Source organism: Anomaloglossus baeobatrachus, chromosome 11, assembly GCF_048569485.1.
Source record: "Anomaloglossus baeobatrachus isolate aAnoBae1 chromosome 11, aAnoBae1.hap1, whole genome shotgun sequence".
Taxonomy (NCBI): Eukaryota; Metazoa; Chordata; class Amphibia; order Anura; family Aromobatidae; genus Anomaloglossus; species Anomaloglossus baeobatrachus.
Window position 1 is genome coordinate 61736298 of NC_134363.1, and position 144179 is coordinate 61880476.

The 144179-nt window shown below is 49.5% G+C and overlaps 1 protein-coding gene across 1 annotated transcript; it reads left to right on the forward strand.

The window, feature by feature from the left end:
- Nucleotides 1-24205: 24205 nt before the first annotated feature.
- KMT5C (lysine methyltransferase 5C) lies at nucleotides 24206-108337 on the forward strand. Its single transcript, XM_075328949.1, has 9 exons — nucleotides 24206-24286; nucleotides 30701-30844; nucleotides 32490-32649; nucleotides 32729-32838; nucleotides 82743-82906; nucleotides 91395-91414; nucleotides 92237-92373; nucleotides 101024-101187; nucleotides 105751-108337. Exons 2-9 carry the CDS (start codon nucleotides 30735-30737, stop codon nucleotides 107244-107246), a joined length of 2361 nt encoding a protein of 786 aa, XP_075185064.1. The 5' UTR covers nucleotides 24206-24286; nucleotides 30701-30734; the 3' UTR covers nucleotides 107247-108337.
- The last annotated feature ends 35842 nt before the right edge of the window (nucleotides 108338-144179 follow it).

Below are 144179 nucleotides of genomic sequence, written 5' to 3' on the forward strand. Positions count from 1 at the left end.
GCTGAGTGAGTACCACTGTGCCGTGCGGCACAGCACTGCCCCCGCGACCCTGCACCTCACCAGGCCCCGTAACCCGCCTGTCATCCCTAACCCTCACTGGGGCCCCGGGACAACCAACCCCCCTACCCACGGAGGGGAGAACCAACATCCAAGCTGCTCCCTGTCACCACTCCCGGGATCCCCGTCCAGAGCAGCGGTGGTGTCACCAATCTCACCACAACCGTGGGTGGTGTCACGGACAATATCCCTAAACCAAACCACCCCCCTTTCACTCACGGGCGAGGAACGCCGCTCGAGTCCCCGGGATCCGGCCCATCGCTCGAGCCACCGAGCAGCAGCAGCAGCCGGACCCGAGCAGTGGGTGAGCACAGCGTCCCCTCCTCCGCCCACGACAACTTGGCGTCACGAACAGGATCTTACCGCTCTGCCGTCTTGTAGAGGTGCGCCTTGTGACCGCTGGAGGTGTCCGGCCGAAAATTTGGAGAAGCCGCCATTTTGGGCGCGAAAAGTCCCCGCTCGAGCGTCTTCCCGAGTAGTGGAGGCGTGAAAGCTGAAACCCCGCCCCTGTAGAGGAGGAGCCGGAAAAAGACTAAGGGGGATGGATGGCGTCTGGCCACATGTAACTCGCGGCTATAAAAGCAGGGACGCCAGGACCCTGCGGCCATCTTGTGGTTCCTGGAAGAGGCCGCTGCAGCGATGTACCAGCCGTCCCGCAGCACCGTAGCCTCCGCACCTGGAACCGCGGCGTGGGTGGAGGTCCGGACCGCCCAGCTCCAACAGCGGCTGCAGATCAGGATGCAACTCCTCTTAGAGGAGTGGGAGGCCGACATGGCGGAGGTGGTGGCGGCCATACGGAGACGGGAGGTGGAGGGAGTCTTGGAAGAGAGGGTAAGTGACCCATGCTCCTGTGCCCCTAGTGGGTCGGTCATCGCGGCCGAGGGGCCTGGTCTACACCTGCTTGCCCTGCTACCTCCCCCGCTACCCATGTTGGCTGCTGCTGCCCTGCCACTAGGCCCGCTACCACCACCACCGGTAGCGGTACCCCGCCCATCCGCCCAGGCGGACCGACCTGCAGACGGGGCCCGTGACCGCCCGGAGCCGCTCCCGTGGAAGGTGCCGAAGTCCGAGGCCGTTGGAAGAGAGATACCGGAGGCACCTGTGGAGACTTCCTCCGAACCGGTGCCGATCAAAGTGGAGAAGGAGAAGGGGTTAAACCCGCGCAATCCGCCAGATAAATTCAGAGGAGATGTTGATAATTCAGAACATTCTTTTATTCCATGGGTCTACGCGTTTCAAGGTCTGTGACCTCTTCTTCAGGACCAGTAAATCAACACTACATGTACATACAAATGAAGCCTTTTTATACCTGTGGTAACCACAAAGTACCGCCTCCCGGCACTTTGAAAAAAGTCAGAAGGGAAAAAAAAAAAACGGGAAGAAAAAAAGATCTGCATGCATGATACAGCGTTTTTCACAGCTATCATATACTTTGTAGAATGCTATTATACTGGTCATAATAACAATTTATATGAGAAATACACATTCATAAAATGGAAAATTATAAAATAAAAAGAAGAGGAAAGAAAAAAAATGTCAAAAATCAGGACACGAACTCCAAGTAAGTTGCCCATAAGGTAACCTTCGATTTTTGTGGTGTACGCCACCAGTAGTTCTCAAAAAGCTGTGTATCCCTAAAGTTATGTTCACAAGGTTGTGATATATGCGTACAATTAAATAAAACATATGTTTAATAAATATATTAAAAACATTTCAATATAGAAAAAATGATAAAGGAAAGAGATGAAATAAAATGATAATAAAAATGCATAATTTGCTGTGAACTTTTTATATAGAATAAAAATTCTTTCACCCAGGAGTACAAAGTGATGTGTATATAAATATATGTGAATAAAAATATAATGTGTGCTATATTCTTTGTGTGTTAAAAAGGATGTGATATTTACTTTTTCTTTTTCAAAGAGGATCATAGTATCAACGAGCTGAAGGTTATTAGCGGGCATAAGCGTGGGAAAAAATGTGTGCGCATGCTCTTGACCCTACCATGAGGACACATAGTACAGCGGTACGGAGTAGATGCCAGAACTGGGACCGTGGGAATAAAATCTAAGGCGCCTGGGCCAGGGATATAGCTGGTTCAAGGTGGCTGTGTATGCAGTTATTTAAATTCTGAAGAGCAACATATAAATTAATAGATATAAAAACATAATATTTCTCTAAAAAAAATATATAATATACATAGAGCCTATAAAAAGGGGACAATAATAAAAGGAGTCAGAATGAATAAAAACTCCCAAATGGCACAACAGATCAGTAAAACAGGTCAGTTACTTCATTAAGTCCAGTTGGTTTCAATGTATCCAATCTATAAATCCAAAAAGTCTCTTTTTTATTTAAAACCTCTATTCTATTAGGAGTATCAATAGGGATTTGTTCAATTGGTGTTATAATGATGTCTGCCTTTTTTCCATGTACCAAAGTGCAATGTCGGGACAATCCATGTAAGAGGAACCCTTTCTTGATGTTATGTCTATGGGAATTTAATCTGTTATGTAGGGGCTGTCTAGTCCTTCCTACATATTTTTTACCGCATGCACAATCAATGAGATACACCACAAAATCAGAATGGCATGTGAGATGTCCCTTGATCGTATATTTATCTGGTTCCTCAGCTGTACCAAAAGTCTTTCTTTTGTGTGCAATGGATGTACAGCATAGACAATTTTTGCTGTAGCATTTTGAGACCCCAATAGAGCGTTCCTCTTCTTTAGAATTAATAGGAACTCTCAACCTACTGGGTGCCACAATATTCCTAATAGTCGGGGCTCTCCTGTAGGTGATGCCTGGATGGGATGGAAGAATCTTCTTAAGCACAGGATCACCCAAAAGGATCTCCCAGTGTTTATTAAGGGTCTTCTTAATTAACGCATTATCATGACTAAAAGTGGTAATAAAATTATAGCTAAAATCAGAGGGTCCATCACGAGGAGACATTTTATTGGAGGTTATAATCAAATCCTCCTGTCTCAGGTTCTTGGTTTCTTTAAAAGCACGGGTTAAAAGTTTTTTGGGGTAGATCTTTTCATTTAAAACGGTCATATAAAACTCCAGCTTGTATCTTAAAATCATCATCTAGTGTACAATTTTTCCTAATTCTCCGATACTGATTAATGGGAATGTTTAGCAACCATTTATTATAGTGGCCGCTATTAAAATGTATGTAGCCGTTTGTGTCTACTTTTTTAAAAAAGGTCTTAGTAAAAATCTTATTTTCCTTGTGTGCAATTGTGAGGTCAAGAAAATCTATTGTATCCTTATTAATAGTAGAGGAGAAAGATAAACCCCAATTATTCTTTTTTATATGAGAAATAAAATTAGACACGTTATCCTCCTTATTGTCCCAAATTATAAATAAGTCATCTATGTATCTTTTATAGAGTATAATGTTGTTCTGATATTCAGATTGTTCAATAAAAACAGATTCAAAAATTCCCATAAATAGATTTGCATAAGTTGGTGCGACTTTACTGCCCATCGCAGTCCCAAGGATCTGATGGTACAGTACATCTAGGAAGGTGAAATAGTTGTTTTTCAGTATAAAACTCATCCCTTAACGGACAAAATTTTTTTGTAAGGGGTGCAGCCTGGTATCTTTTTCCACAAAATGTGAGAAGCAAAGTAACCCCAAATCATGGTCTATATTTGAATAGAGAGCAGACACATCCATTGTAATAAAGTGATATGTATCTTTCCAAACAATATCCTTTAACATGGTTATTAAATTAGAAGAATCTCTCAGATAGCTATTTAGTTCTAATACATGAGCATGCATAATTTCATCAATATATGCAGCCAAATTTGATGTCAAAGAATCAATTCCTGAAATAATCGGTCGTCCCGGGGGGGTTTCAAGATTCTTATGGATCTTGGGGAGGTGGTATAAAAAGGCCATTTTAGGATCCTTAATCATAAGAAATTTCTTTTCAGTGCTATTAAGAATATTATTTACAGTTGCTCTGGTAATTAGATCATTATATGCTATAACCGCAGTGTCATAATTCATTTTACTTGTCTTACAATATTGTGCAGCATTCGATAGGATATTATGGGCTTCTTTTATATAATCCACCCTGTCCTGTATGACCACACCACCTCCTTTATCAGCTGATCTTATAACTATGTTCATGTTCATTTTTAGGGATTTTAGAGCTATTTTTTCACCCTTACTAAGATTAGATGCAATCCTGGTATTACCCGAATCAAGATGTTTAAAATCTTCTAAAACCATATCGCAAAAGGGTTTTTATATGGTGCCCCTTGCTGGCTATAGGGTAAAATTTTGATTTCGCTTTTACATTTGTGTGCAAAAAAAATCTCCTATTTTACCTGATGAAAGCAACTCTGCTGAAACGCGTTGTAATAATAGGAGTGCCTATTCAATAAAGTTCAAATAATTAATATCAGCAAATATCCTTTTTGCGCTATATTAGACCGAAAGAATTATCCATGAAAATGAACATGAACATAGTTATAAGATCAGCTGATAAAGCTGTATACCCCAGTACTATCTGTCCCCCACCAGTGCTGTATACCCCCCAGAACTGTGTCCCTTGACCCCAGTGCTTCATACCCCCAGAACTGTGTCCCTTGACCCCAGTGCTGTATACCCCCAGAACTGTGTCCCTTGACCCCAGTGCTGTATACCCCCAGAACTGTGTCCCTTGACCCCAGTGCTGTATACCCCCAGAACTGTGTCCCTTGACCCCAGTGCTGTATACCCCCAGAACTGTGTCCCTTGACCCCAGTGCTGTATACCCCCAGAACTGTGTCCCTTGACCCCAGTACTGTATACCCCAGAACGGCCTGTCTCCCCACCCCAGTGCTGTATGCTCCCAGAACTGTCTGTCCCCTGAAACCAGTGCTGTATACACAAGAACTGTCTGACCCCCCACCCCAGTGCTGTATGCTCCCAGAACTGTCTGTCCCCTGAAACCAGTGCTGTATACACAAGAACTGTCTGACCCCCCACCCCAGTGCTGTATGCTCCCAGAACTGTCTGTCCCCTGAAACCAGTGCTGTATACCCCCAGAACTGTCTGTCCACCGACAGGCGGAGGAAGGGACGCTGCGCTCACCCACTGCTCGGGTCCGGCTGCTGCTGCTCGGTGGCTCGAGCGATGGGCCGGATCCCGGGGACTCGAGCGGCGTTCCTCGCCCGTGAGTGAAAGGGGGGTGGTTTGGTTTAGGGATATTGTCCGTGACGCCACCCACGGTTGTGGTGAGATTGGTGACACCACCGCTGCTCTGGACGGGGATCCCGGGAGCGGTGACAGGGAGCAGCTTGGATGTTGGTTCTCCCCTCCGTGGGTAGGGGGGTTGGTTGTCCCGGGGCCCCGGTGAGGGTTAGGGATGACAGGCAGGTTACGGGGCCTGGTGAGGTGCAGGGTCGCGGGGGCAGCGCTGTGCCGCACGGCACGGTGGTACTCACTCAGCCAATGATGAATGCAAAGTCTCCAGTAAAACAAACGGCTGGATGGACGGGTCCCACAGACGGCTGCGGTACTTCTCCCGGTGGGTTGGTGGTGACTGCCTTTCCCTGCACCTGTGTTGTTTACACTGTTCCAATGGCTTCCCACCGGTAACCCGCTCCCCAGCTTGGATGGATACTGAGGGAGCCCCTTTTGCCCGCAGGCTCTGGCCCTGGGAACTGTAGCCTTGGCGGTGACTGTTTCCCTTCACGGTGTGAGCTGTTGCCTTCAATTGAGTCTTGACTGCTGGGAAACCCCGGAGGTTCCCTTCGCTAACGGATTTGACCAGTTTTACGGCGACTCCTAGCCTGGTCGGGGTCCCTAGGCCCTGCCGAATGGTGCTGGCTTCTCTTCACTCCCTGATCCAGTACCGGCGGGCCACCGCCCATCCCCGGTCCTTACGGTTCACTCCAATCAGCCTCTCCTGCAGACGGTCACCACCGTCTGCCAACCTTGCTGTATGTGCCCGGGCCACGCACCCGGACACGGTCAGTCTCCTCTACTGCCACTTCACTTTCCAAAACTCAAAACTAATCTGACTCCTTTTCCCGCCTCCAGGACTGTGAACTCCTTGGTGGGCGGGGCCAACTGCCTGGCCCACCCCCTGGTGTGGACATCAGCCCCTGGAGGGAGGCAACAAGGATTTGTATTTGACCTAAATGTGCCTAGCCGGGGTTTGGAGTATGTTGTTGTAGTACTTGTGACGTCCTGGCTTGTCCAGGGCGCCACATTCCCCCTTAGTAAAATGCAGACCGTCCGCGAGCTGCCCGTCCATCACCGGTTTTATTTTTGTTAACTGTAGAAAAGGGGTATAACACAATAAACATTAAAACATAAGTATTTGCATCAATCTTCCCATAACGGGAGGTACGGTACTTAAACGTTGCAAACTGAAACGGCTTCCACTCTTCTTCCACCCAAACAACCTGGCCCTGATGCTGCCCCTAAGTGGGCAGCACCCCTTGCCCCAGTCCATCACCAGGCTGCCCGAGCGGGTTCTGTCTCTTTCAGGGGACCCGCGTCCATGGGGACCCCCTTAACCCCCGGAGGATCGCCACCGGTTACGGTAGTGGCGGGCCTGGGCCATCCCTTTCCTCCAGGCCCATCCTCCCAAATCAGCCTCTCCGGAGGCGGTAACGGAATCAAGCCAACTGCATTTTTATTTACATTCCACTAAGTTTATGGTTGCCCTGCAAGTTCTCGGGCTTGTCCATAAGCAGTTCCTTATGCAAGGATTGCAGACAGTCCCTACGGGGACAACAGTTGCCGGCAACGGCCGGTTCAATCAAAACTTCAATCAGGTTACTTCTTCGGTTGATTTGCTCTTATTTAAAAAAAACTTTCCAACTGTACTGGTGGTCCCAACGGGGATAACTTCTAACAACGGTGGACCGCTGACTTACTCCAGATCCACGGTGTCGGCCAGGGGAGGGGGCTGGGCGGATACTCGGGCCTCTTGACTGCCCCTCAGCTTCGCATCCAGCGCAAACCAACCCCTCTCCCCGCAGTGCCTGGTGTATTGGACCAAGTCCCCCGGCATCAGGTTGCGGCCTGGATGGTCCTCGGGTAGGTGGGCATTGACGTCCCGACGGGCCACAAAGATTTCGGCCTCCAGGCCCGGTTCGTATATGAACCCGTACCCCCGGACGTCAAACCTCCTCACTTGTCATTCATAAAACGGGCCCCATACCCGGAAGGTGGCCTGACGGAGGCTTTCCTTTTCTTTTTTTGTACGGGCTACCAGCTCCGCCTTCCTTCGCTCCCTCTCCGCGGGGTCTGTCCTCTATCCCAGTAAGGGGCTACTGCAGGCCCCGGCGCACGGGTCGGGCCACGCGAGACCTCCTTCACGCTGCCCAGGACTGGCATTCTGAGGGGAAGGTCCCACGGTGTCATGGCCTGGGGGTGCTGCCCTGCAGCGGCAACCCGATGCGGCCTCAGCCGAGGCGTGGGGGATGGGCACAAGGGTCGTCTCCCGCTGGACCTCCTGCACGAAGCGGTCTGTCGGCACCGGTTCGGAAACTAGAAAAGAGAAGCGCTGATAGGGTTTTACCAGATTACACATACGGTTTAGCATATATCACAATACACTCACCGATTCAGGTTGTGAGAGGTCACAACCACCATAGATAGCATCAGATAATGGCGGCTGCAGCGGCCCCACGTGTTTGCAGATCAAAGTGGAGAAGGAGAAGGGGTTAAACCCGCGCAATCCGCCAGATAAATTCAGAGGAGATGTTGATAATTCAGAACATATATAATACATATACATAGAGCCTATAAAAAGGGGACAATAATAAAAGGAGTCAGAATGAATAAAAACTCCCAAATGGCACAACAGATCAGTAAAACAGGTCAGTTACTTCATTAAGTCCAGTTGGTTTCAATGTATCCAATCTATAAATCCAAAAAGTCTCTTTTTTATTTAAAACCTCTATTCTATTAGGAGTATCAATAGGGATTTGTTCAATTGGTGTTATAATGATGTCTGCCTTTTTTCCATGTACCAAAGTGCAATGTCGGGACAATCCATGTAAGAGGAACCCTTTCTTGATGTTATGTCTATGGGAATTTAATCTGTTATGTAGGGGCTGTCTAGTCCTTCCTACATATTTTTTACCGCATGCACAATCAATGAGATACACCACAAAATCAGAATGGCATGTGAGATGTCCCTTGATCGTATATTTATCTGGTTCCTCAGCTGTACCAAAAGTCTTCTTTTGTGTGCAATGGATGTACAGCATAGACAATTTTTGCTGTAGCATTTTGAGACCCCAATAGAGCGTTCCTCTTCTTAGAATTAATAGGAACTCTCAACCTACTGGGTGCCACAATATTCCTAATAGTCGGGGCTCTCCTGTAGGTGATGCCTGGATGGGATGGAAGAATCTTCTTAAGCACAGGATCACCCAAAAGGATCTCCCAGTGTTTATTAAGGGTCTTCTTAATTAACGCATTATCATGACTAAAAGTGGTAATAAAATTATAGCTAAAATCAGAGGGTCCATCACGAGGAGACATTTTATTGGAGGTTATAATCAAATCCTCCTGTCTCAGGTTCTTGGTTTCTTTAAAAGCACGGGTTAAAAGTTTTTTGGGGTAGATCTTTTCATTTAAAACGGTCATATAAAACTCCAGCTTGTATCTTAAAATCATCATCTAGTGTACAATTTTTCCTAATTCTCCGATACTGATTAATGGGAATGTTTAGCAACCATTTATTATAGTGGCCGCTATTAAAATGTATGTAGCCGTTTGTGTCTACTTTTTTAAAAAAGGTCTTAGTACAAATCTTATTTTCCTTGTGTGCAATTGTGAGGTCAAGAAAATCTATTGTATCCTTATTAATAGTAGAGGAGAAAGATAAACCCCAATTATTCTTTTTTATATGAGAAATAAAATTAGACACGTTATCCTCCAAATTATAAATAAGTCATCTATGTATCTTTTATAGAGTATAATGTTGTTCTGATATTCAGATTGTTCAATAAAAACAGATTCAAAAATTCCCATAAATAGATTTGCATAAGTTGGTGCGACTTTACTGCCCATCGCAGTCCCAAGGATCTGATGGTACAGTACATCTAGGAAGGTGAAATAGTTGTTTTTCAGTATAAAACTCATCCCTTAACGGACAAAATTTTTTTGTAAGGGGTGCAGGAACTCGGCCTGGGGACCGCAGCACACATCACCGCCCTTGCTGACAGCTAGGTGCTTACGCCGACCCTAGCCGCCAGGGAGACTCCGAGTGCTGCATCTGTCGGCCTGACAGCGCCCCCCCTGACATTGCGCCTGGGGCAGATGCCCCACCAGCCCCCCCTAGATCCGCCTCTGGAAAACAACAAATGGTGATTAAAGAATAATCACAAAGTGGATTTCTAAAACAAAGGTATCAATTTAAGCTGTATTATAGCCAGGTCTGTACTTTACACTTCCAAATTATGCTGACCAGTTCTTTAACTGCAGGTAAAAGCCTTTAAGATAACAGAATAATGTCCCTGCCCCTTCCTCACCTGACCTAAACCCTACTGAGAATTTGTGGATAAGGTCGCTTTCACACTGTGTTCCTCTTCCCGTTCACTGTTCCCGTCGGGTCATCCGGATGAACCTCCACAAAAATGGGTTTTGGGCGTATGTGCTGATGCGGCCATTGACTATAATGGTGCAGATGGAAGTCACCATGTGCTCTGCTGTGCACCATGTTCAGGAGTGCACGCTTACTGGAGGCGGACACCAAGACAGTCTGCTACTCCCAAAAATGGTGTGCAACAGAACACAGTGATTCCATCTGTACCGTGTTGCGGGGGGTTTGGATGGAAGCCCCGATGGGACCACTGAACAGGGAAAAGAACACAGTGTGAAAGCAAACTACAAAGTTGCATGTTATTGGGCCCAAAACAATGCACTCTCGGCATGTATTTTTTGCCGCGTTTTACTGCATATTTTTTTACTGCGTTTTCGCCCGGTGCATCTTTTGTTGTTTTTTTTTTTTTTTAAGTTAAATCTATTGACTGGAAGAGCTCAAAACTGCTAGCAAAAACGCAGAAAGAATTGACATGCTGCATCTATGTGGTCACCACAAAGAAAAGGCCAAAAAAAAGCTGCATCATATGGACAGAAAAACTGAAATCTCATAGACTTTGCTGGGGAAGGAAATGTGTGGTGCCCCTCGGGGCCTAAGGGGTTGCTCGTCACCAGGCTAGTGGCTTTGTGGGGTTGTGCTGTGACTGGCCTGACCCGGCTCCGTGGCCCTGTCTGCAACATGTAAATGACAAACAAACAGGTGCAAGGTGTAGGAGGGGGATGGAAGGAGGGCGAAGGGTCCCTGAGAAGTGTGTCACCGGTTGCTGCGGTGACTGGGGTCTTGGCCTCCTCGGCCGCCGACTCTTCCTGCGACTTTTCCTCTTCCAGGGACGGTGTTGGATGGGAATGGGGGATGCTTTGCAGCGCCACCTGTGGTGTGCGGCCAGGGATTAGCTGGCGCAAGATGTTGCTCTCCTCTGGGACTGATGTTAGCGCAGCTCAGATAGTTCAGCTCCCTACAGGTGGAGCAAGCCCCAGGGAGGATGAGGACGATGGGGACGGCTGATGGTGCCGAAGCACGGGACAGCGGCGCCGGCAATGACAAGGATACAGGGGGCTTCGGTTCAAAGTTCCGTTTACTCACAGTTCTTAAGGTGCCCCGTAGGTGTCGCTCTCTGCCGTCATGGATGGACTCCAGCCGGTCCCGAATCAGAGGCAATCACCAGTGTCTGTGGAAATGTGTGAGACCTTCCTCCTTGCGCTGACACACTGTTTCCCGTAGCCTGAAGCAATTTGGGGACCCCGCTGTCAGCTTTAAGTGTCCCGTCCCATATGCTTGTGACGCAGGTCCTCGCCATGGGGTTCGACCGTAGCCCTGACCCCGGATCCTATCTCACTGTGCTCCGGGAAAGTGGGTAGTGAATGATGGGACATGAAATCCCCATCTCCTGCAGATTTGTTGGAATCCGTGAAGGTGTCCCCAACAGAGGGTCCTGCACCCCGACTTGCGCTGGCACTGTAGGAACGGTTATGTTCGACCTCAGCTACCATCTCCTCTTGTCCCAACATCTCCACCGGCTGTCTGTGTCTCACCCTCTTTCAGTCTCACTTCTGCAGACTCAGTGCAGTGTTGTGGCCCCTGGCCCTGGGATTATCTCCAACTTTCTCCCATCCCAGGGCCAGCCTGTTAAACGCTGCTCCATCAAGGCTGTCTGCTCTCTTCTCTGTCCTGAGCTGTTCTGTGACTAAGGCAGGTTTCAGACATCCGTGTTTCAGGTACGTTTGACATCCGTTTTTAACACTGATGCCACACGTACCCATGTTATTATTTGCTGTCACTTACACGTCCGTGTTTTCACACAGGCCGTGTGACCTCTCATGATCCCACACGCAGACATGCCCATTTTTTCGCCGTTAGAACGGGTGTCACATGGATCGCACACTGATGTGATCCGTGTGACATCAGTGTGACACGTACCGGAAAACACAGGTCTTTTTAATAAAAAGATTTTCTATATGTACCTCTCTCCAGCGGTGATGTCTCCAGCTCTGCTGCCTCCGGCTCCTGACCTCCGCTAATTATACTCACTGAATATTCAGTGCACTGTGGAGCTGGAAGCAGGGACAGCGCTGGGGACTTGAGTGCCGGGGACCGCATCGCTGGGTGAGTATACAGCTGTGTGTGTGTGTGTGTGTGTGTTCAGTGTATACATGCATGTGCGCTATGTGTGTGTGTGTGTGTGTTCGGTGTATCCGTGTGTGTGTGTGTGTGTGTGTGTGTGTGTGTTTGGTGAGGACCTGGAAGCCGGAGCATCGCGAGAACAGTATCGGAAACTCTTCACAGTTCCCAATGAACTCTGATGAACCCGTGAAGCTGTAGCGCGGGTCTCGTGGGGGTCATCAGGATGTAATCAGAGTTCATTGGGAACTCCAGTGACCTTCTGGATGTCACTGTGCTTGCAGAAAACTCCCCTGTCCCCGCGGTGCTGTCCTCAGCGATGCTGTACCCAGCACTGTCCCCGCGGTACTCCGGCTTCCAGGTCCTGAGTGCAGTGAATAATCGATGAATATAATGAGCGGGGGTCAGGAGCGTGAGGCAGCAGAACCGAAGAAAGCAGGTAAATATGGAAAATCTTTTTATTGCACAGACCCGTGTTTTCTCCGGTACCTGTCACACATATGCAAACATGGATGTCACACGCCCGGAACCAACAGCGAGGTATATCTCTGTAATCCGGGAACCTAACTTAAGTCTGTCTGACTGAACACTCCGCCCTAAGACCTGGCTGTGTTCATCACCATTATAGCAGGAGCCTAGCCACCCATACATGGAGGTTTGTAGTCCAACTAGTGGCATTTTTCCCAGACACGGAAGTTTTTAACCTAGATAGGGCATTTAAGTTAGGTTCCCGGATTACAGAGATATACAGTTAGGTCCAGAAATATTTGGACAGTGACACAATTTTCGCGAGTTGGGCTCTGCATGCCACCACATTGGATTTGAAATGAAACCTCTACAACAGAATTCAAGTGCAGATTGTAACGTTTAATTTGAAGGTTTGAACAAAAATATCTGATAGAAATTGTAGGAATTGTACACATTTCTTTACAAACACTCCACATTTTAGGAGGTCAAAAGTAATTGGACAAATAAACCAAACCCAAACAAAATATTTTTATTTTCAATATTTTGTTGCGAATCCTTTGGAGGCAATCACTGCCTTAAGTCTAGAACCCATGGACATCACCAAACGCTGGGTTTCCTCCTTCTTAATGCTTTGCCAGGCCTTTACAGCCGCAGCCTTCAGGTCTTGCTTGTTTGTGGGTCTTTCCGTCTTAAGTCTGGATTTGAGCAAGTGAAATGCATGCTCAATTGGGTTAAGATCTGGTGATTGACTTGGCCATTGCAGAATGTTCCACTTTTTTGCACTCATGAACTCCTGGGTAGCTTTGGCTGTATGCTTGGGGTCATTGTCCATCTGTACTATGAAGCGCCGTCCGATCAACTTTGCGGCATTTGGCTGAATGTGGGCTGAAAGTATATCCCGGTACACTTCAGAATTCATCCGGCTACTCTTGTCTGCTGTTATGTCATCAATAAACACAAGTGACCCAGTGCCATTGAAAGCCATGCATGCCCATGCCATCACGTTGCCTCCACCATGTTTTACAGAGGATGTGGTGTGCCTTGGATCATGTGCCGTTCCCTTTCTTCTCCAAACTTTTTTCTTCCCATCATTCTGGTACAGGTTGATCTTTGTCTCATCTGTCCATAGAATACTTTTCCAGAACTGAGCTGGCTTCATGAGGTGTTTTTCAGCAAATGTAACTCTGGCCTGTCTATTTTTGGAATTGATGAATGGTTTGCATCTAGATGTGAACCCTTTGTATTTACTTTCATGGAGTCTTCTCTTTACTGTTGACTTAGAGACAGATACACCTACTTCACTGAGAGTGTTCTGGACTTCAGTTGATGTTGTGAACGGGTTCTTCTTCACCAAAGAAAGTATGCGGCGATCATCCACCACTGTTGTCATCTGTGGACGCCCAGGCCTTTTTGAGTTCCCAAGCTCACCAGTCAATTCCTTTTTTCTCAGAATGTACCCGACTGTTGATTTTGCTACTCCAAGCATGTCTGCTATCTCTCTGATGGATTTTTTTCAGCCTCAGGATGTTCTGCTTCACCTCAATTGAGAGTTCCTTAGACCGCATGTTGTCTGGTCACAGCAACAGCTTCCAAATGCAAAACCGCACACCTGTAATCAACCCCAGACCTTTTAACTACTTAATTGATTACAGGTTAACGAGGGAGACGCCTTCAGAGTTAATTGCAGCCCTTAGAGTCCCTTGTCCAATTACTTTTGGTCCCTTTGAAAAAGAGGAGGCTATGCATTACAGAGCTATGATTTCTAAACCCTTTCTCCGATTTGGATGTGAAAACTCTCATATTGCAGCTGGGAGTGTGCACTTTCAGACCATATTATATATATAATTGTATTTCTGAACATGTTTTTGTAAAGAGCTAAAATAACAAAACTTGTGTCACTGTCCAAATATTTCTGGCCCTGACTGTACCTTGCCGTTGGTTTCCGGGCTTACATGCATTGGCCAATAAATAAACTAAATATCTCTCTTTTTGCTGTAATGCAGTGCCATATTTTCCCTTGTACAGTTTTGGCTTTTTCAGTGTGTAGCTGTATGCATTTTATAGTTACTATGTTTTTTCAGTTAGCACCTGTTCACATTTGTTGGATGTGCGGGTCAGTTTTTTAGATATTTTTAGTGAGTCTTTCTGACTGAGCACTCCGCCCTAAGACCTGGCTGTGTTCATAACCATTGTAGCAGGAGCCTAGCCGCCAATACATGGAGGCATGTAGTCCAAATAGTGTCATTTGTTCCCAGACACGGATGTTTTTAACCTAGATAGTGGCATTTGAGTTAGGTTACTGGATTACAGAGACATACCTTGCCGTTGGTTTCCGGGCTTACATGCATTGGCCAATACATGAACTAAATATCTCTTTTGCAGCAATGCAGTGCCATATTTTCCCTTGTACATTTTTGGCTTTTTCAGTGTGCAGCTATATGCATTTTATACCCACCTCAGGAATGACTGAGCAGTGCTGGGGGATTTCCCCAGCCTGGTTTCCTGTGTATGGTGACTGGCTCACTATCTGGGTGTTTTATGTAAGTGAAACAAACCAGTGATTTGTAATTCTCTCCCGAGTGAGAAGTTAATCTTAAAACAGATGCAATACTCTGTGGCGACTGAAGCCTCAGGGGCGCCACAAATGCATGCAGTTTTGGGACCAAAACTGCAACCAAAAAAAGTGCAAAAAATGCACGGTGAGCAGAAGGCCTTACGGTGAAGTAAAACAATCGCCTTTCTGAGCAGTATCTGGAGGCTGTAGTCGGTGCTGCCCAAAAAGTTGATCGTTAACAGATTAAGCTCATGGACTCCATAGATGGATGACTTATGATTGTTCTTAAGGGTTTGCTCACACTTGAATGTAAAAAATCAGTCAAGTTCTCATCCAGAAAAGTAGGACGAGTGAAATCAATTTGGTATTCCGTGTGTAATGAGTGCAATTCGAGTATGGAATATTTAATTTTTTTCTCGCCTTGCATCCATATTATAAGTGTATGCTATCCATATGCAATGCATTTTTTTTTTCTCAGCAACTATAATTCAACAATCATTTACAGTGTCCTATACTACAGATTCGTGATATATCCACAAAAAAAAAAAAGCCACTAGGATTGTCTGTGTAGCATCCATTTATTTTTTTGCTTTCCTTGCACCAATAAATTTGAATAGGTGAGTCTTGTCTGATTTACGTGTCCATTGACATGTGTTTTTTTTTTTTTTTAGGGTTTTTTTTTTTTTTGTTTTTTTTTTGTCCCCCCCCCGGCTGAATACAGCTGGGGAAAAAAATGCAGCTTTGCACTACCTTACTGAATAACCTGGGTCCGATTGCTATTCTTTTTTTTTTTCTCGCATTACACTGAGCCGAGTTATACTCTAGTAGAGCGAGCCCTAAAAAGAAGGGAGGCTATATTGTGCGCTGAATTATTATTTATTATTATATTTATATACATTTTTTTTTTTGGGAAATGTATTTTGTAATTTATTAATTTTTTCACGTTTAGTTATTCTTACTTTAACAAATGGAAATAAACAATTGAGATTGAAAAGTTACGTTTTCATTTACAGTAGTTTCATCATAAGTCTGCACAGTAATAGTTGCCCAATAATTCAACACACAAATATTTTCTGAAGAAAGACAAAAACTGCACTTATGGGATAGCCAAGATTGCCTATAAAATCATGCTTGAGGCTATGTGCGGACGCTGCTGATTTACCGCAGATTTTACAGCGTATTTTCTGCAGAAAATGTGTCCAACATTTCTGCAGTCAATCCCCAGCAAACCCTATGGGTATAAAAAACTGCTGTGCGCACATTTGTTTTTTTTTTTTGTTTTTTTTTTTTTTATACCTGCGGATTTACCCGCGGATTTTCCACTGCGGAATAAATGTGCATGTCACTTATTTTCCGCATGGTTTTTGCCATAGATAATAATAAAAAATCCGCAGGGACCAACCTGCGGAAAAATCCCAGCAAAACTGCGTGCGCTTTTGGTGTGTATTTTTTTTTTTAATTTTACCTCAGGTGCGGGATTCTTTCATAGGGTCCGGATTTTCCTTGAGAAAAAGTCACTTTCTAGTGCGCACATGGCCTAAAGCTGTAGTGGATGGTGAGATATGGAGCCTGAAAGTCAAACGTTCAAAACATTGTTACCCTTTTGCCTGTCAGTGTATATGGCAGCACTCCAAAATCGGATGGTGAGAAAGTGGATTTTTATTAGCCCAAGAGAGATTTCAGCTTCTAAATGACAGAGCCAGAGCGAAATCGTATGGGCTGATTAAAAACAGTTTTCTGATTCTTTGAGTGCTGCCCCCATTTTTTTGGATGTGTATACAATAGGTTTTGGTGATAACCTTGAGGACCTTGCACCCATCTTTGCATGAAAAGTGCGGTTTTTATTTTTTACACCTTTTTGCTTATTTACTAGCCTCAGTTGCCAGCTCTAGAGGTGAATACCCTCGCTTTAGGTAAGGCTTGATGAATATGTCAAAGGCTCGTGTTCCGTTTTTTTTTCATTATTTATCTGTTAAGCGGGCTTTACATGCAACAACATCGCTAACGGGGTCACGGAATCCGTGACACACATCCGGCCTAGTTAGCGACGTCGTTGCGTGTGAAACGCAGGAACGACTGTTAACGATCAAAATTACTTACCTAATCGTTGATTGTTGACACATCGTTCCTTTCCCGAATATCGTTGCAGGACGCAGGTTGTTCGTCGTTCCCGTGGCAGCACACATCGCCACGTGTGACACCGCAGGAACGAGGAACATCATCGTACTTGGCGGCCGCACGCAATGAGGAAGGAAGCAGGTGGGCGAGATGTTCGGCCCGCTCATCTCCGCCCTTCCGCTTCTATTGGGCGGCCGCTTAGTAACGCTGCTGTGAGCCGAACGAACTGCCCCTTAGAAAGGAGGCGGTTTGCCGGCCACAGCGACGTCGCTAGGCAGGTAAGTATGTGTGACTGGTCCTAACGATGTTGCGCACCACGGGCAGCGATTTGCCCGTGATGCACAACCGACGGGGGCGGGTGCTTTCACCAGCGACATCGCTAGCGATGTCGCTGTGTGTAAAGCGGCCTTTACTCGGTAATATGGCATGCGATGGAGCTTGGCGCCCCGTATTAAAGATTTGGTACGACACTAGAGATATAACCTTTGTGTATAAAACCAGAAATGCATCAATGGTCCACAGATTTCCATAGACCCATATGTTGAATCCATGCAACACAGATCCGTAGTATGCTTACCAGCAAGAGACCTAGGTCTACGTTCACACGCCGAGGCTTATGAATTAATTCATCTGATTACCTACAATATGTAAAAAAGAAAACAATTTAAAAGATAATCCTAAGTAACTAGTGGTCACCTACAAATTAATTAAACTTTGTGCTACATTTAAAAATTAATAAGACCTTGTTTTTTGAGGAACGATTGTGACGTACCAGCACACAACTTGTCGAAGACCTTTGCTCAAGGTAGGCCGTACCTTGTTTTCCCCTTTTACTTGCAGCAGTATAAAGAGCTGGTTGTATGCGGCTTGTGAAATCTGATCTCAGACGGCATGTTTGCAGGATCATGTGTATGTACACAACAAAGTTCAGTATGCCACCAGGCCTGGTAACCATGATCAACAGAGAAGATAAAGGAGGTCAAATACAAATTTGTAAACAATGAAAAAAGATTTCCGGCAATTATACAAAAATTTATTTTTAAACCGTAAATTTATCTAAATTCTGAAGCGCCACCGTAGTTGCAGCCAGGTGGTGGTGCCCCTGCCACATAAGAGGACAGTAGTGCTATACGGGATGTGATGGTCGGTATTATGGTTAGACCTTTACTATGTGCTAATTTTTGCAATTCTTTTGGGTTATATTTTTCAGCATTTACTGTGGTGACCAGTAAAGGTACCCAAAGGTAAAAAAAAAATAGGAGGACATGTTTGACTTCAACTTTTGTTCTCATGGAAGATATCTCTCTACCATTAGCTTACTCCCTTCTTCTTATGGAGAACATATACACACATATTGTGCTCTGTTTAGTTGCTAAACATCTACAGTAGTTTATGGCCATCAAAAGTCTAAGGGCCCCGACTAAACATTGTCTATCAGCCAAACTTTGGTTACGTGGATTGTTTGGCCAGCAGCTCTTTTGCCCAACTCTCCCATACGCAGGATTGCTTGCTCAGCTGAACGCTTATGTGATCTCTATGAAAAAGCTGCTTCCGGATATCTCCGCCGTTGGCTTATCTCTAGATAACAAAAGGATCATCCCTCTGAAATCAGAAAAGCCGGTTTCCTAACTGGCCCAAAAATTATCTGTCAGGGGCCCATGTACACATCCCTGTTGGCCGAATCCATCAGTAGGTTCAGTCAATGTTAGCCTAATGTGTCTGGAAGCCTAAAGAAAATCTCTTGTCTTTCCAAAAATCAAAGACCCTATTTCATCCATAATAGCAGATCTGTTGTAGATTTCCTAAAATTTATAGACCGTTATTCATTCATAATGGCATTTCTCACACCGGTGTTGAAGTGTGCAGAGGAGTAAAATGTGCCAAAATCATTGAGGCATTTTATAGCTGTTGAGGGCCATCGCTAAGAAATACTCTGGTACATTTATGTTGTAATTTATGCCACTTTTTTTTTTAATGTAAATTATGATAAATTTGTTGGCTGCGCTCAGCCATGCCCCGGACTACAGTCACTTCTTAAAAAGCTGTCCGGGACTGCCAAAGAAAATTGCACACAAAAAAAATCAAAAATTTTTGCACAATTATTTGGTAACTTTTCAGTTTTAGGCTGTGACCGCACTTTGCGTTTCCACCTGCGTTCCAGCTGCTTTTTAGGTCCGTTTTGAACTGCAGCGTTTTCATGCCAAAAGGCATGCGTTTTGCTTTTCCACAATAGTCTATGGAAAATGTAGATTTCTAGACCGCACTTTGCGTTTTAAAACGCTGCGTTTAATTTGCATAATTTGTGGCAAAAATCATGCTTTCATAGAAGCAGCATGTCAATTGTTTTTGCCATTTCTGCAGCGTTTTGCTAACACTGAAGTCAATGAGAAGTTTAAAAAAGCAACAAACATCAAAATTTCAGCGTTTTACCTGCTAAAAAGCAGGTGTATAAACAAGGCGTTTTTTACTTCAAAAACTTGCTTTTCTGACATTAAAATAATGGATTAATATGTCCCTTTACACACACACACAGTCTGACAATGAAATTATTTAAAATTTTAATTTTATTGCTATTTTAGCAATAAATATTATAAAACCGCTATAATTTCATGAAATATAACGATTATTAAATATTTCAAAAATTTGTTTTGCTTTTTTTTTCTTTTTTTCATTCTGTTTGACTATTTTTAAACTTTATTTAGCAGTGTCTTGATGTTCAAAACGCAAGGGGATAAGCATGTAAAAAGCGCTGAAAACGCATCTAAAACGCGGTAAATACGCATGCGTTTTTAGCGCTAAATTTCTGGAAAAGGCAACTTTGGCTAAATCAATTAAGGCAAAAACGTGTGTTTAGAACTGCAAGTAGCACAACGCAAAGTGCGGTCATAGCCTTACGGCAGAAAATTGGTGATATCTGCTTGCTGAATTGGGGCCATAGTGTTTCCGTATAACGCATAATATCATGTGATTGAACATTTTTATGAAACTGTCTGCATTTGCTGTAGTTTCTATATGTAATAATGAGTGTATCCTTTATAGGGACCTGTCAGGAGCTGTGACCCCCAGTACCTGTTGGATTATTTTTCTTCTGTGAGCAGTGTCACTTTGGCTGCTTAAGCTGCTTTCACACATCCGGCTTGAGCTCTGCGGCTCAATCCGGCTGTGCAAGCTATGGAACTGATGCGGTGAAAACACCGCATCCTTTGCATAAGTTTTTCCCATGCGGCCCGTCCGTTTTTTGCCGCTTGCGGCATGCTACTGAGCATGCGCAGTGGCAAAAACCGCATGCGGCGTCCGGATGCGGTGTTTGCCACATCCGGACGCCATAGGTGTGCATTGAAAAATGCGCCGCATCGGCCGAATGCGGCGCAATGCGGGTTTTTTTTTTTGCCGCACGAAAAACCGTGCCAGGCAACGTTCCATCCGGCCGCCGCATCGGCTAAATCTGCCGCATGCGGCAAAAACAGGACCGAACACAAGGCCATGCGGCAAAATGCGGCACTAATTAAAGTCTATGCAGAAAAAACGCAACCGGCAGCAAAAAAAACCAAACGGTTGCGATTTTCCTGCAAAGTGCCGGATTGTGCCGCATTGCAGAAACCGGAGGTGTGAAAGCAGCCTTAGCTTTCTTGGCTTCACTCAGGAGAGATGAGACGTGCCATAAAGTGAGACACATTCTAATGTCCCATCTTAGTGAAACGGAGAAATGAAGGGTAGAGAGGCCCTGACTAAACCTCTATTGATGTCACAAATCCCCAATTGGTCACCGCTTCTGACATGTCTCTATGAAATGTAACTTGTTAGGGTATCAACTACCAGAAAGAGTTCCTGTTGCTTTGGAAGATTCAGATCACACTTCATGAGTTCTCAATGAGGTGTTTTTAATTTTTGGCTGGTGCGGCGTCATCCAGAAGAACTGTACTCTCAAATGTATACGGTCATTGAATAGAGACCTTCTCTGGAGAAGCCAATCGGGCCACTGCCTGATGGACTTGACTGATGTCTCCTCCAATGTATTGACTGCGCAGATGACTGTCAGGCCAGTACACCTCCCTTCACTGCACATGCACAAGACATGGCTTGTCATTGCATATGTAATCAGAAGAATATAAATAAAGACAGGTGTGAACCTGGCAGCCTGTCTTCTTCAGGGTGCGGCCTCCTCCCTGTGACTATATACAGGCTTGGAAGTTGGTCATTAATTCTGCATGTTGCTGAACCTGCCAGAAAGCAAAAGAACTACGTTTTGGAGCCATTAGAGTTGACCGAAATAATCTGCTGTACACATAGCAGTTTCAGAATTCCGAGCTATGTATAACCCCACCCTCCCTACCAATTAGCAGCTTTCTATGCACACTGTAAACTACAAGAAAGCTGCCAATCAGTAGTGTGGGTGGGGTTACACTGATTAGCTGGACCGCCTGGCACGAGACGCCTTGTCCTATATTGATAATCTTCTGATGCTAAAACACTAATTGTACTGAAACTACAGCAAGCTGCTTGGCAAGTGTCACATCACTGGAAACAGGGTCTGTGCCACTGCATAATGCTGCTTTTAGATTAAATGGCTAAAACCTGTTGACATATTCCTTTTTAATGCACTCTAAAGGTCTAGACTGATGATTTAGATGTCCCTTTAATGTAGTCCGAAGGTCTAATCTGATGTTTTAGGTGAGATATTCCAAAGAAATACTGATAAGGAATTTAGATTGTGAGCACCAATGGGGACAGTGATCATAATCTTTGTAAAGCACTGCAGAATATTTTGGTGCTACATAAGCAAAGTATTAGAATAATGATATTGTGATGTACATGTGGTATTATAAATTTTGCAAATGTCAACTGGTACGTTGCAGCAGCCATTAGGATGGCGGGTATATGTCTCCATGAATATTTTGCACTCTTTTTTTTTTTTTTTAAAGGAGCTAGCAATGATTGTTTTATTTTTTTCCCTCTCCCTTTTTTAGCAATCGTGCAGTGTGTAATGTGTACTCTCCGTTTGCTGCGTTATGCCGTATTCAGCGGCGCTCTGGCTCCAAATGATTGTATATGTTCCCCTGTCTTCTTGTGGGTTGGAGGTCTCATTTAAATTGTCATGTCAGAGACTCATGACAAGGCGAGAGTTCATGGTTTTAATTCTTGGAGTACGCTAAGAAAGTAACAGCCGCTTCACCATGTAAAAGACAATGTGCAATCTAGCCGGGCAAAATTGTGGTCATGTAGCGGAAGCACCACAAAATGTATGGCAAAAACGCCAGTGCCGTCGCTTCATTAAACAGACTGCAGGCTGTTTTTGAAGGCTGTGGTGTTTTTGTTTTTATTTTTTTTTTTTTGTTTTTGCTGACCGTCATGTGAGGGCTTGTTTTTTGCAGAATGAGTTGTTTTTTATTAGTACCATCTTGGGCCACATAATATTTTTTGATTGCTTTTTATTCTGCTTTTTGTGAGACAGCATTAAGAAGAAACATAAAATCAGATTTTTTTTTATTTATGCTGTTTACTGTGTTGTAAAAATAAGACAGCTTTTATTTTACGGGTCAGTACGATTACAGCGATACCACATTTTATACAGGTTTTTGTTTTGCCACTTTTACACCATAAAAATTGTTTTATTGAGAAAAATTTGTTTTTGAATTGCGGTATTCTGAGCTATAATTTTTTTATTTTTTGGACTGATTGAGCTCTATTGTGGCTTTTTTTTTTTTTTTTTTTTTTTGACAAGGTAACTTTTTCATAGGTACCATATTTATTTTTGATTGCATTTTATTCCACTTTTTTTTGTCATCTTTATAATTAAAAAGACAGGGTTTTTATGGTGTTAACTGAAGGGGTTAACTAGTGATTGTTTTATAGATCGGTTTCTTACGGATGCGGTGAAAACAAATCTTTTATTGTGGGTTTTTTAAAAAATGTTTTTACAGAAATATACGTTTATTGAGAAATTTTCTTTCACATTTCTAAAAAAAATTTTTTTTGTACTATTTATTTTTTTTCAGTCTCTATTTGAGATGGGGATTACTGGTATAATGTATTCCAATGCTCCAGCGTATACTGTGAGCTTTAGGCCGAAGTCACACTTGCGAGTGACTGGCATCGCATCGCCTGGCATGCCCTGCCGCTCTCCAGACAGAAGCGTCTGAGCTTCATAGCAATACATGCAGCTAACCTGCTCCTGTCCAGAGGGCGGCAGGCCGTGGTGGGTGATGCCATATTCATTCAAGTCACTCACAAGTGTGACTCTGGTCTCACACTTACAGAAGCACCTGGGATCATGCCACTGGTGTGATCCCAGACGCTTTCCATAGTTTGGTGACCAGGTGGTCGTCATGATGACCTCAGGTCATCATGGCAATGATCAGACCCTTGGGAATGCATCGCGGTGGCCACGATTTGGAAGGGAGAAGGAGCGCAATCCCTCACCCAGACTCCTAAATGCTGTAATCAATATTGATGCGGCATTTAGGGGGTCAAACAGCCAGGAATGACACAGGGACTGTCCCTGGCTGAGAGGGCTGGGCCTTGGCTGTCACGTAAGCAGAGTCCCCAGCGGCGATTGTGGGGGGACAGCTCCTGCGCTTGCACGATCGCCATGATGTACAGGGTACGTCCAAGGTCAGGAAGGGGTTAAACCTTTGCATGCACTTGGCATCTTAAAGACGACTTGTGGGATTTTTTGCTCCTTTTTAGACCATTTTTACTCTGTCACTGAGTATTTGTAAAATTTGGCCTATTTTTGACCTAATGAAGCGTAGGATACACCAAATTGATTCAGAGGTATCCGTTGCCGCCCACCGGGGTCAAAAAATGCCCCCCAGTCGCTCCCTACTGGCCTAGTTTTGTTTTTTTTTGCACATGTGCTTACAGGACCTCTACCCTTCAGATATTCAAATGTCTTTTTTGGGAAATGTGGGACCTCATTTTTCTATACATTTTTTTTTTCTTATTTTAGGAAAATGTACATTTATTTTCTTGGTCTTTACTTACAAACAGCATCTGGTAATGAGGTAACTGCTAATTACAAGTTACTATTAATTTCTATTATTTCATGTAACGTCCCACAGCAAGGGAGGAGCACCCAGAGCTGAGGAGAAAAGAATGGACAGTTCCCCAGGCAACGGCGTACCACGTACCACGCGCTCTACGCCACGCCGTAAGTGGGAGGAGCCGTCCGCCTCACTGACACAAATTTACACCAATGGAAACGTAAAGAGTTTTTGATTGACACATTAGGCAGCCTAATAGAATAAACAGGTCAGAAGCTATGCGCCAATGAAAAGCGCGGATTATCTGTGGTAGGCAGGGCTCATAGTAAGAAAAGAGAAAAGGCGGAGGATACACAGAAGGGCGGAAGCGGGAGAGGGAATTACGGTGGGAACACTGCAGCGGACACACCGGCTCGGTAAGGCGGGCTAATTGCGTGCGGGGGGCGAGCTGTGCACTCCCGGGCGGCGGAGCGCTCTGTACACGCCGCTGGGTCAGGTCGGGATAAAAGCCCGCCTTGCAAAGCATTCTGGGAGCGGAAACATGAGCTGCCGGGCACGGCCATGAAGGGGGTTTCCTGCAGGGATCTACCAGAGCGGGATCCCGGCCGCGCTGCACAGGAGCACGCGGCCCGGCATGCTGGGACTTGTAGTCCCAAATGTGCCGTCAGCCGAGCTCACTGAGCACAATAGGAGAAGCTAGTGAGCACGCTATTGCTCCCTGCTATCTGCCCCGACGTGGCTGATGGAGGGGGCAGGATCCGCCATGTCCTGCCATCACCACCCGCTCACATCTACAGCCACTGATGTGTGGACGGTCACTGGGGGCAATGTCCGGGGGAAATGTAGAGGGCTAATGTTGGAAGGAAGCAAATTCTCGGGGGGAGGATGTCCCCAGGGGGAGGCCAGCTTTGGCAGGAGTCCTCTGGGCATGAGGGTCGAGGGTCTCCTTTTGGGTTGGGGGAAAAATGTCTGGGATGGTAGCGAATATGTCCGTGGAGGTGGGTGAACGGGGGAGGGGTTGAGTAGCTCGGGGGACGGGACGGCGACAATGTGATTAGCACAGGACCAAATGTTATGGGGGGAGACCGGGGACAGGAGCTATATGTGCATGAATGTCTGGGGGTGGGAGAACAGTGTAACTGTTTTGGGGGGGGTGAATGTCTGGGGGGGGTGTGAATAGGGGACAAATGTATGGGGGGTGGAATGAGTGAATGTCCAGTGGAGGAGTTACATGTATGGCAGAGTGGGTTAATGTCTGGGAGGAGGCCACCATGAATGTTGGGGGGTGCATGTGTCCATTCTCACTTCTTGGGGTTGCATCTGCATGGCAGGCACTCCATGCATATGGAACTGCGGTCAGACCTGTTCCTCCTATAGGTCCAGAGGATGTGTGTCCGTCCCCCCCCCCCTCCAGCCATGAAGTTGATAGCTTTTTTTCACTAGATCACCCCTTAACCCTCTGGGCAACCGCAATTTTCAAAACAAGTCGCGACCAAAAACATCTGCACAACTTTCGTCGCTGCGCAATTCTCATCGCTTATGTCGTACATAGAAGTCTATGGCCAGAGCCAGGTTTGAGCAGTGTCAGAAGATTGAGCTTTTCTGACTGGTCTGGATATGATGTGACCTCACAATCCATGATCGGTGACATTTCTTGGCCTAAGGCTGTGTTCACACACTGCATTTTTTTTACCTGCGTTTTTAGTGCGCTTTTGCTGCAGAAATTTCTTGAGAAATTCTTGTAACCTTTCTGCAGACATTCCCCAGCCAAACCTATGGCAAAAAAAATTAGCTGTGCGCACACTGCGTTTTTTTCTTAAGAAAATTCTTTCAGGAGATTTTCTTAAGAAAAAGAATGAGCATGTCACTTCTTTTCTGCAGCTAACTGCGTTAGTTACCATAGATAATGGCACAATAACGCAGGGAGCAACCAGCGGTAAAAAGGCACCGAAAACGCACCAAATCGCGGTAAAAACACAGGTGCGTTTTTTAACAGGTGCGCTAATCCTTCACTCAAGAAATTTTCTTAAGAAAAATCCTTTTTCTAGTGTGCACATAGCCTTAAGGTGGTGTCACACACAGCAACGACAACGACGTCGCTGCCAAGTCACCATTTTCTGTGACGTAGCAGCGACGTCCCGTCGCTGTGTGTGACATCCAGCAACGACCTGGTCCCTGCTGTGAGGTCGCCGGTCGTTGCTGAATGTCCTGCTTCATTTTTTTGGACGTTGCTCTCCCGCTGTGAAGCACACATCGCTGTGTGTGACAGCGACAGAGCGACGAACTGAAGCGAGCAGGCTTCTGGCAGCTTGCGGTAAGCTGTAACCACGGTAAACATCGGGTAACCAAGAAGACATTTCCTTGGTTGCCCGATATTTACCTTCGTTACCAGCGTCCGCCGCTCACTGTCAGTGCCTGCTCCCTGCATACGTAGCTGGAGTACACATCGGGTAATTAACACGATGTGTACTCTGGCTAGGAGTGCAAGGAGCCAGCACTGGCAGCGAGAGAGCAGCGGACGCTAGTAACTAAGGTAAATATCGGGTAACCAAGAGAAGTGCTTTCCTTGGTTACCCGATAGTTACCTTAGTTACGCTTCCACGCGTCGCTGGGGGCTGGTCGCTGGTGAGATCTGCCTGTTTGACAGCTCACCAGCGACCATGTAACGACGCAGCAGCGATCCTGATAAGGTCAGATCGCTGGTCGTCATCGCTGCTGCGTCGCTATGTGTGACACCACCTTAAGGCTATGTGCCCACAGGAGAAAGTAACTGCCGATTTTTTTATTTTTTTTTTTTAATTTTTTTGCTGTGGAAATCGTGCGGATTTTCTGAATTTTCCAGATAAATCCGCGGGTGTACAGACATTCCCCATGTTATCCTATGGGATTTGGGGAGTGCTGTATCAATGCTGCGGTATGTGCAGCTGCGGAAAATGCTGTGGATTTCCCGCAGCTGCACGTAACTGCATGTCAATTATACCTGCGGAAATATCTGCGGCATTCCTGCCTTTTCACTATGGAGATACAGGGCGGGAATTCCGCACGGTTTCTGCAGGTTTACCGCAACAATTCCGCAGAAATACCGCAGCAATGGAAAGCTGCGGATTCCGGGGAGTTGCTGCGTGAGCCTGCGGAAAAGTCGTTCTTCCGTGGTCACATGGCCTAAAGGGATCCAGTCTGCAGATTCGGGGCTGCTACACACTATAAAATATTTTGTGGCCACGTTGCAATCATAAATACCCCTAAAAATACTTTCTGGCCACAGTGCAATTTAGGAGTCACTGGAAATCTTTTGGTGTCGCGAAGCAAACGACGTGCCCTGGTGTAGAGAGAATCTGCCGTCCGAGACCTAGGGATAGATAGATATAGATATCTCCTCTTAACATTGACTGGTACGTACATTTTTAGAAAAAAAACCTGCAACAGGTGCACATTCCCGGAGGACAGCCACACAGGGACAGTAACATTCTTCACAAGTCCACCATAATAAAACAAAAACAAACCATGAACTGCTTTTGCAGCAGATGTCAAAACAGATTTCAGCCTATTACATTGATTGGGGGGGTGAAAACCGCAGCAGAAATTGACACATTGTAAGGGTATGTGCGTACTAGGCGTTTTTTTCACGCTGCGTTTTTGTCTCAAAAATCGCACCCGCGGCTAAAAACGCGACAAACGCATGCGTTTTTACCGCGATTTGGTGCGTTTTTTGCTGCGTTTTTGCTTACTGCGTTTTTAATCAGTGCACAATGCCATTAAAGATTGTTGATGGAAAAAAAAAAAGTCTGATGTCATTTCCTTCTTCAAAATGTTCATTGTATGCAGGAGAGCAGACAGCTGCAGAACTAGTGTATGTAGGAGAGAAGACAGCAGCTGCAGAACTACAAGGCTCAGCATCCTCCATCCAGGACTGTATGCAGGAGTTTTTGCCCAAAAAGAAAAAAAAAAAACGACATGGGCGTCGCTATATTTTTGTATGCTAGCCAGGTACAGCAGGGAAGCCTTTTCTTATTTTTTTTTTTTTTTTTTTTTTTTATTTCATGAATTTCAAGAAATAATAAAAAAAAAAAATGACATAGGCTTCGCCCAATTTTTGAGTCCAGCCAGGTACAACTAAGCAGCTGGGGATTGGAATCCGCAGTGCAGAGTGCCCATGCTTTCTGGGCACCCCCACTGCGAATTGCAGTCCGCAGCCACCCCAGAAAATGGCGCTTTCATAGAAGCGCCATCTTCTGGCGCTGTATCCAACTCTTCCAGCTGCCCTGATGCCGGGTGGCTAGCTGGGTAATAATGGAGTTAGGGATAGCTGTATATTATCAGCTAGCCCTAAGCCCGAAATTCATGGTGTCACGCCAATATTAGACATGGCCACCATGAATTTCTAGTAATGATAAAAAAAAAAACCACAACACAAAAATATTTTTATTAGAAATAAAACACAACACAATTAGTGACTCCATCTTTATTGAAATAAAAAAAAAACCCTCCGCAGTAATCCTGGGTCAAGGGTCCCGTGCCGTCCAATCCGGATCCAATATCATCTGATCGGTTTGCTGGAAGGCAAAGCGATCAGATGATGTGTCAGGTTAAAGGACGTGAATCACATCACACATGAGCTGATTGTATAATCGGCTTTTATACAATCAGCTGATGCATCGGTGCAAAAAAAAAAAAAAAATAAATACTCACGTCTGTGCTGATTACCGGCAGCTCCTGCAGCGATCGGATGAGAGTCTGATCCTGTCCCATCGCTGCAGGAGCTGCCGGTAATCAGCTGATGAAGTCCCCTGACGGCAGGATCAGCTGATAGCCGGCCGGGCGCGAAAAAGCCGGCGACACCGCGAGAATTACGATCAGCTGATGCGTCGGGTGACTGCATCAGGTGATCCACCGCCAGGTCCTGCAAGCTTCGTACATGCCCCGGGGAGACTGCACACAGCCAAAGCGGCGGTACCGGGAGGAGATGGGAGTGGGCATGGCACCGGGACCCTGCAGACAGGTGAGTATATATGTTTTTTTTTTTTTCTACTGTTCACTTTTGTTTTCGCCGCTGCCTCCACCTCCCGCCCAGACATGGCGCCGCACGGAGCTGACATGGCACCGGGCGGGTTGTGGAAGCAGCGGTGACTGTACCGGGAGGATTCACGCTTCTGTATTTACCAACAGAAGGAATCCTCTTCCTGTACACGTCACTGTAGTGCCCACCCCTTGCGTTTATAGCTGCGTTTTTAGTCATAGAAACGCAGCTATATGCGTTTTTCATTGCGTTGTTGAACATCTCATTGAACTCAATGGGTGAAAAACGCAGTGAAAAACGCAGAAATAATTGACATGCTGCATTTTTGTGGTCACCACAAAAACGCAGCTACAAAAAAACGCTGTGTGCGGACAGCACTTCTGAAAACCCATAGACATTGCTGGGGAAGCAATGTCACTGCGTTTTCAGCACAAAAACGCGGTAAAAAAACGCAGCAAAAACGCCTAGTGCGCACAAGGCCTTAATGATCTGTCCGGTGATTCATTCTGAAAACGTGAACCACAGACAACGGGATCCTCCATTGTGGCATTTTAGGAAAACTCTACTTAAAAAAAAAAAAAAGAGGGGGGATGGGCAGCTTTTCCACGTGGGCGCTCGGGTGTCCATCAGTGTTCGGCTAAGTGCAGGCAGCCGTATGATTCTAATCTGAGACATTTGTCAGATCTCAGAATTCGGATACGGTCATGTTCACCTAGTGGTTACTATCCGATGCCCCGTATTACAGGTCTGCCATTTAATTATGGAGGTATGTGCGGCGAGGCGCCCAGACGCTGAATCTGCTGCTATAATTACGGACCCAGCCACAGATTAGATCTACTGGATACCGGGAGAACTTGGCTCAGCACTGGGGGTAGATTAAGTCTTGTGGAGATTTCTGCTTCGTGGAGAAGAACTGATGGGGAGCAAAAAAAGTGTAAATAGTCGCTCCATAAAGCTGTTGGGTGTGGTAATTAAAATCCACAACATGCGCTTCCAGCCTTGATTGTCAGTCACTCCGGTCTGGTTACATGGGTGTGTTGGAGGATTGGATAATTATTTCTATTTTTGCAGCAGACACTCGTGGATCCCAGCGGATGAAGTATAAGAATTCCTCAGGGGAGGCTTTGCTTTTTACGAGGGCCAATCTTAGTAGAACGCCTCCCCCTTCGCGTATGTACTGCGGCCTCATTCATGTGTGCAGAAATGTATCTAGACCTTGATGAGCATTATCATTGCTTTATCAAACGATTCTGCAATGTTCAATGACCGGCAATCTGTAACGGATCATGCAATGCGTACAATCCGCCATCGATCCAGCTCGAGTGCTGTTTACACAGGTCGATGTTTTCTCCCAAGGATTCACAAGTCAGCAGTCACTTGTAGTCCACAAACCTGGACATCCCCCTTTTAAGCCTTATATATTAATAAATAGAAAAATAATAATGCTGCACCACACGCTGGTCTTTTGTGTGACTGTTTGCCTATTGTTCAGTTATTCCTGTAGGGAGTAAATTCAGCATCAGATGTAATTATGTATATTTAACCCATTATGAGCTGCATCTGACGGAATACAATGTGGGTCCTGGATGTAATGAAAACCCCAGAGACTCTTAATCCCAAATCACCATCTTATAAAAACAAAAGAATGAACATATGTATGTTTTGTCAAAACGGAGCTGGAAAAGCAGGACCGAGTCTGATGGAAAGGGAAAATTATACAAATTTTTGTTTGTACATTTATCAATTTCTGCATTTTCTTTAGAAGTTGATTTGCATTTCTGCCTAATAACGTCTTTTCTTCTATTCCCTCCAGATTTTTACAGCATGATCCAAAGCTCAACAATATCATGGGTTCTAACAGATTGACTGCAAGGGAGCTCTGCGAAAATGACGACTTGGCCACGAGCTTGGTGCTCGATCCGTACTTGGGCATCAGAACGCACAAAATGAACGTGAGGTGCGGTACCCGCTCTGCAGGTTTAGATTTGTATCCACCCTACTGCCGGCAGATATATTGCCATTTTCTGTGCCTTTTGTGGGCAATGTAAAATGAAAAAATATAGTCGCCTGATTTGATATTTTTAGACTTGGTGACCGGTCACCAGGATTTTCCCCAATACCCTCAGCCACCACCAGTGAGTTGTTTTTTTTTTTTTATTATACAGCATTCTAGAACACTATACAGTGTGTCCACCCATATCCTGTCCACCGCCATTAACTTGAGAACGGCGGCAGCTATAGGCATAGAAGGGGTGTCTAGGTATAGTGAAGTATTCATGCGCTATGCAATGAAACCACCTATAGCGCCACCTGGTGTAAAACAACGGATTTAGCATTTTTATCTTGAAAACGGAACGAGATAGAGAAAAGAAAAAAAAGTGAATTACAAAATTGTAGGGCATCATCAATTCAATACGAATTGACACTTTATAAGAGCCGCATACAAGCTCTTGTATACAAAATACACTGTTATTGTACTCACCAGGGGGGCGGTCGGGTCCGATGGGTGTTGCCGGTCTTGGTCTGGCGCCTCCAAGTTTCCTCCCATTGCTGTCCTCCTTCCCAACTCCGTGTGGATGGTGCGTCCTATGTCATCCACACAGTGCACTCCATTGTGCTCCTGCGCAAGCGCTCATTGATCTGCCCAGCTAAAGACAATGCAAAGTACTGTAATGCTCACGGAAAGGTTATAAACCTCCCGTGCATGCGCACGGTCCCTGCTGAGGACAGATCAAAATGTGCCTGTGCAGGACTGCAATGGCGGCCTCTGTGTGGATGACTTGGAACATGTCTTCTACAGGCAGCAATGAAAAAGGATGGCGATGGAAGAAAGGAGGCGCCAGACCGAGACCAGCGATGTCAATCAGACCCAAGCATCCCTAGGTGAGTATAATAAAGGTCTTATATACTTTGCGGCCTGGGCAGTTATATGCAGTATTCTAGAATGCTGTATGTAAGAGCTCACTGGTGGTGGCCGCAGCCTTTAAGGGAAAATCCTGGTGACAGGTTCCCTTTAAAAAAAAAACATAAACCCTTTAACCTTTTTAGAGAAAAATTCCTAATGACCTCTCTACCATGACAGATCATTATGTGAGCTAACTAGCCAGTACTCTAGACTGACACATTGAAGCAAACTGCCAGAGACTTGTGCAGCGTCTGCTCATGCATGTTGCTCGCAAACCACTGTTCAGCATGTGTAATAATAATATTTATTCATTTATATAACGCTATTAATTCCACAGCGCTTTACATACATGGACAATACTGTCCCCATAGGGACTCTAGATTGTGAGCCCCAATCTGTACGTTTTTGGAGTGTGGGAGGAAACCGGAGAACCTGCAGGAAACCCACGCAAACACGGGGAGAACATACAAACTCCTTGCAGATGTTGTCCTTGGTGGGATTAGAACGCAGGACCCCAGCGCTGCAAGGCTGCAGTGCTAACCACTGAGCCGCCATACAGTGCTAACCACTGAGCCACCATGTATACTTATATTTACCTCTCCATAGAACAGGGCTAGGATCTATGTGAATTTACAGTTTCTGAATATTACTACAAGTTTACTTGCTGCCTCACATGCTTATTTTATTTTTTTTGCAGTCCTTTGCCTTCCATAAGACGACAGCATCACTTGCGGGAGGCGCTGCATACATTCCTAAAGAACAGAGATCTGCATGCTGCGTTCCGATCCCTTGTAACTGGGGCTAACCATTACCTCAAATTTCAGAGTCCGCAGCAGGAAGCCATGCTAAAGATACATGTAAGTGTTGTGCCCGCTTTCTGGTATGGGGTCGGATGAATCTGTATTTACCTTTTTTCTTTGTTGGTATTGCTTCTAGATATTCCAATACCTGCAAATGTTCCTACCAGAGAGTGGCTTTATGATCCTTCCTTGCAATCGGTACTCCTTGGAAAAAAATGGAGCCAAAGTTGTTGCCACAAGAGCATGGTATGTAATTTGTGAATTCATAATTGACTCTTTGCAGTGCATTAAAATTGTTGCATGGTCACCTTCAACCCTCCTAGGAAACCGAGGTGACTGACTGTATGATCAAGCGCCATTGCTCCTCTCCCACTTTTGGATGTAGTGTTGTCTTATTTGGGGAGATGATTGTGCTCCGTGCCCTGCAGATGCACTCTGTGTGTTTATAGTCAGCGCCTGTGCTAACAGCAGCGACTGGAGCGCGTTTAGACTGCTGCAGAATGAACCGTCCACATGACACTGAAGTATAACTTTCTTCATCGTTCCTTATGGGAGACCCAGACCATGGGTGTATAGCTTCTGCCTCCGGAGGACACACAAAGTACTACACTAAAAGTGTAGCTCCTCCCTCCGAGCATATACACTCCCCGGATGACAAATCCAACCAGTTCAATGCTTTGTGTTCAGGGGGTCACACACACACATGCATCCTCTGATTTTTTATTTTTGATTTCAAAGATTTGGAAGAAAAGCGGGTCCAATCTGGACTCCCGGCATGTCCCTTCTCACCCCACTGTGTCGGCGGTGCTGTTAAGGTTGATTTTACAAGGCTGGAGCCTTCACATGCCGCGCTCCTTCACCATCCCCTGAGGCTCTGGCTTGAAGTGGGAGCCATCACGGTTCTCACTGCTTTGCAGGAGACCGGTCTCCATCCGCAGCCCTGTTCAGGATCCTGTCGGACGGAGCGCTCACCTCCCAGGGACCTGGCACCTGCGTCTCACAAGCTAAGTACTGAGACGTTATTACCACAGACAGTGGTCTTTCCAGGGGTCCCTTGTACTTTATATTTTGGGGAGAGTGTGTTATGACTGTGTTAACATTTCCGGCCGGTTCTCCAGTTTTCACTAGAGAACCGCGCCGATGGTGCCTGCACGCTGGCCGCATGTTTAAATCTAGGCCCCGGCTTCGCCTGAGGCCTAGTTGCGATTTCACTGCCCCTGCATGTCAGTCATGCAGAGGGACAGTGCGGCTCCGTCCAGCGGCTGTTCAGCACAGGGAACGGACACTCCTCACTGAGGAAAGATTCCCTCCCCTGTATACCTAATTTGTCCTCCGGATCCAGCTCTCAGAGTAGGCCCCGCCCCCTCTCCTCGCTCCGGCCCCATTTTCTTTGTCGCTCCTAATTGGGAGACCCAGACAATTGGGGTGTATAGCTACTGCCTCCGGAGGCCACACAAAGCACTACACTTAAAAGTGTAAAGCCCCTCCCCTTCTGCCTATACACCCCCGTGGGATCACGGGCTCCTCAGTTTTCATGCTTTGTGCGAAGGAGGTCAGACATCCACGCATAGCTCCATTGTTTAGTCAGCAGCAGCTGCTGACTATGTCGGATGGAAGAAAAGAGGGCCCATACTAGGGCCCCCAGCATGCTCCCTTCTCACCCCACTTTTGTCGGCGGTGTTTGTTAAGGTTGAGGTACCCATTGCGGGTACGGAGGCTGGAGCCCACATGCTGCTTCCTTCCCCATCCCCCTTAGGGCTCTGGGTGAAGTGGGATTTTACCGGTCTCCAGGCACTGAGACCGTGCTCCATCCACAGCCCCTGGGGATTCTGCTGGATATGGAGCTGAGTATCGTCAGGGACAGGGCCCTGCTACGTCAAGGTACTCTGTGTCCCCGTACAGACCGCGCGCAGACACACTGCAGCATTGCTGGGTGTGTTAGTGCGCCGGGGACAACAGCGCTGCGCGCTTGTGCCATTACTAGCTACAGCTCTGCTGAGTGAGTCAATGTATTGGGAACTGCCGCGCCGGCCGCTGCTGTCAGTTCACGCTGCGGCGCGGCTGGGACTTGTGGTGCGCCGGGGACTTCCGCGCTGGCCGTGCATATATGACGGCCGCGCTTATTACTCGAGTCCCCGGCTTTTGCGGCCTAGTTTCGTTTCGTTCCCGCCCCCAGGCCTGCCAGTCAGGGGAAGGGCGGGACGCTGTACAGAACGTCAGCGCCGAGGGCTGGAGTCTACTTTACAGACTCCAGCCCTCACACTGGGCACAGTGGGACGCCAGTTTCCCGCACTTTGTCTGAGGCACGCCCACGGTCCGCCCCTCTTCACAGAACGCCGGCAGCCATTCCTGTGTGCAGTCTGAGCTGGAGAGGGGAGACAAGTTCTGGGAGACCCAGACACGGGATTCTGGCGACCACACACCCGCGTTTGAGCGGGCGGTAAGCGGCACCTCTGGTGCTGACCCCACTAGTGCTGAAGTGTACATTTGTATTTTTATGCTTACATGCTATACATTGCACTGTACGGTCGCTGGTGATTTTTGGCTATATACCCTCCTAGATTGCTCAGAGGAGACAACAGCATGTCATCCGCAAAAAGCAAGGGTGCCAAGGCACAGGCTTTCTATGCTGCTTGTACCGCATGTGAGGCTACTCTACCGGCAGGTTCCACTGACCCCCATTGTGTGCAGTGCTCGGCCCCTGTGGCACTTGCTCGGCCGGGGCCTCTGCTAGAGGTGACCCAGGGAGATCCACCTGTGAATACTGTCCAGGTGACGGGGACAGAGTTTGCAGCTTTCGCTGATAGATTGTCTGTGACTATGACTAGAATTCTAGAAACGTTGCAGTCTAGACCAGTAACTCAGACCATGGGCACTGTTCAATCATTGCCCCCTGGTCCCCCTCTGTTGGAACTGCCCCGGGCTCCGGGGGTGTCCCATGCATCCCAGTGTGACGGTTCGGACACGGACGACAGTCCCAGATGGCCTAAGCGAGCTCGCTATGAGCGGCCCTCGACTTCATCACACTGGTCAGGGTCCCAGCAGGAGGACTCTCTGTATGATGAGGCGGAGGTAGCTGATCAGGATTCTGATCCTGAGAACGCTCTCAATTTGGATACACCAGATGGTGACGCCATAGTGAATGATCTTATAGCGTCCATCAATAGAATGTTGGATATTTCTCCCCCAGCTCCTCCAGTGGAGGAGTCAGCTTCACAGCAGGAGAAATTCCATTTCAGGTATCCCAAGCGTAAATTAAGTACTTTTCTGGACCACTCTGACTTTAGAGAGGCAGTCCAGAAACACCACGCTTATCCAGATAAGCGTTTCTCCAAACGGCTTAAGGATACACGTTATCCCTTTCCCCCTGACGTGGTCAAGGGCTGGACCCAGTGTCCCAAGGTGGATCCTCCAATCTCCAGGCTTGCGGCTAGATCCATAGTTGCAGTGGAAGATGGGGCTGCACTTAAAGATGCCACTGACAGACAGATGGAGCTCTGGTTGAAATCCATCTATGAAGCTATCGGCGCGTCGTTTGCTCCAGCATTCGCAGCCGTATGGGCACTCCAAGCTATTTCAGCTGGTCTTACACAGATTGACACGGTCACACGTACATCTGTTCCGCAGGTGGCATCCTTAACCTCTCAAATGTCTGCATTTGCGTCTTACGCGATTAATGCTGTCCTGGACTCTACGAGCCGTACGGCAGTGGCGTCCGCCAACTCCGTGGTTTTACGCAGAGCCTTGTGGTTAAGGGAATGGAAGGCAGATTCTGCTTCCAAAAAGTGCTTAACCAGTTTGCCATTTTCTGGTGACCGACTGTTTTGGTGAGCGTTTGGATGAAATCATTAAACAGTCCAAGGGTAAGGATTCATCCTTACCTCAGCCCAGACAAAACAAACCCCAACAGAGGAGGGGACAGTCGGGGTTTCGGTCCTTTCGAGGCTCGGGCAGGTCCCAATTCTCCTCGTCCAAAAGGACTCAAAAGGATCAGAGGAGCTCAGATTCTTGGCGGGCTCAGTCACGCCCAAAAAAGACAGCCGGAAGACCCGCTACCAAGGCGGCTTCCTCATGACTTTCGGCCTCCTCTCTCCGCATCCTCGGTCGGTGGCAGGCTCTCCCGCTTTGGCGACATTTGGCTGCCACAGGTCAAAGACCGTTGGGTGAGAGACATTCTGTCTCACGGGTACAGGATAGAGTTCAGTTCTCGTCCTCCAACTCGATTCTTCAGAACTTCTCCACCTCCCGACCGAGCCGATGCTCTTCTGCAAGCGGTGTGCACTCTAAAGGCAGAAGGAGTGGGGAACCCTGTTCCTCTTCAGGAGCAAGGTCACGGTTTTTACTCCAATTTGTTTGTGGTGCCAAAAAAGGACGGGTCTTTCCGTCCCGTTCTGGATCTAAAACTGCTCAACAAGCACGTGAAAACCAGGCGGTTCCGGATGGAATCCCTCCGCTCCGTCATCGCCTCAATGTCCCAAGGAGATTTCCTAGCATCAATAGACATCAAGGATGCTTATCTCCACGTGCCGATTGCTCCAGAGCACCAGCGTTTTCTACGCTTCGTTATAGGAGACGAACACCTTCAGTTCGTAGCTCTGCCTTTCGGGCTGGCGACAGCCCCACGGGTCTTCACCAAGGTCATGGCAGCAGTAGTAGCAGTCCTGCACTCTCAAGGTCACTCTGTGATCCCGTATTTGGACGATCTACTTGTCAAGGCACCCTCTCAAGAGGCATGCCAACACAGCCTGAACGTTGCGCTGGAGACTCTCCAGAGTTTCGGGTGGATCATCAACTTTTCAAAGTCAAATCTGACCCCGACCCAATCGCTAACATACCTTGGCATGGAGTTTCATACTCTCTCAGCGATAGTGAAGCTTCCGCTGGACAAACAGCGTTCACTACAGACAGGGGTGCAATCTCTCCTTCAAGGCCAGTCACACCCCTTGAGACGCCTCATGCACTTCCTAGGGAAGATGGTAGCAACAATGGAGGCAGTCCCTTTCGCGCAGTTTCATCTGCGTCCACTACAATGGGACATTCTCCGCCAATGGGACGGGAAGTCGACGTCCCTCGACAGGAACGTCTCCCTTTCTCAGGCGGCCAAGGAATCTCTTCGGTGGTGGCTTCTTCCCACCTCATTGTCAAAAGGAAAGTCCTTTCTACCCCCATCCTGGGCGGTGGTTACGACAGACGCGAGTCTTTCAGGGTGGGGAGCAGTTTTTCTCCACCACAGGGCTCAAGGTACGTGGACTCAGCAAGAGTCCACCCTTCAGATCAATGTTCTGGAAATCAGAGCAGTGTATCTTGCCCTACAAGCCTTCCAGCAGTGGCTGGAAGGCAAGCAGATCCGAATTCAGTCGGACAACTCCACAGCGGTGGCATACATCAACCACCAAGGAGGAACACGCAGTCGGCAAGCCTTCCAGGAAGTCCGGCGGATTCTGACGTGGGTGGAAGACATGGCATCCACCATATCCGCAGTTCACATCCCAGGCGTGGAAAACTGGGAAGCAGACTTCCTCAGTCGCCAGGGTATGGACGCAGGGGAATGGTCTCTTCATCCGGACGTGTTTCAGGAGATCTGTCGCCGCTGGGGGATGCCGGACGTCGACCTAATGGCGTCCCGGCACAACAACAAGGTCCCGGCTTTCATGGCACGGTCTCACGATCACCGAGCTCTGGCGGCGGACGCCTTAGTTCAAGATTGGTCGCAGTTCCGGCTACCTTATGTGTTCCCACCTCTGGCACTGTTGCCCAGAGTGCTGCGCAAGATCAGGTCCGACTGCCGCCGCGCCATCCTCGTCGCTCCAGACTGGCCGAGGAGGTCGTGGTACCCGGATCTGTGGCACCTCACGGTAGGCCAACCGTGGGCACTACCAGACCGACCAGACTTGTTGTCCCAAGGGCCGTTTTTCCATCGGAATTCTGCGGCCCTGAACCTGACTGTGTGGCCATTGAGTCCTGGATCCTAGCGTCTTCAGGATTATCTCAAGAGGTCATTGCCACCATGAGACAGGCTAGAAAACCATCCTCCGCCAAGATCTACCACAGGACGTGGAAGATATTCTTATCTTGGTGCTCTGCTCAGGGAGTTTCTCCCTGGCCATTTGCATTGCCTACTCTTCTTTCCTTCCTGCAATCCGGTTTGGAAAAAGGTTTGTCGCTAGGCTCCCTTAAAGGACAAGTCTCAGCGCTATCTGTATTTTTTCAGAAACGCCTAGCACGACTTCCTCAGGTACGCACGTTCCTGCAAGGGGTTTGTCATATCGTCCCTCCTTACAAGCGGCCGTTAGAGCCCTGGGATCTGAACAGGGTTCTAATTGCTCTCCAGAAGCCGCCTTTCGAGCCTATGAGGGATGTTTCCCTTTCTCGCCTTTCACAGAAAGTGGCTTTTCTAGTAGCGGTCACGTCTCTTCGGAGAGTGTCCGAGCTAGCAGCGCTGTCATGCAAATCTCCCTTCCTGGTGTTTCACCAGGACAAGGTGGTTCTGCGCCCGATTCCGGAGTTTCTCCCTAAGGTGGTATCCCCCTTTCATCTCAATCAGGATATCGTCTTACCTTCTTTGTGTCCTCATCCAGTTCATCAATGTGAAAAGGATTTGCATTTGTTGGATCTGGTGAGAGCACTCAGAATCTACATTTCCCGCACGGCGCCTCTGCGCCGCTCGGATGCACTCTTTGTCCTTGTCGCTGGTCAGCGTAAAGGGTCGCAAGCTTCCAAATCCACCCTGGCTCGGTGGATCAAGGAACCAATTCTTGAAGCCTACCGTTCTGCTGGGATTCCGGTTCCCTCAGGGCTGAAGGCCCATTCTACCAGAGCCGTGGGTGCGTCCTGGGCATTACGGCACCAGGCTACGGCTCAGCAGGTGCCAGGCGGCTACCTGGTCGAGTCTGCACACTTTTACCAAGCATTATCAGGTGCATACCTACGCTTCGGCGGACGCCAGCCTAGGTAGACAAGTCCTTCAGGCGGCGGTTGCCCACCTGTAGGAAAGGGCTGTTTTTACGGCCCTATCACGAGGTGTTATTTTACCCACCCAGGGACTGCTTTTGGACGTCCCAATTGTCTGGGTCTCCCAATTAGGAGCGACAAAGAAGAAGGGAATTTTGTTTACTTACCGTAAATTCCTTTTCTTCTAGCTCCAATTGGGAGACCCAGCACCCGCCCTGTTTTCTTAGGGATTTTTGTTTTTTCGGGTACACATGTTGTTCATGTTGAATGGTTTCAGTTCTCCGATGTTTCTTCGGATCGAATTTGTTTTTAAACCAGTTATTGGCTTTCCTCCTTCTTGCTCTTGCACTAAAACTGAGGAGCCCGTGATCCCACGGGGGGTGTATAGGCAGAAGGGGAGGGGCTTTACACTTTTAAGTGTAGTGCTTTGTGTGGCCTCCGGAGGCAGTAGCTATACACCCAATTGTCTGGGTCTCCCAATTGGAGCTAGAAGAAAAGGAATTTACGGTAAGTAAACAAAATTCCCTTCTTCTCGGCGTTCTCAATGTCTGCATAACACATTGTGACAAATGGGGGCCTTGGGCTGGGGGATCTGGAGGGCACAGAGATGTCCCTATGTTAAACGGTCTGGGAACCCACAACCTCCGGTTGTGCAGCTGCTTATATACTCTGTTTATATACTCTGCTGGGGGTCATTCTGGACAGGAGCCCCCACTTCTGCAGCATGTCTCACATCAGAGCAAGGCTGTTCTTATTATGCACTGCATGTAGATCTGTCTGTACCGAGCACATAACCACATTGTGATGCTTGCTCTAACATAGTGGTGCCTCAGCCTGGAAGCTCATCAGTGGTCCCTCCAGCTGCTCCGGCTCCGGTGGCTGATCCCCCGGTTTGGGCAGAATCCCTCTCTCCAGGGGACAGCTTTCCCGGACACTGCTGAGCATGCATCAGCCCCCTTCTCAGGGCGCTTCTGCTGCTACGGCTCGCTCAGCAAAGCTCACAGAGGATTCTTCATCTGGTCTCAGTCCCCGTCCTCCTAAAATGGAGTCGCAGGGTCCCCTTTCCTTCCTCGTCCCGCAGCTCTGATTCACGAGCCGACTCGCAGGACGAGGAGGATGCCTTTACTAGGGGCTCGGACGGATCTGTCCGAAGGTGACGCAGATGCTAATGATTTGATTGCGTCCATTATATTTGTACTGGACCTCAATCCGCCTGTATCAGGGGTGCATTCCCTTCTGGCAGAAAGGCATCAGTATACCTTAAGAGAACAAGGAGTGTGTTCCTTAACCACTCCAGTTTTCAGGCCACTGTGACCAAGCCCAGAGCCTGTCCTGACAGACGCTTCCCAAAGCGTGGTTCTGATGACTGTTTCCCCCTTCCACCAGTGGTTGTCAAGGAGTGGGCTTATTCACCAAGGGTGGACCCTCCGGTGTCTAGACTTTCAGCCCGGACAGTTGTATCAGTGGCTGACAGCACCTCTCTAAGGATCCCACTGTCCGCCAGGTTGTCCTTCTGGCCAAATCTATATATGAGGCGGTGGGGGCCTCGTGCTCCCCATCTTTTGCAGCAGTGTGGGCTCTCAAAGCCATCTCTGCTTCTCTGGAGGAGATGCATTCCCTCACCAGGGACTTTATGCCCGAAATGGTTGCCTTAACTTCCAGGCTTCAGTCTTTTCATCCTATGCCATGTCTGCCATGCTGGAGACTGTCACCGCACTGCGGTGGCCTCGGCTACTTCCCTCGCTATCCACAGGCTCCTGTGGCTTCGAGAGTGGAAGGCAGATGCTTCTTAAGAAGTTCCTTGCTGGGCTCCCTTTTGCTGGGACCAGTCTATTCGGTGAACATCTGGATGAAATTATTAAGGACGTTTTTTGGCAGGAAGAGTACTTCCATGCCACAAACCCAGGAAACCTGTCCAGGGCAGGAACCAGTCGAGGTTTCGTTCCTTTCGTTCCTCTAACTGGTCGTCCTCTAAGCCCTCGGCCTCGTCCACTAACTCAGCCAAGGTCCGTAATCCAACTGGCGCATGAAGCCGCGTCCTCAGAAGTCCGCAGGAGCTGCTGCCACCAAGGCAGCCTCCTCTTGATTATCTGGCCGCGCCAGTAACGTCCTTGGTCGGTGGCAGGCTCTCCCTCTTGGGCGACGTGTGGTTTCAACACGTCTTCGATCAGTGGGTGTGGGTTACCATCTCCCACGGCTACAGAATAGAATTCTATCCAGCCCGCCAAACAGATTTTCTTCGGCGCTCCATTGGGAGACCCAGACGATTGGGTGTATAGCACTGCCTCCGGAGGCCACACAAAGCATTACACTAAAAAGTGTAAGGCCCCTCCCCTTCTGGCTATACACCCCCAGTGGGATCACTGGCTCACCAGTTTTCTGCTTTGTGCGAAGGAGGTCAGACATCCACGCATAGCTCCACTGTTTAGTCAGCAGTAGCTGCTGACTCTATCGGATGGAAGAAAAGAGAGCCCATATAGGGCCCCCAGCATGCTCCCTTCTCACCCCACTTGCGGTTTGTAAGGTTGAGGTACCCATTGCGGGTACGGAGGCTGGAGCCCACATGCTGCTTTCCTTCCCCATCCCCCTGAGGGGCTCTGTGGAAGTGGGATCTTACCGGCCCCCAAACCCTGAGGCCGAGCTCCATCCACAGACCCAGAGACCCTGCTGGAGGAGCTGAGTACAGTCAGGGACAAGGCCCTGCAACGTTCAGGTACTCTGTGTCCCCGCACAGACAGGCCACGCACACTCCAGGCTTGCTGGGTGTGCTAGTGCGCCGGGGGCACTAGCGCTGCGCGCTCGGGTTAGAGTCACTGCAGCTTAGCTGAGTGAGTTTGTGTCGGGAACTACCGCGCCAGCCGCTGCTGGAGCTGCGGCGCGGCTGAGACTTGTGGTGCGCCGGGGACTGTCGCGCTGCCGCGCTTTTACGACGGCAGCGCTTATAAATCTAGTCCCCGGCTTTTGCGGCCTAGTTACGTTTCGTTCCCGCCCCCAACCCTGCCAGTCAGGGAAGGGGCGAGACGCTGTACAATGATCAGCGCCGAGGGCTGGAGTCTTATTTACATACTCCAGCCCTCTCACTGGGCACAGGGGGACGCCAGTTTCCCGCTCTTGTCTGGGGCACGCCCACGGCCCGCCCCTCTTCACAGGACGCCGGCAGCCATTTCTGCAGGCAATCTAAGCTGGAGAACGGACACAGGCTCTGGGAGACCCAGCAAAGGGATTCTGGCGACCACTTACCCGCCTATGCGGGCGGTAAGCAGCACCTTGGTGCTGACCCCACTATTGCCACAGTGTTTTTTTGTGTACTTTATCCTTGTACTTATATTTGCAAGACCATACACAGACAGACGCCAGCATTGCTGGGCGTGTTAGTGCGCCGAGGACAACAGCGCTGCGCGCTTGGACTATACTCACTGCAGCTTAGCTGAGTGAGTTTATCTGTGGGAAACTGCCGCGCTGGAGGCTGCGGCGCGGCTGAGACTTGTGGCTGTACGGTCGCTTCTTGGCGATATACCCCTAGATAGCTCTGAGGAGACAACAGCATGTCGTCAGCATAGAGCAAGGGGGCCAAGGCACAGGCTTTCTATGCTGTCTGTACCGCACGTGAGGCTGTTTTACCGGCAGGTTCCACTAACCCCTAATGGGTAGAGTCTCTGCTAGTGGTGGCCCAGAGAGGGCCACCTGTGAAACTGTCCAGAGGACAGAGTTTGCAGTTTTTTTGCTGATAAAATGTCTTGGACTATGAACAAAATTCTAGCAACTTTGCAGTCCAGGGCGGTGACTCAGACCATGGGCATTGTTGAATCAAGGCTCCCCGGTCTCCCTCAGTTGGAACTAATCCGTGCTCCAAGGGGGTCCCATACATCCCAGACTGAAGGCTCTGACACGGACGACAGTCCCAGACAGCCTAAGCGAGCTCGCTGGGAGAGACCCTCGACTTCACACACTGGTCAGGGTCTCAGCGAGAGGATTCTCTGTATGATGAGGTAGCTGGTCAGGTTTCTGATCCTGAGACCGCTTTCATTCTGGATGCTCCTAATGGGACGCCATGGTGAATGATCTCATAGCGCCCATCAATACACTGGGGGATATTTCTCCCTCAGCCCCTCCAGTGGAGGAGGCAGCTTCAGCAGGAGAAATTCCATTTCAGGTATCCCAAGCGTAAATTCAGTACTTTTTGGGCCTCTCTGACTCAGAGGAGCAGTCCAAAAACACTACGCTTATCCAGACAAGCTTTTCTCCGCCGCACCATCCTCCATAGTTGCAGTGGAAGATGGGACTTGACTTAAAGATGCCATTGACAGACAGATGGACCTCTGGTTGAAATCTGTCTGTGAAGCTATCTGCGTGTCGTTTGCTCCGGCATTCGCAGCCGTATGGGCACTCCAAGCTATTTCAGCTGGTCTTGCGCAGATAGACACTGTCACACGTACATCTGTGCCGCAGGTGGCGTCCTTAACCTCGCATGCATTGCGACTTACGCTATTCATGCTGTCCTGGCTCTACGAGCCGTACGCCGGTGGCGTACGCCAACTCCGTGGTTTTGCGCAGACCCTTGGGGTTAAGGGAATGGAAGGCAGCTCCTGCTTCCAAAAAGGGCTTAACCAGTTTGCCATTATCTGGTGACAGACTGTTGGCTGAGCGATTGGATGAAATCATTAAACAGGCCAAGGATAAGGATTCTTCCTTACACCAGCCCAGATCAAACAAAACCCAAGGAAGGACAGTCGACGTTCGGTCCTTTCCAGGCTCGGGCTGGTCCCAATTTTCCTAGTCCAAAAGGACTCAAAAGGCTCAGAGGGGCTCAGACTCCTGGCGGGCTCAATCACGCCCAAAGAAGGCAGCCGGAGGAACCGCTACCAAGGCGGTTTCCTCATGACTTTCAGCCCTCTCTCTCCGCATCCGCGGTCGGTGGCAGACTCTCCCGCTTTGGCGGCATTTAGCTGCCACAGGTCAAAGACCGGTGGGTGAGAGACATTTTGTCTCACGTGTACAGGATAGAGTTCTGTTCTCGTCCTCCGGCTCGATTCTTCAGACTTTCCCACCTCTCGACCGAGCCGATGCTCTTCTGCAGGCAGAAGGAGTGATAATCCCTGTTCCTCTTCAGGAACAAGGTCACGGTTTTTACTCCAATCTGGTTGTGGTGCCAAAAAAGGACGGCTCTTCCGTTCCGTTCTAGACCTAAAACTGCTCAAAAAGCAGTGTAAACCAGGCGGTTCCGGATGGAATCCCTCCGCTCCGTCATTGCCTCAAGGTCTCAAGGAGATCAGGATGCTTATCTCCACGTGCCGATTGCTCCAGAGTACCAGCGTTTGCTGCGATTCGTTATAGAAGACGAGCATCTTCAGTTCGTAGACCTGCCCTTAGGTCTGGCGACAGCCCCACGGGTTTTCACCAAGGTCACGGCAGCAGTGGTAGCAGTCCTGCACTCTCAGGGTCACTCTGTGATCCCTTACTTGGACGATCTACTTCTCAAGGCACCCTCTCAAGAGGCATGCCAACACGGCCTGAACGTTGCGCTGGAGACTCTCCAGAGTTTCGGGTGGATCATCAACTTTTCAAAGTTAATTCTGACCCCGACCCAATCGCTGACATATCTTGGCATGGAGTTTCATACTCTCTCAGCGATAGTGAAGCTTCCGCTGGACAAACAGCGTTCACTACAGACGGGGGTGCAGTCTCTCCTTCAAGGCCAGTCACACCCCTTAAGACGCCTCATGCACTTCTTAGCGAAGATGGTAGCAGCAATGGAGGCAGTCCCTTTCGCGCAGTTTCATCTGCGTCCACTGCAATGGGACATTCTCCGCCAATGGGATGGGAAGTCGACGTCCCTAGACAGGAACGTCTCCCTTTCTCAGACGGTCAAGGACTCTCTTCAGTGGTGGCTTCTTCCCACCTCATTGTCAAAAGGAAAGTCCTTCCTACCCCCATCCTGGGCGGTGGTCACGACAGGCGCGAGTCTGTCAGGGTGGGGAGCAGTCTTTCTCCACCACAGGGCTCAGGGTACGTGGACTCAGCAAGAGTCCACCCTTCAGATCAATGTTCTGGAAATCTGGGCAGTGTATCTTGCCCTGCAAGCCTTCCAGCAGTGGCTGGAAGGCAAACAGATCCGAATTCAGTCGGACAACTCCACAGCGGTGGCATACATCAACCACCAAGGCGGAACACGCAGTCGGCAAGCCTCCCAGGCAGTCCGGCGGATTCTGATGTTGGTGGAAGACAGAGCATCCACCATCTCCGCAGTTCACATCCCCGGCGTAGAAAACTGGGAAGCAGACTTCCTCAGTTGCCAGGGTATGGACGCAGGGGAATGGTCTCTGCACCCGGACGTGTTTCAGGAAATCTGTAGCCGCTGGGGGATGCCGGCCGTCGACCTAATGGCGTCTCGGCACAACAACAAGGTCCCGATTTTCATGGCGCGGTCTCACGATCAAAGAGCTCTGGCGGCAGGCGCCTTAGTTCGGGATGGGTCGCAGTTCCAGCTACCCTATGTGTTTACCCCTCTGGCACTGTTGCCCAGAGTGCTACGCAAGATCAGCTCCGATTGCCGCCGCGCCATCCTCGTCGCCCCAGACTGGCCGAGGAGGTCGTGGTACCCGGATCTGTGGCATCTCACGGTCGGCCAACCGTGGGCACTACCAGACCGGCCAGACTTACTGTCCCAAGGGCCGTTTTTCTGTCTGAATTCTACGGCCCTGAACCTGACTGTGTGGCCATTGAGTCCTGGATCCTAGCGTCTTCAGGATTATCTCAAGACGTCATTGCCACCATGAGACGGGCTAGGAAGCCGACGTCTGCCAAGATCTACCACAGGACGTGGAAGATATTCTTATCTTAGTGCTCTGCTCAGGGAGTGTCTCCCTGGCCATTTGCATTGCCTACTTTTCTTTCCTTCCTGCAATCTGGTTTGGAAAAAGGTTTGTCGCTCGGCTCCCTTAAAGGACAAGTCCCAGCGCTGTCTGTATTCTTTCAGAAGCGCCTAGCACGACTTCCTCAGGTACGCACGTTCCTGCAGGGGGTTTGTCACATTGTCCCTCCGTACAAGAGGCCGTTAGACCCATGGGATCTGAACAGGGTACTAATTGCTCTCCAGAAGCCGTCCTTCGAGCCTCTGAGGGATGTTTCACTTTCTCGACTTTCACAGAAAGTGGCCTTTCTGGTAGCGGTCACATCTCTTCGGAGAGTGTCCGAACTAGCAGCGCGGTCAGCCAAAGCTCCCTTCCTGGTGTTTCACCAAGACAAGGTAGTGCTGCGCCCGATTCCGGAGTTTCTCCCTAAGGTGGTATCCCCCTTTCATCTCAATCAGGATATCTCCTTACCTTCCTTTTGTCCTCATCCAGTTCATCGATATGAAATGGATTTGCATTTGTTGGATCTGGTGAGAGCACTCAGAATCTACATTTCCCGCACGGCGCCCCTGCGCCGCTCGGATGCACTCTTTGTACTTGACTCTGGTCAGCGTAAAGGGTCGCAGGCTTCCAAATCCACCCTGGCTCGATGGATCAAGGAACCAATTCTTGAAGCCTACCGTTCTGCTGGGCTTCCGGTTCCATCAGGGCTGAAGGCCCATTCTACCAGAGCCGTGGGTGCGTCCTGGGCATTACGGCACCAGGCTACGGCTCAGCAGGTGTGCCAGGCAGCTACCTGGTCGAGTCTGCACACTTTCACCAAGCATTATCAGGTGCACACCTACGCTTAGGCGGATGCCAGCCTAGGTAGAAGAGTCCTGCAGGCGGCGATTGCCTCCATGTAGGGAAGGGCTGTTTTACGGCCCTAACTTGAGGTATTAATTTACCCACCCAGGGACTGCTTTTGGACGTCCCAATCGTCTGGGTCTGCCAATGGAGCGCCGAAGAAGAAGGGAATTTTGTTACTTACCGTAAATTCCTTTTCTTCTAGCTCCAATTGGGAGACCCAGCACCCGCCCTGTTTCCTTCGGGATTTTTGTTTTTTCGGGTACACATGTTGTTCATGTTGAATGGTTTCAGTTCTCCGATGTTCCTTCGGATTGAATTTGTTTAACCAGTTATTGGCTTTCCTCCTTCTTGCTTTTGCACTAAAACTGAGGAGCCCGTGATCCCACGGGGGGTGTATATGCAGAAGGGGAGGGGCCTTACACTTTTTAGTGTAATACTTTGTGTGGCCTCCGGAGGCAGTAGCTATACACCCCAATCGTCTGGGTCTCCCAATTGGAGCTAGAAGAAAAGGAATTTACGGTAAGTAACAAAATTCCCTTCTTGTGTGGCAAAAGGCTAATTACGGCTTTACTTGTGGATTGATAGGCAGAAGTGTGTCACTGTATTGTATGCATAAACCCAGGTGCGGTGCCATGTGACATTGTCGGACATATACTGCCATTAGTGTGTCACTGCTTTTATGCCTAAACCTAGGTGAAACCGCCAGTATTATCTATTTATCGGCTGTTAGTAGGATTGTTTTGCCAGAAAGGTATCTTGAACATAATATTAGACTATATGGTATGGAAGTTCCTCCCCTAGTCGTTTGGCGTTATGTTTAGACATATGTCTTTAAAATAGAGGCCGATATTTTGTGTCCCCTATTACTGCTTTCCACATGTAAAATTTAGCCGGTTAATTGATATTTTCAGAGGCAAAATTCAATACTTCTTTGCCAGTATGATGAGCCGCTGCACTGTATGAATCAAACCATATATATATATATATATATATATATATATATATATATATATATATATATATATATATATATATATATATATATATATATATATATATATATATATATATATATATATATATATATATTTATATAATAAAAATTTTAAAAAAATTGATGATAACTGCATAGCAGGATATGTATTGCCAAACCTTTCTAACCTGTGACAGTTTTCTTCGGCGCTCCATTGGGAGACCCAGACGATTGGGTGTATAGCTACTGCCTCCGGAGGCCACACAAAGTATTACACTAAAAAGTGTAAGGCCCCTCCCCTTCTGCATATACACCCCCCGTGGGATCACGGGCTCCTCAGTTTTATGCTTTGTGCGAAGGAGGTCAGACATCCACGCATAGCTCCACTGTTTAGTCAGCAGCAGCTGCTGACTATGTCGGATGGAAGAAAAGAGGGCCCATACTAGGGCCCCCAGCATGCTCCCTTCTCACCCCACTTGCGGTTTGTAAGGTTGAGGTACCCATTGCGGGTACGGAGGCTGGAGCCCACATGCTGCTTTCCTTCCCCATCCCCCTGAGGGCTCTGGGTGAAGTGGGATCTTACCGGCCTCCAGGCTCTGAGGCCGGGCTCCATCCACAGACCCGGAGATCCTGCTGGAATGGAGCTGAGTATCGTCAGGGACAAGGCCCTGCAACGTTAAGGTACTCTGTGTCCCCGTACAGACCACGCACACACACACCAGCATGCTGGGTGTGTTAGTGCGCCGGGGACAACAGCGCTGCGCGCTGGGGCTATACTCACTGCAGCTTAGCTGAGTGAGTTAATGTGTGGGAAACTGCCGCGCCGGCCGCTGCTAGAAGCTGCGGCGCGGATGAGACTTGTGGTGCGCCGGGGACTTCCGCGCTGACCGTGCTTTTACGACGGCAGCGCTTATAAATCGAGTCCCCGGCTTTTGCGGCCTAGTTTCGTTTCCTTCCCGCCCCCGGGCCTGCCAGTCAGGGAAGGGGCGGGACGCTGTACAATGGTCAGCACCGAGGGCTGGAGTCTTATTTACATACTCCAGCCCCCTCACTGGGCACAGTGGGACGCCAGTTTCCCGCTCTTTGTCTGGGGCACGCCCACGGCCCGCCCCTCTTCACAGGACGCCGGCAGCCATTCCTGCTTGCAGTCTAAGCTGGAGAACGGACACAGGCTCTGGGAGACCCGGTCAAGGGATTCTGGCGACCACACACCCGCTTAAGCGGGCGGTAAGCAGCACCTTGGTGCTGACCCCACTAGTGCCACAGTGTTTTGTGTACTTTATGCTTGTACCTATATTTGCACTGTACGGTCGCTTCTTGGCTATATACCCCTGGATTGCTCTGAGGAGACAACAGCATGTCGTCCGCAGAAAAGCAAGGGTGCCAAGGCACAGGCTTTCTATGCTGTCTGTACCGCATGTGAGGCTGTTTTACCGGCAGGTTCCACTAACCCCCATTGGGTAGAGTCTCTGCTAGTGGTGTCCCAGAGAGAGCCACCTGTGAAACTGTCCAGAGGACAGAGTTTGCAGTTTTTTGCGGATAAAATGTCTGGGACTATGACCAAGATTCTAGAAACTTTGCAGTCCAGGCCGGTGACTCAGACAATGGGCACTGTTGAACAATGCCCCCCGGTCTCCCTCAGTTGGAACTAATACGTGCTCCAAGGGGGTCCCATACATCCCAGGCTGAAGGCTCTGCACGGACGACAGTCCCAGTCAGCCTAAGCGAGCTCGCTGGGAGAGACCCTCGACTTCACACACTGGTCAGGGTCTCAGCGAGAGGATTCTCTGTATGATGAGGCAGAGGTAGCTGATCAGGATTCTGATCCTGAGACCGCTTTCAATCTGGATGCTCCTAATAGTGACGCCATGGTGAACGATCTCATAGCGTCCATCAATAGACTGGTGGATATTTCTCCCTCAGCCCCTCCAGTGGAGGAGTCAGCTGCGCAGCAGGAGAAATTCCATTTCAGGTATCCCAAGCGTAAATTCAGTACTTTTTGGGCCACTCTGACTTCAGAGAAGCAGTCCAGAAACACCACGCTTATCCAGACAAGCGTTTCTCCACACGTCTTTAGGATACACGTTATCCCTTTCCCCCTGACGTGGTCAAGCGCTGGACCCAGTGTCCAAAGGTGGATCCCCCAATCTCCAGGCTTGCGGCTAGATCCATAGTTGCAGTGGAAGATGGGACTTCACTTAAAGATGCCATTGACAGACAGATGGACCTCTGGTTGAAATCTGTCTATGAAGCTATCGGCGTGTCGTTTGCTCCGGCATTCGCAGCCGTATGGGCGCTCCAAGCTATTTCAGCTGGTCTTGCGCAGGTGGACACCGTCACACGTACATCTGTGCCGCAGATGGCGTCCTTAACCTCGCATATGTTTGCATTGCGACTTACGCTATTAATGCTGTCCTGGACTCTACGAGCCGTACGTCAGTGGCGTCCGCCAACTCCGTGGTTTTTACGCAGAGCCTTGTGGTTAAGGGAATGGAAGGCAGATTCTGCTTCCAAAAAAGTGTTTAACCAGTTTGCCATTATCTGGTGTCAGACTGTTTGGTGAGCGATTGGATGAAATCATTAAACAGTCCAAGGGTAAGGATTCTTCCTTACACCAGCCCAGATCAAACAAAACCCAACAGAGGAAAGGACAGTCGAGGTTTCGGTCCTTTCCAGGCTCGGGCAGGTCCCAGTTTTCCTCGTCCATAAGGACTCAAAAGGCTCAGAGGGGCTCAGATTCCTGGCGGGCTCAATCACGCCCAAAGAAGGCAGCCGGAGGAACCGCTACCAAGGCGGTTTCCTCATGACTTTCAGCCCTCTCTCTCCGCATCCGCGGTCGGTGGCAGACTCTCCCGCTTTGGCGACATTTAGCTGCCACAGGTCAAAAACCGGTGGGTGAGAGACATTTTGTCTCACGTGTACAGGATAGAGTTCTGTGCTCGTCCTCCGGCTCGATTCTTCAGAACTTCCCCACCTCCCGACCGAGCCGATGCTCTTCTGCAGGCAGAAGGAGTGGTAATCCCTGTTCCTCTGCAGGAACAAGGTCACGGTTTTTACTCCAATCTGGTTGTGGTGCCAAAAAAGGACGGCTCTTTCCGTTCCGTTCTGGACCTATAACTGCTCAACACATGAAAACCAGGCGGTTCCGGATGGAATCCCTCCGCTCCGTCATTGCCTCAATGTCTCAAGGAGATTTCCTAGCATCAATAGACATCAGGATGCTTATCTCCACGTGCGATTGCTCCAGAGCACCAGCGTTTGCTACGATTCGTTATAGAAGACGAGCATCTTCAGTTCGTAGCCCTGCCCTTCGGTCTGGCGACAGCCCCACGGGTTTTCACCAAGGTCATGGCAGCAGTGGTAGCAGTCCTGCACTCTCAGGGTCACTCTGTGATCCCTTACTTGGACGATCTACTTCTCAAGGCACCCTCTCAAGAGGCATGCCAACACGGCCTGAACGTTGCGCTGGAGACTCTCCAGAGTTTCGGGTGGATCATCAACTTTTCAAAGTTAATTCTGACCCCGACCCAATCGCTGACATATCTTGGCATGGAGTTTCATACTCTCTCAGCGATAGTGAAGCTTCCGCTGGACAAACAGCGTTCACTACAGACGGGGGTGCAGTCTCTCCTTCAAGGCCAGTCACACCCCTTAAGACGCCTCATGCACTTCTTAGCGAAGATGGTAGCAGCAATGGAGGCAGTCCCTTTCGCGCAGTTTCATCTGCGTCCACTGCAATGGGACATTCTCCGCCAATGGGATGGGAAGTCGACGTCCCTAGACAGGAACGTCTCCCTTTCTCAGACGGTCAAGGACTCTCTTCAGTGGTGGCTTCTTCCCACCTCATTGTCAAAAGGAAAGTCCTTCCTACCCCCATCCTGGGCGGTGGTCACGACAGGCGCGAGTCTGTCAGGGTGGGGAGCAGTCTTTCTCCACCACAGGGCTCAGGGTACGTGGACTCAGCAAGAGTCCACCCTTCAGATCAATATTCTGGAAATCTGGGCAGTGTATCTTGCCCTGCAAGCCTTCCAGCAGTGGCTGGAAGGCAAACAGATCCGAATTCAGTCGGACAACTCCACAGCGGTGGCATACATCAACCACCAAGGCGGAACACGCAGTCGGCAAGCCTCCCAGGCAGTCCGGCGGATTCTGATGTGGGTGGAAGACAGAGCATCCACCATATCCGCAGTTCACATCCCGGGCGTAGAAAACTGGGAAGCAGACTTCCTCAGTCGCCAGGGTATGGACGCAGGGGAATAGTCTCTGCACCCGGACGTGTTTCAGGAAATCTGTAGCTGCTGGGGGATGCCGGACGTCGACCTAATGGCGTCTCGGCACAACAACAAGGTCCCGATTTTCATGGCGCGGTCTCACGATCAAAGAGCTCTGGCGGCAGGCGCCTTAGTTCGGGATGGGTCGCAGTTCCAGCTACCCTATGTGTTTCCCCCTCTGGCACTGTTGCCCAGAGTGCTACGCAAGATCAGCTCCGATTGCCGCCGCGCCCTCCTCGTCGCCCCAGACTGGCCGAGGAGGTCGTGGTACCCGGATCTGTGGCATCTCACGGTCGGCCAACCGTGGGCACTACCAGACCGGCCAGACTTACTGTCCCAAGGGCCGTTTTTCTGTCTGAATTCTACGGCCCTGAACCTGACTGTGTGGCCATTGAGTCCTGGATCCTAGCGTCTTCAGGATTATCTCAAGACGTCATTGCCACCATGAGACGGACTAGGAAGCCGACGTCTGCCAAGATCTACCACAGGACGTGGAAGATATTCTTATCTTAGTGCTCTGCTCGGGGAGTGTCTCCCTGGCCATTTGCATTGCCTACTTTTCTTTCCTTCCTGCAATCTGGTTTGGAAAAAGGTTTGTCGCTAGGCTCCCTTAAAGGACAAGTCCCAGCGCTGTCTGTATTCTTTCAGAAGCGCCTAGCACGACTTCCTCAGGTACGCACGTTCCTGCAGGGGGTTTGTCACATTGTCCCTCCGTACAAGAGGCCGTTAGACCCATGGGATCTGAACAGGGTACTAATTGCTCTCCAGAAGCCGTCCTTCGAGCCTCTGAGGGATGTTTCACTTTCTCGACTTTCACAGAAAGTGGCCTTTCTGGTAGCGGTCACATCTCTTCGGAGAGTGTCCGAACTAGCAGCGCGGTCAGCCAAAGCTCCCTTCCTGGTGTTTCACCAAGACAAGGTAGTGTTGCGCCCGATTCCGGAGTTTCTCCCTAAGGTGGTATCCCCCTTTCATCTCAATCAGGATATCTCCTTACCTTCCTTTTGTCCTCATCCAGTTCATCGATATGAAATGGATTTGCATTTGTTGGATCTGGTGAGAGCACTCAGAATCTACATTCCCGCACGGCGCCCCTGCGCCGCTCGGATGCACTCTTTGTACTTGACTCTGGTCAGCGTAAAGGGTCGCAGGCTTCCAAATCCACCCTGGCTCGATGGATCAAGGAACCAATTCTTGAAGCCTACCGTTCTGCTGGGCTTCCGGTTCCATCAGGGCTGAAGGCCCATTCTACCAGAGCCGTGGGTGCGTCCTGGGCATTACGGCACCAGGCTACGGCTCAGCAGGTGTGCCAGGCAGCTACCTGGTCGAGTCTGCACACTTTCACCAAGCATTATTAGGTGCATACCTACCCTTAGGCGGATGCCAGCCTAGGTAGAAGAGTCCTGCAGGCGGCGGTTGCCTCCATGTAGGGAAGGGCTGTTTTACGGCCCTAACTTGAGGTATTAATTTACCCACCCAGGGACTGCTTTTGGACGTCCCAATCGTCTGGGTCTCCCAATGGAGCGCCGAAGAAGAAGGGAATTTTGTTACTTACCGTAAATTCCTTTTCTTCTAGCTCCAATTGGGAGACCCAGCACCCGCCCTGTTTCCTTCGGGATTTTTGGTTTTTTCGGGTACACATGTTGTTCATGTTGAATGGTTTCAGTTCTCCGATGTTCCTTCGGATTGAATTTGTTTAACCAGTTATTGGCTTTCCTCCTTCTTGCTTTTGCACTAAAACTGAGGAGCCCGTGATCCCACGGGGGGTGTATATGCAGAAGGGGAGGGGCCTTACACTTTTTAGCAGGGCTGTGGAGTCGGTAAGCCAAACCTTCGACTCCGACTCCGACTCCTCAAATTCTCTTGCACCGACTCCGGCTCCGACTCCGACTCCGGCTCCGACTCCGGCTCCTACATATATTGCTTCTAGTTAGGTGAAAAATTTATTGTAGTACATGAATATGTGTATGTGAACATCAGACATTTAATAATTTTTATGATACAATAATCAAGATATTTGGATAGAACATAAAATATATTTATTGGAATACAACTTTAGAACACAAAAAACTGTAATAAATTGTAAATATGTAATACACTATGTAATATACAGTAGATTACATATATATCTTGTGTGTGTATGTACACTGTATATATATATATATATATATATATATATATATATATATATATATATTTTACATATTTACAATTTATTAGTTTTTTGTGTTCTAAAGTTGTATTCCAATAAATATTTTATGTTCTATCCAAATATCTTGATTATTGTATCATAAAAACAATTAAATGTCTGATGTTCACATTGTACTACAATAAATTTTTCACTTAAATATAAGCATTATACTAAATGTTATTATTTAGTAAAATATTCAGCACATTCTGCATTGCACTCCTGTCCCCAATTTATTATATATTTTAGGAGTCGGAGTCGGTGCATTTTATACCGACTCCGACTCCACCAAAATGAGCTCCGACTCCGACTCCACGACTCCGACTCCGACTCCACAGCCCTGCTTTTTAGTGTAATACTTTGTGTGGCCTCCGGAGGCAGTAGCTATACACCCAATCGTCTGGGTCTCCCAATTGGAGCTAGAAGAAAAGGAATTTACGGTAAGTAACAAAATTCCCTTCTTTTGGATGTAACATAATCTCCTTTGTGGTGTGGTGTTTGTTTGAATAAAAAATGATGGAATGAAAAAACCTTTTGAATTTATTTCTTAGCGTTTCTTCAAAATACCCAGGTAGTTTACCTAAGGGTGCTTTCTGTGATATAGTTGCGTCTTTGAAGGCTAATTTAATATGTTTTTGGACCTTGTGTGTTTCTACCTTTCTACAGTCCGGTCTGCAGCTAGGACTGTCCCTCAATTCCCTCAAGGGACAAGTCTCGGCTCTGTCAGCGTTGTTCCAGCGGCGTTTCGCCCGGCTGGCCCTAGATGCGCACCTTTATACTGGGCGCATCTCACATCATTCCGCCTTACCGGCAGCCTCTGGATCCCTGAGACCTTAATCTGGTCCTCACGGCCTTACAGAAACCCCCCCTTTGAGCCTCTTAGGGAGGTTTCGTTGTTTCGTCTTTCACAGAAAGTGGTCTTTCTGGCGGCCATAATTTCTCTCAGGAGAGTGTCTGATTTGACTGTGCTCTCTTCGGAGTCACCCTTTTTGGTCTTTCACCAAGACAAGGTGGTTCTCCGTCCGACTCCGGGCCTTCTCCCTAAGGTGGTGTCTCCTTTCCACCTTAACCAGGACATTTCATTGTCTTCCCTTTGTTCGGCCCCTGTGCATTTGCTTTGAGAAAGCGTTGCATGCTTTAGATTTGGTGCGGACGCTCCGGATCTATGTGTCACGCACCGCTGTTCTTAGGCGGTGCACCCCTTTTTTTGTGCTGACCACAGGTCCGCGCAAGGGTCTCTCGGCTTCTAAACCGACCCTAGCTCGTTGGATTAGGTCGGCCATATCCGATGCCTACCAATGTTCTCAGGTGCCTCCCCCGCCGGGGATTAAGGCGCACTCGACCAGAGCTGTCGGTGCCTCTTGGGCTACGGCTCAGCAGGTCGGTCAGGCTGCCACTTGGTCTAGTCTGCACAACCTTTCGAAGCACTACCAAGTGCATGCTCATGCTTCGGCAGATGCGAGCTTGGGCAGACGCATCCTTCGGACGGCTGTCGCCCATTTGTGAAGTTAGGTTTTGCCTACTTCTCAGTTTCTGTTTATTTCCCACCCATGGACTGCTTTGAGACGTCCCATGGTCTGGGTCTCCCATAAGGAACGATGAAGAAAAAGAGAATTTTGTTTACTTACCGTAAATTCTTTTTCTTATAGTTCCGACATGGGAGACCCAGCACCCTCCCTGTTGCCTGTTGGCAGCTTTCTTGTTCCGTGTGTTTTCACCGGCTGTTGTTGTAGACAGAGGTTCCGGTTATTCCGGGTTTTACTCTATCTCTACTTATGGGTGGATGTCCTCCTTCAGCTTTTGCACTAAACTGGTTGGATTTGTCATCCGGGGAGTGTATATGCTCGGAGGGAGGAGCTACACTTTTAGTGTAGTACTTTGTGTGTCCTCCGGAGGCAGAAGCTATACACCCATGGTCTGGGTCTCCCATGTCGGAACTATAAGAAAAAGAATTTACGGTAAGTAAACAAAATTCTCTTTTTTCCGTGGTGCAATAATATCGGTGGCCATCGAGGTGCCGCCCACCCTCTTTACTGCGCCGTGAGACAATCTGTTGCCCTGTCTGCTGTCAGCCTGCTGAACGCCGGACTTCACAGGAGATCAGTAATTGTTCTATATGCTGAAGTATACAGTACAATCAATCAGAGGTTAATGCCAAAAAATAAATTCAATAAAATGAAGAGGAACCGATCAGGTCCCAGATGCCCCCAGAACCACCAGCAGATGTGTACCTATCTAAATTCCCCGGTCCCTTTTATTACATTGCGCACATACACTGATCTTTAGAAGTATTTCTAAGGTCCATTTATGATATGCAAATAACCCCCTTGAGTAGTCAATGGAGGGTTAGTTCCCCAGACTAGTCACTGCACCTAACATGTTATCACACATCTTTGGGCGTAATAACGTGACTTACAAGAGCCGGTGTAATTGCCAGCGCTATGCAAAGCTTGCACACGCACTTGTGTTTTTATTTTATTTATTTTTATTTTTTTGTTTCCCCCCCCCCCCCACACACCATCTAGCTTCTGAAGCCGGGTGGACGCGTCCCAGGTTCAGGGACTCCACTGTGCATGACTGGAAGTCTTCAGAAAGTTTCTCACTAATAATAATAAAAATGTTTTTTCTTCATCGTTCCTTATGGGAGACCCAGACCATGGGTGTATAGCTTCTGCCTCCGGAGGACACAAAGTACTACACTAAAAATTGTAGCTCCTCCCTCCTAGCATATACACCCCCTGGTAGCCAGTCCTAGCCAGTTCAATGCTTTGTGTTCAGGAGGTCACACATCCACACATGCATCCTCATCTGATTTTTCATTTAAAAGAGTGGGCTCTGCATCCGGCAGTGTTTCGGTCAATCTGCCGCAAGTAGGGCTCTCCGGACGTGGACCTTCGCTCCACGATCCTCAGGCTTTTGCAGCAGACGCACTGGTTCGAGATTGGTCCCAGCTTCGTCTGTCTTACGTGTTTCACCCTCTAGCTCTTGCCCAGAGTCCTGCGCAAGATCAGAATGGAGGGCCATCGGGTCATTCTCATTGCTCCAGACTGACCCAGGCGAGCTCGGTACCCTGACCTGCTCCATCTGTCCGTAGAGGTGCCATGGCATCTCCCGGACTGTCCGGACCTTCTCTCACAAGGTCCGTCTTTCCGCCAGAATCCTGCGGCTCTCAGATTGACGGCGTGGCTTTTGAGTCCTGGATCTTGACGACTTCTGGTATCCCTCCTGAAGTCATCTCCACTATGACTCGGGCTCGGAAGTAGCCTTTGGCCTTTTTTTTTTTTTTTTTTTCTTCGGCGCTCCATTGGGAGACCCAGACGATTGGGTGTATAGCACTGCCACCGGAGGCCACACAAAGCATTACACTAAAAAGTGTAAGGCCCCTCCCCTTCTGGCTATACACCCCCAGTGGGATCACTGGCTGCTCAGTTTTCAAGCTTTGTGCGAAGGAGGTCAGACATCCACGCATAGCTCCACTGTTTAGTCAGCAGTAGCTGCTGACTATATCGGATGGAAGAAAAGAGGCCCCATACTAGGGCCCCCAGCATGCTCCCTTCTCACCCCATTCTTATTGGCGGTGTTTGTTAAGGTTGAGGTACCCATTGTGGGTACGGAGGCTGGAGCCCACATGCTGCTTTCCTTCCCCATCCCCCTGAGGGCTCTGAGGAAGTGGGATCTTACCGGCCCCCAAGCCCTGAGGCCGGGCTCCATCCACAGACCCGTAGAACATGCTGGATACGGAGCTGGGTACCGTTCAGGGACAAGGCCCTGCGACTTTCAGGTACTCTGTGTCCCCGTAGGGACAGGCCGCGCACACTCCAGACTTGCTGGGTGTGCTAGTGCGCCGGGGACAGTAGCGCTGCGCGCTGGGGTTACAGTCACTGCAGTTTCTCTGAGGGACTTTATGTATTGGGGACTACCGCGCCGGCCGCCCCTGGAGCGGCGGCGCGGCTGAGACTTGTGGTGCGCCGGGGACTTAGCGCCGACCGTGCTTTTACGACGGCGGCGCTTTTAAATCTAGTCCCCGGCTTTTGCTGCCTAGCTCCGCTTCGTTCCCGCCCCCACCCTGTCAATCAGGGCAAGGGAGAGACGGTGTACGTTAGTCAGCGCCGAGGGCTGGAGTCTGATTTACATACTCCAGCCCTCTCACTGGGCACAGTGGGACGCCAGTTCCCGCTCTTTGTCTGCACACGCCCAGGGCCCGCCCTTCTCCACAGGACGCCGGCAGCCATTCCTACATGCAGTCTGGCTGGAGAACGGACACAGGCTCTGGGAGACCCAGACAAGGGATTTCTGGCGACCACACACCCGCGTTAAGCGGGCGGTAAGCAGCACATTAGTGCTGGCCCCACTAGTGCCACAGTGTTATATTGGTGTATTTTTTTCTCTATACCATTTATATATATATATATTGCACTGTAAGGTCGCTTCTTGGCTGTATACCCTATATTGCTCTGAGGAGACGACAACATGTCATCCGCAAAACGCAAGGGTGCCAAGACACAGGCTGTATACGCTGCTTGTGCCGCTTGTGGGGCTGATCTGCCGGCAGGTTCCAAAGACCCCCATTGTGTGCAATGTTCGGTTCCCTGTGCCACTTCGTCAGCCGGAGTCTATGGTGGTAGTGGCCCAGGCAGAGTCACCGGTGAACCCTGTCCCGGTGACTGGGACAGAGTTTGCAGTTTTTGCTGACAAGATGTCTGTCACTATGACAAAAATCCTAGAGACCTTGCAGGCCAGGCCGGTCACTCAGACCATGGACACTGCTGCGTCAATGTTCCCCGGTCCCCCTCAGTTGGAGTTAATCCGTGCTTCAAGGGGGTCCCAGGCATCTCAGGCTGAAGGCTCTGACTCAGATGACAGTCCCAGGCAGCCTAAGCGAGCTCGCTGGGAGAGACCCTGCACGTCATCACGCGGATCAGGGTCTCAGCGAGAAGACTCTCTGCGGGATGAGACAGAGGAGGGTGATCAGGAGTCTAATCCTGACACCGCTCTCAATCTGGATACTCCTGATGGTGACGCCATGGTAAATGACCTTATAGCGGCCATCAATAGACTGTTGGATATTTCTCCCCCAGCCCCTTCAGCAGAAGAGGCAGCTGCAGAGCAGGAGAAGTTCCATTTCAGGTATCCCAAGCGTAAACTGAGTACTTTTCTGGACCACGCTGACTTCAGAGAATCAGTCCAGAAACACCAGGCTTATCCAGACAAGCGTTTCTCCAAACGTCTTAAGGATACACGTTATCCCTTTCCCCCTGACGTGGTCAAACGCTGGACCCAGTGTCCAAAGGTGGATCCCCCAATCTCCAGGCTTGCGGCTAGATCCATAGTTGCAGTGGAGGATGGGGCTTCCCTTAAAGATGCCAATGACAGACAGATGGACCTTTGGTTGAAATCTGTCTATGAAGCTATCGGCGCGTCATTTGCTCCAGCATTTGCGGCCGTGTGGGCACTCCAAGCCATTTCAGCTGGTCTGGCACAGGTGGACTCTATCATACGTCCAGCAGTGCCGCAAGTGAAGTCCTTAACTTCGCAAATGTCTGCGTTTGCGACCTATGCTATCAACGCTGTCCTGGACTCTACGAGCCGTACCTCAATGGCGTCTGCCAACTCGGTGGTTTTGCGCAGAGCCTTGTGGTTAAAGGAATGGAAAGCGGATTCTGCTTCCAAAAAATGTTTAACCAGCTTGCCACTATCTGTAGACAGACTGTTTGGTGAGCAATTGGCTGAAATCATTAAACAGTCCAAGGGTAAAGACTCCTCCTTACCCCAGCCCAGATCAAGCAAACCTCAACAAAGGAGGTGGCAGTCGAGGTTTCGGTCCTTTCGAGGCTCTGGCAAGGCCCAATTCTCCTCGTCCAAAGGGACTCAGAAAGAGCAAAAGGGCTCAGATTCCTGGCGGGCTCACTCACGCCCCAAGAAAGCAACCGGAGGAACCGCTTCCAAGGCGGCTGCCTCATGACTTTCGGCCTCCTCCCTCCGCATCCTCGGTCGGTGGCAGGCTCTCCCGCTTTTGCGACATTTGGCTGCCACAGGTCAAGGACCGGTGGGTAACAGACATTTTGTCTCACGGGTACAGGATAGAGTTCAGTTCTCGTCCTCCGCCTCGGTTCTTCAGAACTTCCCCACATCCCGACCGAGCAGAGGCTCTTCTGCAGGCGGTGGGCTCACTAAGAGCAGAAGGAGTGGTGATCCCTGTTCCTCTTCAGGAACAAGGGCAAGGTTTTTACTCCAATCTCTTCGTGGTTCCAAAAAAGGACGGCTCGTTCCGTCCTGTTCTGGACCTAAAGCTGCTCAACAAGCATGTGAACGCCAGGCGGTTCCGGATGGAATCCCTCCGCTCTGTCATTGCCTCAATGTCTCAAGGAGATTTCCTTGCATCAATAGACATCAAGGATGCTTATCTCCACGTGCCGATTGCTACAGAGCACCAACGTTTTCTACGTTTTGTGATAGGTCACGAACATCTCCAGTTCGTAGCTCTGCCATTTGGTCTGGCGACAGCCCCACGGGTTTTCACCAAGGTCATGGCGGCAGTGGTAGCAGTCTTGCACTCCCAGGGACACTCGGTGATCCCTTACTTGGACGATCTACTTGTCAAAGCACCCTCTCAAGAGGCGTGCCAACACAGCCTGAATGTTGCGCTGGAGACTCTCCAGACTTTCGGGTGGATCATCAACTTTTCAAAGTCAAATCTGTCACCGACTCAATCACTAACGTATCTTGGCATGGAGTTTCATACTCTGCCAGCGATAGTGAAGCTTCCGATGGACAAGCAGCGGTCACTACAGACAGGGGTACAGTCTCTCCTTCACGGTCAGTCGCACTCCTTAAGGCGCCTCATGCACTTCCTAGGGAAGATGGTGGCAGCAATGGAAGCAGTCCCGTTTGCACAGTTTCATCTGCGCCCACTTCAATGGGACATTCTCCGCCAATGGGACGGGAAGTCAACTTCCCTGGACAGGAAAGTCTCCCTTTCACAGACGGCCAAGGACTCTCTGCAATGGTGGCTTCTTCCCACCTCATTATCACAGGGAAGATCATTCCTGCCCCCATCCTGGGCAGTGGTCACGGCAGACGCAAGTCTGTCAGGGTGGGGAGCAGTTTTTCTCCACCACAGGGCTCAAGGGACGTGGACTCAGCAGGAGTCCACCCTTCAGATCAATGTTCTGGAAATCAGGGCAGTGTATCTAGCCCTACTAGCCTTCCAGCAGTGGCTAGAAGGGAAGCAGATCCGAATTCAATCGGACAACTCCACAGCGGTGGCATACATCAACCACCAGGGAGGGACACGCAGTCGGCAAGCCTTCCAGGAAGTCCGGCGGATTCTGCTGTGGGTGGAGGACAGAGCATCCACCATATCAGCAGTTCACATCCCGGGCGTAGAAAACTGGGAAGCAGACTTCCTCAGTCGCCAGGGTATGGACGCAGGGGAATGGTCCCTTCATCCGGACGTGTTTCAGGAAATCTGTCGCCGCTGGGGGGTGCCGGACGTCGGCCTAATGGCGTCGCGGCACAACAACAAGGTCCCGACGTTCATAGCGCGGTCTCGCGATCAAAGAGCTCTGGCGGCAGACGCCTTAGTGCAAGATTGGTCGCAGTTCCGGCCCCCTTATGTGTTCCCACCACTGGCACTCTTGCCCAGAGTGCTACGCAAGATCAGATCCGATTGCAGCCGCGTCATACTCGTCGCCCCAGACTGGCCGAGGAGGTCGTGGTACCCGGATCTGTGGCATCTCACGGTCGGCCAACCGTGGGCACTACCAGACCGACCAGACTTACTGTCCCAAGGGCCGTTTTTCCATCGGAATTCTGCGGCCCTGAACCTGACTGTGTGGCCATTGAGTCCTGGATCCTAGCGTCTTCAGGATTATCCCAAGGAGTCGTTGCCACCATGAGACAGGCTAGGAAGTCCACTTCTGCTAAGATCTACCACAGAACGTGGAGGATTTTCTTATCCTGGTGCTCTGCACAAGGAGTATCCCCCTGGCCATTCGCGTTACCTACTTTTCTTTCCTTCCTGCAATCTGGGTTGGAAAAGGGCTTGTCGCTCGGCTCCCTTAAAGGGCAAGTCTCGGCACTATCCGTGTTTTTTCAGAAGCGTCTAGCACGAATTTCTCAGGTGCGCACGTTCCTGCAGGGGGTTTGTCATATCGTCCCTCCGTACAAGCGGCCGTTAGATCCATGGGATCTAAACAGGGTACTAGTTGCTCTCCAGAAGCCGCCCTTCGAGCCTCTGAGGGATGTTTCACTTTCTCGTCTCTCACAGAAAGTGGTCTTTCTAGTGGCGGTCACGTCTCTTCGGAGAGTGTCTGAGCTAGCAGCGCTGTCATCCAAGGCTCCCTTCCTGGTGTTCCACCAGGACAAGGTAGTGCTGCGCCCCATTCAGGAGTTTCTCCCTAAGGTGGTATCCTCTTTTCATCTTAATCAGGATATCTCCTTGCCTTCCTTTTGTCCTCATCCAGTTCTTCGGTATGAAAAGGATTTACATTTGTTAGATCTGGTGAGAGCACTCAGAATCTACATTTCCTGCACGGCGCCCCTGCGCCGCTCGGATGCACTCTTTGTCCTTGTCGCTGGTAAGCGCAAAGGGTCGCAGGCTTCAAAAGCCACCCTGGCTCGATGGATCAAAGAACCAATTCTTGAAGCCTACCGTTCTGCGGGGCTTCCGGTTCCATCAGGGCTGAAGGCCCACTCTACCAGAGCCGTGGGTGCGTCCTGGGTATTACGACACCAGGCTACGGCTCAACAGGTGTGCCAGGCAGCTACCTGGTCGAGTCTGCACACTTTCACCAAACATTATCAGGTGCATACCTATGCTTCGGCGGATGCCAGCCTAGGTAGAAGAGTCCTGCAGGCGGCAGTTACCTCCCCGTAGGGGAAGGCTGTCTTCGCAGCTCTAACATGAGGTATTTCTTTACCCACCCAGGGACTGCTTTTGGACGTCCCAATGGAGCGCCGAAGAAGAGGGAATTTTGTTACTTACCGTAAATTCCTTTTCTTCTAGCTCCTATTGGGAGACCCAGCACCCGCCCTGTTGTCCTTCGGGATTGTTGGTTTTTTCGGGTACACATGTTGTTCATGTTGAACGGTTTTCAGTTCTCCGATGTTACTTCGGAGTGAATTTGTTTAAACCAGTTATTGGCTTTCCTCCTTCTTGCTTTAGCACTAAAACTGGTGAGCCAGTGATCCCACTGGGGGTGTATAGCCAGAAGGGGAGGGGCCTTACACTTTTTAGTGTAATGCTTTGTGTGGCCTCCGGAGGCAGTGCTATACACCCAATCGTCTGGGTCTCCCAATAGGAGCTAGAAGAAAAGGAATTTACGGTAAGTAACAAAATTCCCTTCTTTGCCTTGCCGATCCTCCTGTCCTTTCTACAGTCCGGTCTGCAGCTAGGACTGTCCCTCAATTCCCTCAAGGGACAGGTCTCGGCTCTGTCAGTGTTGTTCCAGCGGCGTATCGCCCGGCTGGCTCAGGTGCGCTCCTTCATGCAGGGCGCATCTCGCATCATTCCGCCTTACCGGCGGCCCTTGGAGCCCTGGGACCTTAATCTGGTCCTCACGGCTTCCGGAAACCCCCCTTTGAGCCTCTTAGGGAGGTTTTTTTGTCTCGTCTTTCACAGAAAGTGGTCTTTCTAGTGGCCATAACTTCCCTCAAGAGAGTCTGTGATTTGGCTGCACTCTCTTCGGAGTCACCCTTTTTTGGTTTTTCATCAAGACAAGGTGGTTCTCCGTCCGACTCCGGACTTTCTCCCTAAGGTGGTTTCTGCTTCCACCTTAACCGGGACATTTCCCTGCCTTCCTTTTGTCCGGCTCCTGTTCATCGCCTTGAAAAGGCGTTGCATACTCTGGATCTTTGTGTCTCGCACCGCTGTTCTTAGGCGGTGCACCTCCTTTTTGTGCTGACCACTGGTCAGCGTAAGGGCCTCTCGGCTTCTAAGCCGACCCTAGCTCGTTGGATTGGGTCGGCCATTTCCGATACCTATCAGTGTACTCAAGTGCCTCCCCCGCCGGGGATCAAGGCACACTCTACCAGAGCTGTCGGTGCCTCTTAGGCTTTCAGGCACCAGGCTACGGCTCAGCAGGTCTGTCAGACTGCCACTTGGACTAGTCTGCATACATTTTCGAAGCACTACCAAGTGCATGCTCATGCTTCGGCAGATGCGAGCTTGGGCAGACGCATCCTTCAGGCGGCTGTCGCCCATTTGTGAAGTTAGGTTTTGCCTACTTCTCAGTTTTCTGTTTATTTCCCACCCATGGACTGCTTTGAGACGTCCCATGGTCTGGGTCTCCCATAAGGAACGATGAAGAAAAAGAGAATTTTGTTTACTTACCGTAAATTCTTTTTCTTTGTCGCTCCATTGGGAGACCCAGACAATTGGGTGTATAGCTTCTGCCTCCGGAGGCCACACAAAGTATTACACTTTAAAAAGTGTAACCCCTCCCCTCTGCCTATACACCCCCCCGTGCATCACGGGCTCCTCAGTTTTATGCTTTGTGTTGAAGGAGGCACACATGCACTCATGCTCCCATCTTAGTCAGCAGCAGCTGCTGATTATATCGGATGGAAGAAAAGAGGGCCCTAACAGGGCTCCCGGCATGCTCCCTTCTCACCCCACTAAGTCGGCGGTGTTGTTAAGGTTGAGGTACCCATTGCGGGTACACAGGCCGGAGCCACATGCCGTTTTCCTTCCCCATCCCTTAGGGGCTCTGGGAGAAGTGGGATCCTATCCGGTCATCCAGGCACTGGGACCGGGCTCCCTCCGCAGCCCCTGTGGGATTCTGACGGACAGGAGACTGAGTATCATCAGGGACAGGGCCCTGCATCTACAGGTACTCTGTGTCCCCTTGGGGACGGTGCATGGAGCACCTTGATCTCAGACGCTGCAGCGACTGCGGTGTTGGTATGAGACCGGGACTACCGCGCCGACCGCGCCTGCTTGCCGGCCGCGGTTTTAACTTTTGTCCCCGCCCTTTGCGGCCTTGTGCCTTAAACTCCCGCCCCCGGGCCTGCCAGTCAGGGGGAAGGGCGGGACGGTCGGTCTGACGCCGACAGTGAGGGCTGGAGCACACTTGGCTGTCCTCCGCCCCCCTCACTATTCACTCTGGGGCACCAGATTCCCGCACTTTTGTAGTTACGCCCACGGCTCCTTCCTCCCCTGTGAACGCCGACAGCCATGTTTTAAGCACATTCTGCCGGTGGAGGACTGGTAGACCCGAGGCAGGGAATCTGGTGGCCACACACTGCCTGAGCGGTCGGTAAGCCAGGTGGCTTCTTCCCACCGGTGCTGGGCCCCTTAGAGTGCTGAACTATATATATATATATATTTGTATACATTTTCTCGGTTCGGCTGTACTGTTAGCTTGTGGCTATATATCCCTCAGTGATCACTCTCCTGGGAGACTACAGCATGTCGTTCACAAGGAGCAAGGGTGCCAAGACACAGGGTTATTTTGCAACCTGTACCTCTTGTGCGGCTATGCTACCTGCAGGTTCCACCTACCCTCACTGTGAGCAATGCTCGGGCCATGTGGCACTCGCTCAGCCGGAGCCTGGGGCACTGGTGGGACCCTCGGCCCAGGTAGAACCGCCGGCTTCCCCTGTCCAGGCAGCAGGGACAGAGTTTGCAGCTTTTGCTGAGAAACTCTGAGTCACTTTCACAATCCATGGCTCAGTCTATGGACAAATGGTCTGCTAAGATACTAGAAGCTTTGCAGCCCAGACCGGCCCTTACACAGGCCCTGGGCACTGCGGGATCGCCCCCAGGCCCCTCTCGGTCTGCGACGAAGCGTGCTCCTGGGGTGGCCTCTAGTTATTACGTGGAGGACTCCGGCACGGACCGCAGTCCCAGACCGGCTAAGCGGGCTCTCTTAGAATCTTCCCCGACTTCATCACGCTGTTCGGGGTCTCAGCTTGAGGACTCTCTAGAGGATGAGGCGGAGGTCGCAGCCCAGGACTCTGACCCTGACGTTGCTCTCAATCTTGATACACCTGAAGGGGACGCCATAGTAAATGACCTTATAGCGTCCATCAACCAGGTGCTAGATCTTTCTCCCCCAACTCTACCTATAGAGGAGTCGGCAGCACAGCAGGAGAAGCACCAATTTAGGTTTCCCAAACGTACTCGGAGTGTTTTCTTCGATCACTCGAACTTCAGAGATGCTGTCCAGAAGCACAGGGCTTTCCCGGACAAGCGCTTTACTAAACGCCTTAATGACACACGTTACCCCTTCCCCTCTGACGTAGTTAAGGGTTGGGCTCAGTGTCCCAAGGTGGATCCTCCAGTCTCTAGACTGGCGGCTAGATCCGTAGTAGCAGTGGCTGACGGTTCAACGCTCAAGGATGCCACGGACAGGCAGATAGAGCTCCTAATGAAATCCATCTATGAAGCCATAGGCGCGTCCTTTGCCCCAGCCTTTGCAGCAGTGTGGGCACTCCAGGCTATCTCAGCTTGTCGGTCTGAGATTAATGCGGTCACCCGTACCTCTGCTCCGCAAGTAGCGTCTTTGACGTCTCAGGCGTCGGTATTTTCATCCTACGCCATGAATGCTGTCCTGGACTCGGCTAGCCGTACAGCGGTAGCATCCGCCAATTCGGTGGCAGTCCGCAGGGCCATGTGGCTACGCGAATGGAAGGCAGACTCTGCTTCCAAGAAGTTCTTGACCGGTTTGCCCTTTTCTGGCGACCGATTTGTTTGGCGAACAATTGGATGAAATTATTAAGCAATCCAAGGGAAAGGACTCGTCCTTACCCCAGCCCAAACCAAAGAGACCTCAGCAACGAAAAATTCAAGCGAGGTTTCGGTCCTTTCGGCCCTCAGCCAGGTCCCAATCCTCATCGTCCAACAGGCCACAGAAGAGCCAGAGAAACTCTTCTGCATGGCGGTCTAAGTCACGCCCTCCAAAGACCGCCGGAGGCACCGTCTCCAAGGCGGCCTCCTCATGACTTTCGGCCTCCCCAAACCGCATCCTCGGTTGGTGGCAGGCTCTCCCGCTTTTGCGACGACTGGTGGCCACATGTCCAAGACCGATGGGTGAGGGACATTCTGTCTCATGGTTACAGGATAGAGTTCAGCTCTCGTCCTCCGACTCGTTTTTTCAGAACATCTCCGCCCCCCGAGCGAACCAAGGTCATGGCATCCGTGGTGGCGGTCCTACACTCTCAGGGCCACTCGGTGATCCCTTACTTAGACGAACAGCGTTCGCTGCAAACAGGGGTGCAATCTCTCCTTCGGGCCCAGTCACACCCCTTGAGGCGCCTCATGCACTTCCTGGGGAAGATGGTGGCAGCAATGGAGGCAGTTCCCTTTGCGCAGTTTCATCTGCGTCCACTCCAATGGGACATTCTCCGCAAATGGGACAAGAGGTCGACGTCCTTAGACAGGAACGTCTCTCTTTCTCTGGCAGCCAAGACCTCTCTTCAGTGGTGGCTTCTTCCCACTTCCCTGTCGAAGGGAAAATCTTTCCTGCCCCCATCCTGGGCTGTGGTCACGACGGACGCGAGTCTGTCAGGGTGGGGAGCGGTTTTTCTCCACCACAAGGCTCAGGGAACCTGGTCTCCGACAGAGTCCTCCCTTCAGATCAATGTTCTGGAGATAAGGGCAGTGTATCTAGCCCTAAAAGCGTTCCATCGGTGGCTGGAGGGCAGACAGATCCGCATACAGTCGGACAACGCCACGGCGGTCGCGTACATCAACCACCAGGGCGGCACTCGCAGTCGTCAAGCCTTCCAAGAAGTTCGGCGGATTCTGCTGTGGGCGGAGGCCACAGCCTCCACCATCTCCGCGGTTCACATCCCAGGCGTAGAAAACTGGGAAGCAGACTTTCTCAGTCGCCAGGGCAGGGACGCAGGGGAATGGTCTCTTCACCCGAACGTGTTTCAAGAGATCTGTTGCCGCTGGGGAACGCCGGACGTCGATCTCATGGCGTCTCGGCACAACAACAAAGTCCCGGCATTCATGGCACGGTCTCAGGATCACAGAGCTCTGGCGGCGGACGCCTTAGTTCAGGATTGGTCGCAGTTTCGACTGCCTTATGTATTCCCTCCTCTTGCAATGCTGCCCAGAGTGTTGCGCAAGATCAGGTCCGACTGCCGCCGCGCCATCCTCGTCGCTCCAGACTGGCCGAGGAGGTCGTGGTACCCAGACCTGTGGCACCTCACGGTGGGTCAACCGTGGGCGCTCCCAGACCGACCAGACTTGCTGTCGCAAGGCCCATTTTTCCATCTGAATTCTGCGGCCCTCAACCTGACTGTGTGGCCATTGAGTTCTGGCTCCTAGCGTCCTCAGGGTTATCTCAAGAGGTCATTGCCACTATGAGACAGGCCAGGAAACCAACGTCAGCCAAGATCTATCACAGGGCTTGGAGGATCTTCTTAGCCTGGTGCTCTGATAAGGGGTTTACCCCCTGGCCGTTTGCCTTACCCACGTTTCTTTCCTTCCTTCAATCCGGAATGGACAAGGGTTTGTCTCTCGGCTCTCTCAAGGGACAAGTCTCGGCGCTCTCCGTGTTTTTTCAAAAGCGTCTAGCCAGGCTTCCGCAGGTCCGCACGTTCCTGCAGGGAGCTTGCCACATAGTTCCACCTTACAAGCGTCCGCTGGAACCCTGGGATCTCAACAGGGTTCTACGGGCTCTTCAGAAACCGCCTTTTGAGCCACTGCGCGATGTCTCTCTATCACGTCTTTCGCAGAAGGTGGCATTTTTAGTGGCAGTCACATCACTCCGAAGAGTGTCAGAGCTTGCAGCGCTGTCATGCAAAGCCCCCTTCCTGGTATTTCACCAGGATAAGGTGGTTCTGCGTCCGGTCCCGGATTTTCTCCCCAAAGTGGTGTCCCCTTTTCATCTCAATCAGGATATCTCCTTACCTTCATTTTGCCCTCATCCAATTCACCAATGTGAAAAGGATTTGCATTTGTTAGATCTAGTGAGAGCACTCCGGATCTACGTGTCTCGCACGGCGCCACTGCGCCGTTCTGATGCGCTCTTTGTCCTTGTCGCTGGCCAGTGTAAGGGGTCGCAGGCTTCCAAGTCAACCTTGGCTCGGTGGATCAAGGAACCGATTTTTGAAGCCTACCGTTCTTCTGGGCTTCCGATTCCTTCAGGGCTGAAAGCCCATTCTACCAGAGCCGTGGGTGCGTCCTGGGCATTGCGGCACCGGGCGACGGCTCAGCAGGTGTGCCAGGCAGCTACCTGGTCTAGTCTGCACACTTTCACGAAACACTATCAGGTGCATACCTATGCTTCGGCGGATGCCAGTCTAGGTAGGCTAGTCCTTCAGGCGGCGGTTGCCCACCTGTAAGAGGAGGGCCTTTGTTGGCTCTTTTTATCAGGGTATTCTTTTACCCACCCAGGGACTGCTTTTGGACGTCCCAATTGTCTGGGTCTCCCAATGGAGCGACAAAGAAGAAGGGAATTTTGTTTACTTACCGTAAATTCCTTTTCTTCTAGCTCCTATTGGGAGACCCAGCACCCGCCCCTGTTCCCTTCGGGCTGTTGTTCTTTTGTGTACACATGTTGTTCATGTTGAATTGTTCTTTTGGTTCATGGTTTCAGTTCTCCGAACATCCTTCGGATTGAATTTACCTTAGACCAATTTATAAGTTTCCTCCTTCCTGCTTTTGCACCAAAACTGAGGAGCCCGTGATGCACGGGGGGGTGTATAGGCAGAGGGGAGGGGTTACACTTTTTAAAGTGTAAAACTTTGTGTGGCCTCCGGAGGCAGAAGCTATACACCCAATTGTCTGGGTCTCCCAATAGGAGCTAGAAGAAAAGGAATTTACGGTAAGTAAACAAAATTCCCTTCTTCTAATAGTTCCGACATGGGAGACCCAGCACCCTCCCTGTTGCCTGTTGGCAGTTCTTGTTCCGTGTGTTTTCACCGGCTGTTGTTGTAGACAGAGGTTCCGGTTATTCCGGGTTTTACTCTATCTCTACTTGTGGGTGGATGTCCTCCTTCAGCTTTTGCACTAAACTGGCTAGGACTGGCTACCAGGGGGTGTATATGCTAGGAGGGAGGAGCTACACTTTTTAGTGTAGTACTTTGTGTGTCCTCTGGAGCAGAAGCTATACACCCATGGTCTGGGTCTCCCATGTCGGAACTATAAGAAAAAGAATTTACGGTAAGTAAACAAAATTCTCTTTTTTTAATTAGTGTTAACATATTCTGCAGAGCTTTACATACACTGTCCCCATTGGGTCTCACAATCTAAATTCTCTATATGTATGTCTCTGTATGTTCTCCCATGTTTGCGTTGGTTTCCTTTCAAACTCCTTGCAGATGTTGTCCTTAGTGGGATTTGAACCCAGGACTAGAGATGAGCGAACCGGTCGCGGTTCGGCTCGAGCTTGGTTCGTCGAACGGAGGTCTAGTTCGAGTTCGGTTCGGCGAACCACTCGAACCCATAGGAAACAATGGGAGGCAATCACAAAAACACCTAGAAAACACCCTCAAAGGTGTCCAAAAGGTGACAAACAACTCACAGCACAAGGGAAAGTGACAAGGACTCATGCGAAAACAAAAGAGCTGGACAAGGAAAAAGAGGAGGAGACACAGATATAGGCATGGCATGCCCTTCTAAAATGATGTAAAACACTTCAAGGTGACTCCAAGCGGAGTCTCCCTTTTCTTCGGCGCTCTATTGGGAGACCCAGACGATTGGGTGTATAGCACTGCCTCCGGAGGCCACACAAAGCAATTACACTAAAAAGTGTAAGGCCCCTCCCCTTCTGGCTATACACCCCCAGTGGGATCACTGGCTCACCAGTTTTCTGCTTTGTGCGAAGGAGGTCAGACATCCACGCATAGCTCCACTGTTTGTAGTCAGCAGTAGCTGCTGGCTATATCGGATGGAAGAAAAGAGGGCCCATATGGGGCCCCCAGCATGCTCCCTTCTCACCCGCGGTGGTGCTTGTAAGGTTAAGGTACCTATTGCTGGTACAGAGGCTGGAGCCCACATGCTGTTTTCCTTCCACATCCCATGGAGGGCTCTGTGGAAGTGGGATCTTGCCGGCCCCCAAGCCCTGGGGCCGGGCTCCATCCACAGACCCAGAGAACCTGCTGGATTTGGAGCGGGAGTGCCGTTCAGGGACAAGGCCCTGCAACTTTCAGGTACTCTGTGTCCCCGGCAGGCACGGACACTCTCAAGGCTTGCTGAGCGTTATAGTGCGCCGGGGACAGTAGCGCTGTGCGCTGGGGTTAGGTCACTGCAGCTTTGCTGAGTGACGTTACATGTTGGGAACTACTGCGCCGACCGCTACTGGAGCGGCGGCGCAGCTGCGACTTGTGGTGCGCCGGGGACTTTGCGCCGACCGCGCTTTTACGGCGGCGGCGCTTCTAACTTTAGCCCCCGGCTTCTGCGGCCTAGCGCCGCTTCGTTCCCGCCCCCACCCTGTCAATCAGGGTAGGGGAGAGACGCTGCTCAATTGGCAGCGCCGAGGGCTGGAGCCTTATTTACATGCTCCAGCCCTCTCACTAGGCACAGTGGGAAGCAGGCTTCCCGCTCTTCGTCTGTATACGCCCAGGGCCCGCCCCCCCTCTCTACAAGGACGCCGGCAGCCATTACACATGCGGTCTGGCTGGGGAAAGGCAGCAGGCTCTGGGAGACCCAGACTAAAGGGATTTCGGCGACCACACACCCGCTCCTAAGCGGGCGGTAAGCTGCACTTTAGTGCTGGCCCCACTAGTGCCTCAGTGTTATATTAGTGTACTTTTTTCTTGGTACCATATATATATATATATATAGTTGCACTGTAAGGTCGCTTCTTGGCTGGACACCCTGTACTGCTCTGAGGAGGCAGCAACATGTCATCCGCAAAACGCAAGGGTGCCAAGGCACAGGCTGTGTACACTGTTTGTACTGCATGTGGGGCTAATCTACCAGCAGGCTCCAACGACTCTCATTGTGTGCAATGTTCAGTCCCAGTGGCACTTCGTCAGCCAGAGCCTATGGTGGTAGTGGCCCAGGCAGAGTCGCCTGTGAACCCTGCCCCGGTGACGGGGACAGACTTTGCAGTTTTTGCTGATAAAATGTCTGTGACTATGACAAAAATCCTGGAGACCTTGCAGTCCAGGCCAGTTACTCAGACCATGGACACTGCTGTGTCTATGCTCTCCGGTCCCCCTCAGTTGGAACTAATCCGTACTTCAAGGGGGTCTCAAGCATCACAGGCTGAAGTCTCTGACTCAGATGACAGTCCCAGGCAGCCTAAGCGGGCTCGCTGGGAAAGACCCTCCACGTCATCACACTGCTCAGGGTCTCAGCGAGAAGAGTCTCTCTGTGATGAGACTGAGGACGGTGATCAGGATTCTAATCCTGAGGCCCCTCTCAATCTGGATGCCCCTGATGGTGACGCCATGGTTAATGACCTTATATCGGCAATTAATAGACTGTTGGATATTTCTCCCCCAGCCCCTTCTGCAGAGGAGGCAGCTGCACAGCAGGAGAAGTTCCATTTCCTATATCCCAAGCGTAAATTAAGTGCTTTTTTGGACCACTCTGACTTCAGAGAATCGATCCAGAAACACGACGCTCATCCAGACAAGCGTTTCTCTAAACGTTCTAAGGATACCCGTTATCCTTTTCCCTCTGAGGTGGCCAAACGCTGGACCCAGTGTCCAAAGGTGGATCCCCCAATTTCCAAGCTTGCGGCTAGATCCATAGTCGCAGTAGAGGATGGCGCTTCACTTAAGGATGCCAACGACAGACAGATGGACCTTTGGTTGAAATCTGTCTATGAAGCTATCGGCGCGTCGTTTGCTCCAGCATTCGCGGCCGTGTGGGCACTCCAAGCTATTTCAGCTGGTTTAGCACAGGTGGATGCTTTCATACATCCAGCAGTGCCGCAAGTGGCGTCCCTAACTTCGCAAATGTCTGCGTTTGCGACCTATGCTATCAATGCTGTCCTAGAATCTACGAGCCGTACCGCTATGGCGTCCGCCAATTCTGTGGTTTTGCGCAGAGCCTTGTGGTTAAAGGACTGGAAAGCAGATGCTGGTTCCAAAAAATGCTTAACCAGCTTGCCATTATCTAGAGACAGACTGTTTGGTGAGCCATTGGCTGAAATCATAAAACAGTCCAAGGGTAAGGACTCTTCCTTACCACAGCCCAGAGCAAGTAAACCTCAACAGAAAAAGTGGCAGTCGAGGTTTCGGTCCTTTCGAGGCTCGGGCAAGGCCCAATTCTCCTCGTCCAAAAGGACTCAGAAAGAACAAGGGAGCTCAGATTCCTGGCGGGCTCACTCACGCCCCAGGAAAGCAAATGGAGGAACCGCTTCCAAAGCGGCTACCTCATGACTTTCGGCCTCCTCCCTCCGCATCCTCGGTCGGTGGCAGGCTCTCCCGCTTTTGCGACATTTGGCTGTCACAGGTCAAAGACCGGTGGGTAACAGACATTCTGTCTCGCGGGTACAGAATCGAGTTCAGTTCTCGGCCTCCACTTCGGTTCTTCAGAACCTCCCCACACCCCAACCGAGCAGATGCCCTGCTGCAGGCGGTGGACTCTCTAAGAGCAGAAGGAGTCGTGATCCCTGTCCCCCCTCAGGAACGGGGGCGAGGATTTTACTCCAATCTCTTTGTGGTTCCAAAAAAGGACGGCTCCTTCCGTCCTGTTCTGGACCTAAAACTGCTCAACAAGCATGTGAACGCCAGGCGGTTCCGGATGGAATCCCTCCGCTCAGTCATTGCCTCAATGTCTCAAGGAGATTTCCTAGCATCAATAGACATCAAAGATGCTTATCTCCACGTGCCGATTGCTACAGAGCACCAATGCTTTCTACGCTTCGTGATAGGAGACGACCATCTTCAGTTCGTAGCTCTGCCATTTGGTCTGGCGACAGCCCCTCGGGTGTTCACCAAGATCATGGCGGCAGTGGTAGCAGTCTTGCACTCTCACGGACACTCTGTGATCCCTTACTTGGACGATCTACTGGTCAAGGCACCCTCTCAAGAGGCATGCCAACTCAGCCTGAAGGTTGCACTGGAGACTCTCCAGGCGTTCGGGTGGATCATCAACTTCCCAAAGTCAAATCTGTCACCGACCCAATCACTAACGTATCTTGGCATGGAGTTTCATACTCTCTCAGCGATAGTGAAGCTTCCGCTGGACAAGCAGCGGTCTCTACAGACTGGGGTGCAGGCTCTCCTTCAAAGTCAGTCGCACTCCTTAAGACGCCTCATGCACTTCCTCGGGAAGATGGTGGCGGCAATAGAGGCGGTTCCGTTTGCGCAGTTTCATCTGCGTCCACTTCAATGGGACATTCTCCGCCAATGGGACGGGAAGTCAACATCCCTGGACAGGAAAGTCTCCCTTTCCCAGACGGCCAAAGACTCTCTGCAGTGGTGGCTTCTTCCCACCTCATTATCACAGGGAAGATCCTTCCTACCACCGTCTTGGGCGGTGGTCACGACAGACGCGAGTCTGTCAGGGTGGGGAGCAGTCTTTCTCCACCACAGGGCTCAGGGTACGTGGTCTCAGCAGGAGTCCACCCTTCAGATCAATGTTCTGGAAATCAGAGCAGTGTATCTTGCCCTTCTAGCCTTCCAGCAGTGGCTGGAAGGAAGGCAGATCCGAATTCAGTCGGACAACTCCACAGCGGTGGCATACATCAACCACCAAGGGGGGACACGCAGTCGGCAAGCCTTCCAGGAAGTCCGGCGGATTCTGATGTGGGTGGAAGCCACAGCCTCCACCATATCCGCAGTTCACATCCCCGGCGTAGAAAACTGGGAAGCAGACTTCCTCAGTCGCCAGGGCATGGACGCAGGGGAATGGTCCCTTCACCCAGACGTGTTTCAGGAAATCTGTCGCCGCTGGGGGGTGCCGGACGTCGACCTAATGGCGTCACGGCACAACAACAAGGTCCCAACATTCATGGCACGGTCTCGCGATCAAAGAGCGCTGGCGGCAGACGCCCTAGTGCAAGATTGGTCGCAGTTCCGGCTCCCTTATGTGTTTCCACCTCTGGCACTCTTGCCCAGAGTGCTACGCAAGATCAGATCCGATTGCAGCCGCGTCATACTTGTCGCCCCAGACTGGCCGAGGAGGGCGTGGTATCCGGATCTGTGGCAGCTCACGGTCGGCCAACCGTGGGCACTCCCAGACCGACCAGACTTACTGTCCCAAGGGCCGTTTTTCCATCGGAATTCTGCGGCCCTGAACCTGACTGTGTGGCCATTGAGTCCTGGATCCTAGCGTCTTCAGGATTGTCCCAAGGGGTCGTTGCCACCATGAGACAGGCTAGGAAGCCCACGTCCGCTAAGATCTACCACAGAACGTGGAGGATATCCTTATCCTGGTCCTCTGCTCAGGGAGTGTCTCCCTGGCCATTTGCATTGCCTACTTTTCTTTCTTTCCTGCAATCTGGGTTAGAAAAAGGTTTGTCGCTCGGCTCCCTTAAAGGTCAGGTCTCGGCGCTATCCGTCTTTTTTCAGAGGCGTTTGGCACGCCTTCCTAAGGTGCGCACGTTCCTACAGGGGGTTTGCCATATCGTACCCCCGTACAAGCGGCCGTTAGATCCATGGGATCTGAACAGGGTACTAGTTGCCCTCCAGAAGCCGCCCTTCGAGCCTCTGAGGGATGTTTCACTTTCTAGACTATCACAGAAAGTGGCTTTTCTGGTAGCGATCACATCTCTTCGGAGAGTGTCTGAGCTGGCAGCACTATCATCCAAGGCTCCCTTCCTGGTCTTCCACCAGGACAAGGTTGTGCTGCGCCCTATTCAGGAGTTTCTCCCGAAGGTGGTATCCTCTTTTCATCTTAATCAGGATATCTCTTTGCCTTCGTTTTGTCCTCATGCAGTTCATCGGTATGAGAAGGATTTACATTTGTTAGATCTGGTGAGAGCACTCAGAATCTACATTTCCCGCACGGCGCCCTTGCGCCGTTCGGATGCACTCTTTGTCCTTGTCGCTGGTAAGCGCAAAGGGTCGCAGGCTTCTAAGGCCACCCTGGCTCGATGGATCAAAGAACCAATTCTTGAAGCCTACCGTTCTGCTGGGCTTCCGGTTCCATCAGGGCTGAAGGCCCATTCTACCAGAGCCGTGTGTGCATCCTGGGCATTACGACACCAGGCTACGGCTCAACAGGTGTGCCAGGCAGCTACCTGGTCGAGTCTGCACACTTTCACCAAACATTATCAGGTGCATACCTATGCTTCGGCGGACGCCAGCCTAGGTAGAAGAGTCCTGCAGGCGGCAGTTGCCTCCCCGTAGGGGAGGGCTGTCTTGCAGCTCTAACATGAGGTATTTCTTTACCCACCCAGGGACAGCTTTTGGACGTCCCAATCGTCTGGGTCTCCCAATAGAGCGCCGAAGAAGGGAATTTTGTTACTTACCGTAAATTCCTTTTCTTCTAGCTCTTATTGGGAGACCCAGCACCCGCCCTGTTGTCCTTCGGGATTTTTGGTTTGTTTGCGGGTACACATGTTGTTCATGTTGAACGGTTTTCAGTTCTCCGATGTTACTCGGAGAGAATTTGTTTAAACCAGTTATTGGCTTTCCTCCTTCTTGCTTTTGCACTAAAACTGGTGAGCCAGTGATCCCACTGGGGGTGTATAGCCAGAAGGGGAGGGGCCTTACACTTTTTAGTGTAATTGCTTTGTGTGGCCTCCGGAGGCAGTGCTATACACCCAATCGTCTGGGTCTCCCAATAAGAGCTAGAAGAAAAGGAATTTACGGTAAGTAACAAAATTCCCTTCTTTTCCAAAAATTGTGCCCCACACACACCCACCCTTTCAGTGGCAGCACTTGTGCCCCAGCTCTACACTTCACAGGTAGATTTGCATCAAGCACATTCAAAATACACAAACATTTACTCTCCCCAGGATGACCCCGGGGTAGTAAATTCCTTGTGGATCCATGACTTGTTCATTTTGATGAACGTTAGTCTGTCCACATTGTCACTGGACAGACGCGTGCGCTTATCTGTCAGCACACACCCAGCAGCACTGAAGACACGTTCAGAGACAACGCTGGCAGCTGGATACGACAAAATCTCCAAGGCGTGAGTGGAGAGCTCTGGCCATTTTTCAAGATTTGAAGCCCAAAATGAGCAAGGCTCCATTTGCAAAGTCATGGCATCGATGTTCATTTGGAGATACTCCTGTATCATCCTCTCCAGCCGTTGACTATGTGTCAGACTTGTTGTCTCTGGTGGCCTTGCAAAAGATGGTCTAAAACAATTATGAAAAGATTCAATAAAATTGCTGTTACCAGCACCAGATACGGTGCTGCTGGTACGGGTAGACTGTTGAAGATGACGAGACCGTCCCATGTTTGTCAAGTTACAACTGGGAGATTCACTCCGTGCACCACGGTTGTTTGGTGGAAAAGCCGAGCTAAGATCGAGTAACAGCTTCTGCTGATACTCCTGCATACGTGCGTCCCTTTCTATGGCTGGAATTATGTCACAAAATTTGGACTTGTACCGGGGATCTAATAGTGTGGCAATCCAGTAGTCATCATCACTTCTAATTTTGACAATACGAGTGTCATGTTGGAGGTAGTGCAACAAAAAGGCACTCGTGTCTTGCGCAGCCATGCGGACCAAGTCCACGCTGTGTTTGTGGCATAGAGGTGCTAACCGTTCTTTCTTCCTCTGACATCTCCCCCCAACCTCTTTCAACTGAAATTTGACCAAGGTCTCCCTCATCCGCTGAGTCTTCCATGTCCATGGACAGTTCGTCCTCCATTTCTTCATGTTCTCCTGCACCTTCCTCAACATTTTGCCTGCTACCATGCGCCCTTGTTGATCCCTGTCCCCCATGGTCCCATGCCTGCCGCCTTGATGATGATGAACGTCTGGACCTTGGTGATGTTGTTCCTTGCGCATATGAATCCTCCTATTACAAACAAGAGGACAAATGAGTTTTTATAGTGCAAAAAAGTGTACAGGATTTTATTTAAAGACAGCAAGTGAACATCCATTAAAATCAAGTAAAAAATATATAAAAAGTATACAAGACCAAGCTCCAAAATTTATGCATCAATGTCAGGGTTAACAGTACATTTCGAATAGCCTCTTATATCAGTACTTCAATACCTGAAGAGGGACATATATATTACAAGTAATTCCCTCTGGGAATATACCCATGGAAGATATAGCACTTTCAGGGTTAACAATACAGAACAGTAACCTTTTTATCAATGCATCATTACATGACAACAGGGGGGCATGTTATATTACAAGTATTCCCCCTCGGACTGTGCCCATAGAAAGTTTAACCCATCCAAAGTCTATTCACACCACTATTCACACGAATTGTAATCACATATCTACCAGTGGTAGAAGTATATGAGTGGCAGCTTGGTGACAGGACCTCCAGAAGCGACGTACGTTTCGATTGTTGTTTTCTTCATCAGGGCAGAGGTATTCCGGAATACAGTCCCAGGGGGAATACTTGTAATATAACATGCCCCCCTGTTGTCATGTAATGATGCATTGATAAAAAGGTTACTGTTCTGTGTCGGCACATCACATTTCAGGCGATGAACCGGCAGGCCGAAAGACTTGAGGTTGAAGTGGCGGAAGTGAGCAGACAGTTTTCATGCCCTGTTCAGAAGGCCATCTAGGCCGGGATAGTGTGTTATAAATTGCTGGACAACAAGGTTCAACACGTGAGCCATACAAGGCACGTGTGTCACCTTGCCCAGGCGAAGGGCCACACCCAGGTTTGCAGCAATGTCGCACACGGCCTTACCAGGCTGCAGATTGAGTGGAGACAACCATTTACCAAACTCTGTGTTCAGAGATGCCCACAACTCAGCCGCTGTGTGACTCTTAGTTCCAAGACATTTCAAGCTAAAGACCGCCTGATGCCGTTGTGCTCTGCTGCCAGCATAGTAATGAGGGGTGCGTTATTCCTTCTGTGCAGTTACAACGCTGGTGGCCTGACTAGGCAGGCTTGGGGCGGAGGTGGAGGACCCAGACGAGGTTGAGGAGGCAGAAGCTGTGGAGGAACTTGGACAGACAGAGGATTGAGACACAAGTCGTGGGGACGGCAAGACTTGTGCAGCAGACCCTTCACCATCTATCACCATAGTTACCCAGTGCCCAGTCAGCGACATGTAACGTCCCTGTCCATGCTTACTGGTCCAAGTATCGGTGGTGAAATGCACCCGTTCACACACACAGTTTCTCAAGGAAGCGGTGATGTTGTGTGCGACATGCTGGTGTAGCGCAGGCACACCTTTCTTAGAGTAGTAGTGGCGACTGGGCATCTGGTACTGGGGCACAGCGACAGACATAAGGTCTCTAAAATCCTGTGTGTCCACCAGGCGGAAAGGCAGCATTTTGGTAGCCAAGAGCTTACAGAGGGATAAAATCAACCTCTTAGCTTTGTCATGGGTCGCAGGAAATGGCCTTTTATTTGTCCACATCTGAGGGACAGAGATCTGGCTGCTGTGTGTAGACTGTGTTGAGTAGGGTGTCCCTGGAAAAATGCAGGTTTGTGAGGAAAGTGCAGGCGTAGACATGATGTTGCCTTCATCCAACGTTGGTGCTATTGATGTCTGAGAGAGCTGTACACACGCACTTGTTTCCCCTTCCAAACCAACTGACAACCTACCAAGCAAACTGCCTGCTGCGGTTACAGTGGTGGAAGTTGTGCGTGGAAAACCAGGTGTGACAGCTGTCCCCACAGTCCTAGAGGATGAAGAGCATGCGGATGCACTGGAAGGGGCAGGCGGTGGATGGTCCGCTCCGCTAGGCCGCATTGCAGCACGGTGAGCTTCCCACTGGGATATATGATATTTATTCATGTGACGATTCATGGAAGAAGTTATCAAACTGCTGAGGTTTTTTTTTTTTAACTAACAGATTCCCGACAAATTTTACAGATCACATGATTTGGGCGATCCTTTGCAAGGTCAAAAAAGGACCAGGCTAAGGCTTAGAGGCCATGCGAGCTGCAGAGCCACCCCAACTTGTGCTCAGAGGCAGAGTGGTGGCTGAGGATGCAGTTGTAGACGTGCTACCAGTGCTCCGACTCTGTCCAGGAAGGCGCAAGGTAACTTCTTCGTCGTCAGTTGCATCCTCCTCCACCGCCTCTGTTGACCTCCTCGAGTGCCTGACTGTGGGTTGACAGTAGGTGGGATCTAGAACTTCCACATCAAACGTTGTTTGCACTCCCCTTACCCTCAGACCGAGCCTCTTCCTGCCCTGACCGAATATTTAAGTTGTACTCCCAAACTGGTATCTGCGTCTCATCGTCATCAGTATGTTCCTCATTGTCTCTACCAACAGGTGTTACAGTTTGTGAATAAGGGTCAACATTATGCTCAGAAACTTGGTCATCACGACCTGAATCTGAGTCACAAAGGTTCTGGGCATCACTGCAGACCATTTCCTGGTCTGTACTCACTGTAGCTTGGGAGCAGACCTCTGATTCCCAGGCTATAATGTGACTGAACAGCTCTGCAGACTCGGCCATCTCAGTTCCACCATACTGTGCAGGGCGGATGGAGACTTGAGAGCTGGGAGAAAGCAAGTGTGATTGGGATGACAACTCAGAGGACTGGTTTTTTTTGAATGCGGTAGTTGAGGTGGCGGAGAGGGCACTTGTTGAACCACTTGAGATCCATTCAAGCATGTTTTTTTTTTTTGGGGCATCATCTACCTTTTGTTCTAGTTGTTCGTGTCCGTAAGAAAGGGAGCACATCGGATTGTCCACGGTAAGTAGTAGACATCTTACTTTTGCTGGAAGATGGCCCATCTTCAGCAGATGTTAATGGAGCTTTGCCACCTTCCCCACGGGCACAAACTTTTTTCTTTTTCCAACCCTCCTGTTCCCCTTCCCACCAGCATCTGTCATTTTGCCACTCATTTTGATTGCGCCAAGATTGTCCACTTAAAATGTGGTAGTAAAAATTGAGAGGTGGTGTAGATTGCAGAGGTGGTCTAGCTTTATTGACAGCTGAAGAAACAACGCTGACTATCCCTGACAATGCAACTACGGCCCTTAAACTAGCAGCAGTGTTTGCAATTATAATGGCTTAATAAAAATGAGCTTGAGGGTACAATGCAGAGGTGCTGGAAATTGCTTGGCACCAGTGGGACACTAATGAAGTCCAACAGCTACTTTTAGGATGCCACTAACTGGCAGCACTCTGCAATTAAAATGGCTTTGCTAAAAAGGGCAGGAGGGTACAGTGGCCGGGTTGTGGGTCAGTGTAGAGGAAAGGAAGCCTCACTTTGTATACCTCCTAATGGTGAAATGCAGCGAGGAAGTCCCTGAGCTTAGGTACACAGACGCTGTTATCTGTAGCTGTTAAAAACTGTTTCCTCGGACCTGACTGTCACCTATGGCTCTGAGCCAGCTGCAATCAGCCCTTAAAAGGGCTGAAAGAAACTTCTATCCCTATTCTGTATAGCGCTGTGTGTAGAGCGTACACCGCAGGATCGGCGACAGGAGCTGCTTCAGCGGTGACTGTCACCCAGACGCAGAAGGCAGATAATGGCATCCTGAGGGAAAATTGTCGTATTTATAATGCAAGGAGATGTGACATGGACAGCCTATGACACATGCCCTTGCTTGTCTGGCAAAAAGTCCACTTAGCCGTGTGTGTGTCTGGGATTGGCTGACATGCTGGCCCGCCCCACTACACGCGCGCTTAGAAAAAAAAAAATGGCGATCGGCATTCTCTCAGCAACACAGATCTAAAACCCGTCCCCCCCCCCCCCTCCGCACACTATACGCTGAAATTTGATAATAGTGTGAATCACAGAGTGACTTACACTATTACAGTGAAAAGCCAGCTAGTAATTAGCTTGGCTTTTTGCAGATAGAACCGTTTTCGAACGTAACTCGAGCTGCCGAACGTTTAGCAAAAAGCAAAAGCTAGAGTTCTAGTTCGACCTTGAACACCCCCCAAAATCACTTGAACCGCGAACTGGAGAACCACGACCCGCGCTCAACTCTACCCAGGACCCCGACGCTTCAAGGCCGCAGTGCTAACCACTGAGCCACTGTGCTGCCAAGTTTCTTGCGTCACATGAAAGGGTTTACGGCAAGTACACAAAAATATTCTTTTTACAAAATTGTATATATTTTTTTTTTTTTTTTTCTTTTTTCTTACAGGGTAAAGAATGAAAAAATTGCCTTGCTTCTGGGCTGCATAGCTGAGCTTACTAAAGCTGACGAGAGCCTCCTTCGCTTTGGTGAAAATGACTTTAGTGTCATGTACTCCACCAGAAAGAGATGTGCTCAGCTCTGGCTTGGTCCGGCAGCTTTTATTAATCACGGTATGTAGCCATCGTATTTTACTTTTTGTTTTTGGAGAGCTGTGTATTTTAAGCTATATGCTTACAGGGGTATTCCCATCCACAGGACCCTATCCCAATATGTGTAGTAATAATATAATAGCAAATACCACCAATTAGAAATGTAGTAAAATTGTTTTGATAAGCTGTCTCTTACCTTATGAGCAGGGCATTGCAGCTTAGGTATCCATGGTTATGTCCAGTCATATAGGGACAGTGGTTCGTGGTTGTAACTATAGATACCCTAGCTGCAATACCCTGCACGTAAGGTAAGAAACATCATTTCTTTGTCGCTCCATTGGGAGACCCAGACAATTGGGTGTATAGCTTCTGCCTCCGGAGGCCACACAAAGTATTACACTTTAAAAAGTGTAACCCCTCCCCTCTGCCTATACACCCTCCCGTGCATCACGGGCCCATCAGTTTTATGCTTTGTGTTGAAGGAGGCACACATTCACGCAAGCTCCACATTTTAGTCAGCAGCAGCTGCTGACTTTATCGGATGGAAGAAAAGAGGGCCCCAGGGCCCCCGGCATGCTCCCTTCTCACCCCACTATGGTCGGCGGTGCTGTTAAGGTTGAGGTACCCATTGCGGGTACAAAGGCTGGAGCCACATGCCGTTATCCTTCCCCATCCCTTAGTGGCTCTGGGAGAAGTGGGATCCTAACCGGTCACCATGCACTGGGACCGGGCTCCCTCCGCAGCCCCTGAGGGAATCTGACGGACAGGAGACTGGATATCATCAGGGACAGGCCCTGCTTCTCAGAGGTACTCTGTGTCCCCTTGGGGACGGCGCATAGAGCGCCTGTGTATCGGACGCTGCAGCAGCTGCTGTGTGTTTGGTGTCGCCGGGACTACCGCGCCGACCGCGCCTGTTTGCCGGCCACGCTTCTAAATTTAGTCCCCGGCTTCTGCGGCCTAGTACCGCATATTCCCGCCCCCGGGCCTGCCAGTCAGGGGTAAGGGCGGGACGCTAGACTGGACGTCAGCGGTGAGGGCTGGAGCATACTTAGTATCCTCCTCCCCCCTCACTGAGCACCGTGGGGCACCAGATTCCCGCACTTTCTGAGGCACGCCCACGGCTCCCTCCTCCTCTCAGAACGCTGGCAGCCATTGTTATCATCGCTGCTGCCGGTGGAGAACTTCAGACAGAGCTCCACAACTCTGGGAGGCCCAGGCAGGGAATCTGGTGGACACACAACCGCTGAGGGCGGTCGGTAAGCCGCACCAGTTAAGGTGCTGGCTCCCCTGGGTGCCGAAGTGTATATATATATATCCATATTGTGTATACATTTGCTCTGTTCGGCCGCATTATTTGCTTTGGCTATATACCCTCACTGATTGCTCTAAGAGGAGACAACAGCATGTCGTCTGCAAAAAGCAAGGGTGCCAAGGCACAGGCTTATTTTGCAACTTGTACCTTTTGTGCGGCTATGTTACCTGCAGGTTCCACCTACCCTCATTGTGTGCAATGCTCGGCCCCTGTGACACTCACTCAGCCGGAGCCTCAGGCACTAGTGGGACCCTCGGCCCAGGTAGAACCACCGGCTGCCACTGTCCAGGTGGCAGGGACAGGGTTTGCAGTGTTGGCTGAGAAACTTTCTGAGTCTCTTTCACAATCCATGGCTCAGTCTATGGACAGATGGTCTGCTAAGATACTAGAAGCTTTGCAGTCCAGACCGGTAACACAGGCCCCGGGCACTGTTGAATCATTGCCCCCAGGCCCGCCTCGGTCGGCGCAGCAAACTGCTCCTGGGGTGTCTCCTAGGTCCCACGGTGAGGACTCCGACACGGACCGCAGTCCCAGACCGGCTAAACGGGCTCGCTGGGAACTTCCCTCGACTTCATCACACTGCTCAGGGTCTCAGCATGAGGACTCTCTGGAGGATGAAGCGGAGGTGGCAGATCAGGACTCTGATCCTGACGTTGCTCTCAATCTGGTTACACCAGAAGGGGACGCCATAGTAAATGACCTTATAGCGTCCATCAACCAGGTGCTAGAACTTTCTCCTCCAACTCCAATAATAGAGGAGTCAGCTTCACAGCAGGAGAAACGCCAATTTAGGTTTCCCAAACGTACACGGAGTGAGTTTTTTGATCACTCCAACTTCAGAGATGCGGTCAAGAAGCACCGAGCATTTCCGGACAAGCGCTTTACTAAGCGCCTCAATGACACACGTTACCCCTTCCCCATTGAAGTAGTTAAGGGTTGGGCTCAGTGTCCCAAGGTGGATCCTCCAGTCTCCAGACTGGCAGCTAGATCTATAGTAGCAGTGGCAGATGGTTCATCGCTCAAAGATGCCACTGACAGGCAAATAGAGCTCCTCATGAAATCCATCTATGAAGCCATAGGCGCGTCTTTTGCTCCGGCATTCGCAGCCGTATGGGCACTCCAAGCTATCTCAGCTTGCCTGTCTGAGATTAATGCAGTCACACGTGCCTCTACTCCGCAGGTTGTGTCTTTAACCTCAGGCGTCGGCTTTTTCGTCCTACGCCATGAACGCTGTCCTGGACTCTGCGAGCCGTACAGCGGTAGCATCCGCCAATTCAGTGGCAGTCCGCAGGGCCATGTGGCTACGCGAATGGAAGGCAGACTCTGCTTCCAAGAAGTTCTTAACCGGTTTGCCATTTTCTGGCGACCGTCTGTTTGGCGAGCAATTGGATGAAATTATTAAACAATCCAAGGGAAAGGACTCGTCCTTACCCCAGTCCAAACCAAAGAGACCTCAGCAACGGAAGATACAACCGAGGTTTCGGTCCTTTCGGCCCTCAGCCAGATCTCAATTCTCCACGTCTAACAGGCCACAGAAGGGCCAGAGGAACTCTGACTCATGGCGGTCTAAGTCACGTCCTAAAAAGACCGCCGGAGGAACTGCCCCCAAGTCGGCCTCCTCATGACTTTCGGCCTCCCCAAACCGCATCCTCGGTCGGTGGCAGGCTCTCCCGCTTTTACGACGCCTGGTTGCCACATGTCCAAGACCGATGGGTGAGAGACATTCTGTCTCACGGTTACAGGATAGAGCTCAGCTCTCGTCCTCCGACTCGTTTCTTCAGAACATCTCCGCCCCCCGAGCGAGCCGATGCTCTTTTTCAGGCGGTGAACACTCTGAAGGCAGAAGGAGTGGTGATCCCTGTTCCCCTTCAAGAGCGTGGTCGCGGTTTTTACTCCAACTTGTTTGTGGTGCCAAAAAAGGACGGATCATTCCGTCCCGTTCTGGACCTCAAATTGCTCAACAGACACGTGAAAACCAGACGGTTCCGGATGGAATCTCTCCGCTCCGTCATCGCCTCGATGTCCCAAGGAGACTTCCTAGCATCAATCGACATCAGGGATGCTTATCTCCACGTACCGATTGCACCAGAGCATCAGCGCTTCCTGCGTTTCGCCATCGGAAACGAACACCTTCAGTTCGTGGCACTGCCTTTCGGCCTGGCGACAGCCCCACGGGTCTTCACCAAGGTCATGGCAACAGTGGTGGCAGTCCTACACTCTCAGGGACACTCGGTGATCCCTTACTTAGACGATCTTCTAGTCAAGGCACCCTCCCGGGTGGCATGCCAACACAGCCTGAACACTGCTCTGGAGACTCTCCAGAGGTTCGGGTGGATCATCAATTTCCCAAAGTCAAAATTGACACCGACACAATCGCTGACTTACCTCGGGATGGAGTTTCATACTCTCTCAGCGATAGTGAAGCTACCGCTGGACAAACAGCGTTCACTACAGACAGGGGTGCAATCTCTCCTTCGAGCCCAGTCACACCCCCTGAGGCGCCTCATGCACTTCCTAGGGAAGATGGTGGCAGCAATGGAGGCAGTTCCATTTGCGCAGTTTCATCTGCGTCCACTCCAATGGGACATTCTACGCAAATGGGACAAGAGGTCGACGTCCCTCGACAGGAACATCTCACTCTCTCGGGCAGCCAAAGCCTCTCTTCAGTGGTGGCTTCTTCCCACTTCTTTGTCGAAGGGAAAATCCTTCCTGCCCCCATCCTGGGCTGTGGTCACGACGGACGCGAGTCTGTCAGGGTGGGGAGCGGTCTTCCTCCACCACAGGGCTCAGGGAACCTGGACTCCGGCAGAGTCCTCCCTTCAGATCAATGTTCTGGAAATAAGGGCAGTGTATCTCTAGCCCTAAAGGCGTTCCAGCGGTGGCTGGAGGGCAGGCAGATCCGAATTCAGTCGGACAACGCCACGGCGGTGGCGTACATCAACCACCAAGGCGGCACACGCAGTCGTCAAGCCTTCCAAGAAGTTCGGCGGATCCTGCTGTGGGTGGAAGCCACAGCCTCCACCATCTCCGCAGTTCACATCCCGGGCGTAGAAAACTGGGAAGCAGATTTTCTCAGTCGCCAGGGCATGGACGCAGGGGAATGGGCTCTTCACCCGGACGTGTTTCAAGAGATCTGCTGCCGCTGGGGAACGCCGGACGTCGACCTAATGGCGTCCCGGCACAACAACAAGGTCCCGGCATTCATGGCACGGTCTCAAGATCACAGAGCTCTGGCGGCAGACGCATTAGTTCAGGATTGGTCGCAGTTTCGACTGCCTTATGTCTTTCCTCCTCTGGCACTGCTGCCCAGAGTGTTACGCAAGATCAGGTCCAACTGCCGCCGCGCCATCCTCATCGCCCCAGACTGGCCGAGGAGGTCGTGGTACCCGGATCTGTGGCATCTAACGGTGGGTCAACCGTGGGCACTACCAGACCGACCAGACTTGCTGTCTCAAGGGCCTTTTTTCCATCTGAATTCTGCGGCCCTCAACCTGACTGTGTGGCCATTGAGTCCTGGATCCTAGCGTCCTCAGGGTTATCTCAAGAGGTCATTGCCACTATGAGACAGGCCAGGAAACCGACGTCCGCCAAGATCTACCACAGGACGTGGAGGATCTTCTTATCCTGGTGCTCTGATCAGGGTTTTACTCCCTGGCCGTTTGCCTTGCCCACTTTTCTGTCTTTCCTTCAATCCGGAATGGACAAGGGTTTGTCTCTCGGGTCTCTCAAGGGACAAGTATCGGCGCTTTCCGTGTTTTTTCAAAAGCGTCTAGCCAGGCTTCTGCAGGGGGTTTGCCACATAGTCCCACCTTACAAGCGTCCGCTAGAACCCTGGGATCTTAACAGGGTGCTAACGGCCCTTCAGAAACCACCTTTCGAGCCGATGAGGGATGTTTCTCTTTCACGCCTTTCGCAGAAGGTGGTCTTCCTAGTGGCAGTCACGTCACTTCGGAGAGTGTCTGAGCTAGCAGCGCTGTCATGCAAAGCCCCCTTCCTGGTGTTTCACCAGGATAAGGTGGTACTGCGTCCGGTCCCGGAATTTCTCCCTAAGGTGGTATCCCCTTTTCATCTCAATCAGGATATCTCCTTACCTTCTTTTTGTCCTAATCCAGTTCACCAATGTGAAAAGGATTTGCACTTGTTAGATCTCGTGAGAGCACTCAGACTCTACATTTCTCGCACGGCGCCCCTGCGCCGTTCTGATGCGCTCTTTGTCCTCGTCGCTGGCCAGCGTAAGGGGTCGCAGGCTTCCAAGTCAACCCTGGCTCGGTGGATCAAGGAACCGATTCTTGAAGCCTACCGTTCGTCTGGACTTCCGGTTCCTACAGGGCTGAAAGCCCATTCTACCAGAGCCGTAGGTGCGTCCTGGGCATTGCGGCACCAGGCTACGGCTCAGCAGGTGTGTCAGGCGGCTACCTGGTCGAGTCTGCACACTTTCACAAAACACTATCAGGTGCATACCTATGCTTCGGCGGATGCCAGTCTAGGTAGGCAGATCCTTCAGGCGGCGATTGCCCACCTGTAAGAGGGGGTCGTTTTTACGGCTCTTTTAATCTAGGTATTCTTTACCCACCCAGGGACTGCTTTTGGACGTCCCAATTGTCTGGGTCTCCCAATGGAGCGACAAAGAAGAAGGGAATTTTGTTTACTTACCGTAAATTCCTTTTCTTCTAGCTCCTATTGGGAGACCCAACACCCGCTCCTGTTCCCTTCGGGCTGTTGTTCTTTTGTGTACACATGTTGTTCATGTTGAATTGTTCTTTGGTTCATGGTTTCAGTTCTCCGAACATCCTTCGGATTGAGTTTACCTTAGACCAATTTATAAGTTTCCTCCTTCCTGCTTTGGCACCAAAACTGATGGGCCCGTGATGCACGGGAGGGTGTATAGGCAGAGGGAAGGGGTTACACTTTTTAAAGTGTAATACTTTGTGTGGCCTCCGGAGGCAGAAGCTATACACCCAATTGTCTGGGTCTCCCAATAGAAGCTAGAAGAAAAGGAATTTACGGTAAGTAAACAAAATTCCCTTCTTTATCAGGAGAACTATACTATATTTGTAATTGGAGGTATTTGCTGTTAATAAATGCAGCAGCACCGCATATTGGGATAGGATCTTCGAGATGAGAATACCCCTTAAACTAATTCAGACCTCTGCCCCTCTCCCAAGCTCCTGTATGACTTCTGCATATTGGAGTTCTATAAGTGATGGCAAATAGATCTGCCTTTCCTACTGATTTCAGAGCTGAAAACTGTAGCAAATGACTTCATGTGCGTTCTCAGTACTATGGGGTCACTAAAGCTACTTTTAGGGTAGTGGGGAATCTGTTATAAATCCAAGCAGTCGGGCCTCCACCGATGGCTAGGCTGGCAGGTACAGTGCACATATTCTATTAAGAAAGTAATGTGCCGCTCACCTCAGCTGGTGGAATAACACTTAAATATCCTCAGTCACCATTTAAGGATCTGATCCTTATTTGTCAGCTCCTACTTGGGTCATTGGGTGATCCAGACCATCTCAGAAAGGTGGCTTAATCCTGTGTGTGACAGCCCTCCATAGCAAACATACCTTCACTGCTTACATGGTTCTGATCACTTACAGTATATCCACACAATCTGCACATATCTTAATCTGTAGGATGGGAATATCTGTTTAAATGGAACCTGTCAGGTGCAATATGCACCCAGGAGCACGAGCAGTTCTGGGTGCATATTGCGGATCCCTGCCTAACCGTCCCTGTATACACTAGCATAGATAGAGATGTTTAGAAAACTTATTTCTAAAGATCTTTTACTGTATACTAATGAGTGAGGGGACTAGTCCTCTGGGCGTTACTTCCCCGGCCAGTCACCCCATTAGCATGTTAGTACACCCCTCTGGGCGTGCTATCATGCTAATGAATGTGCAGTATCAGAGGATGATCTCTCCTCTTTGCCGCTGGATTTCAGCTCAGTGAGCACGACCCCGGAGTTTGGGTCATGTGCACTATAAAGCCGGGTGTACTCGTCCTGGCTTCAAACTGAAGTAGTGTGCATGACCCAAACTCCAGGGTCATGCGCACGGAGCCAAAATCCCACTTCTGATGCGATGGCAGTGGAGAGGTGAGTGAGATCGTCCTGTGACGCTGCGCATTCATTAGCATGTTAGCACGCCCACAGGGGCCTACTAACATGCTAATGGGGGTGATTGGCAGGGGAACTAACGCCCAGGGGACTAGTCCCCACGCTCATTAGCATACGGTAAAAGATCTTTAGAAATTACTATTTCTAAAGATCTGTTTATCTATGCTAGTGTATACAGGGATTATTAGGCAGGGATTGGCAATATACACTGAGATGGGGGATATAGCTGAGATGGGATCTTTGCTTTGGTCCAAGCGAGTGGCTATGGATTCACAGATGACAGCGGCAGACTGGCAGGTTCCACACAAGTATGGTCACTGCCGTGTTTATTATGTACACTTATCTCTGTGTTACACATACAAAAACGGGAAAATAAATGTCTAAGGCCGTCTGGCCACTAACTAACAACAGAATGCTATCTACAAAATAAACCTATGTAACAAAGAAAACAGTATTCTCTTACTGTGTCGGTTCCGCAGCACAGCAAGCGGAGGTATGGAGTCTCAGCCCCAGCAGCCATGAGCCTGTCCTGCTATTCTTAGCAGGTTCTCTGTTCTGAAATGCCTCCTGATTATTTCAGCTGATCCAGTGAGGAATCAATACCCTGGATTGAATGTGGAGAAGGGAGCAGCCAGTCCCACTGCCATTCCTACTGATTGCTCCAGGAAAAACCGAGCCCAAAATGACACTGAAATAAACAGGCTCCAGTGACTACCTTATTGCTGAGCCAGATATAACTTTCCCAGCCTTTCCCAGCCCATTTGCATGGGCTGACTGCTCCACAATCAATACATGGAGGCATATGAAATGAACCGAGGGGAAACATACCTGTTCTTTAGTACTTCTCCCCTCGGCATCTCACACCACCAAGCACTGCTTGTGGTCCTTGGTGCATATTGCACTTGACAGGTTGCCTTTAACTGTCCTGATATAAAAAGAATTTTATATTTTTTCAAAATGATTTACTTTAGAGTTGAGTTTTTATCTTTCTTTAAATAAAGGCTTTGCTGCTTTTACCAGTACAAGGATTTTGCAAATGTTTATTACACAAACCCTTTTCTTTCTTACATGTGCACCAGACTGTCGACCGAACTGCAAGGTAAGCATGCTTGTATCTGTAGTGCTAAGTAGTTATTGTGGGTTGTTTTTTTTTTTTCTTTGGTTTTCTCTTCACCAAGAGGAAAAGCGAAGTAAACCTCACCTCACATCAGCGGTATTTTGCCACAAAGCTGGATCCGTTACAAATGCGTTTCAGTTCCATTCATTTCCAATGGAATCGCGGCAAGATGCGGTTGCATACGTCATACACAACCGCGTGTGACCGCATCTTGCCACGATTGCATTGGAAAACAATGGAACTGAAAGGCATTTGTAACGGATTCGGCTTTGCGGTAAAATACCCCTGATGTGAGGTGAGCCTAATAAGTGGCTTTAAAGTTGATCTACGACTAGATTTCACAATCCAAACTTCAAACGCTATTAAATAAATCACTTAGGCCTGATGAGACTGGTGTGCTTCCTTTTGGAAGTTCATGTCAGAATGGCTGTATAGTCCTCAAATTAATATGAGCGTTTTCAGCTGCGCTAATACCGTAAAACGCAGCATGTACATTTTTCACAAGGAGATTCTGCTATTGACTAAGTTGATGTGAAAAAGTATCCACAGATCTAAAGAATATGCACAGCTTATAATGTGAAGTCTGGTGACAGATCCTCCTGAGGAACACTCCCAGCATATGTCTGCAGGCCGATAGAAACTTGATGTGCACAGAGCCTTAACCCCTTCATGACATTGACCTTTTGTTTTTGTTTGTTTTTTTTTAAATTCCCCCCCCCCCCCCCCCCCGCATACTGTAAAACAGGGAAAATAAATTCCAATTGGTGCCATTTCCTCAGAACCATAATGTTTTTATTTGTGTAGTTTGTTCCGACTGAAGGAAACACAGCTTGTGTAAAAGTTCTCAGGGACATCAAACCAGGAGAAGAAATCACGTGCTTCTATGGAGACAGTTTTTTTGGGGAGAAAAATGAGATGTGTGAATGCTGCACTTGTGAGAGGTGAGTTTTTTGTTTTCATTATTTATACATACTGTTTTTTGGACTATAAGACGCACTTTTTCCCCCAAATGTTGGGGGAAAGTGGTGGTGGGGGTAGTGCATCTTATAATCTGAATATAGGGCATGGCTGCGGAGAATGAGGGTGGAGTGGGTCATCAGCGGCACGTGCAGGCTGTAGCAGCGCGTGCTGTGACCACGTGGGCCCGCTAATTTCATATGCATGCATCCTCCCGCCCATCATCTCAGCGCTGAAGCCGGCGCTTACAGGTGGGCGGGATGATGGGTGGGGGGTGCATGCATAATAAGCAGCAGGCTACGTGATCACCCCTGGCAACCACAGCCTGGAGTGATCGTGTGTGGCTATATTCACTGCTCCCCGTGCATCATCATCAGCACGGGGTGCAGTGAATAAGTATACTCGCCATTCCCTGCAGCTTCGCGATGTCCTCCTGTCTGCTGGCCTGATGATGTGTGTGGAGAGCGATGACGTCATCCCTGTGTGCACTGCTCTCCACACACATCATCAGGCCAGCAGACAGGAGGACATCACGAAGCTGCAGAGAACGGTGACTGCTCTACACAGGTCAGCGGTGCTGGTGGCACAGAGGACAAGCGATGCTGCTGGAGGGAGGAAAGGGGAGTATAAATGTTTGGGTTTTTTTGTGTGCCACAGGATGGGATATATCTATATCTATATCTATATATATATCAGGAGGATCATTACCAGGATGTGGTACCTTTTAGTAGAGAATTTGGGGACATTACCCCCCATAACAGTGTCAGCAGCAGATCCTCGCCCCATAAGTGTGTCATGACCACACTTTTTTTTTTTACTTTAAATTTTATTTTCCTCCTCTAAAACCAGGGTGCATCTTATAGTCCGAAAAATACGGTACATACACTACTCACAAAAAGTTAGGGATATTTGGTTTTCAGGTGACATTTCAGGATGATCCTAAAATGCCCTCTAACCTTTCCAGGTGACCGTCTCTAATCTTTTGCATGCTTATTTCTAGCAGTTCAATGTTTCAGGATGTTTTTTGCACAATCTGTTCGAAAACTAGGAGCTTAATGGTAAAATTCACAACAGGTGTTTGATTCACGAATCACCCAATACATTTTGGGGTTAAAATAGAGTTGGTATTACACCGTCCTCCTTATCAGGCTGTTCACATTTTGATATCATGAGAACAAGACCACACCTAACCATTGATCAGCAGGACCGCGTCATTGTGAGGCTTCAAGCAGGATGTTCTCAGACAGAAGTGGTCACATAGCTTAGAGTGTTATCAAACGGTAGTACAGAGAGACTGGAAGAATCACAGGCAGAGAAGTGGACTTCCTTTGGCCACATCCCACACTGATGACCGCTTCATTGTGACCGGATGTTGAATGCTATACAACTCTAGGCAGATTTAAGGGACACTAAGTGACACGTCAGACCATTCTAAACCGTTTACATCGGCATGCTAGACGACCTGCAAGGATACCTGACCACACCACCAATGCACCATGTCAAGCCCTTACTACTGGAATGTCCTCATTAATCAGTCATTGTGCCTCTGCATGGACAACTCCAGCCTAATTTCGTCTTCATGGAAGACCATGCTCCAGCTCATTGCGGTCGCATCTTTAGGTAACGGCTGCTGGAGACTGGGGGACCTCAAATGGAGACTGAATCCCATTAAAAACCTATGGGAGCAGCTGAGTCACCCTGCAGAGGTCGTAACTCTGTACCCCAGACACTCAATGACCTGACGGCCGCCCTCCAAGCAGAGTGGGATGTCATGCCTCTGCAGACAAAAAATGCACTTGTCACCAGCAGGTGGCGCCGGTATCAGCTGTAATTGATACTCAAGTAGTCCACGTGACAACAAGGAAATCTCCATTACATGCTTCTACATAAATGCCCGATTTTCATGATAGAATATCACTGTAGCGAGAACCTTTCTTCAGCGCTCTATTGGGAGACCCAGACGATTGGGGTATAGCTACTGCCCTCCGGAGGCCACACAAAGCACTACACTAAAAAGTGCAAGGCCCCTCCCCCTCTGGCTATACCCCCCCGTGGTATCACGGGTTCTCCAGTTTTAGCTTTGTGTGCGAAGGAGGTCAGACATCCACGCATAGCTCCACAGATTTTAGTCAGCAGTAGCTGCTGACTATTTCGGATGGAAGAAAAGAGGACACATATAGTGTCCCCAGCATGCTCCCTTCTCACCCCTGGATGGTGTTGTAAGGTTGAGGTACCTATTGCTGGTACGGAGGCTGGAGCCCACATGCTGCTTTCCTTCCACATCCCCCTGAGGGGCTCTGAGGAAGTGGGATCCTGCCGGCCTCAAAGCTCTGACGCCGGGCTCCATCCACAGACCCATTTGAACCTGCTGGATACGGAGCTGGAGTACCGTTCAGGGACATGGCCCTGCACCATTACAGGTACTCTGTGTCCCCGTACACACAGGCACAGCACACTCCAGACTTGCTGGGTGTGCTAGTGCGCCGGGGACAGAAAAGGGTTACAGTCACTGCAGCCTTGCTGAGTGACTTTGTGTTTTGGGAACTACCGCGCCGGACGCTCCGGGAGCGGCGGCGCGGCTGGGACTTGTAGTTCGCCGGGGACTGGGCGCCGACCGCGCTTTTACGGCGGCGGCGCTTATAACTCCAGTCCCCGGCTTCTGCGGCCTAGTGCCGCTTCGTTCCCGCCCCCCTCCCTGTCACTCAGGGAAGGGGACAGGCGCTGAACAATCAGCAGCGCCGAGGGCTGGAGCCTTTTTACATGCTCCAGCCCTCTCACTGCACACTGTCGGGCGCCGGATTCCCGCTCTGCCTTGGGGGCACGCCCACGGCCCGCCCCTACTCACACGAGCTGGGGAAGAAGCCGGCAGCCATTACTGCAGAGCTCGGGGCACCAAGGCAGGACAGTGGCGTTCATACACCCGCTTATAGGCGGGCGGTAAGGGCACACATAGTGCTGACCACAATATAGATGCAGTGTATACATGTGTTGTTTTTAACTGCATAGGTCGCTATATGCCCGCTTGGGGAGCGACACATCAGCAGCAGGAAAGCAGGTGTGCTAAGGCACAGGCTTTCTAGGCTGCTTGTTTTGCACGACTGAGGTGTTCATTTGTGTTTATGCTGATATGCTATACATTGCACTGTACAGTCGCTAGTCTTAGCTATATTCTCCTGGAATGGCTAGACTACAGCAGCAGAAAACCAAGGGTGCTGGGGCACAGGTTTTTTTTTTTGCTATGCTGCTTGTATTGCATGGGCTGCAGTGTGCATTTGTACTTGTGCTTGTATGCTATACATTGCACTGTATGGTCACTCTTCTGGGCTATATTCCCCTAGATGACCAGTCTACAGCAGCAGAAGAGCAGAGGTGCCAGGGCACAGGCTTCTATGCTGCTTGGATTGCATGTGCTGCAGTGTTCATTTGTACTTGTGCTTGTATGCTATACATTGCACTGTAGGGTCACTCTTCTGGGCTATATTCCCCTAGATGACTAGTATACAGCAGCAGAAGAGCAGGGGTGCCAGGGCACAGGCTTCTATGCTGCTTGTATTGCTTGTGCTGCAGTGGTCATTTGTACTTTATGCCTGTATGCTATACATTGCAATGTACGGTCACCAATCTTGGCTATATACTTCTAGATAGCTAGTCGGCAGCGGCAAAAAAGCAACACAGTTTTCAGTGCTGTTTTTACTACATGGGATGCTGTTCATGACACCGTCCCATTGTGTGCATGCTCCCCTGTAGCACGTCGTCTGCCGGGGTCTCTAGCACTTCGTCTGCCGGGGCTCTACTAGTTGTGGCCAAAGAAACCTCCTGTCAACCCTGTCCATGGACAGGGACGGAGTAGTCATAATATAGAGACTTGCACCCATGGGCAATCTACTTGAACAAAAGGCAGCTCTTCAGGGCTTTGATACTGACATCGCTCTCAATCCGGATACACCGGGTGGTAACGCCATACGGAATGATCCTATACCGTCCACCAATGGAAGGTTGGATCTTCCTCCCTCAGCTCCCCCAGTGGAGATAGGAGACGAACAGGAGAAGTTCCTTTTCAGTGTCTCACGCAGATATTGAGTATTTTTCTGGCCACGCTGACTTCAGAGAAGCAGTCCAGGAACACCACGCTTACCAGATAAGCGTCTTCTCCAAACGTTTTTAGGATACACGTTATCCCTTTTTTCCCCTGACGTGGTCAGCGCTGGACCCAGGGTCCAAAGGTGGATTCTCCAATCTCCAGGCTTGCATATAGAGCCATAGTTGCACTGGAGATGGGGCTTCACTTAAAGATGCCATTCACAGACAGATGGACTCTGGTTGAAATCTGTCTAGGAGGCTATCGGCGTGTCGGTTGCTCCGGCATTCACAGCCGTATAGGCAACCTAACCTTTTCAGCGGTTCTTGCGCAGCTGGCCTTGAGCACATGTACATCTGTACCGCAGAGGCGTCCGTAACTCCGCAGTGTCTGCACTGCGACTTACCCTATTAATGCTGTCCTAAAAGTACAGTCGAGGTTTCGGTCCTTCCCAAGCTCGGGCAGGTCCCAATTGTCCTCGTGCAAAAGGGCTACAAAACCTCAGACGGGCTCAGATTCCGGCCGGGCTCAATCACGCCCAAAGAAGGCAGCCGGAGGAACCGCTACCAAGGCGGTCTCCTCATGACTCTCAGCTCTCTCTCTCTCTCCGCATCCGCGGTTGATGGCAGACTCCCCCGCCTTTGGCGACATTTAGCTGCCACAGGTCACAGACCGGTGGGTGACGGACATTGTGCTCACGTGCACAGGACAGTGTTCTGTTCTCGTCCTCCGACTCCATTCATCAGAACGGCCCCACCTCTCCACCGAGCAGATGCCCTGCTGCAGGCGGTGGACGCTCTAAGAGCAGAAGGAGTGGTGATCCCTGTCCCCCCTCAGGAACGAGGGCGAGGGTTTGTACTCCAATCTCTTTGTGGCTCCAAAAATGGACGGTTCCTTCCGTCCTGTTCTGGTTCTGAAACTGCTCAACGAGCATGCGAACGCCAGGCGGTTCCGGATGGGATCCCTCCGATCCGTCATTGCCTCAATGTCTCGAGGAGACTTCCTTGCCTCAACAGACATCAAAGATGCCTATCTCCACGTGCCAATTGCTACGGAGCACCAACGTTTTCTACGTTTTGTGATAGGAGACGAACATCTTCTGTTCGTAGCTCTGCCATTCAGTCTGGCGACAGCCCCACGGGTGGGCACCAAGGTCATGGCAGCAGTGGTAGCAGTCTTGCACTCTCACGGAGTGATTCCGTACTTGGACGATCTACTCGTCAAAGCAACCTCCCTCGAGGCATGCCAACGCAGCCTGAATGTTACGCTGGAGACTCTCCAGACTTTCGGGTGGATCATCAATTTGGCAAGGTCAAATCTGTCTCCGACTCAATCACTAACGTATCTCGGCATGGAGTTTCATACTCTATCAGCCATAGTGAAGCTTCCGCTGAACCAGCAGCGTTCACTGCGGACAGAGGTGCAGTCTCTCCTTCAAGGCCAGTCGCACCCCTTAAGGCGCCTCATGCACTTCCTAAGGAAGATGGTGGCAGCCATCGAGGCAGTTCTCTTTGCGCAGTTTCATCTGCGCCAACGGCAATCGGACATTCTCCGCAAATGGGATGGGCAGTCAACCTCCCTGGACGGGAAGTCTCCCTTTCCCTGACGGCCGAGGACTCTCTGCAATAGTGGCTTATTCCCACCTCATTGCCATAGCCCCCATCCTGGGCAGTGGTCACGACAGATACGAGTCTGTCAGGGTGGGGAGCAGTTTGTCTCCGCCACATGGCTCAGGGGACGTGGACTCAGCAGGAGTCCACCCTTCAGTTCGATGTGCTGGAAATCGGGGCAGGGTATCTTACCCTATTAGCTTTCCAAAGGTGGCTAGAAGGGAGCAGATCCGAATCCAGTCGGACATCTCCACAGCGGTGGCATACATCAACCACCAAGGAGGGACACGCAGTCAGCAGCCTTCCAGGAAGTCCGGCGAATCCTCATGTGGGTGGAGGACACAGCATCCACCATATCCGCAGTTCACATCCCGGGCGTAGAAAACTGGGAAGCAGGCTTCCTCAGTCGCCAGGGCATGGACGCGGGGGAATGGTCCCTTCACCCGGACGTGTTTCAGGAAATCTGTTGCCGCTGGGGGGGGGGGGCCGGACGTCGACCTAATGGCGTCTCGGCAACACCAACAAGGTCCCGGCATTTATGGCACGATCGCGCGATCACAGAGCTCTGGCGGCAGACGCCTTAGTGCAAGATTGGTCGCAGTTCCGGCTCACATATGTGTTTCCACCTCTGGCACTCTTGCCCAGAGTACTGCGCAAAAATCAGATCCGATTGCAGCCGCGTCATACTCGTCGCACCAGACTGGCCGAGGAGATCGTGGTACCCGGATCTGTGGCATCTCACGGTCGGCCGACCGGGGTCACTACCAGACCGACCAGACTTACTGTCTCAAGGGCCGTTTTCTCCATCGGAATTCTGCGGCCCTGAACCTGACTGTGTGGCTTGTGTGTCCTGGATCCTAGCGTCTTCAGGATTATCCCAAGGGGTCGTTGCCACCATGAGACAGGCTAGGAAGCCCACGTCTGCTAAGATCTACCACAGAACGTGGAAAGTTTTTCTTACTCTGGTGCTTTACTCAGGGAGTGTCTCCCTGGCCATTTGCATTGCCTATCTTTCTTTCCTTCCTACAATAGGAGTTAGAAAAGGGCTTGTCGCTAGACTCCCTCAAAGGGCAAGTCTCAGCACTATCCGTGTTTTTTCAGAAGCGTCTAGCACGTCTTTCTAAGGTGTGCACGTTCCCGTAGGGGGTTTGTCATATCGTACCCCCGTACAAGCGGCCGTTGGATCCATGGGATCTGAACAGGGTTCTAGTTGCTCTCCAGAAGCCGCCTTTCGAGCCTCTGAAGGAAGTTTCCTTTTCTCGCCTGTCACAGAAGGTGGCGTTTCTCGTTGCGATCCCATCGCTTCGGCGAGTGTCTGAGCTGGCAGCTCTGTCATCCAAGGCTCCCTTCCTGGTGTTTCACCAGGACAAGGTAGTGCTGCGCATCATTCCGGAGTTTCTCCCTAAGGTAGTATCCTCGTTTCATCTTAATCAGGATATCTCCTTACCGTCCTTTTGCACTCATCCGGTTCACCGGTATGAGAACGTTTTACGTTTGCTAGATCTGGTGAGAGCACTCAGAATCTACATTTCACGCACGGCGCCCGTACGCCGTTCCGATGCTCTTGTCGCTGGTACGCGCAAGAGGTTGCAGGCTTCTAAAGCCATCCTGGCTCGATGGATCAAAGAACCAATTCTGGAAGCCTACCGTTTTGCAGGGCTTCCGGTTCTTTCAGGGCTGAAAGCCCATTCAACCAGAGCCGTGAGTGCGTCCTGGGCGCTACGACACCAGGCTTCGGCTCAACAGGCGTGCCAGGCAGCTACCTGGTCGAGTCTGCACACTTTCACCAAACATTATCAGGTGCATACCTATGCTTCGGCGGATGCCAGCTTAGGTGGAAGAGTCCTGCAGGCGGCAGTGACATCCCCGTAGGGGAGGGCTGTTTTGCAGCTCTAACATGAGGTATCTCTTTACCCACCCAGGGACAGCTTTTGGACGTCCCAATCGTCTGGGTCTCCCAATAGAGCGCTGAAGAAGAAGGGAATTTTGTTACTTACCGTAAATTCCTTTTCTTCTAGCTCTTATTGGGAGACCCAGCACCCGCCCTGTTGTCCTTCGGGATTTCTTGGTTGTTTGCGGGTACACATGTTGTTCATGTTGAACGGTTTTTCAGTTCTCCGACGTTATTCGGAGTTAATTTGTTTAAACCAGTTATTGGCTTCCTCCTTCTTGCTTTGGCACTAAAACTGGAGAACCCGTGATACCACGGGGGGGTATAGCCAGAGGGGGAGGGGCCTTGCACTTTTTAGTGTAGTGCTTTGTGTGGCCTCCGGAGGGCAGTAGCTATACCCCAATCGTCTGGGTCTCCCAATAAGAGCTAGAAGAAAAGGAATTTACGGTAAGTAACAAAATTCCCTTCTTTACATGTTATATAAATTTCACCCGAAAGTCAAATTTTTATCTTCACATATCTTGCACGTTTACCATAAATTGTTTAAGAACAGGTGACCTATATCCGACCTGTGGATGCGGGCAGCTATATTCTCGAGGAGAATGAAGGGCGCTCACTTGTGGTTGGTGAAGCAAATGCATTTGCCTGCGACTTCCATAGAAGTCAATAGTAAGAGTAGCAGATTTATGTGCCCCCTCTACCAGAATCTGGTGTCCGCCTCACTAGGCAGATCAGGGAATCCTGATGCTATAAAGATCGGGAAACCTCACCCGTTCTATCATCGGCCTAGTTGTGGTCACTTGACAGCGTTGTTACAGAAGTTCCTGCAGCTAATGATCCCATTCATACACCTGAATACTCTGCGGCATATACATACATATTTACAAAGTTTATATGTATTAAACAATTTTAGAAGTTTGTGCAATATATCGGCACTTGTGATGCAGCGATCACTGGTCATCTGTTTTGAAAAGGATTTCTAAAGGAAACTATTTTGTGATATATATTTATAGTTAGTTATTTAATTTTATTTTTTTTTCTCCATTTTTCTTTAGAAAAGGGGAAGGCGCTTTCAGGTTGCTAAATCAAGAACCTTCTGAATCTACCTCATCAGAAAAATACCAGCTCAGAGAGACGGATGGACGTCTGCGAAGGCTGATACGTGAAAGTGACAAACAAAACCAGAATGGTGCTCTTAAAAAGAAAAAACGGATTTCTGGTAATAATGGCTTTTTATTTATTTTTATTTTTTTTTTACTTGTCCCCCTAGGGGACTAAAAGGATCAGCAGTCTGACCACTTGTTCATTTCTGTTGATCACAGCTACACAGCTGTGATCAGCAGAAACACTCACCTCTTGTCACTGACAGTAGCTGACCGGGTGAAAGATTAAGTGACTCACGCTAGCTACATGAGTCATCACATGACCCTGTGTTAACCATGACAACCATCGGATCACCGTGATCATGTTACAGCCGCCAAAGGAGCCGGGTAAATGAAGATTTACCGCAACAGGGGTTTATCACATTTTGACATTGCGGTTTAAGGTTTTAACAGGCATGGGCGGATCGCAGATCCACTCGTGCCTGCGAGGCACACATGTCAGCTGTTCAAATCAGCTGACATGTGCGCGGATTGCCGGCAGCTGCACTATAATAGCACCGTTCATTCCTAGGGCAGAGAAATTGTGGAGGGGGGGTGGTGTAATTCTAACTTTGTTTTTTGGGAATTGGATTTATATGGTAAAAGTGGTCTTTTTTTTTTTTCTAATTGGTTAGATTACGTTGATGCTAAAGATATCTAGGTCTTGTAGGGTAAGTTCACACAGTGCGTTTTTCGGGTGCATTTTTGGCCTCAAAACTGCATGACTTTGCTTCCCCAGCAAAGTCTGAGTTTTCATTCTTGCTGTCCGCACACAACGTTTTTTTTTTTAGCTGCGTTTTTGAGCTTAAAAAAAATGGACATGTCAGTTCTTTCCTGCGTTCTATGCGTTTCCCCCCATGCACTGCATTGGAAAAACGCAGAGATCAAAACAGCCAAAAACGCACCAAATTGCGGTAAAAACGCATGTGTTTTTTGCCGTGGGTGCGTTTTTGTGCATTTTTAGCGGCCAAAAACGCAGCGTCAAAAAAACGCAGTATGTGCACATAGCCTTATTTTAGTGAGGACAGTGGCATTTAATAGATTATCAAGCCTTTTGTGGCAGGTCCTGACAGTAACACACAGCCATTACCTGCAGAGTATGGAGAGAGCTCCCCTGTGAGCACGCTCAATACACCCGTTTCACGACGTGCACTGTGCATGTTGTGAAGGGGTTAAGCATCTGCTTGCAAAATTAGTCACTTGTTGTGATGGGGAGTTTGGAGCTATTTTCGTATCTGTATTTTGCTGAACTTCTCTGTGCTGATTCATGACCAGAGTTCAGCTTAACTTTGATGTGGTCATAAAGCTGCACAGAGGAGCTCTGAGGAAGACTGGTAAGAGGTAAAAACTCATTAGAATGATTAATTCTGCAGCTATCAATAGACAGACAGTGTGACACACACTACAGAAGGAAAGGGGCAAAACCTTTTAATGAAACTCCATTACAAAATAAGTGTTTAGTAGTGTTGAGTGGACCCGGACTTGAAAAATCCGGATCCGCGCGGTTTCAGCAACAGATCCGGGCTGGCTGCGGGAATCCTGCTGCACGATCCGCATTGGTTTTGTTTTTGTTTTTTTTTCTTTGTTTTTTTTTTTCTTTCTTTCTTTCTTTTTTCGCTCTGGCCATGTTCTTAAAATATAGCAGTATATTACATGGACTGCGCTGTCTTTACTAAGGGTATAATGTGCCCACGATCAGGTGTTCGAACCGCAATGTCATCCCTGTTCTGGAAACACTACTGTCCTCCACAAGAGCACACAGCGTCCGTGTCCACAATCAGGATTCACCAGGCAAAGAGGAGCGCTCCCTTCATCATTTGTAACTTTCCAACATACACTTTGATTTCTCTTAGGCTAAGTTCACATTTCCGTTGTTTTGTGTCAGTCACATGCGTCGCTTGACGCATGTGACTGATGCGCTGTACAACGCTGTACAACGGATGACAAAACAGAATTCTTTGTCGGATTCCGTTGTGTGCGGGGGGCGGAGTTCGGGGGGGGAGCCGAGCGGGGCCGTGGCACTGAGGACGTCAGTGCCGCAGGGAATGCAGGACAGGTGTGTGTGTGTGTACACATGCTGAATGCGGGAGGGGGCAGAGCCGAGCAGGGGGCGGGGCCAGGCGCTGAGGATGTCAGTGGCAGTGCTGCGGTATGCATGGCTGGGGACAGGTGAGTGTATGTGTGAGTGAGTGTGTGTACATGCGGGGGGCGGGGCCAGACGAGGGTGGTAGTGGCAGTGCTTGTCTGCATGGCTGGGGACAGGTGTGTGTGTGTGTGTGTGTGTACATACATGTGCGGAGTGCGGGAGGGGGCGGGGTTGAGCGGGGAAGTGTCGGCCTCCCTGCACACGTAACCAGACTAAATATCGGGTAACAGCAAAGCACCTGATGTTTACCTTGGTTACCTGATATTTACCTTGGTTATGTGCCTACACCGCTTAGCGCTGGCTCCTTGCACCGTAACCAGGATAAATATCGGTTAACCAACCAAAGCTGGTGACGTGTGCAGGGAGCCAGAGAGCATGCGCAGTGAAATCAGACGGATCGCGCTGCTCAAACGTTACATGCTGCGTTCCTCCCGCCCGGCGGTCAGTCGTTCCACGACTGATCAGTCGGGCGGAGGGTGCAACGCAGCATCATCAGTCAAAATCCGCTGCTCATACAAGTCTATGGGAGCAACGGAATCCGCTAAACGGATTCCGTTGTTTACAAGAGCAGCGAATTGTGACTGATCCATTTTAGCGGAAATGTGAACTTAGCCTTATTGGGGTGAAGTTTACGAGCAGCTGCCTTTTGATTTCTATACTGATATATTGTACCGCCCCTGAGTGCTCGGACTGCTCGAATCCGGGGATGGTCGTGACTCGAGGGACCTGGGGGCCTAGTGGACACTCCAGAATAAAAATGGGATATATACAGGGCAGAGTTTGAGACGCCACCTGCGTGTTGCGGTAATGGGGTGTACCGCCGCTGCCGCCAATGGAGTACCGGGGCTGGTGGTGTTGGGGCAGCCTGGTGGTGATTTTCTCCGCAGGTAGGGAGGCCCCGGGACTTGGGAGGATGATGCTGGGGAGCGCCGTGTGAGTCACAGGACAGGCCGGAGGGTCGGGGCTGCAGGGTACTCTCAGATTACCATAGTAGTAGCAACCAGGCGAGAAAAATTCACAGGCACAGATGTTAAACCAAGTCTCTGGGTGCTGCGGCCTCCTGGGAGAACCCGTCCGGGTATGCCTCTTCCTATGGCCCTGTTGGGTGATCCGAAGGCGCTCCTCTGTGCACAAATTGTTAATGGTTGACCCTTAAGCCTGCTTTACACGAGTCGATCTATCGTGCGATAGCACGAGCGATCGTACCCGCCCCCCATCGTTTTTGCGTCACGGGCAAATCGCTGCCCGTGGCGCACAAACTTGTTTAACCCCCGCCACACGCACTTACCTTCTGGACAACCTCGCTGTGGGTGACAAACGTCCACTTCCTGGAGTGGGAGGGACGTTCGACGTCACAGCGACGGCAGCCGGCCAATAGAAGCTGAGGGGCGGAGATGAGCAGGACGTAAACATCCCGCCCACCTCCTTCCTTCTGCATTGCCGGCGGGTGCCACGGGACGCAGGTAAGCTGTGTTCATCATTCCCGTGGTGTGACACGGAGCAACGTGTGATGCCCCAGGTACGATGAACAACCGGCGCCATTTTAATTAAACAATTTTATGAAACCTAGCGACAAGTACACGACTCACGATTTGTGAGCGTTACTGCGTCGCTAGGAGGTGTCACACGAGACTACATCGTGTACGATGCCGGATGTGCGTCACGAAAACCGTGACCCCGACGATGCATCGCACGATAGCTCGTCTCGTGTAAAGCACCCTTTAGGCTTGAAACCCATCAAGGTCCCGCTCCCCAGTTATGTGGAGCAATGCCCTTGGCTGCAAGCACATGGGATTTTCTGGCCATTATTTGGGAAGCCTATCCCCCCTCGGTGTGCTGGCGCTGCCAATCTCTGCGTGCATGGGAGTAGAACATGAAGACTCTACTCGCTTCAGGCTAATTGCTGGGTTGCATATAGCTTCACCCCAACCTCTAGGGTCCATGTATTCTGCCGTGCTTAGTACTGGACCGGTTACTGGACCACCAATCCAGTCCCCCGTGACCAGATCTGACTCCTGTGGTCCCGGACCACCTGTCTGCAACCGAGCCGTCTTCTAGGGGCTACAACCCCTCCCTTGGAGCTCCAACTCCCTGTGACCTCTCCTCTTGAGAGTCACCACTTAACTCCCTGCTACTTCCTGAACTGCTCACTATATCCCTCCCACCATCCTGTCTAGCCCCTAGGTGGGCAGGCCTGTTCCCAACTGGTCCTAGCCACCGGTGTGCTGGCAGGGTGTGGTGTGAGGTGGCTTAAGATTTTGTGTGCTGGTGTTCAGTGCCCTGGGTGAAGGCTCCCAGAACCAAGGAGGGTGGGCCCTGCACCTATGATAAAGGCAGTGCAGAACCCTGCAACACCCTGGTATAGCCAGAGCATCACACGTATGTATGTATTTTTTGTATATATGTGTTTTTGTTGCACTTCAGTGGAAGTTTAAGATTGATCAGCCTATATTAAATATATACGGTACTTTTTTCTTTTTCTTCCCTTTCACAGGTTCCAGGAGATCAAACAGCCCGAAAATTGGCAACAATAGCACTTTTTCCTCACATCTCAGGTCTCCTCATTCATCTCCATATTACTTCTATAGTTACAAGAAATCAAGACCTCCTAAAACCTTGAAGAAACGACTGCGGGTGAAGTCTGCGTTGCCCCACGGGACCATCCTAAAGGACGTGCGTATTGTCCTGCATAACTTTAGAAATTGTCGTCGAGGTTTTCCTGTTTCACGGACACCAAGTCGGTGTCGTACACTTGGGAAGGAAGTGGTGGTAAGACTCCGAAGGCAAATCCTCAGTCCGGGCCTGCTAAGATTAAGTTTAGGCTCTGACACCCCCCAGCAACCAGAGACCCCGTCATGCAGTCCAACAGCGCCTTTGTCTGAAGCTGGCAAAAGTCACTGGTTAAACCCTCCATCCTGTAATGAAGAAGATTCACACAATCCCCTTCTAGTGGAAGAGGGTGAGAATTTCTCAGGCTGCAATGATCCACAGTCGAGCGGAGAGGTCACCAGTTCTGTGGACGCTCAAATGATGGAAGACTTTGCGTCAAGTCCCGTGGTAGAGTCTGATTGGCAAAACCTGGATGTTGATCTCTCTATGGATCATCCACAACCGAACGCTCTGGTGTCCCCCATAGATCCTAGTAGATCACATTCAGAAATGCTGTTACAAAGTCAGGAGGCAGAGGACCAATCTCCAGCTGCTTCTGTACCTGAAAACACAGCGAATGTTAATGATGGCAGCTCCCCCATAATGCAGTCTGACCTCTTTTCACTTAGAAAGCTCGGACTGACCCGTTACATCACTGTAAATCTGAGCAAATCCAGAGTTGCGTTACCTGACAATACAAGCGCTCAAAGTCCACACCAGCCCAAGGAAAGACATAGTCCGCATCCTGGAAATGCGCACGATCAGCTAAAAACTAAGCCGACCACGTCGGTTACCGCTCCAACCAGCGCTTCCATTGAGCCAGCCAGTAAAAGTGGCACATCCAAACCGCTAACTAGGTCATATGCAACTAAGAAGCGCCCAATTAAGTCTAGATCAGTGCAGTTTGAGCCATCAGTCCAAAAGAAAAGTCCTCCCAAACCACCAGAGGGACACGTTGATTTTAATGGCCACGTAAGAGCCATTGGTGGAGCTGCAAGTGCTCGACCTCAAAAATGTCTTTCTGAACCTTCCAAGCTATTCACTGTTGAAATGCAGTTGGATCCCAAGTTGTCTTTAAAGCCATATGTAGAACTGGGGTTTAACAATAATCTGAAAAGGAGGCATCGAGTTACAGGAGCACATGAGTGCCTGGTGCCCGTACAAGAGGGGGCGGTGAATGCGCTGTACACCTCACCGGAATCCGAATTCTTGACTGCGGAGGGCAAGAAGAAAAAAGTGGCTTTTAATCCCTTCACACCCTCCAAAAGACTCCGGCTTGTGGTCACCAATGGATCAATCGATCTGGACGTTGCGTCCACATCTAGTGATGAATCCAACTGAGCGTACTCCCATCTACATCATTCCCTTGTTATGTTAATGATTCCAAAGCATTGCGTAGAGGGTGGAGTAGAAAGTGTCAGGGTTCCATGGGCTCCATTTTTTTTTTTTTTCTTTTCTTTTACTAGTAGCCACTATTAGGATTATTTACACACCAGTTTGCCTTAGTCTCCAAAGCAGGTGCAAATCTAAAATTCTTGAAGATCTGGCTGTAACCCACTTTTTAGATATGAATTTTTTTTTTTTTTTTTTTTTTTCTTTATGATAAACAGCAAAAGTGTTTTCTCCCGGATGATTTTAATTAGTCCTGTATTATGCACCCCATTGGTTACTGTATCTGTTTTACCTTGTGTTATTAATATTTATGGTGCTATTTCATTATCGCAAAGTACTTTTTTTTTTTTTTTTTTCCAGGATTATTTTTTTTTTTTTTTTATACCACTATAAAAGATTTTGTACATCATTACCGAAACATTTCTGTATTGTATAAAGCATCATTTGTTTGTACAAAACGAGCAGAATACACAGAGAATGTCGCTGCTTATTGTCCGGTGCATCGTAGGTCCTGAACGAGGCGAGATAACGAAGGTTTATAGCTACTAAACTGGTACGTGGGTCAAAGAGGATTTGATACAGATTTTCCACATTTGGTTGAAACTCGCGGTGCAAATTTGCAGATATTAAATGCGCAAAACTACTCCAATGTATGCTGTAGGTTTGCTTTGCACGAGACTTGACAAAATCTTATCCACCTTTTTCTATTCAGCTGATGGAAAGTTCACTGGACATATGCACATACTCGAAGGTTCTCGCCGTGCGCTCTTTTCACTTTTTTCCCTGGACACTTTATCTTGCAGCGAAAAAGCTGCTTTACCTGTGAGACCGTCCGACTGATTGTAAAGGCCTCGCTGTTTTTTCAGCAGCTTTTTCTCTGCAGGATTAAATGATTGTGCAGGGAAACAGTGGAAAGATAACAGCGGCACACGACTGCTGTATGTGAACGCAGCCTAAAGCTGTTGCTCTTACGCTCTGCCCCAGTCATCCATACTCCGCTCTCCACCACCAGTTTTTTTTGTTTTTTTTTTTTAAATGCTCCAGACTTTATTTTACAATAATAAAGTTTTTTTAAACTAATATAACTAAATGTGATTTTTGGAATATATATCGCTGGCTAAAATGTCAGGCCAAAACAGTCTTTCTAGGGGCTTTTTTTATTTTCTGTTGGAAACAATGATGATGTAGTGTCTTGTTACAGCAGACTGTAGTGTTGACGTCAGTACAGAAAAGATGCCATAGGAGTCAGTCACAAATGTGTTACCTCTCTAAGACCGTGATGGCAGCGTAGTGTGTCAAAATTCGTAAAAAAAAAAAAAAAGCATAACTGAGGTGGTGTCACTTCTAGAAAAATCCATAATTTTGTAATAGTTGTAGCGCGAATAAGTTAATCTGATAGTGGCTGCTGGGGGGAGAGGAGATAACGACTGCTGAGGGGCAATAGGGGATAATGACTGCTGAGGGAGGGAGGGGGGATAATGACTGCTGAGGGGGGGGGGAGATAATGACTGCAGGGTGGAGAGGAAGGGGAGATAGTGACTGCTGAGGGGGGGGGGGAGATAATGACTGCCGGGGGGGGGGGGAGGAGTGACGGCTGGGGGGTGGGCGACGGGGGGGAGAGGAGAGAGTGACTGCTGGGGGGGATAATTATCTTTCTCCCCCAGTTGTCATTATCTCCTCTTCCTTCTTCCTCAGTCCCCCCCCACCAAAATTTGTATAATATATCCTGAGCGCTGCTGACCCAAATACCGACTGGTAACAGCATCGCTGTATAAATGTGTGGACTTACTGCAGCAACCACACTGTAATGACACCCACCTGCAATGGCGCCTGTCTTCATGCTCCGCTCCGGAGTGTTAGAGAGCGGCGCGGTACCTAAGCATGCCTCATTCAGGACCCTGATTTAAAGGTACAGAACACATAACCGGCAGCTGCATCCCGATTTATAAGACCAGCTGCAGCTAGCAGTGATTTAACTAGAACTGCATGTGCGGCCACCTCGGGCCAGTCATTTCGGAACAGTTTAGCCGCACATGCAGTTCAAATTGAATCACCAGCGGCATCCTACCTCTGCTGCGTGTGTCACCAAAAATGGCTTGGCGTGTCACCTCTGACACAAGTGTCATAAGTTAGCTATCACTGCTCTAAGTGCTCTTCACCCTCTCCTAAATTTCTGAGTGTCATCTGTGTATCTCATATGAAGCTTCTTCAGTCTACAGTCTGAAATCGGGCTGCACTCTGATGTCATCTGAGTGCGGTTTGAGAAATTATTTTTTTTTTCACGTACTTATAGACCTGTATTACTAATTTCTTCGTCGCTCCATTGGGAGACCCAGACGATTGGGTGTATAGCTACTGCCTCCGGAGGCCACACAAAGCATTACACTAAAAAGTGTAAGGCCCCTCCCCTTCTGGCTATACACCCCCAGTGGGATCACTGGCTCACCAGTTTTCTGCTTTGTGCGAAGGAGGTCAGACATCCACGCATAGCTCCACTGTTTAGTCAGCAGTAGCTGCTGACTATATCGGATGGAAGAAAAGAGGGCCCATATAGGGCCCCCAGCATGCTCCCTTCTCACCCCACTGGTGGTTTGTAAGGTTGAGGTACCTATTGCTGGTACGGCGGCTGGAGCCCACATGCTGTTTTCCTTCCACATCCCCCTGAGGGGCTCTGAGGAAGTGGGATCTTACCGGCCCCAAAGCCCTGAGGCCGGGCTCCATCCACAGACCCATTGAACCTGCTGGATACGGAGCTGGGTACCGTTCAGGGACATGGCCCTGCACCATTCAGGTACTCTGTGTCCCCGTACACACAGGCACAGCACACTCCAGACTTGCTGGGTGTGCTAGTGCGCCGGGGACAGTAAAGGGTTACAGTCACTGCAGCCTAGCTGAGTGACTTTATGTATGGGGAACTACCGCGCCGGACGCTCCGGGAGCGGCGGCGCGGCTGGGACTTGTAGTGCGCCGGGGACTTAGCGCCGACCGCGCTTTTACGGCGGCGGCGCTTATAAATCCAGTCCCCGGCTTTTGCGGCCTAGCTCCGCTTCGTTCCCCGCCCCCACCCTGTCAATCAGGGTAGGGGAGAGACGCTGTACAATCAGCAGCGCCGAGGGCTGGAGCCTTATTTACATGCTCCAGCCCTCTCACTGGACACTGTGGGACGCCGGTTTCCCGCTCTGACTTGGGGGCACGCCCAAGGCCCGCCCCTACTCACACGAGCTGGAGAAGAACGCCGGCAGCCATTCCTGCAGTCCGAGCTGAGACATCGGACTCTGGGCAACCAGGCACAGGACTAGGGCGACCACACTCCCGCTTATAGGCGGGCGGTAAGCGGCACATGAAGTGCTGACCCCACTAAATACCGCAGTTGTCCATTTGTATTTTTATGCTTACACTGCATACGTCGCTATTTTTGGCTATATGCCCTCTTAGATGGCGACACATCAGCAGCAGGAAAGCAGGGGTGCTAAGGCACAGGCTTTCTATGCTGCTTGTATTGCATGTACTGAAGTGTTCATGTGTATTTATGCTTGAATGCTATACACTGCACTGTACGGTCGCTAGTCTGGGCTATTTTCGCCTAGAATGACTAGGCTACAGCAGCAGAAAAGCAAGGGTGCTGAGGCACAGGTTTTTTCTATGCTGCTTGTATTGCAGGGGTTGCAGTGTTCATTGTACTTATGCTTGTATGCTATACATTGCACTGTATGGTCGATATTCTGGGCTATATTCCCCTAGATGGCTAGTCTACAGCAGCAGAAAAGCAGGGGTGCCAAGGCACAGGCTTTCTATGCTGCTTGTATTGCATGTGCTGCAGTGTTCATTGTACTCTATGCTTGTATGCTATACATTGCATTGTACGGTCGCCATTCTTAGCTCTATGTCCTAGATGGCTAGTCGGCAGCAGCATATAAGCAACACAGGCTTTCGATGCTGTTGTTACTGCATGTGATACTGTTCCACGGCACTGAACCCCATTGTGTGCAATGCTCCCATGGAGAACTTGGTCAGCCGGGGTCTCTACTAGACGTGGCCAAAGGAACCACCTGTCAACCCTGTCCAAGGACAGGGATGGAGTTGCAATGGGATAAAGACTTGCAGTCCGGACAGGCCATGGGCAATCTGGATCATTGCTCCCTGGCCACCCTCATTGGGAATAAAATCGGTGCTCTGGGGGGGGTCCCAGGAGGCTCTCTGTATGATGAGGCAGACGTAGCTCATCAGGACTTTGATCCTGACAACGCTCTCAATCCGGATACACCGGATGGTGACGCCATAAGGAATGATCCTATAGCGTCCATCAATGGAATGTTGGATCTTTCTCCCTCAGCTCCCCCAGCGGAGGAGTCAGCTGCACAGCAGGAGAAGTCCCATTTCAGTAGCTCAAACGTATATTGAGTATTTTTCTGGCCACGCTGACTTCAGAGAAGCAGTCCAGGAACACCACGCTTACCAGATAAGCGTTTTCCCCAAATTCCCCCTGACGTGGTCAAGCGCGGGACCCAGGGTCCAAAGGTGGATCCTCCAATCTCCAGGCTTGCGGCTAGAGCTATAGTTGCAGTGGAGATGGGACTTCACTTAAAGATGCCAGACAGATGGACTCTGGTTGAAATCTGTCTATGAGGCTATCGGCGTGTCGGTTGCTCCGGCATTTACAGCCGTATGGGCACCCTAAGCTTTTCAGCTGTTCTTGCACAGCTGGTCTTGAGCATATGTACATTTGTGCCGCAGGGGCGTCCGTAACCTCGCAATGTCTGCATTGCGACTTACCCTATTAATGCTGTCCTGGAAGGACAGTCGAGGTTTCGGTCCTTCCCAAGCTCGGGCAGGTCCCAATTGTCCTCGTCCAAAAGAGCTGAAAAGCCTCAGAGGGGCTCAGTTTCCGGGGGCTCAATCACGCCCAAGGAAGGCAGCCGGAGGAACCGCTACCAAGGCGGTCTCCTCATGACTCTCAGCTCTCTCATCTCTCCGCATCCGCGGTTGATGGCAGACTCGCTCGCCTTTGGCGACATTTAGCTGCCACAGGTCACAGACCGGTGGGTGAGGGACATTGTGCCCACGTGCACAGGTCAGAGTTCTGTTCTCGTCCTCCGACTCGATTCTTCAGAACGTCCCCACCGAGCCGATGCTCTTCTGCACGCAGAAGGAGTGGTAATCCCTGTTCCTCTTCAGGAACAAGACACGGTTTTCCTCCAATCTGGTTGTGGTGCCAAAAAAGGATGGCTCTTTCCGTTCCGTTCTGGACCTAAAACTGCTCAACAAGCACGTGGAGGCCAGGCGGTTCCGGATGAAACCCTCCGCTCCGTCATTGCCTCAATGTCTCAAGGATATTTCCTAGCATCAATAGACATCAAAGATGCTTATCTCCACGTGCTGATTGCTACAGAGCACCAATGTTTTCCACGTTTCGTGATGGGAGACGACCATCTTCAGTTCGTAGCTCTGCCATTCGGTCTGGCGACAACCCCACGGGTGTTCACCAAGGTCATGGCGGCAGTGGTAGCAGTCTTGCACTCACAGGAACACTCTGTGATCCCTTACTTGGACGATCTACTTGCAAGGCACCCTCTCAAGAGGCATGCCAACTCAGCCTGAATGTTGCGCTGGAGACTCTCCAGACGTTCGGGTGGATCATCGACTTCTCAAAGTCAAACCTGTCACTGACCCAATCACTAACGTATCTTGGCATGGAGTTTCATACCCTCTCAGCGCTAGTGAAGCTTCCGCTGGACAAGCAGCGGTCACTACAGACTGGGGTGCAAACTCTCCGTCAAGGTCAGTCGCACTCCTTAAGACGCCTCATGCACTTCCTCGGGAAGATGGTGGCGGCAATGGAGGCGGTTCCGTTTGCGCAGTTTCATCTGCGTCCTCTTATTGGGACATTCTCCGCCAATGGGACGGGAAGTCAACATCCCTGAACAGGAAAGTATCCTTTTCACAGAAGGACTCTCTGCAATGGTGGCTTCTTCCCACCTCATTATCACAGGGAAGATCCTTCCTACCACCGTCTTGGGCGGTAGTCACGACAGACGCGAGTCTGTCAGGGTGGGGAGCAGTTTTTCTCCACCACAGGGCTCAGGGTACGTGGACTCAGCAGGAGTCCACCCTTCAGATCCATGTTCTGGAAATCAGAGCAGTGTATCTTGCCCTACTAGCCTTCCAGCAGTGGCTGGAAGGAAAGCAGATCCGAATTCAGTCGGACAACTCCACAGCGGTGGCATACATCAATCACCAAGGAGGGACACGCAGTCGGCAAGCCTTCCAGGAAGTCCGGCGGATTCTGACGTGGGTGGAAGCCACGGCCTCCACCGTATCCGCAGTTCACATCCCCGGCATAGAAAACTGGGAAGCAGACTTCCTCAGCCGCCAGGGCATGGACGCAGGGGAATGGTCCCTTCACCCGGACGTGTTTCAGGAAATCTGTAGCCGCTGGGGAAGGCCGGACGTCGACCTAATGGCGTCCAGGCACGACAACAAGGTCCCAACCTTCATAGCACGGTCTCCCGATCACGGAACTCTGGCGGCAGACGCCTTAGTGCAAGATTGGTCGCAGTTCCGGCTCCCTTATGTGTTTCCACCTCTGGCACTCTTGCCCAGAGTGCTACGCAAGATCAGATCCAACTGCAGCCGCGTCATACTCGTCGCCCCAGACTGGCCAAGGAGGGCGTGGTATCCGGATCTGTGGCATCTCACGGTCGGCCAACCGTCGGCACTACCAGACCGACCAGACTTACTGTCCCAAGGCCGTTTTTCCATCGGAATTCTGCGGCCCTGAACCTGACTGTGTGGCCATTGAGTCCTGGATCCTAGGGTCTTCAGGATTATCCCAAGGGGTCGTTGCCACCATGAGACAGGCTAGGAAGCCCACGTCCGCTAAGATCTACCACAGAATGTGGAGGATATTCTTATCCTGGTGCTCTGCTCAGGGAGTGTCTCCCTGGCCTTTTGCATTGCCTACCTTTCTTTCTTTCCTGCAATCTGGGTTAGAAAAAGGTTTGTCGCTCGGCTCCCTTAAAGGGCAGGTCTCGGCGCTATCCGTCTTTTTTCAAAAGCGTCTAGCACAACTTCCTAAGGTGCGCACGTTCCTGCAGGGGGTTTGTCATATTGTACCCCCGTACAAGCGGCCGTTAGATCCATGGGATCTGAACAGGGTACTAGTTGCCCTCCAGAAGACGCCCTTCGAGCCTCTGAGGGAGGTTTCACTTTCTAGACTATCACAGAAAGTGGCTTTTCTGGTAGCGATCACATCTCTTCGGAGAGTGTCTGAGCTAGCAGCGCTGTCATCCAAGGCTCCTTTCCTGGTCTTCCACCAGGACAAGGTAGTGCTGCGCCCCATTCAGGAGTTTCTCCCGAAGGTGGTATCCTCTTTTCATCTTAATCAGGATATCTCTTTGCCTTCTTTTTGTCCTCATGCAGTTCATCGGTATGAGAAGAATTTACATTTGTTAGATCTGGTGAGAGCACTCAGAATCTACATTTCCCGCACGGCGCCCCTGCGCCGCTCGGATGCACTCTTTGTCCTTGTCGCTGGTAAGCGCAAAGGGTCGCAGGCTTCCAAAGCCACCCTGGCTCGATGGATCAAAGAACCAATTCTTGAAGCCTACCGTTCTGCTGGGCTTCCGGTTCCATCAGGGCTGAAGGCCCATTCTACCAGAGCCGTGGGTGCGTCCTGGGCATTGCGACACCAGGCTACGGCTCAACAGGTGTGCCAGGCGGCTACCTGGTCGAGTCTGCACACCTTCACCAAACATTATCAGGTGCATACCTATGCTTCGGCAGACGCCAGCCTAGGTAGAAGAGTCCTGCAGGCGGCAGTTGCCTCCCCGTAGGGGAGGGCTGTCTTCGCAGCTCTAACATAAGGTATTTCTTTACCCACCCAGGGACAGCTTTTGGACGTCCCAATCGTCTGGGTCTCCCAATGGAGCGACGAAGAAGAAGGGAATTTTGTTACTTACCGTAAATTCCTTTTCTTCTAGCTCCTATTGGGAGACCCAGCACCCGCCCTGTTGTCCTTCGGGATTTTTGGGTTTTTTCGGGTACACATGTTGTTCATGTTGAACGGTTTTTCAGTTCTCCGATGTTACTCGGAGTGAATTTGTTTAACCAAGTTATTGGCTTTCCTCCTTCTTGCTTTTGCACTAAAACTGGTGAGCCAGTGATCCCACTGGGGGTGTATAGCCAGAAGGGGAGGGGCCTTACACTTTTTAGTGTAATGCTGTGTGTGGCCTCCGGAGGCAGTAGCTATACACCCAATCGTCTGGGTCTCCCAATAGGAGCTAGAAGAAAAGGAATTTACGGTAAGTAACAAAATTCCCTTCTTTGATTAGACCATCACAACAAAATCGGACTTTTTGCAGGCTGTGAAATATCATGGACATGTGAATGGCCCTCTATAGTATCACAGATGTGAGTCCGATCTGTGAAAACCTCAGATCGCAGTCTTATGCAATAAGTGGACGTTTGAATGAGGGCTAAAGGTCCCAAACTGCCCCCCAAAAACGAGACAATAGCATTCGCCTTCCTTCACCAAACTGTACAGCGAGCACAATGCAGTCAGGCGCTAATGTTCTCCCGGCCTTCACCAGACTTGACCATTTGATACCAGATAGAAGTGCGATCCATCACTGCACAGGACATGACGCCCCTGAACTAGTTAGGGTGTCACAGGGTACTGCACCCTCTTTGGTGCAGGACTCAACCCCTCATGCTTCTGAGTTCCCAACCTATGGTACTGCCTCATCTACATCCAAATCCCAACCACACTACACCCTGTCAGACACACTAGTGGGCTGCTTAGCTGGAATAGGGCCACCCACCTAGGGGTCGGGTAGGCTGGTGGGAGGGAAGTGAGCAGAACGGTGTTAGCCCTCAAGAGGTGAGGGGCAAAGGGAGGGTGGCTCCCTGTATGAGTCGGTTGGGTCACAGATGGTGGACTTGACCCAGAGGAGTCAGAGACCCGGTCGCAGGGTATTGAGCCTCTGTGCCTAGACCCGGTCTTGGAGGACGGACAGCATCTCCAACTTAATAACCGGTCCGGGACCAAAAACACGGCTGGGTACAGGACTCTAGGTCAGGGTGTAGCTTCAGGAAACTCTGCAATTAGCCTGTGGAGGATAGAGTCTTCACGAACTGTCCCCAAGAAGCTCAGAGATCAGGGGCACTAGCGCAACGAGGGGCATAGGGCCTTCCAATCCATGCAGCCTGCAAAAATCCCAAGCGTGAACCCCTGAGAGCCCAGTTCCACTACCAACAAGTAGGGAGCGGGACCCAAACAATATTAAGCCAACGGGCCACCAGAACAATCCAAAATTTATGCATGGAGGCAGGCTCCCGGACCATCCGGCAGTACCAGAGGAGATGGACACTGGGACAAGCTCCCCTAAGAGGGCAGCGGCACCCAGAGACTTTGTTTACCTTTGTGTCGGAGTCTGCTTTGCGGTCGCAGCGCTATCAATACTGCCTCCCCTGCTTCCAATCTGCACCACGCTCTCCCTACACCTCACCATCCCGAGTCCTGGGGCCTCCCCTACCCGTTGAGGGAACGTCATCCGGCTGCCCCACTCAATCTACCCCGGGTACTCCCATCGGCAGCGGCGGTACTCCCCTTACCGTGCAGCACGGGTGGCATCACGAACTCATCCCCTTTAAATACCCCCTTTCCATTTGAAGTGGCCGCAAGCGCCCAGGTCCGGAGAAATACAGACTTGGCCACGCAATCGGGGTGTTTATGGAATTACTCACCTTTTTAGTTGCTCTAATAACTGGAAGCCTAGCAATGACTTCAGCTTCTGCCTCCTTAACCTCTTCGCGACCACCCACTGTAGATAAACGTTAGCACTTGCTGGGCTTTGTGCAGCGCCAACGTTTTTCTGCGGTCAGGAGAGATTTGCAACCTTCAGTCGCGGAGGGATTCGGGTGCAGAACACTAGTTTTGACCGAAAAACTCATTGGGACATGATTTGTCTCAGGTCCTGATGATGTTAACTCTTTGCTATCTTCTATATGCCGCAATCATTAGCCATTGCTCTCACCCCTCCGACTCCCCCGTGACACAATCTGGGCAAGGAGTAATTTGGTGATGCTTTGGAAGGCCCTTCAATGACCACCCTAGGGCTGTCGCAATTACTCGAGGTAAAACTGATACACAGCTGTGCCTCAAAGAGAATGAGAAAAATTAGGGATTTCAAAACAATCAAAAAGTCATGCTACCCAAAAACAGCCATACAAAGAGTAACGTTCTCAGATTTGACCAAAATGTCTTTTTAAATGGAGTCTGTCAAATCAACCTCTATAACTGAATACATAAGCATGCAGGTCTTAAAAAGCAAAATTCATTGACACCTTTTATCATTTCTCTGTTGCTGCATTCATATGGATTGCTTAAAGCACCATTCCAGCATTTGACTTTTTTTTTTTTTTTTTTTTTATTTTTTTTTTTTTTATTTCACTGCTGGAGTGGTGCTTTAAATCGAAGTCCCCTGCTCCCTTTCTTATACTCCCCTACCGCAGTTTTCATCCTTCTCCAGCAGCGCTCCGGTCCATCTCCTGTGATTTGTGACTTGCCGGTAGCTTCAGTTTTTCATGGAACGTGACGGAGTGAACACCTCATTTCAAGTCTATGAGAGCCTCATTCTTGCGCTCATAGACTTGTATTCAGTGCTTATGATGTAACTCAAGTTGACCTGATGAAGGCGTACCGCCGAAACGTGTAGGGGTTTTTTTTTTTGCATCATCTACCATCTGTCAGTGTTATCAGCCGGTGTCATTATACCTTTTTGGATACCGTATATTCTTTTTAACAAAGTTGAAATAAAGAAATGCCTTTTATTCAAATCCTTGGAGTCTGAGCTGGACCCTTCCCCTGCTTGCTAGAAGTTTGCATACACTCTAAAAAGACACATTTGCAGGTTTTTCTGTCTGCTCTCTAAAAAGACACATATATATGTTTTTCTCACTATCTCACATGAAATCAGAATAAACCTTTCCCGTTTTAGGTCAATCAGGAAACAAAATTATTTATATTTGCCAAATGCCAGAATAGTGAGAGAGAATGTTTTAAGGCATTTTTATTACTTTCTGCAAAGTCAAATGTTTACATAAACTAAGAGTACTATGTCTTTAAACAATATGGGACAACCCATATGATGATTTCATGTCTTTGGAAGCTTCTGATAGGTTTATTTGCAACATCTGAGTTAATTAGACACACCTGTGGATGTATTGTAATACACACCTAAAATACACTGCGACTTTGTGTAGCATCATGGGAAAGTCAAAAGAAATCAGCCAAGATCTCGGGAAAAGAATTGTGGACTTGCACATGTCTTGATCATCCTAGGGTGCAATGTCCAGATACCTGAAAGTGCCTTGCTTACCTGACAAACAATTATATGCAGGAACAAACAAGATGGGAATGTCCAGCCATCATACTGCTCAGGAAGGAGGTATAAATCCCAAAGGCCCTACTTTGGAACGACCTACGCCCACAACCTCTAGTGAAAACGTTTTTTTTTTAGGGTCCCGAAGCAGCGACGCAGAAAGTACATCAGACTGGGCAAGGGGGCGTCCCAAGAAGACAAGGTGTCAGATACAGAAACACCAATTACAGGGGGAACAACTACAGACAAGCATTCTACTACAAATAACTTCTGAAATGCCCAATGAAAGAGGAGGAGGATCATCGCAACACGAAAATATTCTCAAGGTAATAAATTTGACTGAATTTACACTGACAGAAGATCAAAGATCTGTATTGGAGCGGGGTCTTACATTCTCACCTACAAATAAGGTTGATAAATTTGTTCTTGTTAAGGATATCTATTCTGCAGAAGGCTTATATTACGAGTGATTTACCAACAGCTAATGATTGTTGAAACATGCATTGGTATGGAGCAACTTGTTTTGCATGATCTTCTGGACTTCCTTGAGGAGAATGAAACCACACCAGGTAGACCTCCATGTCCTTTGAAAAACAAATCCACTACTTCTCCCTTGTCACTTTTCTCATCCATCCAACTCTTCTTTGAGCTCACAAAAAAGATATCTTGGAATTGTCCGACGGACCTGCTGGAGCCCGTAATCTAAATATTTTGGAAAAGAGAGCTCTATCTGAACTCAAAGATAATAAAGAGTTTTCTAATTAAGGAGGCAGACAATGGGGGGTGGGATGTGGTACTTTGGCCCACCGAGACGTTCTTGAAGGAGGTTGATAGGCAACTGAATAACAACAAATTTCTTCGGCGCTCCATTGGGAGACCCAGACGATTGGGTGTATAGCTACTGCCTCCGGAGGCCACACAAAGCATTACACTAAAAAGTGTAAGGCCCCTCCCCTTCTGGCTATACACCCCCAGTGGGATCACTGGCTCACCAGTTTTCTGCTTTGTGCGAAGGAGGTCAGACATCCACGCATAGCTCCACTGTTTAGTCAGCAGCAGCTGCTGACTATGTCGGATGGAAGAAAAGTGGGCCCATATAGGGCCCCCAGCATGCTCCCTTCTTACCCCACTTGCGGTTTGTAAGGTTGAGGTACCTATTGCTGGTACGGAGGCTGGAGCCCACATGCTGTTTTCCTTCCCCATCCCCCCTCAGGGCTCTGGGCGAAGTGGGATCTTACCGGTCTCCAGGCACTGAGACCGGGCTCCATCCACAGACCCAGAGAACCTGCTGGATTTGGAGCTGGGTATCCTCAGGGACAGGGCCCTGCGACATTAAGGTACTCTGTGTCCCCGTACACATCGCGCACACACACACCAGCATTGCTGGGAGTGTTAGTGCGCCGGGGACAACAGCGCAGAGCGCTTGTGCTATTATTCACTGCAGCTTTGCTGAGTGAATTTATGTATTGGGAACGGCCGCGCCGGCCGCTGCTGGGTGTTTTACACTGTGGCGCGGCTGGGACTTGTGGTGCGCCGGGGACTTCCGCGCCGGCCGTGCACATAGGACGGCCGCGCTTATTACTCGAGTCCCCGGCTTTGCGGCCTAGTTTTCCTTTCGTTCCCGCCCCCAGCCCTGCCAGTCAGGGAAGGGGCGGGACGCTGTACAGTATGTCAGCGCAGGGAGCTGGAGTCTGCTTTGCATTCTCCAGCCCCCTTCACTAGACTCAGTGGGACGCCGGGTTCCCGCTCTTGTCTCGGGCACGCCCTCGGCCCGCCCCTCTTCTCTGGACGCCGGCAGCCATTCCGGCACACAGAGCGGGAAAACGGAGACAAGCGCTGAGCTAGCAGTTACAGGAGGCGCCACACACCTGCTTTTGTGCGGGCGGTAAGCGGCAGCTGCAGTGCTGACCCACTAATGCCGAAGTCTCCTGCTGTACTTTTTGTGAAGTCGCTATTCAGGATGCAGGCCTAGAAACAGCAGCTAAAAAGCAGCGGTGCTAAAGCACAGACTGTACATGGCACTGTAATGGCTATTCTTGGCTGTCTACCCGCCTAGATGGCTAGCCAGCGGCAGCAAACAGCAAGGGTGCTAAGACACAAGCTTTCAATGCTGCTGGAATTGCATGTGCTGCAGTGTTTATTTTCATGTTCGTATGCTATACATTCACTGTATGTCGCTATTCTTGGCTAATGCTCCTGGATAACTTGACAACAGCAGCAGAAAAGCAAGGGTGCCAAGGCACAAGCTTTCAATGCTGCTTGGATTGCATGTGCTGCAGTGTTTATTTTCATGCGTGTATGCTATACATTCACTGTATGTAGCTATTCTTCGCTAATGCTCCGGAATAACTAGACAACAGCAGCAGAAAAGCAAAGGTGCCAAGGCACAAGCTTTCTAGGCTGCTTGTACTACATGTGCTGAAGGGTTTATTTGTACTTCATGCTTGTATGCATTCACTGTAAGGTCGCTATTCTTAGCTAATGCTTCTAGATGGCTAGACAACAACAGCAAAAAAGCAGGGGTGCCAAGGCACAGGCTTTCTATGCTGCTTGTACTGCATGTGATACGGTTCCAGGGCCCCCAGTATGTGCATTTGCTCAACCGGGGTCTCCGCTACAGGTAGCCAAAAGACCACCTGTGATCCCTGTCCATGGACAGGGATGGAGTTGCAGTTTCCGCTGCTTTATTGTCTGTGATTATGACTAATGTCTTACAGACTTTGCAGTCCAGATAGACCTTGGCCAAGGTTGATTCAATGCCCCTGGCCACCCTGATTGGGAATAAATCAGGGTTCCAGGGGGGTCCCATGCATCCCAGGGTGCAGGCTCTGACACGGACGACAGTCCCAGACGGCCTAAGTGAGCTCCAGGGGACTGGCCCTCGACTTCATCACTGGTCAGGGTCACCACAGGAGTACTCTCTGTGTCATGAGGCAGACGTAGCTGTTCAAGACTCTGATCCTGACACCGCTCTCAATCCGGATACACCGGATGGTGACGCTATAGTGAATAATCTTATAGCGTCCATCAATGGAAAGTTGGGTATTTCCCCCTCAACTCCTCCAGGGGAGGAGTCAGCTTCACAGCAGGATAAATCCCTCTTTCAGTATCTCAAGTGTATATTGAGTATTTTTCTGGCGCTGACTTCAGAGAAGCAGTTCAGAAACACCACGCTTACCAGATAAGCGTTTTCTCCAAACGTTTTAAGGATACACGTTATCCCTTTCACCTGACGTGGTAAAGCGCTAGACCCAGGGTCCAAATGGATCCCCCAATCTCCAGACTTGCGGCTAGATCCATAGTTGCAGTGAAGATGGGACTTCACTTAAAGATACCATTCACAGACAGATGGACCTCTGGTTGAAGTCTGTCTGTGAAGCTATCAGCGTGTCGGTTGCTCCGGCATTCGCAGCCGTATGGGCACTCTAACCTATTTCAGCTGGGCTTGCGCAGCTGGTCTTGAGCACATGTGCATCTGTGCCGCAGGTGGTGTCCTTAACCTCGCAATGTCTGCATTGCAACTTACCCTAGTAATGCTGTCCTGGAGGGACAGTCGAGGTTGGTCCTTCCCAGGCTCGGGCAGGTCCCAGTTGTCCTCGTCCAAAAGGGCTCAAAAGGCTCAGAGGGGCTCAGATTCCGGCCGGGCTCAATCACGCCCAAGGAAGGCAGCAGGAGGAACCGCTACCAAGGCGGTCTCCTCATGACTGTCAGCTCTCTCTCTCCGCATCCGCGGTTGGTGGCAGAATCTCCCGCTTGGGGATATTTAACTGCCACAGGTCACAGACCGGTGGGTGAGAGACATTTTGTCTCACGTGTACAGGATAGAACTCTGTTCTCGTCCTCCGACGCGATTCTTCAGCACTTCTCCCCCCCCTCCTCCCACCGAGCCGTTGCTCTTCTGCAGGCAGAAGAAGTGTTAATCCCTGTTCCTCTTCAGGAACAAGACACGGTTTTTTTCCTCCAATCTGATTGGGGTGCCAAAAAAGAGGTGGCTCTTTCCGTTCCGTTCTGGACCTAACACTGCTCACCAAGCACGTGAAGGCCAGGCGGTTCCGGATGTAACCCTCCGCTCCGTCATTGCCTCAATGTCGCAAGGAGACTTCCTAGCATCAATAGACATCAGGATGCCTATCTCCACGTGCCGATTGCTCCAGAGCACCAGCGTGTGCTACGTTTTCGTTATTGAAGACGAGCATCTTCAGTGCGTAGCCCTGCCCTTCGGTCTAGCGACAGCCCCACGGGTTTTCGCCAGGTTCAGGGCAGCAGTGGGAGCAGTCCTGCACTCTCAGGGTCACTCTGTGATCCTTACTGGGACGATCCACTTGTCAAGGCACCCTCTCAAGAGGCATGCCAACGCAGCCTGAACGTGGCGCTGGAGACTCTCCAAAGTTTCGGGTGTATCATCAACTTTTCAAGGTTACATCGGGCACTGACCCAATCGCCGACATATCTGAGCATAGAGTTTCACACTCTCTCAGCGGTAGTGAAGCTTCCGCTGGACAAGCAGCGTTCACTACAGACGGGGGTGCAGTCTCTCCTTCAAGGCCAGTCACACCCCTTAAGACGTCTCATGCACAGGCAGTCACTTTCGCGCAGTTTCATCTGCGTCCACTTCAATGGGACATGCTTGCCAATGGGTTGGGGAGTCGACGTCCCTAGACAGGAACGTTTCCCTTCTCAGACGGTCATGGAGTCCATCCGTCAGATCAATGTTCTGGAAATCTGGGCAGTGTATCTTGCCCTGCAAGCCTTCCAGCAGTGGCTGGAAGGAAAACAGATCCGAATTCAGTCGGACAATTCCACAGCGGTGGCAGACATCGCCCACCAAGGCGGAACACGCATCGCCAAGCCTACCTGGCAATCCGGCGGATTCTGATGTGGGTGGGGGACAGAGCATCCACCATATCCGCAGTTCACATCCCGGGCGTAGGAAATTGGGAAGCAGACTTCTTCAGTCGCCTGGGTATGGACGCAGGGGAATGGCCTCTGCACCCAGAATGGTGTCAGGCAATCTGTAGCCGCTGTGGGATGCCGGACGTCGACCTAATGGCGTCTCGACACAACAACAAGGTCCCGATTTGCATGGCGCGGTCTCACGAGCAAAGAGCTCTGGCGGCAGGCGCCTTAGTTCAGGATTGGTCGCAGTTCCAGCTACCCTATGTGTTCTACCTCTGGCACTGTTGCCAAAGTGCTAAGCAAGCTTAGCTCCGCTTGCCGCCGCGCCATCCTCGTCGTCCCAGACTGGCCGAGGAGGTCGTGGTTCCCGGATCTGGGGCATCTCACGGTCGGCCAACCGTGTGCACTCTCAGACCGGCCAGACTTACTGTCCCAAGGGCCGTTTTTTCCACTGAATTCTACGGCCCTGATCCTGACTGTGTGGCCATCGAGTCCGGGATTCTAGCGTCTTCAGGATTATCTCAAGTCGTCATTGCCACCATGAGACGGGCTAGGAAGCTGACGTCTGCCAGGATCTACCACAAGACGTGGAAGATATTCTTCTCTTAGCGCTCTGCTCAGGGAGTGTCTCCCTGGACATTTGCATTGCCTACTTTTCCTTCCTTCCTGCAATCTGGTTTGGGAAAAGGTTTGTCGCTCGGCTCCCTTAACGGACGAGTCCCAGCGCTGTCTGTATTCTTTCAGAATCGCATAGTACGACTTCCTCAGGTACGCACGTTCCTGCAGGGGGTTGGTCGCATTCTCCCTCCGTACAAGGGGCCGTTAGACCCATGGGATCTGCACAGGGTACTTATTGCTCTCCAGGAGCCGCCCTTGGGGCCTCTGAGGGATGTTTTTTCACTTTCTCGACTGTCACAGAAAGTGGCTTTTTTGGTAACGGTCACGTCTCTTCAGAGAGTGTCCGAGCTAGCAGCGCGGTCATCCAAGCTCCTTTCCTGGTGTTTCACCAAGACAAGGTAGTGCTGCGCCTGATTACGGGGTTTCTCCCTACGGTGGTATCCCCCTTTTCATCTCAGTCAGGATATCTCCTTACCTTCCTTTTGTCCTCATCCAGTTCATCGATATGAATTGGATTTGCATTTGTTGGATCTGATGAGAGCGCTCAGAATCTACTTTTCCCGCACGGCGCCCCTGCGCCGCTCGGATGCACTCTTTATACTTGTCGCTGGTCAGCGCAAAGGGTCGCAGGCTTCCAAAGCCACCCTGGCTCGATGGATCAAGGAACCAATTCTTGAAGCCTACCGTTCTACTGAGCTTCCGGTTCCATCAGGGCTGAAGGCCCATTCTACCAGAGCCGTAGGTGCGTCCTGGGCATTACGACACCAGGCTACGGCTCAACAGGTGTGCCAGGCAGCTACCTGGGCGAGTCTGCACACTTTCACCAAACATTATCAGGTGCATACCTATGCTTCGGCGGATGCCAGCCTAGGTAGAAGAGTCCTGCAGGCGGCAGTTGCCTCCCCGTAGGGGAGGGCTGTCTTTGCAGCTCTAACATGAGGTATTTCTTTACCCACCCAGGGACAGCTTTTGGACGTCCCAATCGTCTGGGTCTCCCAATGGAGCGCCGAAGAAGAAGGGAATTTTGTTACTTACCGTAAATTCCTTTTCTTCTAGCTCCTATTGGGAGACCCAGCACCCGCCCTGTTGTCCTTCGGGATTTTTGGGTTGGTTTTTCGGGTCCACATGTTGTTCATGTTGAATGGTTTTCAGTTCTCCGATGTTACTTCGGAGTGAATTTGTTTAAACCAGTTATTGGCTTTCCTCCTTCTTGCTTTTGCACTAAAACTGGTGAGCCAGTGATCCCACTGGGGGTGTATAGCCAGAAGGGGAGGGGCCTTACACTTTTTAGTGTAATGCTTTGTGTGGCCTCCGGAGGCAGTAGCTATACACCCAATCGTCTGGGTCTCCCAATAGGAGCTAGAAGAAAAGGAATTTACGGTAAGTAACAAAATTCCCTTCTTTATTGTAGATTGCTATCTGATCAGACTTCCACCTTTCAGAAAAATCTTGTACACCTTTTGGACTCCGCCTTGGAACACGACATCATCACAAAGAAGGATAAGAATTTTCTTTGGGTAGCCAGGCCTATGATACCTACGTTTTATTTACTTCCCAAGGTACATAAAAGCTTAGAAAATCCACAAGGTCGTCCGATAGTATCCGGCATTGGCAATCTGTGTGAGAAGCCGTGTTCATATTTGGATCACTATTTACAACCTTTAGTCAAGAACCTGCCTTCATATATACGGGACACTACACATTTCATACAGAAAATTAATGATGTCCCTATTCCATCTAACACACTGATTGTCACATGTGATGTGCAATCACTTTATTCAAATATCTCACATCCAGTCGGGTTGGCGTCCGTGACTTACTTTTTGGATAAGAGGGAAGGTTCCAACAGGCTGCATGACTCCTTCCTTATTGATCTATTGAAATTTGTGATGACACACAACTATTTTGTCTTTGACAGGACATTTTTTCTTCAAATCTCTGGAGTGGCAACGGGTGCGCGATGTGCACCGGTTCTGGCAAAACTTTTTCTGGGATGGTGGGAGGCCCTGACAGTCTATCCCTTGGAACAATTTCGCCACAATGTATTTGGATGGTTTTGCTTCATCGATGATGTGGCGTTTCTATGGCAAGGATCGAAACTTGAATGTAAAAATTTCATCGCACAATTAAATGAGAACCAGTTGAACATCTTTCTTACATACTCTATCTCCTCTACAAAGGGCATTTTCTTGGACTTGAAGTTATTTGTGGAAAATGGTAGACTTGTGACCAATCTACATCGAAAAGACACAGCAACAAATAGCTTATTATATTATTCAAGCTTGCACCCCCAACATGTAAAGGATGGTATCCCAAGTCAATTTCGAAGACTAAAGGCCCCGTTACACGCAACGACGTATCTAACGATATATCGCCGGGGTCACGGATTCCGTGACACACATCCTGCATCGTTAGCGACGTTGTTGCATGTGACACAGAGCGACTGTTAACGATGGAAAATACTAAATCGTCAGTCATTCATTTTAAAAAAATCGTTGATTTTTGAGGACGCAGTTTGTTCGTTGTTCTCGAGGCCGCACACATCGCTACGTGTGACACCTCTGGAACGACGAACTACAGCTTACCTGCGGCCGCCAGCAATGAGGAAGGAAGGAGGTTTGTGGGATGTTACGGCCGCTCATCTCTGCCCCTCCGCTTCTATTGGGTGGCCGCTTTGTGATGCCGCTGTGACGCCGCATGAACTGCCCCCTTAGAAATGAGGCGGTTCGGTTTGCCGGCCACAGCAATTTCGCTAGGCAGGTAAGTCCATGTGACTGCTCCTAACAATATTGTGCACCACGGGCAGCGATTTGTCTGTGACGCACAAACAACGGGGGTGGGTACGCTCGCTAGCGATATCGTTAGCGATATCGCTGCGTATGACGGGGCCTTAAGACAAAACTGCACCTCAGTTCAAGATTTTCTCAAAGAAGCCAAGGGGCTTACAGAACGTTTTAAAAAACGTGGCTATCCCAAGAAGATCATTTCTAAGGCATTTTAGAAGGCAAAAGCACAATCTCATACATCCCTTCTATCACCTAAGGAAAAATCAACTGACACACATTAGGATTACCACAAACTTCCACAATCAGTGGGAATTCTTTAATAACACACTCAAGGATCATTGGCGGATCCTAAAAGCTGATCCTAAAATACGGAATTTGATTGATGATCTCCCTTTACTCACAGCAAAAAAAGCTCCAAATATTGGTGATTGCTTAACGAAGAGTCATTTTATACGTCCCACATATTCCATGGGTTGTGGATTTAGACTTCTTGGATCATTCACTTGTTTAGATTGTAGCATCTGTGAATTTATGGTGCCAACACAAGATTTTTTTTCACACATCCACACAACAATAAACGGTATAAATTAAATTAAAATCCTACGTTAACTGTAAATCAACAAATGTGGTGTATGCCTTTAATTTGTTCCTGTCCCAAACTGTATATAGGTGAAACAACTCAGGAGCTAAGGAAGTGCTGCCAAAAGCATATTTCCACCATCAATTTGGCCTCTAATGATATCATCAAAGGTAAGACCTTAACCTCTGTTGCTTCTCATTTCCACAGATTCCATCATGGTAAACCCATGGGATTGCAAGTTAAAGGATTAGAGAAGCTATTGACCAACATCAGAGGGGGTGACCAGGTGACCATCAGAGACGCCTTCTACAACTCGAATCACGTTGGATTTGCCTGCTGAACTCTACCTCTCCAATGGGTTTGAAATGAGGAGCTTCATTTCACAGGATTTTTGGGGTGAATGAGGGATTGCATTTTTCTATTACAATATTTATGACTTATTCCTCTCCATATAATTTTTTAGATTTTACCTATGTTGATGTGAATTGTCTACGTTGGAATCTATTTTCATGAATGACAGATTAACCTCTCTCCAATCCATCGCTGCAGAATGACCACATTGGATCATCTCCTTGAAGATTGAGAAAAATGCTTGGATTTATTAAATTTTACTGGCCTGTAATTCCCTGGATCCTCTTTTTTTCCCCTTTTTGTAGGTAGGGATCACATTTGCCCTTTTCCAATCTAGAGGGACCTCTCCTGATTCCCATGACTTTTTGAAGATTATTTCCTCAGCTATATCTTTCAGGACTCTAGGGTGTAAATTGTCTGGACATGGGAACTTGGTTTCCTTTAACTTGGCTAAGTGTTCTAATATCAATTCTTTGCTTATTGTTACCTTGGACTCCTAACTATCATTTCTATCATGATTAGAGATGAGCGAACCGGCCACGGTTCGGCTCGAGTTCAGTTTGCTAAATGGAGGCCGCGTTCGAGTTCGGTTCAGCGAACCACTCGAACCCCATAGGAAACAATGGGAGGCAATCACAAACACACAAAAACACCTAGAAAACACCCTCAAAGGTGTCCAAAAGGTGACAAACAACTCACAAGACAACACAAACACATGGGAAAGTGACAAGAACAAATTCTCATGCGAAAACAAAACAGCTTGATGAGGAAAAAGAGGACGAGACACAGATATCGGCATGGCATGCCCTTCTAAAATCATGCAAAACACCGCAAGGAGACTCCAAGCTGAGTCTCCCTTTTTTTCCAAAAATTGGGCCACACAGACACCCCTTCAGTGGCAGCACTTGTGCCCCAGTTGTAGACTTCACAGGTACATTTGCATAAAGCACATTCCAAATCCACAAGCCTTTACTCTCCACAAGATGACACAGGGGTAATAAAGTCCTTGCGGATCCATGACTTGTTCATCTTGATGAACGTTGGTCTGTCCACATTGTCACTGGACAGACGCGTGCGCTTATGTCAGCACACACCCAGCAGCACTGAAGACACGTTCTGAGACAACGCTGGCAGCTGGACACGACAAGATCTCCAAGGCGTAAGTGGAGAGCTCAGGCCATTTTTCAAGATTTGAAGCCCAAAACGAGCAAGGCTCCAGTTGCAAAGTCATGGCATCGATGTTCATTTGGAGAAACTCCTGTATCATCCTTTGCAGCCATTGACTGTGTCAGACTTCTTGTCTCTTGTGGCCTTGCAAAGGATGGTCTAAAAAAAATTATGAAACGCTTCAATAAAATTGCTGTTACCAGCACCAGAGACGGTGCTCCTGGTACGGTTGATGACGAGACAGTCCCATGTTTGTCAAGTTACAACTGGGAGATTCCCTCCGTGCACCACGGGGGTTTGGTGGAAAAGCCGAGCTAAGCTCAAGTAACAGCTTCTGCTGATAATCCTGCATACGTGAGTCCCTTTCTATGTCTGGAATTATTTCACAAAATTTGGACTTGTACCGGGGATCTAATAGTGTGGCAAGCCAGTAGTCATCATCACTTCTAATTTTGACAATCCGAGGGTCATGTTGTAGGTAGTGCAGCAAGAAGGCGCTCGTGTCTTGCGCATCCATGCGGACCAAGTCCGCGCAGTGTTTGTGGCATAGAGGTGCTAACCATGCTTTCTTCCTCTGACATCTCCCCCCAACCTCTTTCAACTGAAATTTGACCAAGGTCTCCCTCATCTGCTGAGTCTTCCATGTCCATGGACAGTTCATCCTCCATTTCTTCATGTTCTCCTGCACCTTCCTCCACATTTTGCCTGCTACCATGCGCCCTTGTTGATCCCTCTCCCCCACCGTCCCATGCCTGCCGCCTTGGTGATGATGAACGTCTGGACCTTGTAGATGTTGGTATCCCTCGCGCATATGAATCTTCCTGTTGTCCCACCCCCTGACTCCAAATAGTGTTTAGGGTGTGCTCCAGCATGTAAATGACTGGAATTGTCATGCTGATAATGGCATTGTCGGTGCTAAACATATTCGTCGCCATGTCGAAACTTTGCAGAAGGGTGCATAGGTCATTGATCTGACACCACTCCATCAGGGTGATCTGCCCCACCTCAGCATCTCGTTGGCCCAGGCTATACGTCCTGACGTATTGCACCAGTGCTCGGCGGTGCTGCCACAGTCGCTGTAACATGTGGAGAGTCGAATTCCAGTGTGTCGGCACATCGCATTTCAGGCGATGAATCGGCAGGCCGAAAGACTTCTGGAGCGATGCAAGTCGCTCAGCTGCGGCGCTTGAATGACGGAAGTGAGCAGACAGTTTTCGTACCCTGTGCAGAAGGCCATCTAGGTCGGGATAGTGTGTTAAAAATTGCTGGACAACAAGGTTCAACACGTGAGCCATACAAGGCATGTGTGTCACCTTGGCCAGGCAAAGGGCCGCACCCAGGTTTGCAGCATTGTCGCACACTGCCTTACCTGACTGCAGGTTGAGTGGAGACAACCATTTACCAAACTCTGTCTCCAGAGCTGCCCACAACTCAGCCGCTGTGTGACTCTTAGTTCCAAGACATTTCAAGCTAAAGACCGCCTGATGCCGTTGCGCTCTGCTGCTAGCATAGTAATGAGGTGTGCGTGATTCCTTCTGTGCAGTTACAACGCTGGTGGCCTGACCAGGCAGGCTTGGGGCGGCGGTGGAGGACCCAGACGAGGTTGAAGAGGCAGAAGCGTTGGAGGAACTAAGACAGAGGATTGACGCACAAGTCGTGGGGACGGCAAGACTTGTTCAGCAGCCCCTTCTCCATCTATCACCATAGTTACCCAGTGCCCAGTCAGCGACATGTAACGTCCCTGTCCATGAAGAAAAAACAAAAAAGCTAGCACTAAATGTGCACTACAGCACTAAAATTTCCAACTGTACTTATTATAAATTTGACATTTTTGGCAAAAAAATTTGCAATTTCTTGAGCCAACCCGCCACTCCACGGCAAATCTCATTTGGGGCAGTCCTAACACTAAAATATTTTTATAAAATGTGCCAAACGGCCTCACATATGAAATAGTAGAACTGCTCATAGCAGCACTCACCTGCTCTATTTCAATCCCGTACCCATGACTGAATCATGGCTGTGGGCCGGACAGGTCCAAGCAAATGCTGCATGAAGTAAATAGCCTGTGGACAGGGCCTGATGACTGAATGTGAACAGTCACCAATTGCCAAAATCTAGACAGGTGTCCATGCTTACTGGTCCAAGTATCGGTGGTGAAATGCACCCGTTCACACACACAGTTTCTCAAGGAAGCGGTGATGTTGTGTGCGACATGCAGGTGTAGCGCAGGCACACCTTTCTTAGAGAAGTAGTGGCAACTGGGCATCTGGTACTGGTGCACAGAGACGGACATAAGGTCTCACAAATCCGCTGTAACCACCAGGCGGAAAGGCAGCATTTCGGTAGCCAAGAGCTTACAGAGGAATAAAGTCAACCTCTTAGCTTTGTCATGGGTCGGAGGAAATGACCTTTTATTTGTCCACATCTGAGGGACAGAGATCTGGCTGCTGTGTGGAGATGGTGGTGAGTAGTGTGTCCCTGGAAAAATGCAGGTTTGTGAGTAAAGTGCAGGCGGAGACATGATGTTGCCTTCATCCAAAGTTGGTGCTATCGATGTCTGAGAGAGCTGTACACCCGCACTTGTTTCCCTTTCCAAATCAGCTGACGACCTGCCAAGCAAACTGGCTGTTGTGGTTAAAGAAGTGGAAGGTCTGCGTGGAAGAACAGATGTGCAGCTGTCCCCACAGTCATAGAAGATGAATGAAGAGCGCGCGGATGCACTGGAAGGGGCAGGCGGTGGTTGGCCCGCTACGCTAGGCCGCATTGCAGCACAGTGAGCTTCCCACTGGGACTTATGATAGATATTCATGTGATTCATGGAAGAAGTTGTCAAACTGCTGAGGTTTTTGCTTCTACTTACAGATTCCCGACAAATTTTACAGATCACATGATTTGGGCGATCCTTTGCAAGGTCCAAAAAGGACCAGGCTAGGCAAGGCTTGGAGGACATGCGACCTGCTGAGCCACCCCGACTGGTGCTCAGAGGCAGAGTGGTGGCTGAGGATTCAGTTGTAGACGTGCTACCAGTACTCCTCCTCTGTCCAGGAAGGCACAAGGTAACTTCGTCGTCAGTTGCATCCTCCTCCACCGCCTCTGTTGACCTCGAGTGCCTGACTGTGGGTTGACAGTAGGTGGGATCTAGAACTTCATCATCAAGCGTTGTGTTTGCACTCCCCTCGCCCTCAGACCTTGCCTCTTCCTGCCCTGACCGAATATTTAAGTTGTCATCACAATCTGGTATCTGTGTCTCATCGTCATCAGTATGCTCCTCATTTTCTCCACCAACAGGTGTTACAGTTTGTGAATGAGGGTCTACATTATGCTCAGAAACTTGGTCACCAGGGCCTGAATCTGAGTCACAAAGCTTCTGGGCATCACTGTAGACCATTTCCTGGTCTGTACTCACTGTAGCTTGGGAGCAGACCTCTGATTCCCAGCCTACAGTGTGACTGAACAGTTCTGCAGACTCAGCCATCTCTGTTACACCATACTCTGCAGGGTGGGTGGAGACTTGAGAGCTGGGAGATAGCAAGTGCGCTTGTGATGACAACTCAGAAGACTGTTGTTTTTTGGATTTAGAAGTTGAGGTGGAGGAGATGTTACGGTTGCTGTGGCACTGGAGACTGTTCAGATTTCTTGCTACTGCACATGTGCAAGCGCTGGAGACTAAAGGGTACTTTACACGCTGCGACATCGCTAGCGATCTCATTAGCAATGTGAAATTCTGGATCGCAAGTTCGATCTTTTGAGATTGCACATAGCTCATTTTACGCATATGCGATCTCAAAAGATCGCACTTGCGATCTAGAATTTCACATCGCTAATGAGATTGCTAGCGATGTCGCAGCGTGTAAAGTACCCTTAAGTTCTATCTTGGAGCCATTGCACATGTGCGGGTGACATCATCGCTGGCACGAGGTCACATGTCTCTGACACCTAAGCTGATTGGCTGCTGGTCATGTGCTTGTGACACGTGGTCACATGTCTCTGACACCTTCTATGCCGATTGGTCGCTGGTCATGTATTTGTGACGCTTTGCTCGGTGATAGGCCAGCGTGACGTCATTGCTGTCGTTCTGGCAGTGGATTGGCTCTGGTGTCCTCCATCTTGGATGAGGCACAGAGTCTATATAAGACCCTGACGCACGTCGCCCGGCGCTCAGTCCTCTTGGTTCGTGCATGAGAGTAGGCGCTCTGTGCACGTCCCTCTAGGCATCTCTCTGTCTATGCTAGGTGAGCGCTACCGGTAGGGTAGCGTTCTTGTACCTTACAGCTTCGGCTGCAGTCCGTATCCTTACATCTTAGTGGAGCGGACATAGGCAGGTGCCTGAGGCACATGGTCCGCTGCTGGGCCTTATGATTCTACTCGTAGGTGGACGTTACCACTAGGGTAATGTTCCTTATACTGCGTCTGGCAGTTGTTCGTATCCTCGCACACTAGGGGAGCGAACGTAGGTAGGAGCTTTGTGCGGCTTGTGCTGCTGTCCGTCTCTTTTGCACCACTAGTGGAGTGGACCTAGGCAGGTGCCATATCTAGTGGTTTGTGTCCTCGCACACTAGTGGAGCGAACGCAGGTAGGAGCTTTGTGCGGCTTACGCTGCTGTCCGTCTCCTGGCACCACTAGAGGAACGGACCTAGGTAGGTGCCATTTCACACTCACTGCTTTTGTCTCTGTTATCATTAACAGAGACCATACCACACACCCTCCGAGTAAGGGAGGCATTGCTTTATTTCTTAACTATATGCCTCTGTGAGTTTAACAGAGGTATTGCACTCTGCACTTGTGCTACTACTATCTACAGCGGCACACTTATATACTCTTCCTCACTCATTAACCTATCCTTTTTACGTTAATGCTAAATACGGTAGTTGCTGTGACTTTAACAGTACACGCCGTGATTGGCTCTAATGTCACTGAGACGTATCAGTGTCAGTATTGCTTCCGTAGTACAAGATACCCCTTATCCTCTGCCATAGTCTGCAGCAGAGACTTTGCACGGTGGACCCTGACTGATATCCCTTTGGTTTTTATAATCAGACAGCCCCCGTAACATTAGGACTGAGCCAAGGGTCTGGCAGTTATGGCAGAATATCAGCAGTTACACCGTTACATACAAGTACTTGAGTCGTGGCTCAAGAGTATAGAGGATAAACCTCAGACCATGGTGACATCTGCACATGATCCTCGACTTGCTCTGCCAAACAGATATTCTGGCGATGCCAGATCATGTCGTGGTTTCATTAGTCAGTGTCAGATACACCTAGAGGTCAACGCTTCTCGCTTCTCTACAGAGAGGTCCAGAGTAGGCTTTATCATCTACTTACTTCAGGACAAAGCCTTAGAATGGGCGACTCCCCTATGGGAGCGCTCTGATGTGGTTACTCTGAGACATCAAGACTTTCTTGATGCTCTTAAAGTGGTATTCATGGGTCCGCAGGTTACCCATGATGCGGCCTTGAGACTGTTAGATCTATATCAGGGTTCATTATCCACTAGTTCTTATGCCATTGCTTTTAGAACTCTGGTGGCAGAACTAGATTGGCCAGAGAAGGTGTTGATTCCTATGTCAAGGATGTCCTTGCTACTCGTGAGGTCCCTGCTTCTCTGGAGGACTTGATCACAGTAGCAACGAGGATCGACGTACGCCATAGGGAACGTAGACTCGAGGTCTCTTCCTCATGCCCTAAGCATCGGGCTATTCCAGTTATTGAGAGTCCTCCACCATCTTCCTCAGCATCTGAAACATCTCCCACTCCTATGGAGTTAGGTCATACGTCCTCCTGACTACGCAAGTCTGATCCTCCTATATGTTACGTATGTCGTCAGGCTGGGCACTATGCCAACAAGTGTCCTAGCCATCAAGGAAACTCCCAGGCCTAGTAACCATTAGAGGGGGGTTGCTAGAGACGTCTTCTGCACCCTCTAAGTGTAGTATCCCAGGTCAGCTCTCATTCTCTGAGAATACATGGCCTATTATGGCTTTTGTGGATTCCGGAGCTGACGGGACTTTTGTGTCCTCAGGATTTGTAAAGAGGCACAATATTCCCTCTATCATGTTAGAGGCGCCTATTCCTGTCTGTGTTGCTAATGGGACTATGTTGTCTGACTCCATTACATTGAGGACAGTTCCCTTGCGCCTTTCCCTGTCTCAGGGTCACATAGAGGAGATTTATTTTTTTGTTTTGCCTGAGGGTATAGACGACATTCTTCTGGGTCTCCCATGGCTTCGGACTCATGCTCCTCTAATTGACTGGGAGTCCGACAGCATTATTAGTTGGGGTTCGAAATGTCAGTCCCGATGTCTTCCCTTACCACCTAAGGTCGTTGCGGTTGCATCAACTGATCTCTCTCCCATACCTACACCCTATTTGGATTTCGCTGACGTGTTCTCCAAACAGGGTGCTGAGGTTCTTCCACCCCATAGGCCGTATGACTGCGCCATAGACCTTATCCCAGGTTCGGTTCCACCTAAGGGCAGGGTTTACCCCCTGTCAATACCTGAGTCAGAGGCCATGTCGACCTACAAGAGAGAGTTTAGAGAAGGGGTTCATTCGTAAGTCTGTCTCTCCCGTGGGAGCTGGATTTTTCTTTGTTCGGAAGAAAGAGGGTGATTTGCGTCCCTGCATAGATTACAGGGGTCTCAACGCAATCACAATAAAGAACAAATACCCGTTACTTTTAATTTCGGAGCTCTTTGACAGACTGAGGGGAGCTCAGGTTTTTACGAAGTTGGATCTGCGGGGAGCGTATAACCTGGTACGAATTCGAGAGGGTGACGAATGGAAGACCGCTTTTAACACCCGAGACGGTCACTTTGAATACCTCGTCATGCCTTTTGGTTTATGTAATGCACCTGCAGTATTTCAGGACTTCGTAAACGATGTGTTCAGGGATTTAATGTTATCCTCCGTCGTGGTGTATCTGGACGACATCCTGATTTTTTTCTCCTGATCTGGAGACTCCTCGTCAGGATGTCGTTCATGTCCTTTCCCATTTAAGGGAGCACTCATTGTTTGCTAAACTCGAAAAGTGTGTATTCGAGCAGTCATTCTTGCCTTTTTTGGGTTACATTATCTCACAAGAGGGTCTGGCTATGGATCCTGCGAAGCTCTCGGCTGTCCTGGAATGGTCCGAACCTCATTCCTTGAAGGCGGTGCAACGCTTCTTAGGATTCATAAATTATTACCGGCAGTTCATACCCCATTTCTCCACTTTGGTGGCTCCTTTGGTGGCCTTGACTAAGAAAGGTGCTAATCCAAAAGTCTGGTCTACTGAGACATCCCAGGCTTTTGAGGCAGTAAAATGACACTTTTCAACTGCTCCCGTTCTTCAAAGACCCGATGAGAATAAGCCCTTCCTCTTGGAGGTTGATGCCTCTTCAGTGGGTGCTGGTGCGGTCTCGTATCAAAAGAACGGTGTAGGTAGAAAAAGGCCGTGTTTCTTCTTTGCTAAAACCTTTTCACCGGCAGAGAGAAACTATACCATTGGGGATAGGGAACTGCTCGCCCTGAGATTAGCCTTGGAGAAGTGGCGTCACTTTCTAGAAGTTGCAAAACATCCTTTCCAGGTCTATACAGACCATAAGAATCTGACGTACTTACAAACCGCTCAGCATCTGAATCCTCGCCAAGCCCGCTGGTCCTTGTTTTCCTCCCACTTTCACTTCTCCATCAATTATCTGTCTGGGAGTAAGAATAACAAGGCAGACGCCCTGTCTCGCTCTATGGTTTCTACCCAGGAAGAGATTGTCGAACCTCGTCTTATCCTTCCCTCCAGGGTTTTTCATACGCTCTCCCCTGTGACGTTAGACCAAATCCCACCGGGCAAGACCTTTGTTCCGCCTGATCGACAGAATGATATACTGTCGTGGGTCCACACCTCAAAGGTGGGTGGGCATTTTGGTATAAGACGGACACGAGAGTTACTTGAGAGGTGGTATTGGTGGCCACACTTAACCAGCCACGTCAAGAGATATGTCGGTTCCTGCTACTCGTGTGCTCACAACCGTCCGTTACGGCAGAGACCGGCTGGGCTCTTGCATCCTTTACCAGTGCCAGATAGACCATGGGAGGTGGTAGGCATGGACTTTGTGGGTGATCTTCCGTGTTCACAGGGACAAAGATTTGGGTGGGTCATTACGGACCATTTCTCCCGGATGGTTCATCTCGTACCGTTATCGAGAATCCCATCTTCCAGGGTACTAGCCAAACTATTCCTCAAGCATGTCTTTAGGCTTCACGGGATGCCAGATCGTATCATTTGTGATAGAGGCCCGCAATTTGCTTCCCGTTTCTGGCGAGATCTTTGTAGCCTCCTGCAAATTGAGTTGAATCTCTCTTCAGCATACCATCCGGAAACCAATGGTTTGGTTGAGTGTACCAATCAATCCATGATTATATACCTTCGACCCTTTGTTGCTGAGAACCACGATAACTGGTCCTCACTCCTACCCTGGGCAGAATTTGCCCTTAACAATTCGCTGGCTGAGGCCACTGGGCAGACACCGTTCGTACTCAATAATAGGCAACACCCTAGGGTACCGGTACCGTTTCCCGCTGCTGCACCTCCTCCTCTTGTGGCCGACCTGGGCAACTAATGCCAGAGAGGTTTGGGATCGGACTCAAGAGTCGATCCAAGCAGCTAAGGACCGTATGAAGACTGTGTCCGATCGGTTTCGTCGCCCGGCTCCTGTCTTTTCTCCGGGGGACTTTGTGTGGCTCTCTGCAAAACACGTGAAACTTAGAGTGAGCTCTGTCAAATTTGCTCCTCGCTTCCTGGGTCCTTATGAGGTTCTTTGACAGGTAAATCCTGTAGTCTACCAATTGAAGTTACCCGTCCATGCTAGGATCCATGACAAATTCCATGTTTCACTGTTAAAGCCGGCTATTTTACCTCACGCTCTTGAAGTGCACTCTCCTGCCTCTGATTCCTCTCGCTCTAGCTATGAGGTACGAGCCATCGTTGGTTCTAAGATGGTTCGAGGGCGCAGGTTCTTCTTGATAGATTGGGAGGGCTACGGCCCGGAACATCGCTCTTGGGAGCCTGAGGAGGCTGTCCATGCTCCCGACTTAGTTGCCGATTACCTGCATCACCGGGAGGGGGCCCTTGAGGGGGAGGTACTGTTACGGTTGCTGTGGCACTGGAGACTATGTTCGGATTTCTTGCTACTGCACATGTGCAAGCGCTGGAGACTAAGTCCTATCTTGGAGCCATTGCACATGTGCAGGTGACATCATCGCTGACATGAGGTCACATGTCTCTGACACCTTCTAAGCTGATTGGTCGCTGGTCATGTGTTTGTGACGCTTTGCTCGGTGATAGGCCAGCGTGACGTCATTGCTGTCGTTCTGGCAGTGGATTGGCTCTGGTGTCCTCCATCTTGGATGAGGCACAGTCTCTATATAAGACCCTGATGCACGCCGCCCGGCGCTCAGTCCTCTTGGTTCATGCATGAGAGTAGGCGCTCTGTGCACGTCCCTCTAGGCATCTCTCTGTCTATGCTAGGTGAGCGCTACCGGCAGGGTAGCGTTCTTGTACCTTACAGCTTCGGCTGCGGTCCGTATCCTTACATCTTAGTGGAGCGGACATAGGCAGGTGCCTGAGGCACATGGTCCGGCTGGGCCTTGCGATTCTACTCGTAGGTGGACGTTACTGCTAGGGTAACATTCCTTATACTGCGTCTGGCAGTTGTTCGTATCCTCGCACACTAGGGGAGCGAACATAGGTAGGAGCTTTGTGCGGCTTGTGCTGCTGTCAGTCTCTTTTGCACCACTAGTGGAGCGGACCTAGGCAGGTGCCATATCTAGTGGTTCGTGTCCTCGCACACTAGTGGAGCGAACGCAGGTAGGAGCTTTGTGCGGCTTACGCTGCTGGCCGTCTCCTGGCATCACTAGAGGAACGGACCTAGGTAGGTGCCATTTCACACTCACTGCTTTTGTCTCTGTGATCATTAATAGAGACCATACCACACACCCTCCGAGTAAGGGAGAAAATGCTTTATTTCCTAACTATATGCCTCTGTGAGTTTAACAGAGGTATTGCACTCTGCACTTGTGCTACTACTATTTACAGCGGCACACTTATATACTCTTCCTCATTCATTAACCTATCCCTTTTACGTTAATGCTAAATACGGTAGTCGCTGTGACTTTAACAGTACACGCCGTGATTGACTCTAGTGTCACTGAGACGTATCAGTGTCAGTATTGCTTTCGTAGTACAAGATACCCCTTATCCTCTGCCATAGTCTGCAACAGAGACTTTGCACGGTGGACCCTGACTGTCTGATATCCCTTTTGGTTTTTATAATCCGCCAGCCCCTGTAACAGGAGAGGCCACTTGTTGGAGCCCTTGAGATCCATTCAAGCATGTGCTTTTTTGTGCATCATCTACCTTTGTTCCAGTTGTTTTCTTACGTAAAAAAGGGAGCACATCGGATTGTCCACGGTAAGTAGTAGACATCTTACTTTTGCTGGAAGATGGTCTATCTTCAGCAGATGTTAATGGAGCTTTCCCACCTTCCCCACAGACACAAACTTTTTTCCTTTTACAACACGCCTGTTCCCCTTTCCACCAGCATCTGTCCTTTTGCCACTCATTTTGTTAGCGACAAGATTGGCCACTTAAAATGTAGTAGTAAAAATTGAGAGGTGGTGTAGCTTTATTGACAGCTGAAGAAACAATACTGACTATCCCTGACAATGCAACTGTGGCCCTAAAACTGGCCGCACTCTTTGCTATTAAAATAGCTTTGCAAAAAAGGGCAGCAGGGTACAATGCAGAGGTGGTGGGACTTGCTTGGCACAAGTGGGACACTAATGGAGTATAGCAGCCACTTTTTGGATGGCACTAACTGGCAGCACTCTTTGCTATTAAAATAGCTTTGCAAAAAAGGGCAGCAGGGTACAATGCAGAGGTGGTGGGACTTGGTTGGCACAAGTGGGTCACTAATGGAGTACAGCAGCCACTTTTTGGAGGGCACTAACTGGCAGCACTCTTTGCTATTAAAATCGCTTTGGAAAAAAGGGCAGCAGGGTACAATGCAGAGGTGCTGGAAAATGCTTGGCACCATTTGGACACTAATGGAGTATAGCAGCCACTTTTTGGATGGCACTAACTGGCAGCACTCTTTGCTATTAAAATAGCTTTGCAAAAATGGGCAGGAGGGTACAGTGGCCTGGTTGTGGGTCAGTGTAGAGGAAAGGAAGCCTCACTTTCTATCCCTCCTAATCGTGAAATGCAGCAAGGAATTCCCTGAGCTTAGGTACACAGACGCTGTTATCTGAAGCTGTATACAGCGTTTCCACGGACCTGACTGTCACCTATGGCTCTGACCCCGAGAAAATGAGCCCTGAAAAGGGCTGAAATAAACTTCTGTCCCTATTCTGTAAAGCGCTGTGTGTATAGCGTACACAGCAGGACCGGCGACAGGAGCTGCGTGAGCGGTAACTGTCACCCAGACACAGAAGGCAGAAAATGGCTTCGTGAGGGAAAATGGCCGTATTTATAATGCAAGGACATGTGACATTCACAATCTATGACACATGCCCTTGCTTGTCTGGCAAAAAGTCCACTTACCTCTGTGTGTGTCTGGGATTGGCTGACATGTTGGCCCACTACACACGCGCTTAGGGAAAAAAAAAATGGCGATCGGCATTCTCTCAGCAACACAGATCTAAACCCCATCCCCCCCCCGCATACTATACGCGGAAATTAGATAATAGTGGGAATCACAGAGTGACTCACACTAATACAGTAAAAAGCCAGCTAGTAACTAACTAGGCTTTTTGCTGATAGAACCGTTCGTTAGGGCAGCACGGTGACTCAGTGGTTAGCACTTCAGTCTTGCAGCGCTGGAGTCCTGGGTTCAATTCCCACCAAGGACACTATCTGCAAGGAGTTTGTATGTTCTCCCCGTGTTTGCGTGGGTTTCCTCCGGGTTCTCCGGTTTCCTCCCACACTCCAAAAACATACAGTTAGGGACCTTAGATTGTGAGTCCCAATGGGGACAGTATTGCCAATGTATGTAAAGTGCTATGGAATTAATAGCGCTATATAAATGAATAAATTATTATTTATTATTATTATTATTATTATTATTCTCGAACGTAACTCGAGCTGCTGAACTTTTAGCAAAAAGCTCGAGTTCTAGTTCAATCTAGAACACCAAAAATATATATTAATCCCAAATTTCTTAAAATTCTCCTTTATTATACCAAAGCTAAAAAAGACTCATAGACAAAAATACATACAATGTCTCAACTGGAATCAGCCAATAAAGGGGTAGATACATAGCAATAATTCATTCTTCAATCACAGATCGATATACATTTCTCCTCCTACAAATACCTAAGAGGGAAAAATTGCAATTTTTCAAGAATATATATATGTTTTATACCGTTGTTCATATTACATATTTTTAAACCGACTATTAAACTCACTGTTGCACAGTGGTTTAGGAACTAAATACAGTGACAAAAAAGATATTTCGTCTCTATATCTAGTTCCAACCCCTATCCAGTTCTAGAGACCATATAATCACAATAATGCAGGTGTCATCCCTGATAACTCCTTTTGATGTATTTTATGACCGCTATTCAACATCCAGATCACATCCACAGCTGGTCAATTTAACAAAGGAAAAAACAGGGATAACTTTAAAACTAGGCACATCCTGGAATACCTATAGGTTATTCTTAACAGAACCAACACCCAACATATAGTGTACACTTATCTACTGAACTGTTATTTTAGATGCCATGCACCTTATAGAATGCCAAAAGGTCATTCTCTGCAGAACAGAGACCTAATATCGGCCCAACGCCATCATCTGAACTGTTAGAAAAAGGATTTTTTCAGCAAAGCAACAAACACATATATGCTGAAGATTACACAGAATAAGTCCAATAACCGTAGTTTGTTCCTTGATAAAATTCTTGATAGATGAAATATTTATCACATATATACTTGAAGTTAAAAAATTGTATTCCTCTTCATAAAGATGGTTGATTTCAGACACATAATATGTCACAGGTTCCTTCTGGTAATGGTTAGACACTCTGTGCTTGATAGCTTCACACTCTTGGGATACAATTTACACCTTACACCTCGATGCGTTTCCCCCCTTGTATGATAGAGCCAAAAGGTTCATCAGGAGGTTTTATTGATCCATGAGTTCAATATCAATATTCAATATGGATCTAAAAGAGGAGGAGAGAAATATATACAATCTCTCAATAAAGATGAGATACACTTCCTAACATATATATAAGAAGGCTACACCATCAGGGTCTTACTCAAAATAAGGCCATAGATAATCCCACCAAATACAAATTGCCCCAATCAATATACACATTAACTACATCAATGCAAGTCCACTCCTTACAGATAGACAGGAGTGCACAGATATGTATATACATGCACAGATCAATAACCCCAAAACAATCACATAGACTAAATCAGTCATCTGATTTTAAAAATATAATAGATGTAACCGATATCACTTACCCCAAAATCACCTCAAATAAAGCATGGTATGCCGAACCGGACCACTACAGCAATAGTTTAGGGGTCCAAATAAGATAAGACAGTATGAGCTGGCCAAAATGCCATGATAACATCCGTCACAAAGAATCCCCAAATGAGGACACCGGCACGCCATCCAGCAGCCATGTGGCAGCTTTTTAAATGAGCGGGCGCCATTATGTTTCCGGTCCCAGCTGCCTCCCATCATTCATCACGACCGCGCACGCGCGCAGTCACGTCATTCACATTGTTTCATATAAACCCGATGTTACTTCCTGTCTGCTTCATACAAGCCACCGCGCATGCGCAGACCCGCGCCAACTACGCAGCCGCCCATATTCTCCAAACGGCAATACGCAGTTCCCATAGCGCAGCGCCGCGCATGCGCCCGAGGCATTGGCAGCACACAGGCTGAAAAAACAACGTGTAACAAAATCCCAAATAACAAAAGGGCCACATGGGGGGGAAGGAACTTACTGACTGACCTCATATTTACAATATAAACCAGTATACTTAAAAAATCAAGGGGCCTATCTGCATATATATATATATTGAATTAGTTAACCCCCATTATTGATATTGGGATTGGTTTTTATCAATAGTAACAGTAAGCTAAAGGTGAATAAATTATAAAGAGTGGGGTATAATTAATGATTGTTAGGGTAAGAATTCCCCCCTGTTTCTTGGGAGTATTGAATTAGCCCTTTAATGATTATATTAACTAATTCAATATATATATGCAGATAGGCCCCTTGATTTTTTAAGTATACTGGTTTATATTGTAAATATGAGGTCAGTCAGTAAGTTCCTTCCCCCCCCCATGTGGCCCTTTTGTTATTTGGGATTTTGTTACACATTGTTTTTTCAGCCTGTGTGCTCCTAATGCCTCGGGCGCATGCGCAGCGCTGCGCTATGGGAACTACGCATTGCCGTTTGGAGAATATGGGCGGCTGCGTAGTTGGCGCGGGTCTGCGCATGCGCGGTGGCTTGTATGAAGCAGACAGGAAGTCACATCGGGTTTATATGAAACAATGTGAATGACGTGACTGCGCGCGTGCGCGGTCGTGATGAATGATGGGAGGCGGCTGTGACCGGAAACGTAATGGCGCCCGCTCTCATTTAAAAAGCTGCCACATGGCTGCTGGATGGCGTGCCGGTGTCCTCATTTGGGGATTCTTTGTGACGGATGTTATCATGGCATTTTGGGCAGCTCATACTGTCTTATCTTATTTGGACCCCTAAACTATTGCTGTAGTGGTCCGGTTCGGCATACCATGCTTTATTTGAGGTGATTTTGGGGTAAGTGATATCGGTTACATCTTATTATATTTTTAAAATCAGATGGCTGATTTAGTCTATGTGGTTGTTTTGGGGTTATTGTTCTGTGCATGTATATACATATCTGTGCACTCCTGTCTATCTGTAAGGAGTGGACTTGCATTGATGTAGTTAATGTGTATATTGATTGGGGCAATTTGTATTTGGTGGGATTATCTATGGCCTTATTTTGAGTAAGACCCTGATGGTGTAGCCTTCTTATATATATGTTAGGAAGTGTATCTCCTCTTTATTGAGAGAT

Coding starts and splice junctions, on each gene's coding strand:
- KMT5C (XM_075328949.1), top strand. CDS start 30,735: ATGGGTTCTAACAGATTGACTGCAAGGGAGCTCTGCGAAAATGACGAC. Junction 30,845..32,489: donor ACGCACAAAATGAACGTGAG/GTGCGGTACCCG, acceptor TTTTTTTTGCAG/TCCTTTGCCTTCCATAAGAC. Junction 32,839..82,742: donor GTTGTTGCCACAAGAGCATG/GTATGTAATTTG, acceptor TTTTTCTTACAG/GGTAAAGAATGAAAAAATTG.